The 121896-nt window shown below is 33.0% G+C and overlaps 7 protein-coding genes and 2 long non-coding RNA genes across 24 annotated transcripts; 7 read left to right on the top strand and 2 right to left on the bottom strand.

Moving 5' to 3' along the window:
* Nucleotides 1-1699: 1699 nt before the first annotated feature.
* LOC105345921 (uncharacterized) lies at nt 1700-4641 on the top strand. The gene is made up of 6 exons (XM_011454285.4): nt 1700-1917; nt 3193-3298; nt 3396-3622; nt 3711-3729; nt 3833-3857; nt 3987-4641. The coding sequence occupies exons 1-6, from the start codon at nt 1863-1865 to the stop codon at nt 4269-4271; spliced, it is 717 nt and encodes a 238-aa protein (XP_011452587.3). The 5' UTR covers nt 1700-1862; the 3' UTR covers nt 4272-4641.
* A 614-nt stretch (nt 4642-5255) lies between these two features.
* LOC105345922 (TOM1-like protein 2) lies at nt 5256-17869 on the bottom strand. 5 transcript variants are annotated; one of them, XM_066066090.1, is made up of 17 exons: nt 17715-17869; nt 16886-16970; nt 16496-16580; nt 16015-16161; nt 15796-15930; nt 14504-14557; nt 14220-14258; nt 12128-12398; nt 11891-12042; nt 11389-11521; nt 11115-11217; nt 10869-10941; nt 10695-10721; nt 9863-9892; nt 7894-7959; nt 7578-7623; nt 5256-6920 (listed from the first exon to the last, which is right to left on the bottom strand). In XM_066066090.1, exons 1-17 carry the CDS (start codon nt 17770-17772, stop codon nt 6793-6795), a joined length of 1632 nt encoding a protein of 543 aa, XP_065922162.1. In that variant the 5' UTR covers nt 17773-17869; the 3' UTR covers nt 5256-6792. The 5 variants fall into 5 exon arrangements, with proteins under 5 accessions (XP_065922162.1, XP_065922164.1, XP_065922163.1 ...); XM_066066092.1 differs by lacking the exon at nt 9863-9892; XM_066066091.1 differs by lacking the exon at nt 10695-10721.
* LOC136269990 (uncharacterized) lies at nt 8404-8784 on the top strand. Its single transcript, XR_010707623.1, has 2 exons — nt 8404-8532; nt 8603-8784. It is a non-coding gene; the product is annotated as an uncharacterized lncRNA (long non-coding RNA).
* Nucleotides 17870-18197: 328 nt separating the features above from the next.
* LOC105345923 (dynein regulatory complex subunit 3) lies at nt 18198-22830 on the top strand. The gene is made up of 11 exons (XM_011454289.4): nt 18198-18406; nt 19001-19179; nt 19346-19462; nt 19602-19768; nt 19937-20083; nt 20377-20496; nt 20595-20707; nt 20835-21009; nt 21227-21358; nt 21521-21715; nt 22333-22830. The coding sequence occupies exons 2-11, from the start codon at nt 19020-19022 to the stop codon at nt 22573-22575; spliced, it is 1569 nt and encodes a 522-aa protein (XP_011452591.1). The 5' UTR covers nt 18198-18406; nt 19001-19019; the 3' UTR covers nt 22576-22830.
* A 240-nt stretch (nt 22831-23070) lies between these two features.
* On the bottom strand, nt 23071-30801 carry LOC105345924 (ATP synthase mitochondrial F1 complex assembly factor 2). 2 transcript variants are annotated; one of them, XM_066066095.1, is made up of 9 exons: nt 30648-30778; nt 29768-29839; nt 28476-28520; nt 26542-26687; nt 24912-25009; nt 24157-24237; nt 23740-23852; nt 23371-23486; nt 23071-23262 (listed from the first exon to the last, which is right to left on the bottom strand). In XM_066066095.1, exons 1-9 carry the CDS (start codon nt 30751-30753, stop codon nt 23116-23118), a joined length of 924 nt encoding a protein of 307 aa, XP_065922167.1. In that variant the 5' UTR covers nt 30754-30778; the 3' UTR covers nt 23071-23115. The 2 variants fall into 2 exon arrangements, with proteins under 2 accessions (XP_065922167.1, XP_011452592.3); XM_011454290.4 differs by lacking the exon at nt 29768-29839 and having other exon boundaries at nt 30648-30801.
* A 21-nt stretch (nt 30802-30822) lies between these two features.
* LOC105345925 (glucose-induced degradation protein 4 homolog) lies at nt 30823-37502 on the top strand. The gene is made up of 5 exons (XM_011454291.4): nt 30823-31061; nt 31190-31357; nt 33214-33315; nt 34146-34276; nt 36955-37502. The coding sequence occupies exons 1-5, from the start codon at nt 30921-30923 to the stop codon at nt 37016-37018; spliced, it is 606 nt and encodes a 201-aa protein (XP_011452593.1). The 5' UTR covers nt 30823-30920; the 3' UTR covers nt 37019-37502.
* A 394-nt stretch (nt 37503-37896) lies between these two features.
* LOC105345927 (zinc finger protein ubi-d4) lies at nt 37897-60330 on the top strand. Of its 10 annotated transcripts, none has more exons than XM_034455119.2 (12): nt 37897-38050; nt 40729-40892; nt 51060-51182; nt 53190-53389; nt 53704-53788; nt 54557-54577; nt 55711-55839; nt 56504-56545; nt 57707-57847; nt 59054-59166; nt 59346-59427; nt 59856-60330. In XM_034455119.2, exons 1-12 carry the CDS (start codon nt 38007-38009, stop codon nt 59921-59923), a joined length of 1212 nt encoding a protein of 403 aa, XP_034311010.1. In that variant the 5' UTR covers nt 37897-38006; the 3' UTR covers nt 59924-60330. The 10 variants fall into 10 exon arrangements, with proteins under 10 accessions (XP_034311010.1, XP_034311009.1, XP_034311012.1 ...); XM_034455118.2 differs by having other exon boundaries at nt 53701-53788; XM_034455121.2 differs by lacking the exon at nt 54557-54577.
* A 4895-nt stretch (nt 60331-65225) lies between these two features.
* Nucleotides 65226-81767, top strand: LOC136269988 (calcitonin gene-related peptide type 1 receptor-like). Its single transcript, XM_066066089.1, has 12 exons — nt 65226-65283; nt 74200-74322; nt 74501-74598; nt 74959-75056; nt 75652-75766; nt 75885-76029; nt 76794-76863; nt 77097-77160; nt 79099-79184; nt 79330-79450; nt 79718-79759; nt 80989-81767. The coding sequence occupies exons 3-12, from the start codon at nt 74554-74556 to the stop codon at nt 81145-81147; spliced, it is 945 nt and encodes a 314-aa protein (XP_065922161.1). The 5' UTR covers nt 65226-65283; nt 74200-74322; nt 74501-74553; the 3' UTR covers nt 81148-81767.
* Nucleotides 81768-110017: 28250 nt separating this feature from the next.
* LOC117684154 (uncharacterized) lies at nt 110018-114523 on the top strand. Of its 2 annotated transcripts, XR_010707622.1 has the most exons (6): nt 110018-110040; nt 110953-111081; nt 112954-113092; nt 113227-113350; nt 113600-113681; nt 114060-114523. It is a non-coding gene; the product is annotated as an uncharacterized lncRNA (long non-coding RNA). The 2 variants fall into 2 exon arrangements; XR_010707621.1 differs by lacking the exon at nt 110018-110040 and having other exon boundaries at nt 110841-111081.
* The last annotated feature ends 7373 nt before the right edge of the window (nt 114524-121896 follow it).

The following is a 121896-nucleotide window of genomic DNA, read 5'->3' as shown; positions in this document are numbered from 1 at the left end:
CTAATGATGTCCTGTACACAAATTAGTTTCAGTATAATCCAATGTACATATTTGTTTCTTCTGATAAACGAAACGAATCAAATTTTATAATCTTATTTATCAGTTGTTTTTCAGATTTAAGTCCTTTCAAAATTATCATAACACATTTCTCATCAAAACAAGTTCATTCATTCCCTTTAGTGGTGAGTAACTTTATAAATTCTGTTAGAGCCATTAGAATTGTTTATTCGCTCCTATACTTGAAAAGCATATCGTAGAGGAGCGGATTTACAAGTCTGATATCCAAAAAGAATTTTAATTCTGCAAAAAAACCTCATATTGACTTTAACGAAGATCAAAACAAAATGCCTACCATTTTAAAATAAAGACTTCCTGTATATACTTATAGCATTAATCTGTAACCTTTTGTGACTCAGAATAAATATCAAATTCTATGTAATTTTTGGAAAAGATACTATCTTTATGTAATAATTAAAGGAATAATAATATAGTTTTAAAATGTTATATTTTCGTTGCTAGTAATATAGGATTGTGTACGTCCTCTTCGACGAAACATTTTTCGATTTTTTTGTTCATGGGTACTCGTGTGGAAACATTTTGTACCTTTCGGATTTCAAAAGAAACTATTAATATGTCGGTTTTTCAATTTTTATATAATTTTCGTGTGAAGTATATAAAAGAAAAGTGTTTAACTTATGCTTTTATGCTTTACATAATACATATACTATTAATGAGTTTCAAAAAGTTTTACCTTAAAACTGAAAGTGCAGTCTTTATTTTTTTTTTTATCGCTGGATTTACGGAATTATTGTTTACACAATAGATATGCAAAGAGTTTAGAAGGTGTATATATATTATCAAAGTTTTTCATTATTCCCAAACAGTTGCATCCACAGAGAATGTTGTACTGTTCGTAATAGAACTGTCAACAACTCGGAAACTGTTTCAGTTTCGATATATCAATGAAACTTGGAACTACCAAATATAATGGAATTTACCACGCATATACTTCTATAAATAGTTTCATACCCCCCCCCCCCCCCTCCCACCTCACACCAACCCAACCACCCGCCTTTATAATAACAATATATTTTTAAAACATCTTAATCTTTTGATTGCACACTGAGGAGGGGCAGTCTTTGCTTATTCACAGGGGGTTTAGGAACATAAAGCTAGACTGAGATGGGCGATTGCAATTGGTTGACGGAGTTTGTTTCTTCTGTGTTAATTTGGTCTTTCCAAATTATTATTTTTGAGATTAAAAGTGTTGATTAAATTTATTAAGTGTTGCGATAGAAATAGAAAAAATCGTTCTGTGTAGGTTAAATGGTCGCACGCGGATTCATATTACCCCAGAGTTATTCCCATTGTCGTCAATCAATAAGGTTACCTAAGCATGCATTGAATTTAACAAGGAAGTGACAACAGGTACACAATTTAAACAAGTAGATATGTTCTATACACATGATCAATTCGATGCAGTTTTTATTGGGGAGGGGGGTGGGGTGGATATGGATTTTGCCCTAAATGAAATTAAATACTGTTACAAGTTTATCAATTTTGGATAAAAGTGCAACTTTTTGAGTAAAAATTTTGGTATGTTGGCTATGACCCGACAAGAATAACTGAACCGGTCATGCTTCTCTAAAACTTGTTTTGTTAAGAACTGCAGAAGTGTCGAGATTTAAATATTTACGTTCATAAGGGAGACTCCTTGCTTCAGTGCTCGCGATCGCTGTACGGTATAGGTGCTGGGCGTTTCATTCAGGATGTTGTATTAGACTTCTCTATAACCGCCAATGAACTATTGAGATCACAGGGTGGGTAGGACGGCTACACCGCAGTGAAATCCAGCTGGAGACATGGCGGAGAGTTCTTTACTTACCTGTGTAGTGGTAATCCTTTCAATTTTACCTGGTAAGTTAGTTGTTTATTCTGACATTGCACTTTTCTGAAATATTGACCAATATTTGTAATTACCCGTTTCTTGTACAGACTGGGGAGGTTTGCCCTTTAAACTCTTTTATCAAGATTTACATATAAGTTGTATATTTAGAATATATAGGAAAAAGTCGATCGGTGTTTTAATCAGATATTCCTACACATTATAGACCGGTTCTTGCACCATGTATGGCGTTCAGCGCTGAATTATCGATCAGTGCAAGTCGATCACTGGACATGTTTATTCATTATTGAAGCATTCCTTCTGTATTTGTAAGGTAGAATAAATAGCAGTAGTACTACACACTTGACATCGAGCAAGGTTTCTCTGTCATTAGCTGCAGAACTGCAAATCTGCAGATAAGCTGTCATTTGGGGTTTAATGACTGTATGCATAAAATTAAGAGTCAGAGAGCGTGTTCTGTGAGTAAATTAAGCATTATTTTGGAAGACTTCTCTCTTAACCAAGAACATAAGAGTCCAAGAGACATCCAATTTCCCCAAGTGTTGAATTTTGGGTATTTTCGGATTCATGGTCGTTTATAACGGTTATCTTTCAGTTTCTGTATGCAGCATTAAACATATCAATGTATGAGGTACGCCAGAGACCGGTATCATTTCATCGGCTTATTTACTAACAGAATTAAGTTTCTGGTTTTGCTGTTTATCCTTGAAATCTTTTTAAAAGCTATTTGACGACCAGACAGTGGCCTAGTTTTGCAAGTTCCAAATGGAGTTGAAATTTTTAAATCCTTAAAGTGTGACACAATTAAAAAAACAACATAATCACAGAATTTGACACAATATAAAGGATTAACAATGCATGGGAGCCACTGTAATTGTATCTGTAAAAAAGAAAAAAGAAAAAAAAGAACACTTTGGAAATGCAGTCATCCCAAATGTTACACGCGATAGGTGTGTTCTCTGTGTTCTATGAAACATTATACTCTTGAATAGTAAAAATTGGAAACTTCAATTCAGCATGTTAGATAAACGAATCAAATGTCTATTAATATTTAAAAAATCTTTTATATAGATCTTCAATGGTCTGTGTGCTTTAGTTCAAGCTTTGAGAGAGAGGGAGAGAGAGAGAGAGAGAGAGAGAGAGAGAGAGAGAGAGAGAGAGAGAGAGAGAGAGAGAGAGAGAGAGAGAGAGGAAGAGAGAGAGAGAGAGAGAGAGAGAGAGAGGTTTCTTCTTGCTTTTAATCATGTCTTTAGAAAATATTTGATCTTTAAACTTGTATTTCACAGGGTCGCTTGGGGACAACTACAATGTCGGGGGGCTTGTGGCGGCCTCCATCGTTTCCTTCTTTGCTTTCGTGGCCATGATTGTGATGCTGGTCCTGGTTGTTACATGGTCAGTGCACTTTTTCTTGAATTATATAAGTAATACATATTTTTACGTAGTTTTCACAATTTTTATACATCATGTTTATTCATTTGGTGTTTCTTAGGAATCACTGGTTCCCTCAATACCAAAACTGGCGAGGGAGAACCAAGAGACCCAGGCCTATCAAACCCAAGTATGATTTCCCTCCACAACAAAATGGAGTCCAGCATATTCCCTTATCCAATCAAAATTCATCCCGTCCCGGATCCCGGCCGTCTACACAAAGGGGGGTGATTGTCTCAAAATCACAGAATGGAGCTCCTGCTGTTTACAGTGCTGTAAAACCTTCAGGTATTTACAGTATACTGTTAGTCGCGGTCTGGACTTAACTGCCAATAAATAAGGTGTCATTGAATCATCTTTTACTCTTTTGTTACAGATAGCTGGACCCAAGCAAAGTGAGTATAGAGCTTTTAAATGTTTATTTTGCAACACTTTTAACATTTCAATATACATATAAAAATGGTTGCCAAACTTGACATGGATATCTTTACTTTGCAGCTCACCAACAGGATATGAAGAAAAGGTAACCGGTTGTTATATACTAGTACCATATCCCTTATCTATGATCCCCCTCCCTAAAAAAATGAAATTTGCAAAAACCATTTCAAAATTTTAAAAAAGTAAAAAAATATATATTCTACTCCAATTCCAGGCTGGTCAGATAAACTTCGGTGAAGAAGAGGATGAGGTAATTGTTACAGAAATTTTAAGGACATCCCAAATTGCAAACGGGGGCGGCATCAATACCGGCCCATCTCAGAGCAATGGTATTGGACAGACGGTGACGGCAGACGAAATCGAGCTGACGTTAGAACGGCAGCCAATGGAGGAAGACAAGACCACAGGCGGAATCATGGATTTTCCGGAGGATGAAGCGGTCGTGCACCTTAGCGCCAGTAAGCGTGACCAAAACGACGGTGAAATGATTCTTTACTGATCTCAACAAATTAGTAGAACAGAACAGGATATCGGATAACATCATAATCAAAATGACAGAACTAGCATTTTAATTCCACAGTTCGTACCGAAGTATATATATTATGCGATGTTTGCATTGTTGTTTAACAATTATGACTTTTCACTATATTGTCGTATTATATGTAGTTTGTAATGTTTGTGTGTGTTCATATTTACATGTATCCCTTGTTTGAACAGTATATATGTTATATTGTTACTACACAAAATATCGTGTTGCTTCTGCAATATATGAAAGACAATGTTTTAACCAGATTGAATTTTAAAGTATTTTTGTACTCAATATTTTTTTTTATTAATTTTATAATAAAATTTCCAATTGTAAAAGTTTTGCTTTGCCTACGTTGTTGTTGATTTGAAATAGCACGATCACACGCAAAACGTTATTCTGAAATTTCACACCATTTTATTGATACATCAGTCAAAACAAAGCATCGTGTTTGACAACTGTTACCTCTAGTAAGGACAGTGTTCAGAAATTTGTCAAATGGCAGAATGAGAAAAGCGTGTTCCCTACTGTATTCATGCATTCAACAACTTTGAGGAAAAACGCCGTAAAAATTCCTGGGAGCCCGCGCATGATGAATTTTGCAAAATACGGACACCAGAAAGTTTCTTTTCTTGTTTACGTTACTATAAGAACAAGTAGAACTTTTATTGTGTTATCGAACGTTTTACATCGAACGTCAATTTAGTCCACCGAGCCATTCCAATTTGCAATTAAACGAATGAGCCTTCTCTGAACAATTCGGCATGCTTTCTACGCAGATTTTGTGCGTTTAAGCTATTCGTAGTGTTAGAAAATTTTAAAATTCCACCAGAGGCAAATCCTTACGTCAATTTAGATTATTCAAGGGTTTGTCTTAGATTATTATTTCGTCAAAGTGTCCGTGGACTTTTAACAGAACGATTGCCCGGATTAAACAATAACGAAATAAAAGCAATGTAAGGTTTAACAAATATTCTTTAATTTTTAACATCATGATAAATAGTTAAGTGTTTTTGACACTTACAAATGAGTACAAATTACTACAAAATTTACTTCCTACAAGTTTTAAATTATACAAGATTTTAACACAAGTAAATGTTTTCTATAAGGTTGAAAAATTAAACAACATAAATATGATTAATGCACAGTCAAAACGATATGGCGGTAATGTATTTCTAAATTCCATTATCATAATGATTGTAATATTGAAATACGTACTATTATCAAATAGTTATTTGTTTACAAAAATTAAATTCGATATATCAATTACTGATAAGCTAATTTTTGTTCTCTGTGATAAAAGCTATTAATCAATATTTAGTAAGGTCTTGTAATAAACATGCTACAAGCTTTTGGCATTGCTTAAGCGAATCATCTTGAATAAATATGTGATTTACTTCAGAACCAACTTTCACATGTAATGATCTGTGTGGAAAATACCTTAAATAAATGATCATCAATGAAAAGAACATTTCACAAATGCAGCCTTCCATTCGTGTAATTGATAGTATAGACATAGACTGACTGCAGTCTTCATGTCGGTACAGAGTGCATTCCTTATTTGACAGAGATCTAATAGGATCAACCTACAGAACCTAAATAAGTTCATTATTATAATAAACTTTAAAAACTCCAGTTTGTTAAGGATTTCTTCAACTGCACCTTGTCATTTTCAAAATGACATCTGGAGTGAAAACATCATGTATTAAACTTCAACATCAACTATTAGTTATGAAGTTAATCATCATTGTTAGTTACTTTGTCATCGTTTGCATTGATACAGTAGGATAGGAAAGACTGTGTTTGTCCGACTAAAAATATTGAAATGTAACTACATGTATCATTAAGGTCCTGATACACTCAAGACATTCGCTTCTTGTTAATTACAGTGCAATTGAAAAGCATTTTCTATAAATTCCTGACTTATCTTTGCCATGATAACCAAAGAAAATTCAATTTATTAGAATGAAATGACAATGAGTTTTCTTGTACAAAAATTATGCCACCTCTCAAATGTCTTCTCTTTATGGAAGCACATTTGGTACAACTTTCCACAACAAGATTACTTAGTAGTAGAAACACAAGAACATTCTTACACTTGATTTATATATATATGTAAACACTTCTATTAAAAAAAAAAAAAGTTTTTGAAATGATAATGATACAAGTATCTGAATTGTTGTAACATTTAAGTATAATGCTGTACACTTTTCTATAGTTTAATTTCAATTATAAAATTGAAGGAATATGGGCAATAACTTAACAAGTAGTTTTGAAACCAAGATTTACAGTATTATTTGAAAAGAAGTAGTTAATACGGACTTGACTAACATGCAGGTTTCCATGGTCTGGCATATTGTACAGCCATATTGGGACCATGTGATCTCTCACTGTAATCATGTGACTTGTTACAGCAATCATGTGATCATTATTGAGTCTTAGATAGTAACTCTCTCAACACACTCCACACGCACGCTCACTCTTGGTTCATAAATTACAATGCAAATAATGGGTTCTCCTCGTCATCTTTTTGTAGTTTTCTTGACCTTTGACCTGTGGCAGCTGCTATGCTTGGTAGGGTGTCAGCTGCCTGAGCCCTATCTGCCAGAAATGAATCGAATTCTGAAAGAAAACAGCCCTCGTTCAGAATTGAAAATACATCCCTGAAGAGTTAATGACAAATCAAAACATAAATTTCGGTAATAAACGCTGCTAACTAAGGCGAATTTAACAATTTTGATTAATCAATAATGCATCAAATACATATTTTAAAGCTATTATGAGGCTGACATAAACCAAACTTGGGTGTATGTACTATTATGTAGTCAATTAAATGAACTTTTTGCACTTCAAATTTTTTTTAAAGAGTTGTCTACCCTTCAGGAAAATTTTTTAAAATCACTTTCTGAAAATATGTATGGTAAACTATTAATTATTTTAGGATATTCGAAGAAAGGGAAAGCTTTTGTAACTTTTTACCAAGAGAAATGTAAGAAAATTGCTTGTTCTAAAGAAATATACTTAAAAAATGCATTTCTCCCATAGACTTCAATGTTAACTTCAACATACAATAAATTTATAAATATAATTTTTTTTTTTAATTTTCAATGATGAATCTTTATTATTTAATAAACTCCTAAAAACCACACTAAGATTTTAATGATTAAGCTTGCAATCTATTAGATATGAAATATGATAGTTATGGATGGACAACCTTAAATGAACAGTCTCTGATTTTTACTGCCCTGATATTAATGATATAATATCTACTTGGCCTACCTGAACTGGATAATGAATCCTTTTGCTGGTTTTTATGTTCATTCAACTGTAAAACAAAAGAATTATGAAACATAGAATAAAACACCCTCAATAGTGTATTATTAAATAATTTCAAAAATATTATGTGGACCTAGCCGAGTGCTTATCAAGGTCAATGTAGGTAACCCACACTACAGTACATGTACTGGTAGCTCTTAAGGTGGCCCTTCTCTTTAACCCTTCACATTTATCACTGTTTCTGTAACTGTTTTGTCCATTTTGACCTATTAACCCCAAAAGCTCTTAATTTGTGTTCCAAGTCTATCTATGTACTTACGCTGGCTTTCTGTTCAGCTGTTAACCACTGTTCCATCTCATCATAATCAGTTTCTTTGTCTTGTAACTACAAAAAAAATCCATAAAAATCATATACAGGGCATAAAAATTAAAGTCATCAATACTAAATTAATCTGTTATGCATGTAATAATATACGCAATTTTTAACAATTAAGAATTGTAATAACTATAGTACCTAAATATTCAAAAGTACATGTACATACATGGAGTGAGCTAAATCTAAATGTCATTCACAACTAGCTACTAAACATTTCATGATCTACATAGAAGACATGTACAAGACTGAAGGTAGCGATGACAAGTAGATGTTCCTTTACATGTTCCATGTAATTTTTTAATGTACTTCTTCACATGTTCCATGTATTTTATATGTATTCCTTTACATGTTCCATGTAATTTTTTAATGTACTTCTTCACATGTTCCATGTATTTTATATGTATTCCTTTACATGTTCCATGTAATTTTTTAATGTACTTCTTCACATGTTCCATGTATTTTATATGTATTTCTTCACATGTTCCATGTATTTTATATGTATTTCTTCACATGTTCCATGTATTTTATATGTATTTTTTCACATGTTCCATGTACATGTATTTTATATGTATTTCTTCACATGTTCCATGTATTTTATATGTATTTTTTCACATGTTCCATGTACATGTATTTTATATGTATTTCTTCACAGGTTCCATGTGTTCCTTGACATGGTCACCAAAGCTTGTAAAGGCTTTTGGCTGTCATTCTAGCAGCATAACAATAATCTGAAGACTACCAGAAACCACCATGTATCCTGTGATCACAAAGATCACAGTTCATTTCCTCTTCAAACACTGCATGCAGCAAAAAAAAAAAAAGCAGTGGCTACCTTAAACAAAACATAAAACTCAGACGGACATATTGGTAAAAGTCATTTACAAACAGTACTGTGGTTTCATCAATATTCGTTGAATACCAATTTTCGTGGATTTCGTTGTTAAGTTGATCCACGAAATTTAATGTACACTGAAGTGCAATATCTATTAACATTTTGTATTGATAGGGTCATTGGCCACGAATTTACATATCCTTGAAACTGTGATTTTCACTTTTTCCACGAAAATTGATACCCTTGAATATTAATGAAACCACAGTATTTCAAATGTCACCTAGATTTCTCGTGTATATCACTAATGAACAAGACAGTCTGTTAAATTATTTCTTTACATCATGCTGAATTCTCTGTTATTCATTATTTAGAAAGCTTTATACATTGGTTTCAATTTGAACCTTCAAAATATGTCTAATGTTGTCAGAATATACCGGTATTATTTTCTGTTATCTTATAATTTGTAAATTTTTAGTTCAATGTAAATTTTACTTATAAACTTTTTTTAAAAAATAGCCCAGACTTAAAATTGAAACAATTTTCCAATAGAAATTTTTGAACAACAATTCATAAAATGCTACACAAATTGAATTTTCAGAGCATTTGACAAATAATAATACTTTAACAAGAGATCCTGACTTCATAGTATTTGTTTGTTTAGATGTCAACTAAATCATGCCCTTCTAAATAAATGCATGATACAACATAAAATAATTGAAAATAAAGAATTAGTATATCATTTTCCATGGATGTTAAAATTAATATTAATTTCAAGCACTACAGAATGTCAAAGTTTGAATTTATATATTCATCACACAATGTGTAATACATGTATTTACATATCTGGGTACACAAGTTCATAATGTCTCACTCCTAAATAGCTGCATCTTAAACAAACAAAAAAATAAAACAAAAATCTAGCTTCAATTCAAAAGTGAGTGAAAAACTGACTCTGCTTATACTCTGCATGGTTAATGCAAATAAAACACAATGTTAAACTCTGTGGGTGATTCTCGTCTTGACTATGGACCTGACCAGTGTGACTGGCCATGTGACCATGCTACATGCATGACGTGTTACCTTAAGTACCTCCTCCTCTTCTCTCGTTAGCTGTAACATACACATGTGTCAATCAATCTGCTACTATTAATAACTACGTAACCGTGTTGATTAGAACTAGTAGCGTAAGTTACGAGTAATGAACATTGTGGTTATCAGGCCCAACAGGACCAATCACAAATGTGATGACACTGCTAATTCTTATTATTTACGCTATAACCAGATTTTTTTTTACCATATTAGTTCAACCAACTATAGAACCTAGTGCCAAATTAAGCTAAGGGTAGATGAAAAGATGGTTTAAAGTTGTTAGAAATGTTAGTACAAGCAGTGAAAAACTGCAAATGATGAACATTGCATCTTACATCAAAACCTAATCAATTTTGTTGGAAAGAACAGTGGGAAATAGTTAACAACATTAACATTGTCACTAGCTATATCACCTCACAAAGCTTTTCATAATAAATTACCAGGGTAATTCAGTATGATAAGAACATAATTTCTTATTTTTTGAAAATTATCAAAATTTTTATCTCATAAAACACCCCCTTCTATTGTAAAAATTCAATTCATTTGATTTGTATATTAATAACATATGACTTTTCTTGAATTATGCAAAAAATTAAAGTAAATTAAAAGTTACTTGAAAAGAGTGTCAGTAGAGCACACTTAATGAATTATTTCCCTTGAATTTAGATAATCAAGAGAATAGTTAAATAACAGATATTGTTAAATACAAAGAAGAATTTTCAGAATTCAGCACACAATCTGTTGACTGAGAAAAATGAGTAAATTAAGCAAATAAATAAGGCAGATGAACACTATACTCCAACCACTACATCACCAAAATTACCTTCAACACATCCTCCTCCTTCGTAAACTGTAAATGCATAGCATTTCATTATTCAATATTAAATGCATTTGCCATACACAAAAACATAAAAAAAGCTTTGGTTTGTGTATTGAGATATTTCCTTTGTACTGAGATATTTCCTATGTACTAATTATTTCTATAAGCATAACTCACATTGTTTCTGGAGTTGACCACAGTTCCTAAACCACCCTTGTTAAACTGGTCCTCCTGCTGGTTTGCGTAACTTCTGCAATATATGTTAATTAATGTAAAATACTTGGCGTATAACAGATCTGGTTTAAAAGTAACACTTAACAAATATTACAAGTTTCAATTTTCATTTTTTTTCCTAGATTTTATAACTGTACATTTATTCAATTTCACTTCAATCTGAGAACTAGTTCATCCCTGTACACTCACCCCATTGCCTGTTTGTTTGTCTCAAAAGATTTCCTTGATTGGGCAAACATATCAAAGTCATCATCATTGTGGCCTGAAGTGGCAGTTGAATTGCTTCCTATGTCTGCAAAATATACTATACTTAACAAACCTTTACAATGCACCTTACACTTCTATTGATTTTTTAATCACAGTCCACTTTATATCTAAACATGTCAGTTATCTATATGCAGCATAAGACCCACAAATCCCAAGACAAATCCTTTTTTTTGTATTAAGAGGTTTTTTTTTTTACCAAGGTTAGCCATCTGTGCTGTAACTTGTGGGGCGAGCTGAGGGTTAGGGACAAATGTGTCATCGCCCAAGTCTATCAGATTCCCCACCGTGGGAGCAGGCTGTGCAGAAACAGGGGCGGGCGAGGACGACGCCTACAAATGTAAAATAATTAGAATGAGACATATATACATATTAGAATATCAAGGGATCCACAGACTGTTCTTGTCTGATTAAAAATGTCTAACCATCACCTTATGATGCTAACTGTGGTTTATCAATCAATGAAATAAAATTACCGGCATACATGTATATTTTTTTTTTTATGTCAAACTAAATTAATTTGAATTGTATATTTAAATTCAAAATTCATTTATTGAAGTGTGTAGAAATAATCAGTTTTTCCCCTCTATGCTTCGTACTTTCATACCTACATAAATCACCAAAGAAGGCACTTCATTGTTTAGTTATTATTACACTATTCAATTACTCATTGTACTTTATTTTCCTCACATGCCACATACCTGGTCGTATGAGGGTGGTGACATGCTTTCACTGGGTAATGGCTCCGAGGGTTGGCTTGGTTGTTGGCCAGACTGGCCTGTTCTGTATCGCTCAAATCTCTCGTACCGCAAAAACACATTATTCATGTCATCATTTATCCGTAAAAGTTCATCTAAAAAAAACCATCAACATTATTTTTTCTTCCATTGTTTCATTGGATATGTTAAATCAATCAATGTCTGAACCATCAAACTTACTTGTAGCTTCCTCATTGGCTATTTTGTCTATTAATTCCACTAATCGCTGCTGCATCTGCCTGTTTGTCCTGTTGAGTTCCTGTAGAAGCTCTAGGTCTGAGGGGTCAATGTTGGTAGGTGTGAGCTCTGTTAACATTTCGCTCATGACGCGGATGTTCCCCTGGACAACATTCAGCTCAGTTTTTAACTTTGTCATCTGCTCAGCTGATGGGTTAATGGGACCAGTTGTGGGTTGGGGTGGTGTTTGAGGAACTACTGGGGCCTGTTGGGGCTAAAAAAAATAAACAATACACCGACTTCATTGAAAGAATGTATACTGCACTGATTTCAGAACACAGCAATTTCTGGAAAATTCAATGATACTGACATAACAATATCATATTGTACTGTACATAAGCCTGAGTTTCATGGAGAGATTATTTTTGGTACCTCGGTATTTTCACAGAAAACATCCCCAATCAACTTCAAGCAGTGTTTTGCTGATAAAAATCTTATCAAAATCTAATGTTTTTTAAATTTTTTTTAATTTAACAGACCTTAAAAAATCTAATTATAAATGTAGATGTGGTTAATATTTAACATTAGTTTGATATATTTTGAGATTCAAGGCATTGCTAAAACATCTTAGAAGAGCTTTTCACAGAGTATACACAGACACAAAATATATATTTTTCAAATCAGCAGATTTGATGTCTAACCAAAATGTTTACAGCAAATCAAGCAACTGCTTTATAACACCCACAAAACATTTCAAAACCACCACTGATGAAATAACAGTACAGACAATATCATTAGAAGGGGAAGTCTTAACAATGTGTAGCCCTTTAATTGACATACATGCAGGATAAATGTTTGTGTTATATTGAAAAGAATCTTTTTAAAATCATTGATATTCTGCATTACCATTTTATACCCGCTGAATGATTATTCCTTGTTGAATTCCAACACAAAAGAAATGTCTACCAAGCTACAGGTTTAATGACAAATGTGACCGTCTGTCAGAAATAATCAATAACTCTGCGGAAGCTGACAACACAACAACACAGGTAGATAGACCAGGTAAACTCATGACCTGTATCTTATGTCAGGTACTAAAAATATCCTTGGGAGAACTCCTTCCTTATTCCATACTTTAATACACCTGTTGTCTGAGTAAATGATGCCCAAGTTAAACCTTGTTATAGAGCTTATAAAGTCCAACACAAGGCATTTCTGCTGATTTTAAGAAAGGCAATGCTTTGTGTGTGATATTGATGTGCTAATCCATCTAAATGCATATAGTACAATAGAATTAATGTAGTATTATACATATTAAAATAAGACCTAGTGCTTATATATGTTTTTTTTTATTTTAGTCAATGCTCCAATATATAACTTTTATTTGGCTTTCAAAAAGGTCTGTAGGTAGGTTTTTCTAACCCATCGCTCCTTTTTTTTTTTTTAAATCAAGGCCTTAAACAAAAAGTACAATGTACATGTATAAGCATGTGGAGATAACATACCAGTAATTGGATTTAAAATATTAATTCAAATAAAATTCACTGTTAATCAATATTTAAAAATTCAAACATCAATAAAATAAATAGGGTCATTTTGTTATGCTGCAGCAAATGAAATATTCAATTCCTAAGGTACCAATTGAAACATGAATGATACAATTAACTTAATGGAATACTTGTTGTGTTGTTAATATCTAATACGTTAAAAAATGTTTGCAACCTCATGTATATGAATATTGTAGGTAAGTATCTCTTGATATCAATTGATTGAATTTTGCTTTCATCACATTGCCCCTATAAAGCCTCTTCTACATTCATATGTAACCGTAAAAGTTTGCTTCTGTAACCATGGTCACACTTTTTTTTTCAATGTCTGAACATTAATACATTAATTCAGTATATATATATTTATTAATTTAACTTTCATTTTTTGTAGGTTTCGTACAAACAAAATCATAACTTTTTGGGCGTTAACAATGAAGTTTGGTTTTAGAAAACATATATATCGAAAACTGTTATCCCTAATACAGTACATGAATCAACAACCAACTTAATACAAACAACATAATACAAACACAAAGAAATACCCAGACCTCCTTATCCTGGGAGCCTGCAGCCACTACATATCTGCTCTGTAAGTCATATCATGGATATTTGTTATGTATACAGGTTTCCTTGACACAGCAGTGTAATTTCAACTGGAGTATAACCTATAAATTGTGTGACATTTTGTGACACAAGTTCTTGAGGACAAGACCGTCACCCCTGTTGCAGGTGGTACATGTACTGTGTGGTAATAATATGCAAATGTTTAAACATAAACTCACAAAAGAATGGGGGCAAATACTACATGTGATAAAAAAAAATAAGTACTCACAGTTCTAGTTGATGGTCTTAATCTACTTAATCCAGGGTCTACTTCAGCTGTGCTCTACAGTTAAAATATACGCATGATGAAACAGGTGACAATGCACACAATGAAAACAAGAAAATGTTTTACCAGTATTTGTAACATAAATTTCAAATTTAAAGCTGCTTGGTCCGATTTTTTTGTTATCACAGTATAAATTTTTTTTCTATACAAACCATTTATCTTAGAAAGTTATGGACTTTTACTTATTTACACCATCAGATTCAGTCTCCTTTCAAAGTTAGAAATATTCAAAGTAAATAAAAATAATTTCTTTTTGGGCAAACGAAAAAACAAAACAAAATGCATCACAAGAATGTTTAGAAAAGGAAACCATTTGGTTTCGTTCCCCAAATAATTGGGATTATTCAACCCGCATGCTATGCATCCATTGTAAAGAAAGCAAACTTCAGAAATATTAGCGAACAAAACGTACATCTTTATTTGTAATTTGTCTGATCATTTCGGCCTTTATTGAAAGCGATGTCGAAGTCGTAATACAACCATACCCGTCTCGTCGTCAGGGATGTACTTTAACATGAGGCGAAATAACGCGGTACCCTTTTATATCGTTTGTTTTGTTAGCAAATTTTGTACGCATTTTTCTTCATTGAAATTTGGCATTATTTGAAACGAAAAAAAAATGTTGATGGCTTTTTTAGATGAACTTTTACGAATAAATGATGACATGAATAATGTGTTTTTGCGGTACGAGAGATTTGAGCGATACAGAACAGGCCAGTCTGGCCAACAACCGAGCCAACCCTCGGAGCCATTACCCAGTGAAAGCATGTCACCACCCTCATATGACCAGGTATGTGGCATGTGAGGAAAATAAAATACAATGAGTAAATGAATAGTGTAATAATAACTAAACAATGAAGTGCCCTCTTTGGTGATTTATGTAGGTATAAAAGTATTTTTTTCATTGAAATTTGGCATTATTTGAAATTAAATGACTGGGAAAACTACTGCAATGTCTATTATTATACATATACTTAGCATAACCATCGTTTAAAAGTGTGCATAAAATTTGATATAAAATCGGGCCAAGCAGCTTTAAATGAATCTAGAGCACCACAAGATACTATGAAAAAAATGTTTTCAGTTTTATCTATTTAACAACACCAATAGTACCAGTTTCATCAAATAGCATCTGAATAGCAGAAAAAATCAATGCACCATGCAGTGAGAAAATGTACAACAAAAAAAAAATATTTGTGAAAATAGATGTTTTATTGATGACAAGCTTGTCCTACCCTTGCTGGTGTGTAGATTGGTGCCAGGTGGTCCAGATCTGTCATTGGGAACTCAATGCCTTTAGCCTTCAGGTCCTGGTAAACTTTGTCTATCTCTTTCAACTCTGGGGTTCCTCTAAATGCATCTGCCCATGTCTAGGAAATATTTCTTAGAACATACAACATGATCTAGAACTGGTAATTAAAGAATAAATACAAGTGAGTCATTTACTGCATTACCTGAATGAGACTAAGCACTTTCTCCTGAACTGCTTGTGGAGGGTCATATTTAGGACCAATAACTTTAATCAGGTCAGACAGGAAATCTTTGTTTGCTAACTGAATGTGAAATCTTCTGCCACAGTTTTTGACACATGTTTCAAGGCACTGAAAGATTTAACTTAGAAAGTACATAATATTGCATATAAAATATTTCATTTGATTAAAAATTTACTATGCCTATGAAATCTAAAGAGGCATGGAACTCATAAATTTTGTAACACTTTGTCTTTCAAAACAAAAAATGACACTATTAAAATTGTATCTATAACTTTATTTGTTTTCTTCACCAATCTTCTTTTCTCATAGCATAGCATAATTGGTAAAAGCAAAAGTTTTTGATCTTTTAGTCTTGTATGGGGAAAAAAATGCTGGGGCACCAGTTTTTTTTATTTTAATTATAACTATCCCATACCACCTTACAATGAAAGATTTTACTCACAGTGAGGGTGTACATAATGGCTGTGTGGTTTTTTCCCATGTTCTGTGATAACCTCTTTCTGATTGCTCGGGCAGCATCTTTTGGACTGTGAAAGAAAATATATCAAAGATTTACATTAAAAAATAAAATTCTCTAAAATACACAGAAATACATGTACATATATACACCTTCATTATGTATAATCCACAGAGAATAAAAAACATTTTTTTCATGATGAAGTCAATCAATGATGTATAATTCCACAGTTAATAACACTCTTGTATTTCAACCTTGACATACAAAAGGCATAAATGGGTCAATTTTACTTTTTTTTTTACTTTCCATTAGTGTTGTAAATAATCATAAAAGCATATTGTCACACTGTAGAAAATGTATATGTACTAAACATACCCTTCATCTGTCTCATTGATGATGTCACAAACTTCCATAAGAATTGCCCAGTTTTCTGACGCTTGAGATCCATCTGTTCCTCTTTCTTTAATTGTAGAAAAAAGAATAGCAGTGTTTTGTTTTGTAAAAAGTTACATGTACAGTACAATCAAACAAACAATTCACTATAGATGTAAAAGTCTGTGTGATGTGTTTAAAAGATTTTCTTGGCTGTGTCAAGTACTATAATGCTCTGATGTTACAAGTGTAAGGACAATTCAATAAAGCATGCCACGATCTTATGAGTTAATGTCAACCTTTAACCCACAAATGCATAGTGTACTTATTCAAATCAAATGCAACATGCCGAAACTGTTTTCTCAAGCAAATTAAAAGGGGTAAAGCTCTTTTAACCTGTTAACTTTTTATAGAACAGTGTATCCTATAAATCTAGGATTAAACTTAGATTTTTGTTGGTCATAATGTGATTATGCTAGATGTATAACCCTTACCTATTATATCATATTTAATGAACAAGGGCTAAGCATACTTATAAAAAAACTTGTTTTATATAAATTTATCTTAATGTTAAAATGAAACCTAATCTACATGCATATCATACTCTTGAAAAATAAAGAGTGGCATGCAATTAAAAGGTCATTTTATGTATATTTATGCTGTTGTTTTCATGTTGCATTCATTTATTTCTCTTAACTTATTAATGAGTTTTTTTTTAATTATTTTGAAATTCTCATAATCCCATAAACTCAGCGTTTAACCTAAAAAATTTACATTGTATTTTTAAAATATCCGAGGTGTTGACATCTTTTTTAATGGCTAATTTGCCTACCGATCAACTGTCCCACTTGCGTCGCAAGAGGATTTCCATGTCCGAAGAGAGCAGCCATTTTTAGGTAAATAACAATATGACGTCACAACCCGACATTGACCCAATTCTTAGTGACTCAGACGCTTGTGATCTTTCAATGGTTCTTTCTATATTTACCCAACTCTCGTGATAAAAGGACCATTATTCATTGTGCAGATATAATCTTGTATTTTGACCTTGTTGAAAATAAATATTGTTTTGAATAAACAAAATCTTCTGTCTCAGTTAACGTTATCAGAATACAATCTTCTACGAAAATTATTTTCTAACATCAAGCAGGAAACGGCAAATATTCAAATTGGACTTATTCTGAGAAAGATTTGTAGTAATAATATTTATTATAGGTTTCGTAAAATTAAAAAGAGCATTTTGACAAATGTACGCCTTTTTAAATACCGACTCTATCCGATCATAAGTTTTTCTCCCGGAAGTCTTAAACCGGATGTTGAAAATAACCATAACAACTGTATACATTTTTATACGTTTGAAATACAAAGTGCTTGAAGATTGTTTACATCGTGCAGAGAGTAAATGGGTTCATTCGTTAATGGCAATACAAATTATACTTAATTAGCAACGAGACACGACAGATGCTCTAGTCAAGTTTTTTTTTCAGTCTCTGGATAGCTAAGTTTTATACATCGAAACACAAGGTACGAAAAGGCATTATTTAAGTATTACCGATGTACAGACTTTTTTTTATGTGATGATCAGACCAGATAGCTTAGTCCGCTTGAGCACCTTACAAGAGAGGCTAATTTTCTAATCTTGGTTTGATCCGTCATAATATCTCTCATCCCAACAGCATACCAAAATTAACCACATGAGTCGGCAATCTTATCAGTAAATAATAACTAGAGTCAAAATAAGTAAAAACCCAGCCATGAGCTTCGCTTACAAATTTCGCTCACTTCGCGAGCGAAGCTCATGGCTGGGTTTTTACTTATTTTGAGTCTAGTTATTAATTCACGGGAGTCGGCAATATTATCATAAATAACACATCACCCATACCTGCCAAGAGAGTCAAGATTGTGGGTTCAAATCGTTATTATCTGTCATTATTTTCACTTATCCCTTTAGAAATGAACATTTCAACAATCAATGTTGGTGGATGAACATGTTATCATTTATTCAGGCCTAAATATAATCAAAATTGATCTCAGTTGTAATAATTTAGACAGGTAGACTGGTAAATAAATTTCAAGATTAATCAGACTGTCCTTTTTAAAGATATTGGCTATTTGTAGGTTTAAAAAGTAACTCAAAATGAGTCGGCTATATGACACCGTCGAGCCTGCTGTCATTGACGAGGAAATGCTCAAAAAGGCTGTAGAGGAACAGGGACCCAAAGAGGAAGCTGGGAAAATAGCAAAGCAAGAGGGCATTGACTTTGGAGATGTTTTATCTCTACGACTTGACTTTCTTAGTAAGTACCAGTATATGATAGTAAGTATTATGTTCTCAATCAGTATGCATGTACGGTATGATATTTCAGGGAAGATTGATTAATGCATGATTATTTCAAATCCAAACATGAGATAAATATAGTTTTGTCTTCAAACCAAATTAGTTGCTAAACCTTTTATTTACAGATATTTTGAAAATTGATAACCTATGGGAATTCACCAAACTAACAAAATTACAATTGGACAACAATATTATTGAAAAGATTGAAGGCTTGGAAAGTTTGGTAAACTTGGTTTGGCTAGGTAAGTGTGTATCAGTTATTTGAATAGCATGCCAATTATGTGAAATAAATAATATTCGAAGTAATAAATCATAATTCATGTTGATCAAATAATGAATGCTTTGATTTACATAGACCAAAACAAGAGAACTACATTTCAGATTTGTCCTTCAACAACATAGAAGTCATTGATAACCTTGATTCACTGACCAAACTGGAGGACTTAACACTGTACAGTAACAGAATTTCTACCATAGAAAACATGGACTCCCTCCTCAACCTTCACGTCCTCTCACTGGGCAGAAACCAACTCACAGACTTAGAAAATGTAGGTCATATTTAAAACACCCTTATAATCTCAAATATGTCTTTTTTTTTATCTATGAATATTTCATATTTGATTTAACTTTTACCTTGTTCACAAAATTGAAGAATAGTACATTTGTATGATAAACATGTAAACAGTAGTTTAATTTTCCATACCATTTATTTTCAGTTGCGATATTTAAGGAGATTCAAAAACCTGAAGACCCTCAATTTATCAGACAATCCCTTCTGCAAACAAGATGAATACAAACAATATGTGATTGCATTTTTGTCTAACCTAGAGTTTTTGGATTACAGACTTGTAGATCAGCAATCTGTAAGTATAATTTTTTCTTATCTTAAAGTGTTTTAAATTTACGCAATTGAATTTACCGAGTAAAAAAATTCTAACCATATAGCAATTTATTATTTTAACTTATGACCTAGCTGCATGTCTGTAGCTCCTGGTGTGAAAAAATTTGGATGGACGACTTGGGAGCTACCGTGCTTCCCATAGTAAAAATTTGCAATTTAATACGGCTCACAAAATTTGTCTAGTTTTAGACTGAATTTTTTCAGACCGGGTGCTTAAAGTTCATTCATTAAAATACAAAAGTTCTTATTTTATAGAGAGATGCTGCCATAGAAAAATACCAGGTATCTAGGGATGAGATGCTTCATAATGAAAAGCAGGCAGAAATCAAGAAAGAGGATGAGACAAAACGACAACAAGAACTGGAGAAACACAAGGTGGGTTTATAACACTTGTCGGATTCATTTTCAGGTACTATACTGTCAGAAATCAAGCTGTGTGAATTTAAGTACAAAATTTGCTTGTGTTATTGTAGAATGCCTATGTAGAACTGATGAATGGACCAGATCTCTTTGAACAAATGTATGCTGAGGATAAGGAGGGTCAAAAACTGAATGAGATGCCTGGTCTAGAAGATCAACTCCACAGATATCCTTTTTGACATTTATCTTTCAAATGAAAGTTAAATGATGAAGTGTAAAGTAATAAAACATAGATCAAATTTCTTTTGATAATGCTATAGAATAAAGATCATGTTTTCCTTAACACTTTTTACCTTCAAAGAGAAGTTCATGCAGATCTGTACCCAGATCTTTGACTTTGGTATCGCTGAGCACGAGAAGCGTGAGGAGGAGGTCAAGAGTTTCTGGGAGTGTGTGGAGGAAGCTAAACAGGACAACAAGAGGCTGGGCATGGTTCACATCGATGAGTTCACAGAGACAAAGAAAAGGGTAAGACACTTCATGTATGCAATTTAAGTATATCTATAGTGTAGCAAACAAAAATGTTCAGTACATGAAATAAAGAAATTAGCATATATAATTATACAGAGATTGGTTCAAGGTTCAGTGATTAAATGCTACAAGTAACAGCTAACAATTACATGTAGGAAATGATGAACATACAGTATGCCTGTGTCTTATTTTTGAATTTGTACCTGACCTTTAGATGTTACTAGAGATGTCCCAGATGAGTGATCACAAGATGGTCGAGCAGTATGCCCGGGATTACAATGACAAGATTCAGGTGCTGTGGGACAAGCTGATGGGACTGGAACTACAGCTTGTGGACCAACTGGAGGTAATATATGTGTAAGAATTAGGTCTAAATGGAATAATCTGTGTAAAAAACATGAAAATGGTTATAAATTAAAATAACGTCTAAACATTAGGGATAACTGTGAACTATTACAAAAACCTTAAATTCAAAAGTTTTTGCAGCAAAATACTGACTATTTTTCAGGAAGTAATCAAGGAGTTTGAGAGGAATATGCAGGACATGGTTGGCACATTCGTAGAAAATGTCCAAGCACTTCTCTCCCAATGTCGAGACTTGGAAAATAATCATCACGAAAAAATGATGGAAATTGCAATTGTCACTCTGGAAAAGGTCATAAAAAATGAGCTGGATGATGAAATATCTGATGACCTAAAAATGGTAAAATACATTTTGTGTGCATCTGAGAGGTCTTTTTTTTTCTGTCACAACAAGAGTTATTGCCCTTTATTTTTCTAAAATATACCTTTTCTTACTGTTACAGCAAGAGTTAATATAGCATTGAAACATGATTTTTTGAAGTATACACTCTCATAACTGCAGCGGTGTGTGCATACAAATTGAGTAACGCGCGTTAGCGCGTTATGAAAATTTGTATGCACACACCGCTGCAGTTATGAGAGTGTATACTTCAAAAAATCATGATTTAATGCTTATATTTACATTTTTTTAACTTCTTGCCTTGTCTGCAAATGCGATTCATACCTTAAAATTCCTATCTTATCCTAAGGGTAAGTTAATATTAATGAAAGAGCCACAGTAACAGCCACAAGCGTGAACTTTGATTTTCGCTTGTGACGTTGCAGTTTACAGCGTTTAATATTTGTGACGTTATAACAAAAACTTGTCAATTTAACCTTTGACTACTTGTTGCATTTAGAGGCATTTGAAGATCACAGAATTTAATGGAAAAACACAGTAGAATGTAAATATTGCCATTTAGTTTCCTTGAATATACAATACAAATGATTCTTATAAATGATTTTAATATATTTTAGTTACTTGTGGACAAAGATACAATCATCAATGCAGTGTCTTCATCACACGATGTGCATCTCCTAAAGATTGACAACAAAGAGGATGATATTGTCACCCGCATTAATCAGTCCCTCAAGAATTTAATAGAACAGATTCACCAGGACGAGGAAATCACACGCAACAGGATGCGAGTGTCTGAAATCAACAATCTAATTGACCATTTACGAGAGGAGATGGATAATTTGGAGGTCATGCAAAACTAGTGCACGTGTGCCAAAAAGCACGACTCTGTGGACAGATTATTGTGATCCCAGTAAAACAATGTTGAACTTGTCTGTTAAGACTGAATGGACCTCTGTAATTACAGTGTATGTCTGACCAGATGGATGTTATAACTATAAGTGACCATGTGGAAGGAAAATTTCAGAGACTGAAATTATTATTATTTGAACATGCTTCATTGCACTGAGATGAAACTGTGATAATATAAGCAAAATAAAGCAGAAAACTTCAAAATCTTTTAGTGACACTGTTTTACCTCAATTTTTTGATATCTTATATGATTAAAAATTGATGGCAATTTATGAATTAGCATTCAAGAATCATTCATTATGGGCTAAATCAAACAAATTTGGACATAAGAGTGAGTAAATTTGTGTAAAGATGTATAGCCTGATTTGGAAAACAAACTAATTTTACAAAATCAGTAATACCCCTTCATTTAATTACCGGTAAGTTTAAATAATAACACAAAGTACCACACTTTTTAAAATTTATTGATTAAATAGAAAACATAAATGATGCTATGTCTGATTGCTATAGGTTGTTTTATGTGAAGTTGCCATGTCATTGCTGCACCAGTGTACAAATAAAGCAGCTGCCGCTACCCGGGATTGAAGCTGGTAGATGTCTACATCATGGTGCCATTGTACATTACCCCAGATCTTTGTCTACAAAATACACAATACACTCTGCTCTTAGCCCAGTATTAGATTATGAGAAAAATCTTGATGTAATCTATTTCTGAGAACTTATTGGATCCATCTTGTTTTATTTACCTGGTACAATGTCTCTAGCCTGGCGAGTTGCACAGCTTTTTCTACAGTCAAACGTTTATCTGTGATTGCTAACATAAGTATTATAGACTTCAGGTTTTCTACACCATACTGGAAACCTGTGAAGGTAGACATATATGTATCATTGATCATAGATCATTTTTGTTTGACTTTGGACTTTTGAAATACAATTTTATGTAGTGGAATAACTCTCACTTAGGTGATAAAATATTTATCAATTTCATTGTAAATTGCAAGTCTTTTTTGTACAGCCTTCTTTTATCATGTTAATTTTCACTGAATGTAATACCTATCTACTCATGATTGATAGAAATAAAGTAACACAGGGAGAAGTAAAAGCAATGAACTGACCCACTAATGCCCAGTCATTGAGCGAATTGACTTTCCGTGTGATGACTTCTTCTGTTTTTTCTGGTATCTCTGGGGGCATCAGGGAGGTGGTGGAATCTAACTCTACCTGGTAACTAATGGTCAAAGGTAGGAGAAACAAAGTTAAATAGTTACAGATTGTCAGTGTTCATTTATGTTTACTAAATTGATTTCAGGAATAGTGGTTAAATCTGAAATCAGCTTTGAAAAGGTTAGTACGGTATTTACTCCCTGTGACAAAACTGACAGTATCTTATTTTTTTAACAAAATAGTCAATGTACAGTTATACTGCAGATTGTTGTCAGTCTGGAAACCGCTGGGTCTATCTTCTAAACCTCAGCTCAATTGATGAGTTTAACACAGACTGTGACCCCATTGAAAACCTAATATAAGTTTACCTGGATCTGAACCATTTTAGCACTGGATCCCATTCCTGCTTCTGTAATTCTAAAAATTCTTGAGGCTCTGTTGATCTGTATCTGGTGAAAACAGTGTAAAATACACACAATGAAGGTAACTATATATCAATGATACTGTCATTGCTAAATATCAAACAGCATAGAAATCAATTGATTTGCACAAAAAATGAGCTATCATATCAATTGTATTGATAACACAAGCTGCTTTTTCCTGAACATATAAATTACTTAAGTCAATATTTCATGTTTAAAAGTAAAAGGTCATGTAAAAGAGTAGAAAATTATGAAACATCCAACCCTTGAAAATGGCTATGGTTCTTAATTGAACAGTCTTAATAACACTTTAAACAAGTTAATATATTAAATATCTTGTGTGTAAGTTTGGTTGAAAATGGTATAGTTGATCTTCAGAAGTTAAATTAGGTGTAAAATAGTACAACTGACAGGCTACCAAACAATGGAAACCAGCCAAATATTGACTCATATCATCTACCATACTTTTCTGATGCCATCTTTGATGGCGGAAAAAATTACCAATATACTACACATTCCTGGCATATGAATCCAAACTCCATAGCCTAGTTCATGGAATCCAAAAATGCAACATGCAGACACATTCTAATTCCAAATAAAGTGATATAAAGCAATTGAAAATATTCAGTAACATTACAAATTTGTATGCATATAACCACATGTGGAAGCAGAAAAGAAAACATTTAGTATATTCTACTTACAATATGGTGTCTGTTTCCAGAAAGTGTAACACCCCTCGAACAATGTCTCCTCTTGATCTCTGCATGGGATTGTCCAGCACTGTATTACTAAGGGTTGTCTGTTGGCAGAAAAGTACTAGACTAAGTACATTGTACTACAATGATGTTAGCAAAGGGCAGGACAATTTAGTGGAAAACCTTTTTTTTTTTTTTTTACCAACGCATTCTAGATTTACACGATCACTCATGGTTTGTGATGGTATATGATTTTTATCTGAAAAGTTGTGTGTTTTCCATCCCCAAGCTGCAAAGAACAGAAAACAAGAGGCCCAGGGACCACATTGCTCACCTGAGCAACAATGGTCATAAATTTGATCAAAGCAGCATCAATATGAAGTCTCATACAAATATATATGAACAATTTAGTAGAGTATATATTGCTTAAATGAATCTCAGATTGCACATATTCTTATGTAAGTTATGTTAAACATTGAGCTTCTTCAGCTGAGGCCCCAGAATTGTCCTGGATGAGGTTGGGGATGTTCAGTTTAAAACACTTTATCACAATTCTTGCATAGTTATAACACAAATAATAGCATTGATGTTCTTGAAAGGGAGATTTTTTTCCTAAAATTTGACCCCCATTGTTGTCCCACCATAACCCTGGGGATCATAATCTTTAATCAAAGTACTGAAGTACTGACGGGAGTTGATTTTATCGATTATCATTTATTTTGAAATCAACTTATTTTTCATGGCAATTAGTTTCTAGTCTGTATTTGAATTACGCACTTTTTTATAATATGGATTTTTAGACTTTTCTGACAAGAATTTCGAGAAACCCCATATGAATCATGTTGTGTAATATTTAAAGATGGATTTTAAACTACCGGGTATGTATGAGTAATCGAAAAATTTCTAAAAATTGTATGGATCCAAGCACTACTGATATCGAACTCTCGTCTCGTTCAACCAGACGTTCGGCTGTCTCCATTAATCTCCGACAAGCAAGAGAGCCTAGGAATAAATGAGACTACAAAAATATCTTACTTGTTCGTATTATATAAAATCTGACTATTTTTAAAGTGTTTATATCGATAAGTTTCCTTGAAAAACAATGCTTCAGCATACATTACATCGAATTTTTCAATTATTTTCGAGAACTAAGTCTTGTCAGCGGTGGTGATTTGTGCTTAGGTCCAAACACTGTTTCACTTTCGCTTTGGCAGAGTAACTGCATAGGAGAGTTGATTAAAATCAACTCCCAAAAATTGAATCTAAACTACCTGTAAATGTTTCCAAACAAGTTTCATCTTTTCTGGCATAATGGTTTTTGAGAAGAAAGGCCAACAATTATTCAATAGTATTTTATCTCCCTTTGTAGGCGGGTGTTGCCTTTTATTTTAATAATCATGAATCCCCTTCACCTAAGAATGCTTTGTTCCAAGTTTGAATGAAATTGGCCCAGTGGTTCTGGAGCGATGTCGAAAATGTAAAATGTTTACTGAACAGACAGAAGAATGCCACACAAAAGGTGATTAGGAAAGCTCAATGAAGCTTTAGCTTAGGTAAGCTAATAATTTGTTTGTTTATTCTGTGTTCAATATGAGAATGTATTTTATAAGTTTACACTCTTTGTTTTTGTTCATACCAGGTGCATAGCCTGCCTCTTGATTGTTTCCTTCTGTGAGTTCCATTCAGTAGCTATAGCCAGAGCCAATGGTTCACTGGGAACCTGAAAAAGGTTCCCTGTTGGGGTACGTAATTTTCTTTGATCCAAGTTGACCTCAAACCAACCTAAAATTGAGAAATTTCACAAAAGTAAAAATGAGGAACGAAAGTCTTAAAACATACTCATTGTTAAACTTTGCAGCAAATACAGCCAAACCTCGTTATCTCAAACTAGATAGGTCTGGTAAAAAACTTTGCAATATCCAAGTATTTGGGATATCAAAGGTAATATACTTAAAGTATAAGTAGCTTGGACTTACAAATCACTTCAATATATCTATTGTATTCAAGATATCAGTGTTCTGGGTACCAAAGTTCGACTGTACATGTAATAACACTATACAAAACTTTTTGGATACAGTGTTTAACACTAATTTTGTTTGATAAATTGTTTTCATTCAATTCTTTTTTTAGATTATGGGAGGGTTTAAATATATAGTTATGCTTTTATAATAATAATAATAATAATCATATGCATTTATTCACACAATTTTTTAAAAATATATAATGTGAAGGGAATGCATTTATTCACAAAAGTTTCATAGTTATTCATAAAAGTAATAAGTTTATTTGCAAAATTTATGTTTTATTGCCAAACCATTTGCAAAAAAAATGTTACGAAAATGAGTTTAAAGGATTTCACACTTTGACAACAAACACTGATAAATAAGAAGTTTAAATAACATGCAAAACATCTGAGCTAAAGATGTTTTAATTTTTTCTCCTTTCAATGTCCACAATTCTTAATTTATGTGTTTCTAATTGTGATCAAAATACCTGGATCATTATGAAAAGTAGTCTAAAATTTGTATGATATGCTCTCGTTTTCATGGATTATAAATTCTTTTTACTATCAGTATATGTTATATATTTTTTCTATTTGTACTTACTTAAGCTTTCTGTAGTATTTGTCAAACCTATTTTTGTTAACAATACATGTATTGTACTTTTAAAAATTATATCAAAAAATTAATAAGCAAACAAAAAAGTAGGATCCTTGTTTACAAATTAAAGGAGTTCAAGATTTGTATCTCTCTTTTTATGTAAGTACTGGTAAGTTACAAACATGTATAAACTATATACATTTTGCAGTGTTTATTTTCATAGTGTTAATCACCAAATATTTTTACACTTATTTTTTTTTAATTTATTTTATTTTTAATTTCATTGTATATATATATATGTATTATTTTCCTTTTATTGAATTATATTTTTTAAATCATTGTTTGAATTCCCATTGTTAAAGAGGCATGGTTCAATTTTGGTCAAAAATTATTTTTCTGATTTTATTTTTACAATGCTTCAGTGACGCATTTTTTATAGGCAACCAAAATTTGAGTGTCATTTGTTGAGTTAGAAGCAAAATACAGAGCTTACAATTTTTTGTTATGTAAACAAAGTTTTTGTTTACATTTTGAAAGCTGAAGTAAAAATTCTAATTCTAGGCCTTAAATGAATGCGTCAGATGTTAGGAAATGTTTATTTATGCTTAAAATGAATAAGAAGATAAACAAATAAGATTTTACCTATGTAAACAAAAACAGGGCACAAGCCTTGTTTATATGAAAAAGAATTGTGAGGTCTTTATCTTGCTTAAAACTGAACGACTGACTCTTAGATATAATTTGATCATTAGAAATGCATTCCTAAAGCATTGTAGATAATAAAAACAGAAAAATAGAATTTGGACGAAATCATGACCATGCCCCTTTAAACATTGTACTTGACATTAGCAAATAACACATGTTATTTCATAAATACAGATACAACTGTATTTCACAAAGAATTAAAATAATTCAGTATTCATGTCCAAATAGTTCACTGACAATAATGACCTTATTCAATATTCTTTACCTTGATTCTGTACAATACTGGCATTCTTATAGAATTTCTTCAATTCTGGAAAGGAAGAAAAATTTTAGTGATTTATTGAAAACTCATGATTCATCTATCAGTATTTACCTTCCTTAATACCTATCAATAATGAGTAAGATATTGCAACTAGGTTTTCTCGTCACTTCACTCTCAATGATACTAGAACATAGTTAATTACAGTTAGAGTAAAGTGTTAGTCAAATGGACTTACCAGTACTTCACTATATTCATCATTTGTTTGTGGCTTTATTCTTAGATTTAGATTGTAACAATAAGCTTAATGATTTTACAATAAATATCTTCTTATGACTCATTGTTTTTATTGAAAAAAAATTCAAATAACATAGCTATATGGGAGAACTAAACAATAATCAGACTGTAAAATGAGGCATTTTATTTTTTAATTAGATACTTAAGAAAAATATACCAGTATTCAAACATTGTTACCTAGCTCTTGTTACACTAAAACATTCATTACAAGAAATGTATTTTGAGTATTTTCTAAATAATTTTTCTAAATAATACCCAGACGCAAAATTAAAAAGCATAGAGGCAAAAAGAAATGTGTGGAGAAAATCTGATCTCATATCACTTGACTGCATTCAAGCATAAATCTTTTTATTTTTATTTTTTGCCTCGCACCAGGACACCAACTACTGATTGAAGTGACACATATTATTGGGCGAAACACTGGCAGTTCTTTAGTACCGGTAATAAGAATTTTGTCAAATTCCAAAATTAAAATATCTGATGTACTGGGTATATGTACTGTAGTTATAAAAATTGTCATCACAACACAGAATACTGTGGTATAAAAGTCTATGGATGAACCAAGGATTGCATTTCAACAGAGACATATATATTAGTATAAACTGTCGTGAAACTGATATTATGTAAACATTACACAGTACTTGTACATAAGGCAATAAGCCTTACCTTATGATGAACAAACAAGGAACATGGTATATCACACAATACAAGGATAGCTTCAATAATGTAGCCCTCTCCCGATTTTTTTTGTTTTTTGGGGAGAGGGCTACAACTCCATAGGATCTCCGTAATGGTGCAAGTGTGGGAGTGATTCACTCCCACAACGATTTCATCTCAAATCGTTTATAAATGACAATAAAATTTGCATTTCTTACCTGAATCAAACGTTGTAGATGTCTATGGCATAAATTAATCCAAAAATATCAAGTATAGTTCATATATCGGTTATTTTTCGTGTATGTCAACAACGAAAGTTGAATTTGTCTGCCATGTTTACTGACCTTGACCGGTTTTATTTTGGGACAGCCAATGAGAATTCAGGAGCGGATCTTGAACTGAATATAGGAATTCCCCTGTTTTAAACATAATTAACGCAGTAAATATGAATTTTCCATTATATACCATTTCCTTAAATGATGTTTTAGTGATATAACGAGGTAAGATCGATTATTTACACTGACATTCATGTTATCAAGCACATTCAAACTCCAAGCGTACATCCCATAAAATCACGTGAGAACTGTCATGGTTGCTGAAAAAGACGACTGGTAAACATGCTGATGTGTTTTAATATACAGTTTATTTGTTCAACCTGAATTAAAAACTCATTTTATCTAAAGCCAAAAGGAAGACAAATATAAAATCGATCTTTTCAGACCGAAGTCAGCCGCATTAAAAAATTAATTTTGCACCATTACGGAGATCCTGTGGAATTGTAGCCCTCTCCAGTAAACATCAGATATAAAAAATCTGAGAAGGCTACATTATTGCAGCTAAATACAAGGACAAAACAGAAAAGTGTTTACTGGTAGGTGGACAGGACTGGTCTGACGCTCTAGAGCTCCAGGTATTGGGGTGGGCAGTGGACCAGGGTCAGAGGTCATTTACATATTTAACAACATGTATTAGCATTACAATGTACATTTGACTACAATACATGTATGTCCCTGATTTCAATCAGTTAAATAAGTACGAATAAGTTGCAAAATTATTTTGATTTAAACATGGTATAAGGCAAGAGACTTTACGTGAAAACCAAACTTGTATATTCTGTAAGGTCACCTTAAACAATGTGTAAATAATAAAACATGCAAAATTCATACAGAAATCATACTTAATGTAAAGAATTATCTTATTCAATATCTACACAGCTGCTCTTACCTCCTGTTTTGTACTTTCGTATAAAACATACATTAATAGGCTTCGGTTTTCTAATTCTGGTCAATGTCCCAATCAAATGTTTACATGTGTTCATGGGCGCAGCCATTTTGAAGCATATACCGAATATCGTAAACTAAACTCGTACCGATTAGTTACAATTAGCCAATCAAAATTGCGCTCTGTCTTCAAACAACTTCCGGTAAAATTGGTTTGAGATTTGAGACGGCTTTGGGTTAAATTAGGAGTTGGAAACAGACTTAACCGAGTTTAATTATGCCGGTGAAGCTTGATCCACCACCTCCTGCCAATTCCAAACAGCCGGGAGTGACCACGACCCTCCTGTATAACGGGTCCAGATTTCAGGGCCATCAAAAAAGTAAAGGAAACTGTTACGATGTGGAAGTTATTTTGCAAGTAAGGAGCTGTCAGACGAAAGTGAAACTATCAATAAACCTATTGTTTACATTAATTTTGGATAATATTGTATTTTGTAAAATATTAATAATAAAAAAATGATTTTATTTTATTGTGTTATTTTTCAGTATGTTGATCTTGAAAATTCATACCTTTGTGGATATCTGAAGATCAAGGGACTCACAGAGGAATACCCGACCTTAACAACTTTTTTTGATGGCGAAATCATAAGCAAGAAGCACCCATTTCTAACAAGAAAATGGGAAGCCGATGAGGATGTGGACAGAAAGCATTGGGTACTTATATTAAATCTATAGATAATCTATGGATACATGATTAAACTCAAAGTGGGTGATTACTGATTACCACATCTTTGCTATAGTCTGTCCAAAGATATTTATGCTGCACATTTGGACGATTTAAAAAAAAAATATACATACCTGTGAAAGAAGTGCAATTGTAAATTTGTAATAGTTGAAAGGGATAACTTCCAAGATAATTTCATTGACACATTATCAACTGTCACTCAGAAAAATTCACAGGAACGAAAACAGATTCCTTTCGGAGATTTATAATGGGGAATGTTTACATCTTTAATCCATTCGTAATACACTCGGAATACATCGCGCTATTTTTTAACGTTATCATCCGTGCTTGCAGCAATACAAAATCTCCGTAGACATCACATTTTTTAGCATTGTATTAAAACTTGATAAGCTAACAGGGGCGTTTCGACTGAGGAATCTTGAAATTTTTTATACTTTTGAATGAACATCGTTTGAACCCTGAGGTATTTATAAATATCAAGCAATTAAGCAAAATGTGAATCCAAGATATCTTGGGACAGACTATAGCCAAGAGTTTTCGTTTCAACTCCGCTCCCAATAAACCCTTGGCAGATCTCATTACAAAAACTCAGCTCGACAAGCTCTGTTTTATGATTGACTGTAGATGTGAGTAGCTGAGCATTGTAAACAAGGGCTTATTAATAAACTTGAAAAGAAACACACGTGTTATCTTTCGAGTAAAACATTTGGTGCTTTTTAAAACAAGTTAAGGCACAAGTGCTTGATTACAGTGTCTCCCTAACAATGATCTAACTGGATCACTTTAAAAACCAATATATTTTACTGCATTTGATTGAACAGAGATTTACAAACTTGTCATGCAAGGCTCGCATGATACAGTATGGGAAATAAACATGGAGAAGTTGCCTATATAAGTCTCTCCTCTGTTTATTGCTTTTGAATATTTAATGAGCTGTATTTTATCTAATTACTGTCCGCAATATTCATGACGACGATACCTGGTTTAATGCTTATATATATTAGCAACTTTTTCACTCCTGGTACAGGTCCCTAGAAACACAATAGATAAAACATTCCTTGCTTTATCCAGGTTATATCTTCATTCCTATTTGATAGCATCGCTAATTATGTCCGATTCTCGCTAGTCAATGTGTTTTTAAGTTATTTTAATGCCATAGCGTGTGTATATTACCCATTGTTTCATTCGCTTAAACTGTAAATATGTAATGGACGCAACTCAAGTTGCTCGCTACTTGATAACGCCACTGCATCACCGAGTTTTCGTAATGAGATCTGCCAAGGGTTTATGGGGGGCAAAGTGGACCGAAAACCTTTGGCTAGTGAAGATGTGATTACCATTGAATTACTCTGCAATCTGTAATTGATAACAACTGATTACAGTTACTGATTATAATTACCTCATCTCTGTCTTTGATATATCAATTTTCTTAGATTTTTGTGCATTTAAACTATTTTTATTCATGAAAACAAAAAAATTAAGTTTTTGTTGAAACATCTCTTTAATCTTGTTAGGCTGAAGGAGACAGCTATTTAAAAAGCAAACAATAAAAATGTTTCATCAGAATTTGCATTGCAAATGACATAAAAGTATGTAACTGATTGATCATTGTAGAAAGTAGTGCAAGGTAATTTGTAAAGTTTGGATGGACAGAAAATAAATGGCGAAATTTTTTTATAATAATAAAGGAGTGAAATTAAAACCAGAGCCCAAAATTGCTATCAACCAAGCACTGCCAATTCAACTTGAATATCTAAATCCACTGTCACAATACTGTATGCTTTTAAATTAAATCTACTTTCAAATTGATTTTTTTTTTTTGCAGGGGAAATTTTTGTCCTTTTTCCAGTTTGCCAAAACCTTCAATTCAGATAGCTTTGACTATGATGACTTGAATAACACAGACTTTGTTTTCATGAGATGGAAGGTTATTAGAGCAATCATTTTTGTTTTCATAATAATTATTTAAAAAATTGAGATACAATTTTGCCTAGGTGCTTTTTCATAAAATTACACTGAGTACGGTAATGTAAATGCCATACAATTTCTATTTTGAATAACAATGATAAATTTTACATCATTGGAAAATAATAAAAAAGGATACAAAGAACTATATATGGTATTAGTCAAATTTGGCCCCCATTTTTCGCTATTTTTAAAATGATTCAGGTACATTAATTTGTTGTGTTATATTATAAAAGAGTTGACATGAAATATGTTTTTCACCTATTTATTTGATTTATATGCACTCATTTGCAGTATATGACGTCAGAAGTGAAGCTATTTTTATAATTCAACCAAAATCAATCAAACATTGACATTTTTCTTATCTTTTTTCGAATGGGAAACATAGAGCGACTCTTTGAACAAGAACGAACTTTTTGTCACTCATAAGTATTGGAGAGATACATCTTTGGTGAAAATAATTTGCTTGTTCAAGCAGTCGCTCAATGTTTCCTTAAAGAAAAACTGCTTCAAAACAAGCCGTTTTATGCTGAAAATGAGAAAATTGTAGGAAAAGGTAAACATTATGATGTCCTATTTTTAAATTGTGGGCACAAAAATCAAAATGAAAATTATGACAAAACTTCAAATGCATATTTGTAGAAATAAACAAAGAATTACAGTAAAATGACAGTGTTCATTTTTGGGGGCCATTTTAAGCTCAAACCATATATAGTCCTTTGTAGTTAATGAATTGTATATGATACACATGAATATACATGTATATATTAATGAATGTACCTCTTATTTCAGGAACATTTCCTTGTGCCAGATCATACAATAAAGAATATAAATGGAGCATCTTTTGCTGGATTTTATTATATCTGCTTCCAGAAATCTACCACAACCATTGAAGGATATTATTATCATAGGACCTCAGAATGGTAAGACAAGCATAAACAGAATCATTCATTTTAAGTGCAAGACCTACATGCATAAAGGCCATAGTTTTTATGGCTTACAGCCATCTAGTTGCCGGATAATCTTTACGGCAAAGAGTTCAGTTATCTGAACATGCGCGACAAAAAATAGTTCTATTCGAATGTTGCAAAGTTAACTGTTTGTTGTTCAAAATAAATATCTTTTAGCAAGATTATATTTTCCATATGTTATTATCACTTATGTTATTGTAACCAATATGAATTGACTTTATTTAAATAAACTCGAAATCTAACGCGAATGAATATTAAATGCAGTGTTTTCCCTAGGCCGTTTTTGCATAGAGGTATAGGCCCCTGCCATGCATCACACAGTGCAGCCATGCTTTCCGCTATGCATACATGTATTATAAGCAAAAAATCTTTTCCAAATTATTTCAGATCCTAACAGTGATAAGTAAATGTAAATTTGTCGTTAATTCGTTCAATCTTCATAAAAACGTTTGCACCCACAGGGAGCGTCGGTAACTTCGATCGACATCGATCTCAGCAAGGGGGAAAGTGTTTAACGGTTAAAGGACTGAACTTATGATTGAGATATATTGAAACTGGGATTATAAATCGGTAATAAATGCATATATAGAGGGGCAATTACTACTTGTTTTAATATAATGTGCCTTCTTCGACACCTCCGCCATTATCGAATGTTGGGGATTTTCCAAGATCTAAAAATAGCACAATGTTCCCTCGATGGAGTTACCTTGGTTGTGCTATGATTGAACTGTTTATTTGTCGTAAAAATATTGGAAACTTGAGACCAAATGTACTCAAATAAGAAAACAATATACAGTTAAGCTTGATTGCAAGTCATATACGGAAGCGATGTCATATTACTATAACATAGAGACACCGTATAGTATGCCTCTGAAAATGACTGTGTACACATGTAATGTGAAGAGAGATTGACTGCAAAGTTATAGTGCAGTAATTAATTTTAATTAAATTTGGTGTCAAAACAAGTTTGCTGTAATTGAATAGTTCTGCCTGTTTCTTGCCCCCCCCCCCCTTCCAAAGAGTTTATCTCTGTACAAAGGGGAAAAAAATAAAACAGAAGGTGTTAAAACTGCCTTGTGAATCTATATTTCTTATAAAAGCTTGTGAAGGTCAGCCTCTTAAAAAAGTAGAAAAAACCCAGAAAAATATGAATAAATATACATTTATGAAATACAAATAAAATGGAATAATACTTGTTGGTGTAGATTTCATGAGAATTCATTAATTATAGTATATAACATGCAGTACTTTTCATCATTTGGTTATATTGTTTTTACGCGCAGTGATTTCGCGCTGGCTGTGGCGCTGTTACGTCGCACCGTGCACCAACTCTCGCGCAAGTTCATAGTGCGTAAGAATACAGGGTATACTTATATTTGAGAGCATGTTGGTTTTAAGTGTTTTTTGTGTCCTATATCGTTGTATGAATTTACAGTTAATGTACTTCAGTCGTTGGATAAAAGAAAGAAGCAAATTGTCTCATATTGGAGTTTGAGTCTGACATCATCATAATTATTTCATGCAGTCTATGATTTTCCTAAAAGCAATGGTGGTTTCAACCAATTGATAAAAGAGGCGTCTAGATTTCAATCCTGTCTGTTTCGGTCACTAAGGTTCGACCAATCAACAAATGGGGCATGTTGATATCGGTCCTGTTAGTTTCTATTGATCTATGAATTACATGTAGCTAGTTACTTTCTATAGAGCTATAAATAAACTAAAGTTTCCGTAAGAAATAGAGGGAATCATACTCGATCCATGTAAATATAGTCATATCAAACCCGTAAGCCATTACGGCCCTTCAGGCCTTTGATTTTTATTATATACAGGATCTGTCATGATTTGCGATGGTATGTGACTTATATCCAATGAGCTGTGTTTTTTCTATTCCCAAACCTATGGCGAGGAGATAGAAAACACAACGAGTTGGATGAAAATTATATACCATTGCAAATTACAGGGTTGTCTCTAAGACCCGGGAGGCGGGGAATTCCCCCGCCTAAAGTGACATAATGACCCGGCAATTTTTTCATTTCAAACACAATCTAGCTATAAGTTAGATCTCCAGATCCCCTTCTACTTTTTTATTTCTCCCTTCTACATCAATTTTTAGAGACAACCCTGAAATCAGAAGAGATTCTTCTTCTTATGACAAGTTTTAGTTTTACCACGTTGTTTGTTAAATCTCGATCTTTTCTGTAAAAATAATAATTGTGAGCCACACAACACATTTACTTTAAGACGTCAACAATTTTACACATGGAAAAAAGTTCCATGCAGATTAACAAGCAAACATTTCTTTTTCAAACAATATTCATTAATTCATGGAAGAAAAATAGTAAGCATTTATAACATTTAAAACTCCACACTTTTCTACTGAATTACTTATTCATTCTTCTGATCTTTCACAATAATCTGTGGGAGTTTTCTTTTTATCACTTGGCTTATGGCATATTGATTTTAGTTGAATTGAACTAAGAAAAAATTCAAACTTGGATGTCCACGCATTTGCAATGCATCTATCAAATTATTAAAGTAATATGTCTTATAAACTATTTTATAAATGAAACAAAAATATGATTGTTGTTACATGTATGAACTGAAGTCTGTGTATGTCTCAATCATTTCAGGTTCCAGTCCCTGAACCTGTCGCATGTACCAGAGCACAGTATACCAGTTTACCAGTTTAGATAGCAGGACTTGACTCACTCTGTTTTTTATGTACATGTATATAGAATTCATCATACAATTTACATACAATGTATGGACTTCATTGTTAAATTTGTTGTCATATTTACCTGTACATATTTTGTTGTCATATATACCTGTATATATATTTTAGGGAATTTTACTGATTATGATGATGATTTTTTATGGTTAGTGTCGAAAATACTGCATGAAATCTAAATATATCCTTATTTATGAATTGTTTTATTGTAATAAAGAGCTTTTTAGGAGATACGTACCTAAATTGCATTTTGAAGGAAACCTATTTTTGTTTTTATGAGGAATTGAAGTAAAGGATGATCATTGATGCTTTGATGTCAATGAGAGTTGATGAGAGACTGGTTTTGGTTTGATGATGACCAAGAAGTGATATAAATGATTTTTTGTATTCTGTACGTTATTCATGAGAATCAGCTGTCTGAGCATCCACTAGGCAATAAATTGAAGAATTATTTTGTAATACATATATTGTGTTATGTGCATTATATCAAGGAAGCATCATACAAACGTGCGTAGAAAATTTTAAATTTAAAATAAAACAGCAAACATAAGTCTTAAATATTATTGCCGTATTATCCTGATTATGTTAATTTTGGTTTTAAATTGGGCAAATTTCATTGTACAGTGTACCATGAGCTCTCTTATTAGATATCGTATAAACATGATAAATGGTACTACACATGCTACAGGCTGGCTATAAGCATTTATTAGAGTGAGGACATTGAGACATCCAATGAAATTAATATCTTGTTCTGTTTTAATGAATAATTAAAACGTAATTGCTCAAATGAATAATAACAGGGAAATAACATTACGATATTCAGAGGATACATTGAAACTTTTTATATAATAGATTGATATACATTCAATATAGACCAAAGACAAAGTGCGACTTATTTCCCTTTTTAAACTGGTTCTTGTGTCACCAGTTTACTTTCTGTACACAAAGAAAAAAATGGCGATGGACGTTAGCATAAAAGTAGATGTTCTTAAAAAATGGTAAATATCCTTTTGTTCTTATATTAAACGAAAACAATGTCTATTGCAGTAATTGTTCTGGATATTTAACTATTATTTTTTCGTAGATATACTCGGAATAATCATGATAATGGTGCTTAACATGCTTAAAGCTTCGTTAGCGCACAGAAGTAAAAAAGAAATCTATACTGGCGTGCGACCATTTTTCGTCTATAATTTTATGTGTTGTTAAAATGACCTCACAATGTACTGGCGAGAAATGGTGGTCGCACGCCAGTAGGCGTTTCATCCAGATTTATATTTATTTTATCAGGGGTGGATATATATGCTATTGTAATTGTCTCTTAGTCTTATTTTCATCAATTCATGACAAATAGCTGTGTAAGCAATGAAAACATTATGGAAAAAGGTATTCACGAAAAAGGGTCATGGAGCCGGAGTCTTCTCTTAACTCCCTTTCCTGGTCTGACGTTTGCTGGGAAGAATACGAGTTCATTTGTAAAAATTCGCTGATATTAGTTGGTACCTTAGCATTTGCTTCTGAATTTTTAGCACAAGGATGCAATATGAATAATCGGGTGCTGGTCACTTCACCCCAAAGCCAAAGTGCCCAATCAATGCATGAGTGCCCCAAATTTTTCTAGGTGCACCCAAATTAGGTTTCCCGAGCGCCCCAAGTACATCTCACGAGCAATCCAAATGTTGGTTTTATCATGATTAAATTTTTTTTACGTACGAGCGCCTCAAAATCCAAAATCACTTTCACTTACAGTATTAATTTGAATGTTATAAGCAAATTTTTCTGAGTGCTCCAAATGGTTAATCATAATTAATTTTGTTTTTTATGAGGGACCCAAAATAAGTTTTGTTATATAATATTATGAATGTGATGTGCAATTTTTTTTTTCAAGTGCTACAAATTAATATATTGCTATTCATGATTGATTTTTTTGCAAGCGCCCGAAAATAAGTTTTGCTGTAGAATATTTTGAATATTATGGGTGCCCCACATTTAAACATAAATTACGAACGCTGATATAAAACGATAACAAATATTTTTGATAACTGTTATTTTTTTATACAAAGATCAAAGCATGAGCACCAAAATTGATATCCATTGAACAATATGGCAATTATCTATCCAACTGACTGTCTCCAAATCTCCTACCTAATTGACTGTCTCTTAATTACCATCCACCCTCCCCCAGTAATGTCACATATCGTCCATTCAGGTGGTGTGGGCTATTCCTTTTTCAAAATCGAACAATCCAATTTTGGGGAGCCAGTTTTAATGTCAGATGAATATTTTGCAGAAAAGTGAGAGTCTTCAACAAACAATTTTATTGCAAAATCAGGGCAGGTTTAAATTTTACTTTATCAGCAACATAGATAAATTTATTTTGGGGCGCTCGTGAAAGTACACTCCAAATGTAGATTTTACAAATCGTAGGCAGCTTAGGGGCATTCGTGAAAATAATCCAAGATTTTGAGCAAAATCGAGGTAGCATATTTTGGGGCACTTGGGAAAATGATCTCAAGTATATGTTCATTGAGATTCCATCGTAGATTTTAAGACTAATCAGGAAAAACATTTGGGGCGCTCATGAAAACGTTGATTTTAGTACAAAATTGGACAATTCAATTTTGGGGCACTCGTGCAAATTATTCAAGGTGTAATGGTAATTATATTTTGGAGCACTCGTGAATATATTTGGGGCACTCATGAAACGTAATTGGGGTGCTAAAAAAAAAAATTGGGGTGCTCGTGCATGGGGCGCTTTGGCTTTGGAGCGAAACGACAGTAACCCAAATAATCTAATGATTATTCTAAATGTTAAAGGCCTGACTGTTGTTATGCAAACAGCCCTCTCATAAAATTTGATATATATCAAATATGTGTGTGCAGAAGTGATGTCATAGAAATAGAATGCTGATTAGGAAACCTAATATTAAAAGTAATGCTACATTTACATGGCATGCCAATTCACAAAAATTAACTGAACATAGTTTCACAGTTGATAAACTAGGTTTATAGACTGTAAACTATAGTTTATGAACGATAAAGTATAGTTAAACATTTGTTATCTATATTTTTTATCTGTGGAACTACATGTATATTTACTGGTTGTATACTATACATTAAGAATGCTTATCTTAGTTTATCTGTCTGTATTAAACATTAACATTAATATGGATTCACATCTGTACACTATAGCAATTTACATTCGTTAACTTAACTATGGTTTACAGATGTAAAATATTGATTAACTATAGTTTACAATCTGTAAACTATAATTTACAAGTGATTTTAAAATTACAAGTACCGGTAAATTACTTAGATTAGTTTATCAACTATGAAACTATATTAAGCTCATTTTTGTGTAATTGGTGAGCCATGCATTTGTCAGTAATCGGACAAAGTAAATCTGAAATATATTACATGTACATTTTTTAATTTTCTCTCTCATTGGAAGTAAAATATGAGCTTCACATAGAATAGACACCTATTATGACGCTGAAAGTTTTGGAAGCATGTGTCAAACACCTGTCCATTTCATTTTCAGCAATGCAGTCAGAAATCAACAACCTTACTATAATCAATGGATACTAAAAAGCTTCATCACACCATGTATCGAATGTCCATGGTTCTTCAAAAAAAGCTTTCAGCTTATACAAGCAATTAATTTGGTTTTTTTCAGCATGGGAGGTGAGAATCTGTTTAAGGATGCCATTGAGCACACAGCAAACCTGAACATGAGGATGGGAATAGAGAGGAAACTGAGGCTGCCATTCCTGGACTCCCAGACAGGGGTAGCACAGAGCCACACCAGCCTCTGGCATCCCTACCGAGACCGGCAACCAGGTCTGTACTGACCATACCATTACTGATATCACTAGAAATTGTTTTGGAAAATAGAGTTTTCTGTGTCACATTCTGGTAACTAATTGTTATATTTTACTACATTTTGAAATGCCATACATTTTATTTTTACATCTTTTCTACACATTTCTTTTTATCTTTTTATTAGGGCCCCGCAAGGATTTGCGGGTGCCCTATAGTAATCACTCTGTCGTCACTCTTCCGTCCACAAATTTCGTGTTTTTTTCTAATAACTTTTTTTATGGTTGCCCAATCAAGTTCAAATTTGGTATGGTAGTTCAGTAGGCAGAAATACATATTTTGATGTTAAGTTTGGTTCTCTATGTCTTCTGGTTTGGAGCTGGGGTAGTGGGGTAGATTCCTAACTATGCACAAGAATGAATGGGCAAAGAGAGATAACTTCTGAGAATGAATGGGCAAAGAGAGATAACTGCTGAGAATGTTACCATTGTATACATGGAAGGCTTTGCAATATTTGTCCTTTGGGATTAATTAACCTTCCACACTATTTTATTTTTTAATTATTTATTTTATTTTTTTCTGCCTTAATGCTGTTAATTTTAACAGGTAATCAGATAATAACCCCATTCTGTCATTTCTGAAAAAAAAATCTTATTGTAAATTTAGAAGAAAAGGATGAGAGAGCAGAACAATTAATCCCCTGGGATTAATTATCTTGCCTGCTGCAGAAAATGTAGAGGCTTATCTCTATCTGTCATATCGAGATTAATGAACACCTTTGTCTGCACTGATGTTTGTTTTGAAGCAAATTAAACTCTCATTCCATGAGCTGCACCCTAATATTTTTACCCCTCAGTTTAAAGGATGGTATTTGATAAAGAATATATTTCATTCTAGTCCAAATACTTATATTCTGTAAAATAAAAAAAAATATATGAATTACAATAAATTAAAAAAAAAGGTTTTTTTTATTAGATATCAGTTTTTTTATTCTTTTTCTTTTTCTTTTTTAATGGATGTTTTGGTGTTGTTGTTGTTGTTTTTGGTTGCTATGTTTATATTAAAGTAAACTTAAGAATAGTACCTGAAAATGTTCCTTCTGTAAGCCCTGATTAAATTCAATAAATGGATGAGAGCAGGATAATTAATCCCCTGAGATTAATGCCTGTTTCAGAAAATCTAAGGTCTGTCTTTATCTGTTATATGTATTACCGTACACATGTGTCTGCAAGTGATGTTTGTTTGAAGTTGAGTCAAAGCCTAGGTATCATAGCATTGGTATCAATTCTTTGTTTTTAGCTCACCTGAGCTGAAAGCTCAAGTGAGCTATTCTGATCACATTTTGTCTGTCGTCCGTCTGTCTGTCTGTCTGTCCTACTGTCTGTCCGTCTGTCTGTCTGTCCGTAAACTTTTCACATTTTCAACATCTTCTCAAGAACTACTGGGCCAATTTCAACCAAACTTGGCACAAATCATCCTTAGGCAAAGGGGATTCAAAGTTGTGAAAATTAAGGGCCACACTCGTTCTCAAGGGGAGATAATTAGAAATTAATGAAAAATTTCGAGAAATTTTCAAAAATCTTCTTCTCAAGAACCAGAAAGCCAGGAAAGCTGAAACTTGTGTGGAAGCATCATCAGGTAGTGCAGATTCAAAGTTGTGAAATTCATGATCCCTGGGGGTAGGGTGGGGCCACAATGGGGGGTCAAAGTTTTACATAGGAATATATAGAGTAAATCTTTAAAAATCTTCTTCTCAGAAACTAATCAGCCAGGAAAGCTGAAACTTGTGTGGAAGCATCCTCAGGTAGTGTAGATTCAAAGTTGTGAAATTCATGACCCCTGGATGTAGGGTGGGGCCACAATGGGGGGTGGAAGTTTTACATAGGAATATATAGAGTAAATCTTTAAAAATCTTCTTCTCACAAACTAATCAGCCAGGAAAGCTGAAACTTGTGTGGAAGTATCCTCAGGCAGTGCAGATTCAAAGTTGTGAAAATCATGATCCCCGGGGGTAGGGTGGGGCCACAATGGGGTGGTCGAAGTTTTACATAGGAATATATAGAGTAAATCTTTAAAATCTTTTTCTCAGAAAATAATCAGCCAGGAAAACTGAAACTTGTGTGCAAGTATCCTCAGGTAGTGTAGATTCAAAGTTGTGAAAACATGATCCCTGGGGGTAGGGTGAGGCCACATTTGGGGGGGGGGTTAAAGTTTTACATAGGAATATATAGAGTAAATCTTTTAAATCTTCTTCTCAGAAACTAATCAGCCAGATGATTCTTTATAATTGTTAAGACTTTGGCTCCAGGACAATTCTTCGGGTGCGTCTTTTAACCCCAAGGAACCCCAAGGAAACCCCAAGGAACCCCAAGGAAACCCCAAGGAACCTCAAGGATACCCCAAGGAACCCCAATGACAAAAATTAATAAATTTTAATACCCAAGGGGTCTTATTGGACTTCAAGGGTCACCTCTTAGTACCCCAAGGGTACCCCAAGGAACCACAAGGAAACCCGTAAGAACCCCATGGAACCCAAATGATAAAGTTATTAACCAGTGATACCCCAGGGGTCTCATTCGAATCAAAGGCTCACCCCAAGGTACCCCAGTGATAGAAATTAATAACTATTTATACCCAAGGGGTCTCATTTGAATCCAAGGGTCACCTCGTAGTACCCCAAGGATACCCCAAGGAACCCCAAGTATACTCATTAGAACCCCAAGTAACCCCAATAATAGAAATTAGTAACTAGTGCTACCCAAGGAGTCTCATTATACCCCTATACCCCCACAAATGAAGTTTAAGGGGGTATATTGGTTTCACCCTGTCCGTCCGTCTGTCCGTCTCTCTGTAGATGCAACTTTGTCCCCCCTATAGAATTTTTTACTACTGCATGGAACAGTCTGAAAATTTGTACATATGTTGATCACCATCTGAAGATGTGCACCTGTAATTTTTTTAGGATCAGACAAGATTTAATGATTTTATGGCAGTATTCATTTTCCTCATTCTATATATTGTTCACTGATGTTGAAAAGTAAGGGAGGTAATCCTTACAGATTTTATTAATTAATTTATAGCATTAAAATACCCTAAAATATATTTATATAAATACATTCAAATGGAGGTTTTTTGTCTTTATGTGTTAACTAAATTTATCTTTTATAAGTATTCTATCAACTGCAGACAATTAATGCAGAATTTTTGTTTGTCAATGATAAATTCTTAGGAGCTGGCTGAATTCATTTGTCCCAAGGAGGCCATTATCTGAGCCATGGTTAAGATGGAGCATGTGTGTATGGAAAATTGATAATCTGTAAAATGGGCAGTGGCTTTTGGGCTAATTTAAAAGGAAATAAATAATAACATTATTAAAATAAAGAAGTGAACTATTTTTAGAAGTTGTTTAAATTTATTACCTAGTCATGCAAGTAAATTGATGAAGTGACCCTATAGGGAATTTAATTTAAATTATAGATTTAAAATTACTGATATGATTGTAGTGTTTCCGCAATTTTAAAATTGTTTGTAATATTAAATTTTCTTTCTTACATATTTTTACATAGTATGGTAATTATGGTAATGTTTTGGGAGTTTATTAAATTTAACAAGCCTGTCAAAGAAAATCATATATAAAGTCCTATGGGATCAATTTTCTGACATGGAGTTCCATTGTACCATAGCAGAAAGTGAGGAAAATTTGAAACAACTAACTGCATCTGTTAAGACTCTTATTAGAAAGATATTCAAATTTTTATCAACAGAAGAGCATTGCTTGGCTACCGGTATTTCCATTTACTGCAAAGGGTGGGATTATTGTCATTTTGTTGGTTTTTCATTAAAACAATTAAATAAAAAAAAATATCATCAGATACATTAATTTGTAAATATATTACTGTTATACATATGTATTTAAAGTGATGAGTACCCCAAAGAACCCAAATGAATCCCAAGTATACCAATGAGAACCCAAAGGATACCCTTGAGAACCCCATAGATACGTCAATGGTGGAAAGTAAATTTGATGACCGAGGCCGGTCTCATTAAAAATCAAAGGGTCACTCCTGATACCCCAAGGATACCCCAGTTATAAAAATTGATAACTATTGATACCCCAGGAGTCCAAAGGTCAACTATTGGTACCCCAAGGATACCTGTAGGAACCCCAATTGCAAGGTACCCAATTGATACAATTTAATAATTAATAACCACCCCAATGGTTGTACTGTAAAACATATTACTAATTAATACCCAATTACTCAATGGAATATCATAAAAACATCTGGGCAACCCAAGGAACACTTGTGATACCCCAATACATACTGGTATGATAAAAATAATGTTTCTCCTGACTTAAAATATCTGTTCACTTTGGATGAATTTAACAATTAGTGTTGTCAAATCAGTTGAAAAATCATAATCGAGTACCGTTAATCAGCAGAATTTGTTGTCTCTTACCAACTGATGATCAGCCAATATTGAATCAGTAACAAATTATATCAAATTCATGAAAATAGGGCACTAAATTTTATGTCACCACAAGGAAGTCTGCAATTCTTCCGGTGAACCATTCATATGAACACTTAATATGACAATGTTTCTTCGGTGAAATTTTCAAATGAAGTGGAGAAAGATATTGTTCAGTTACAAAGACCCAAACTTGTTTTACTATTGACATAGAGGGTGTTACCCTTATTTGAGTACTTTTGAGAAAAGACAAGAAGTGATCATGGAAGTGTAGAGTGGGGTTATCTCCCCTTCGTGGGTACAACACAATGGATTGACCCATTACGGGTGCAGAATGTTCACCTGAGAGGCACCAAAATACCTGTTAATTGCAGGTAGACACCCCGTTGTACATTGGTGGTAGCTCTTGGACAGGGATTAAAGGGCCAACATAACCCTTTACATGTATACACAATGGTTTCACCATCACTGTTGCAATATATTTACCTACACCTACATCTCCTTGTTTATTGGTAGACAACCCTTGTGAATTTTGGGTGTCTTCCCACTTTGCTATAATTCTGAAATTTTTATGAGACTGATTTTAGCTAAGAGGGAATGGTGCTCAGGTAAGGGTTTCAAAGAACAAAGGAAATTAATTACAGGTAAATTATAGTCTGTTCAATTATTGACCTTCAGCAAATTTTTAATAAAAAAAAATAACAGGCTGTTTTTTGAGATTATGTTTAAAATAAAGTTAAAAAAATTAATTAGATATTTGTAATAGAAGTAAATTTTGATAATTAAAAAGGGTTTGTTCTATCATGATTGATCGTACAAGCTAATTTTTATTTCATGTAAAATTACTTAATATTCATTCTTTTGAGGAGAAGGAAAACTATGACATTACTACCCCTTCGATGTCCCTTATCAAGAACCTTGAAAAAATAAACATTATATGGTTCAAGTTTTGGGCTGTTGATTTTAATAATGAAAAAAACTATAAATGTTAATTTTATCAGAAATGCAGAGGAATTATCACACACATCATACAAATTTGGCTATAGTGGTTATGATATAAAAGAATTAAATGCTCAACAACATGCATGTACATTTAGGACTACATTTTCAGACTGATGGAACTATTTCAATATTTTACCCCTGAAATTCAGAAAAATTCTTGTAAAAGGACTATATATATGATATGGGCCTAAAATGGCCCCCTAAATTGAACATCATCATTTTTCTTTGTACAGATATATATGTGATGTATTTTTACATAATGTTCATTTTGATTCAACTGCCCAGAATTTAGAAATATGACATCGTAAAGACAACCTTTTCCTGCCATTTTTGCATTTTTAGCATAAAACAGCCTGTTTTCAAGCAGTTTTTCTTTCAGAAAAAATAGAGAGCATGCTTGAACAAACAAAATATTTTAATCAGAGATGTATCTAGCCAAGGCTAATAAGTGACAAAAAATTTTTCCCTGTTCAAGCATGCCCTCTATATTTTCCATTCATAAAAAGATAAGAAAAATGTAAATTTTTGACTGATTTTGATTGAAATATAGAAATAGCGTCACTTATGACGTCATTTTCTGCCAGTGAGTGCAAAAAAATCAAAAAAATAGGTGAAAAATAAATTTACATCAACTCTTCTAAAATATAACATAACATATTATTGTACCTGAAACACTTTAAAAAATTGCGAATAATGGGGGCCAAATTTAACTCATATCATATATATAGTTCTTTTGTACTTCAAATCACCATCTACCATTTGAAGTGGGAAGATGGGAAGGTATCCTATTAAATGAAAGATCTTGTCCTCTCTGTTACAAAAAACGTATAGCCGATGAATTTCATTATATTTTAGAATGTGATGCAATATCACAAGTCAGAAACAAATTTATAGACAAAAATTTTTCGGCTAGACCAAATGTGTTTTAAAGTATTACATATTAGGGTATCCTTTAGGTTGTATGGTGTATCAAGAGTTATAAATCTGTATGATTAGGGTATCTTTTGGAGTTCCTTGGGATTTCTGTGGGGTTCCCTAGGGTTTATAGAGGTTTTTAGAGGCGTGTCTGGGATACCAATGAGTCCCCAGTGGTATCAAGAATTATGTCTCCCCTTTCAAAGGGGAGACATATTGTTTTTGTCGACTTTCTTCTTCTTATTCTTCTTCTTCTTCATCCAAATTTGTCCAGGCCGTAACTTAAATACCCTTTGAAATTAAGACTTCAAACTTGGAGCATAAGTAGATGGCATTGAGAAGGAGTGCACACAACCAAAAGTTTTGACCTTGACCTATTTTGTTTTTCAAGGTCAAGCTTTTCATAAAAAATATTGTCCGGACCATAACACTAGACTCCTTTAACATACAGACTTTTAACTTGTATCATAGATAGATGGTATATAACCTAGTTGAACTTTACCAAAAATTTTGACCTTGACCCAGAATTTTTATTTCAAGGTCATATTAGAAAAAACTTCATTGTTCAACTTCTGAATATACTTTGACAGAAGGACTTCAAACTTTAAACAAAGAACAATAATAATACACTTAGGTGTACTGTTGAATAATATTTGACCTTGACCTTGTTTAACTCAAGGTCAAGTTAAGAAAAAAATAATAAAATTGTGTCTGGGTCATAACTTTAATACCCTTTGACATTAAGACTTCAAACTAGGAGCATAGGTAGATGGTATTGAGAAGGAGTGCACACCACCAAAAGTTTTGACCTTGACCTATTTTGTATTTTAAGGTCAAGCTTTTCATAAAAAATATTGTCCGGACCATAACACTAGAACTCCTTTAACATACAGACTTTAAACTTGTACAATGTATCATGGATAAATGGTATATAACCTAGTTGAACCTTACCAAAATTTTTTACCTTGACCTAAAATTTTTATTTCAAGGTCAAATTAGAAAAAACTTCATTGTTCAACTCCTGAATATACTTTGACAGAAGGACTTCAAACTTTAAACAAAGAACAATAATAATATACTTAGGTGTACTATTTATTTATATATGACCTTGACCATGTTTTACTCAAGGTCAAATTAAGAAAAAGATAATAAAATTTTGTCTGGGTCTGGGTAACATATAGCTGACATCATTCTTCTTTTAATTGTTAAATTTGCCCCATATTACAATCCTTGGGGAGAAGGGGAGACATGTGTTTTTTTGTAAAAAAAACAATACCCACTAGTTTTTAATTTGAATTATTAGGCTATATCCTTGGGGTTCCATTGGGTTCTATGGGGTATCAAGTTTTATGAATCTGTATTATAAGGGTATCCTTTAAGTTCCTTGGGGTATCCATGGAGTTCCGTGGGATACCTAATGGTGTCTGGGATATCAAAAAGCCCCGAGGGTGTATCCAGAGATATAAAATTGTGTTATTAGGGTATCCTTGGGGTTCATTTGGGTATCAAAAGTTATATTACTGGGTATCCTTGGAGTTCCTTGAGGTATCCATAGGGTGTGTCAGGGATAACAATGGGTATCTGTATTATTACTATTAGAGTACTATTAGGGTATCCTTTAGGTTTCTTGGGGTACCCATGGGGTTCCCTGGGATACCTTGTGATTTGTCTAGGATATCAAAGAGACCCAAAAAGTATCAAGAGATATAGTGTATCCTTGGAGTTCCATAGGATATCAACAGTTATAAAATTTATATAACCAATACATATATAAGAGTATCCCTAGAGTTCCTTGGGGTATCCGTGGGTTTTGTCTGAGATACCAATGAGTCCCTACGGGTATCAAGAATTTAAATTTGTATTATTAAGTTATCCTTTAAGTTCCTTGAGGTATCCTTGGGGTTCTGTGGTGTATCAAGAGTTATGAATCTGTATTTGTAGGGTATTCTTGGAGTTCCTTGGGATATCCCTGAGGTTCCCTGGGATTCTTAGAGGTGTATCTGGAATACCAATGAGTCCCCAGGGTTATCTAGAGTTTTAAATTTGTATTACAACGTATTACGGTATTCTTGGGGTTCTATGGAGTATCAAGATTTATGATTCTGTATTATTAGGGTATTCTTGGAGTTCCTTGGGATATCCCTGGGGTTCCCTGGGATTCTTAGAGGTGTATCTGGAATATCAATGAGTCCCCAGGGTTATCAAGAGTTTTAAATTTGTATTACAACGTATTACGGTATCCTTGGGGTTCTATGGAGTATCAAGATTTATGATTCTGTATTATTAGGGTATTTTTGGAGTTCCTTGGGATATCCATGGGGTTCCCTGGAATTCTTAGAGGTGTATCTGAAATACCAATGAGTCCCCAGGGTTATCAAGAGTTTTACATTTGTATTACAATGTATTAGGGTATCCTTGGGGTTCTATGGAGTATTTTAAAAGAGTTATGATTCTGTATTATTAGGGTATTCTTGGAGTTCCTTGGGATATCCCTGGGGTTCCCTGTGGTTCTTAGAGGTGTGTCTGGAATACCAATGAGTCCCCAGGGGTACCAAGAGTTTAAAATTTGTGTTATTAGGGTATCCTTGAGGTTCCTTGGGGTTCTATGGTGTATCAGGAGTTATAAATCTGTATTATTAGGTTATCTTTGGGGTTCCTTGGGGTATAATTGGGGTACCAAGGGTAAGGGGTGACTCTTGCACTCTAATGAGACCCCCTTGGGTATCAATAGTTATTCATTTCTGTCATTGAGGTATCCTTGGGGTTTCCTTGGGGTTCCTTGGGGTTTCCTTGGGGTTCCTTGGGGTTAAAAGACGTGCCGCAATTCTTCGGCCTCACAAGAAGGTTCAGAGTTTGATGTAGCTTAATATCCCATATATAAACAATTGTAAAGGATCTTTTTGAGGACTGCAATACTCAACATGTGATATGACTATAAAATCATCCTGTTAGAAAAGGGACTAATGATTATAAACATAAGAATATCCAGGGGGAAAAATGGATTTTATTTATACAGGATCTACATGTATTATTGTACATTGTCCAGATTGTTTGTAATATGACTTCATTAAGCTGATTTTATCATACCTATTGTTCCTCAGGTGAGCGATGTGGCCCATGGGCCTCTTGTTTAACAAATTTTATTTCATCCCATGTTAACACCCTTTATCCCGTGGATATGACTCATTTGATACTTTTTTGATATCCCACAGTTGTAACTTTACAATGGGATTTGCGTAGGCATAATGAAGTAAAATAATGTGGAGTTTTATATTAAACAGTGTAAACATTGATTGTGGTGTATAAAACATGGGATAAATAGAATCTCATATAATGTTGTGTGTTTTATCCCCTCACTACGGCTCAAGAAAAAAACCCACTTTAATTGTTTGATGAAAATCATATCCAACTACAAATCACGAGATCCTATATATTCCAGTTCTTTACATCTTCTGCCGGGCATTTATTTTTCATCATTGTTAATATAAAGAGGATGGAATTCAAAGTTTTTTTTCACTTCTCTATATTAATTGTCATAGCGGGGCCCTTCCTGACTGGTCAGTTTTCTAGTCTTTTACATGACATGACCTCAACATATTTCTTCTTCAAGATAGATACATAAATATGATTACTTGTTTGTGTTTGAGTGATTAATCAGTGAGGTTAAACACTGGTATTTATAGACAGAGCTTGCCATTATACCCTTCCCAAATTAGTCAAGGAATAATATACAGTGTTATTAACATAATTATGTATGTTTTAAAGAAAATAATTCTAAAGCTTTTACATGAATTTTGTTGACAGGCTTGACGTATGGACAGCTTTATTCTTATCCGGCCAACAGATGGAAGAAAAGGAAGCGGCTGGCATTTATGAACACCGAGAGTCGTGTCAACAAGTCTAATGAAATTGAGACTGGAGAGTCGGGTAGGTTACCCAGGACTTATTAAGGAATAAGGAGTTATTTTTGGGAGTTGATTTTAATGAGTGCTCAAACGAATGTTCAAATATTCGCAAATGAATAGTAAATTCTAATATTCGTATGTATATTTTGCATTCGAATGTTCAAGCGCATGTTTAACACCCATATTAAGCACTGTAAACTATGCAGTATCATGTTATTTTGTTACAATGGAAAAGAGAAGCTGGAAACAATTTACTCTGAATGAAAGTATAGACAAAGCCATCTATGACTGATATGCTTGGTAGAGTCTATTACTTAACCCAGTAATAGACTATTCCGCCATGCTTGTTTACAGTGAAAATTAAAGGCAGGGTTTACATCGAATGGAGACAAACATTCTAGATTTTTCAATTCATATAAGACGCTAAAGAAACAATTTGCTTAAATTTTTGAACTAGTGTAAGCTACTGAGGGTTAATATCGAAAGGTACATCAAACGTTTTTTTTTGTAAAGATACCTCGATATAATTTGTTATATTTTTAAATAAACAGAACATTTCCGGAATTTTGAGCATTGTTGGTTTTTTTTTTAATACTATATCAAACATGGCGGAAATATTTGGAATGACTTACGAAGTTACGTATTGGTCTCATACAGGAGTCAGGACTGCAGTATATTATTAAAGCAGTAATAAATCTTTTGATTGTAGTTGATGGAAATTTAAAAAAACAATTAAGTATATTATTATTTGCATAAAAAATAAATGCGCACCCAATTCAGTAGATACTCGTGCATTATGTGTCAACTTCGAACTGACATGTTTAAGCAGTCTACATATACACCCACTTAGTAATACATACTATTAAATATGCTTAATACCTTGTCTATAACATCTACGAATATTCGAATACGAATCGAATAGCACTCACGAATATTCGAATACTGATTTATGGTATTCGTTTCAGCACTAATTTTAATCAACTCTCCTATGCAGCTACTCTGGCAAACCAAAACTGAAACAGTGTTTGGACCTAAGCACAAATCATCACCGCTGACAAGAAAATAATCGATAAATTCGATGTAATGTATGCAGAAGCATTTTTTTTAGTGAAACTTATTTATGAATACCCTAAAAATAGTCTGATTTTAAATAGTACAAACAATTAAGATATTTTTTGCAGTCGTATGTATTCCTACGCCTTATTCTATATTAAGTTTAAGTCTATTCTATATTTAGAGGTCGCGTCATCAAGCTATCACGTGACCTGGTGTTGGCAGAGAGATTATTAATGGAGAAAGCTGAGCATCTGGTTGAACGAGATTAAAGTTCATTATTGCATGGATCCATACAATTTTTTAAATATTTTGGTTACTGATACATTTGTTTTAAAGTGTAGAAATTGAAATTAATATAAATATAAGTAATAAGGAATTATTCTTTGAATATTATCAGGAGACATTTTGGTCGGAGCTTGGTCAAATCTGTCTTGAAGCCCTTTGGGCTTTATTGGATTTGACCACGCCTTGACCAAAAATATCAACTCATGATACTCAAATCAAAGTACTTAAGTACTGACGGGAGTTGATTTTATCGATTATAATTTATTCTAAAATCAACTATATGTTATTTTGCTCGGCAAATAGTTTATAATCTGTATTTGAATGAGTTCTCGGACTTTTCCGACAAGAATTTCGAGAAAACTCTTTATGAATCATATTGTATAATATCTAAAAATAGAATTGATTCCATCAAACTATAAACATTTTAAAACCACTATTTTTTCATGTTGCACATGCTCTGTATTAGGTTATGCTATAAGACACGCCCATTTTGTATCGCTCATCTTTTATATAATTACAATAATTGGGCTATAGGCTTCAAAATTGACTCATAATGTTATCACAGACAAAGTCAGTTGAAAAATGTAAATATTTAATAGACGGTAATACTCTCCTAAGACACAGTTTTGTGATAAATGGAAAACTGTGTGGCTCTCTTTAACCTTACAGTTACGTTTGTTTTTTATAGATGTACATCAGATAAACACTGTAGAAAATCCTGCCATTTGTAAGGAAGAGGAAGGAGAGAAGTATAGTGAGAGTAGCAAGGATCGCTGGTTCGAGGAGTATGATAATCTGAGTGAGCCCCCGGATGCAGGAGAAATGGTCGACGACCAGTCAGACATCAGTGATTACGAAGAAACGTACATTAAAAAAAAGAAGAAGAAGGTTCATTTTTCCTTATATTTTAACAAAATGGTATTCGTTAAGTAAATTGTAAATGTACTTCAGTGTGTATATTCACTGATTACTTTTCATCCAATTGATAAATAAATCCTTTCAAAAAAGCTTTGGTAGATGTTTTTTCATAGGCATGTATGGCACTTTTTATTTCATACTTCGTGTTTTGAATGTGTAGGTCTTATCATATATTCAGCATCAAATTTTGAACAACATGTTACTTAACATTCACAAGCATACCGGTACTGACACATTGTTATTAAATGTTCCTATATTATGTTCAATTTTCCAATATTAAGCAGAGTTCAGGGAGAGGCAGGAAAAAGAATACAGAGAAGGAGGCCCCTCAGGTCACCGAGGAAAAAGACAAGCCGTACTCCTGTGAAGGTCAGAGTCTTTACACTTAATTAGCTTATTCTCCCTGGTTTGCTCTTTGCCATTTATTTGTTTAGTTATCAGTTCTTCTTTTCTGTTAGTCTTTCCACATATTCTATTTACAGAATTAACATTTATTAAGATATTTCGGTTAGGCCATAGAAATATTCACATACATATTGCATACTCTTTTGTATGCATTGTTTAAAACTTTGCTGATAAGTATAAAGATTAGAGAAAGAATAAATTTTTATATTGCATTCAAAGTTCAAGTAATTTTATTGAGAATCAAAACCAAAGTTAGAAATATCATAAGTCTTCTAATTTACTTCATGATAAGTATTCTAGACACTACAATAACTCCAATTATTTAGCATGTTTTGGAATTTTTCTAAACGTTTATATTTAAATCAAATTGGTATGATATATGTAACATATGATAGAAAGATCTTGATAAGCATGCAGAATTTCAATGATTAGTTGATTTTGATTTTACTTACTTTATTTAATTATCTCACTACCACTTCTGCACCATTTCAGCTCTTTTTTAAAAGATATTTTTGCACTATTTGCACATTGAAAAGTTATGTTTTAATATTATTCCTACAACACACAAAAACAATATGAAAAGAAAAAAAAATAAGACAACACCGGGGTCCATGAGGAAATGAAAATAGTTTCCCACTTGTACATGTAGTTATTAGAGAAGGTATTGAGTGGTGAGAAATTTGGGTCCTAAAGTTTATAGAGATGTCCAGTATAATATGATCATTGTTACAGGACGGACAAAGTCGTGGAAAGGTGACTGCATGCCGATTTTTGTGCTTTTAATTTACACTGCACAGTTAATCACCTTTGTTTTGGAGATAGGGACGTGTTGAGAGGGAGCATGGCATTGTTGAGACGAGTGGCAGTTCCTTGTGCTCTGTAAAGCGTTAAACTGCTACACCATACAGAATAAGTACTGCAGAGTTTATTGTGCTTCTCTCATCAAACTATAATGTATGTAGCAGAACTGACAACAGTTGGTTTGTCTTTTAAAATTGAAATGTGACCATGTTTGTAGCTTTCTTCACCTGTGTCTTGTATCTAGGCTAAAAGGAAGTCCTCTTTATACAGGAATAGTTTTTACCTCAAAAAGACAATATTTTTATAACGGGTTTATTTCCGAACAAATACATGTAATTGATTGCATGAGCTTTTTATTGATGAAGAAATAATCAATTACTTTAAACTACTCAAAAGTTTGTGCACTTAAACCATTGCTGGCTTTTTTTTAGCTCTGAAATTATCCTTTATAATGAATGTAGAAATTGCACATTTTCTTGCTAGCACTACACAATTTAATGTACCTTAAATTCTCTCTACCTGGATTATGTCATTAAGCATTACCTGTGTGACATTTTTGTGAAAATGCTTTTCATATTTATTAATCAGTCCTTTGTTGTATATATTGAGCTTCACATTAGCTTCTGACTAGATTTTGAAGACAGCTAGGAATTGGAGCTTGCTTGAAGACAACTGTGGCTTTGAGTTGACAAATATCGTTTTCATCTCTAACAGTCACCCCAATCATAAGCGTGCATTTGACAAGTGATTTATGTACTGTAAACTTTTTGTACATCTACATGTATATCAACCACAATTAATTCAAGCTTGTTTGTGACATTGAATATTTTGAGAATTATTTAACTTTTGTCTGAGATCTGTATTCTGATCTGTATTCTGAATCTTCATGTGTATGTGGTGCCTTATTCTTTTCATTGAGGAGGAGAAAACATTTTTTATGATTACCCATAGCATTTATTGAAAGTGAAAGTAAAAGAGGGGTAAATGGGAATTGGTCCTTGTAAGGTCTATCGATGATAAATGTGCGAGTAGAGATGTATTGAGAACTGTGTGTAATGTATGGCTGTTCTGTTTCTGCTGAACAGCTTGTGGGGCTAGATACAAGACAAGGCCGGGTCTACAGTACCATTACAATCATTTCCATAACGGCATGATCGAAGATGAAACGGTTCCATCGCCTCGGCCCCCCGCCCGGGCCTCTAGTCGGACTGCTGGTTGGTATTTATAAACGCTGTGTCATGTTATGTTGCTTGCACACTAATTCGGTGTCATCTGTCGGCTAGCTCTTTTATGCATCAGTTGTCAAGTTTGGTAATTACTACATTGTATGGTGAGTTGATTTTTTTTTTTTTTTTTTTTTTGGGGGGGGGGGGGGGAAGGGAATTGATCATTTAAGATTTTTATATCAACAAGATGCCAACAATGACTGATGTATAGAAGGCTAGCTCCATCTATTTTTATTGTCTCGGCTTATATGCTTTAATAACATCATATTTGTACACTTTTATAAAACAATTTAGGAAGTAAAAATGGTAATCAGGGGTTGTATTGGAAGTTGTATAAACCAGATTTTTATGTATGTAAACCAAGTTTCAGCAAATCTATTGCTTTGTTGTGAAAAATGTTATGTGTATTCATAGCTTTTTTCTATACAGGTTTTATGTACATTTTTTGATTGTCAGCTATTTAAGTAATCTGCATGCCTTAATATTCAGAAATTGTCACAATCTACAATTATTGTACATTTTGTTTTTTGTTTTATGTACAATGTATTTGGTACCCCCATGGTTGATGTATTGTAATTCTGCATGCCATTTTGTGTATAACATTTAAGACAGTACTAGATGTAGACCATTAATTCCCAGTTTTTGTTTTCAGTCCTTAAATCCCTGGTTGCTTCTTCGTCTGGTACAGTGGCAGGTATTTGTAATGAGACTGGCTATGGTTGTAGCATTTCTAAACTTACTGACAATATAAACAGCATCTTGATTGTTCTGAATGTTCTTTGACAAGATTCCTACTGCACCAATAGGATGATAACCACCACAATCAGATATCTGTAACATAGACCAATCACAGGCACCTGTAAACGACCCAAGTATGTCTTCAACAGGAACTTTCTGTAAAACACTCTGCATTCCAAAAGAGCTGTAATATCTCTCACACCATTAACAGAAATTTGATGAATTTTTTAAAGCTTTCAGCTTCATGTCTAAGTCAAATCTTGTTATTTACTCATGACTATAAAACAAAGATTTCACGAGGACCATTATTTACTACATAATTGTAAAACAAAGATTTCACAAGGATCATTATTGCACATTTACATGTAGTTAAATATATACATTTAAACTACATAATCTACTCATGTATTAGTGTGGATTTTTCTTTACTAATTCTGACAAATGCTTTTGCAGTGTTCTAATTTTCAGGTAAACACCACATACTCCTTAAAACAAAAGGAACATTTTCAGAAGATACATAATGTGTCATACTTATAACAAAAATTATTCAGATTTTCCATAAATTCAAAATACATGTCTTTGTCGGGTAAATAGAACATTCTGAAGGTGATCAACCCCTAAGTGTGGATTTCTCAAGTTTTAAACACACAAAAAAGAGAGAAACACTATTTGGTATATGCCCATGATTATCTTTAATATATGGAGTACTTTATGAATGCTATGAATGTTAGCAGTTTCCAAACATACCATTACAAGATTGTTATCTTTTGGGGGAAGAAATGTATGGCAAAACCAATATGATATGTAGTAAGGGCATTTCTGAATGGACCCATTGATACAAAAGTGTTGAGTTGTTTGTTAATTTTGTGAACAATCCAGAGTGTTGTCGGGTCACTGTGTGTTGTGGGGAGTGGCATTACTAGTACTTAATGTTTGGATTAGATTTAGCCTGGCCAATTGTAATAGAGGGCACTAGTGTTTAAATGGTTATATTTTAATTTTGTTTGAAATTCATTTGCATGTAAATTTATCTATTTTTGTAAAAGAATTTGGTTAATGTTTTTCTTACTGCTTGCGCAGAGTATGGGTGTATCCTTGATTAATGTGTATCTTGTAGAAAAGAGTGGGCGCTCAGGAATGGACAAGCGAGACATCTCGGCCAACAACTACTGCGACTTCTGTCTGGGCGACTCGGAGGAGAACAAGAAGTCCAATCAGCCGGAGGAGTTGGTCTCCTGTAGCGATTGCGGCAGGTCAGGTGTGTATTTCCAGGATTCATGTATTATCACTGTATATAAACGTACAAACAGTTAGATAATATCACTGTAGAAAAACATTCAAAAAGTTTTTAGCTCACCTGAGCTGAAAGCTCAAGTGAGCTTTTCTAATCAAAATTTGTCCATTGTCTGTCGTCGTTCTTGTTTGAGGCGTTGTTGTAAACTTTTCACATTTTCGTCTTCTTCTCCAGAACCACTGGGCAGATTTCAACCAAACTTGGCACAAAGCATCACTGGGTAAAGGGGATTCAAGTTTGTTCAAATGAAGGGCCACTCTCTCTTTAAAGGGGAGATAATTTAGAATTATTGAAAATTTGTTGGTATTTTTCAAAAATCTTCTTCTCAAAAACTATTGGGCCATAAAAGCTATATCTTGTATGGAAGCATCCTCAGGTAGTGTAGATTCAAGTTTGTTCAAATCATGGTCCCAGGGGTTAAGGTGGGGCCACAATGGGGGAGTGGATTTTTACATAGGAATATATATAGAAAATCTTTAAAAATCTTCTTCTCAAAAACTATTAGGCCAGAAAAGCTCAAATTGAAATGGAAACATCCTCAGGTAGTGTAGATTCAAGTTTGTTCAAATCATGGTCCCAGGGTAGGGTGGGACCACAATGGGGGAATCAAGTTTTACATAGGAATATATAGAGAAAATCTTGCTAAAATGCTACACACATTATCAATACATGTATATTATCCACGTACGTGCATGTAGCATCGTTTTTTAAAAGGGGAATGGCAGGATGAATTTTTACAAAGAAATATATAGAGAAAATCTTTAAAAATATCCTGGGAAAGTTTTAAGTCCAAAACGCAGTAACTTGTGTGAAAGCACAGGTTGTGCAGATTAAAGTGTGATGAAACCATGATTCCCTAGAGAAAAGTGGGGCCACAAAATGGGGGGGGGGATATAGGAATAGAGAAAAATCTTTTTACAGGTATTACAACAAAAGGGGCTTGGTATTTACCAAAAAAAAATATGTGGATAAAAATTGGCAGATTTTCATTTTTTTTAGCAAGATCTACTGTAATTAGTTGTCAAGATATTTTGATTTTAAAACTGTAATGCTAATTTGATCAGAGTTGAGGCAATTGTTGCTCAGGTGAGCGATGTGGCCCCTGTGCCTCTTGTTTAAAATCATTATAACAACTAATTTACAGTTATTTGACATGCATGTAATTGACAGGTCACCCCACTTGCCTGCAGTTTACAGCAAATATGATAATTTCTGTGAAGAAGTATCCCTGGCAGTGCATAGAATGCAAATCTTGTGGACTGTGTGGGACATCAGATAATGATGTAAGAGATTATCTGATTTTCAAGTTTTAATGCGTCTGTACCAAATGGAATATTGATGAAACAAAAATTTAGATGATGGAATTGTAGGAATAATATTTTTGCTCCACTTTCAAGAGTTAAAAAGCAATTTTTTTGATGATTCATTTTACACAAGTTTATTATTGTTGTGTGTTTGACAGGACCAGTTGTTATTCTGTGACGACTGCGACAGAGGTTATCATATGTACTGTCTGAACCCACCCCTTTCGGAACCCCCAGAGGGTAAGCACATTCATATCTCAATTATATGTACCATGCCAGATTAAAGTATGAACAAATATTTTACCATTAATACATTTGTAACTCGCACACATTTAATAATAATTGTGAGAATCACATATAGCTCATACATATGTAGCTCATATGTTAAGGCATTCATCAATAGGTTTAAAGGATAAAGGACAGAACTTAATGCAAAGAGTACTAAATACATAGAAATATTTTCTATATACATGTAAACAAACATTGTAAACTGTTCTTGTCCATACCTTATTAGTTTCCAGCTTGCTTTCTGGTGTAAGATAAAAAAGGTCAGATTCTCTTATTAGAGTTCTAGCTTTGGCAATTTCTCTGATTTGTATAGTATTAAATATTGCTTTTGTGAATGTATACGATGTGTTGACTTAATTTCATGTTTATTTATTTCTCAGGGAACTGGAGTTGTCATTTATGCATTGAAGAGTTCCATGGTGGAAAAAAACCACAAGGAATGCAGTAATAGGAAATCTCATCCAGATACTGTCATCTCATACGTTGTCATTGTTCATTCAGCACTATATGTAATATAATGTCATTGATGTTGATGTACATGTAAACCATACACTCCCCTGTTATATCCAACTTTGAAATTTAAGATACATTTTACGTGATCATGAAAATAGAGACATTTCAGGCTGAACAATTTTGGATTCAAGATGTCCTCGACGTCAGATTCCAAATGCTGCATGCTTTCTGACTTTAAAAGCAATTGCTTCAGATTTTCTTTCATACAAGATGAAAAAGAAAAACATAATTGCAAATAATGGATCTCTAGTATTTTAAAAAATTTAGTATGATATGGTTACATTGTTGGTGCTTTATGTAAATTTTGTTGTCTGTATATGTATAATAAAGATACAGCCTGATTTTTATCTTTCAAAGTATATTTTCAGTTCTAATTATATAAAATAGTTCAGTTTGACTATTTTAAGTGATTCCTTTAAGCATTTAAAAAAATTAACATACTTTAATATGTTTCCACATGAACATTTAAAAAAAAAATATACATGTAAACTTAAAAAGTGGTGGTGAAAATAAGTTTAGATGTAGCTAACATTAACTTGTGAAAAGAGAAATGTTGAATATTTAGCAACGATAAAGTGTAAGTATTTTGGAGGGATAAGGCCATAGCTTGTGTCTGGCTTCTGGTGCTAAGCGGAAGTGAGTCTTGGACTCCCTCTGGATGGGACATTGCTTTATTGCATGATATCACCAAGCTTATGCTAGCTGGAACCAAATTCCAGCGGGATGGATTTTATCAATGCAGATATTTTAAAACACACAACATCAAGGGTCCACAGCGGGGTCAGAACCAGTTATTTGATTTAATGGTCAAACATTGATAACATCTGAGCCATGGACTCCTCTTGTTCAGATCATTTTTCTTTCATAATGGTTCACCAGAACAATTATACGATATTGACAATGTACATAAAAATGTAGACCAGGGGCACAGAAATGTATAGTAATGTTAAGAATAATAAGAGTGAGAATAGTCATGTAATGGAAGCTGTAATGCAAAACATTAAGGGAGCTCTAAATGGTCGTGACCATTTATAGGCTTTACCAATCTCTGGAGAAGAAGAGCTTTATGAATAATAAATTATAAAGATTGAAGAAATCCTCTAAATTTTAAAATATTTCGAATTTTTCTTTATTGATGACATTTTATGGCTAAATATATTTTAAATATTAAAGAAGATGGGTGATAATTTGTTGACAATCCAGTCCATTAACCCGACTAACCGTTTCTTTGGTCGTGACCAGTAAGTACAAAAGCCCATAAAGCTCAATTTTGTAGGTAAAAAAAATATTTTTTTTTCGCAAATATACGCGAAACTTTCGCGATACAACGCGTAACTTTCGCGAATAAACGTGTAATTTTCGCGATATAACGAGTAACTTTCGCGAATAAACGCGAAACTTACACGATATAACGCGTTAGTTTCGCGAATAAACACGTATTTTTCGCGATATAACTCGTTAATTCACGAAAGAAACGCATTTATTCGCAAAATGTTCGCGTTATATTGCGTTAGTTTTGCGTTTAATCGTGATAGTTTTGCGTTTATTCGCGAAAGTAACGTGTTTATTCGCGAAACTTTCGCGTGATATCGCGTAACTTTCGCGTTTTTTCATGGTTTTGATCCTCTGGGATTTATCCCTTAAGAACTTGCTCTGTTTAAAGTGTCAATGTTCCATTATTGACGTGGTTTTTTATTAAAAGAATCCAATAAAAGGAATTTCAATTACAACGGTTCCTATAGGAACACTCGCTCTGTTACTCTTTAATATCGAATCGACTATAACAAAGACTACACAATTATTATACGGAGTTCGAAAGAAATTTAATTTGATTCACCGTTGGACTGCTAGCAGCGGAGATAAATCATTATTAAACGGCAGATGGTTCTAAAATATAGAGTCTCTCGGATTTGAACCGCTAAAGTATTGTGTATATAATTATTGTTTAATATTGTGTCAACATTTATTTATCGATGCATGATAGTTAAAATATTTGTTTTAAAAATTTACATACGTTTTAAGTGACTTTTCAGTAAAGAAAAAATGCAAATGTTTTCGCTTTAAAATTTCAATGTTTACCTGTATTTTTATAGAGCTGTTTTTCTTAAGATATTAATATAGTCTTATATAGCCACGACCTGAGAGTCTTCGTGCATAATATTCTTTGGGTTTGTATTAAAGTTTGCACAACACATAAGTCTGCACAACACATACGTTTGTACAGCACATAAGTTTTTATAACACATGTATAAACAATAACTTGCAAAATAAACCAACAATAAAGTGCAATGTTATGTAAACGAGAAGACTCTCAAAGAACAACTAACTGTGGCGAAATATTAGTTTTCATATTCCGAGCTCAACATTTTTATTATTCTTGCGCGAATCATTGAAATCGTAATGAAAATAAAAGGAAGTTTTTTTGAAAAAGAACATATTTTGATTTTTTGGAATGTTCACACGCGAGCAGCAACCTCCACTGTTACCTCCTGGGAATACTGCAAAAGATTGATTGCTATTGTGAATTCAATTGTGTTTCAAAAACATAAATACATCAACAACTTTCTTTGTTTCTATTTTGTTTTTTATAAAACCTATGAGACCACAAAAACCCAAAACGTTTAATGCAATACAAATGTCCTTATAAACAACGAGTCATCAATTTCGTTGGAAAATATTCACTTTAAAGCCCCTTTAATAAAACAAGGCATGCTCATGTGACCAAAATCAACGTGCTTTTTTTATTGATCATTATTGAATTATTATTAATAATTTTGTCGGCATATTAACACATTTATATTAGACGATTTAAAGCTTAAAAATTTAGAAAATTGCTGCATTTCAGTTTAAGTATACTGAGAAATGAGACGGTGTCCAAGAAATCAGTTTCTCTAACAATTATTATAATATAGAGCTATTTTTACAATATACATGTATCTAATTTTTATTGTAGAAATAATCCTATTGTAATGAATATTTATTTTATTTTTGAATGTCCATGAATTTCCCATACCTACGTTTTAAATTTCATGTTTATATGGAATGAGTTCTTTTTTCTGAAAATGTCTATTAAACATTGTTTCCGTAACCAATCAAATCATGGATCTGAAACCTGTATCCTAGCAACATCAAACTGTTCTAAATAAAGATCATTCGTACATGCTCTTTCCTACAAATAAATGTCTTAATAGCTCTTATATTGTGGTTATAAAATGGTTAAATTAACATTGATAAATTGACCCCACACAGGATAAACAATTAAATTAGTGATAACACTGTGGGCTTTGCAAATCTATGTGATTTTGTTTGTCCTGTATGTATTTCCCCCCCGAACCATTTTAACCCGTTGTGTATTCGCCCCAACTGTGTAAAAATCGGCTTGCGAAGAAAGATCTGTTTAATCTAAATAATAAAAACTGAGTGTGGTTTTAGCTATGAAACGAAATTCAATGAAATAATCGACATGTCAAAATATAGGTTATCATAAAGTTTTAAACCATAGAAGATATAATGATTTACAACCTCAACGACAACAATCCAGATAGGAATAGGAATATTTCATGTTTTTTTTTTATCATTTTCGCTAGCTAATGTAAGACATCACAAATACCCCAAACCCCCTCACGGAAAAGGAAATGCTAGGTGATGAGAGAGAGAGAGAGAGAGACACACACACACACACAGACAGACAGACAGACAGAGAGTTTTGTAGTGTCAAATTCAGTTTTGATTTAGAATTTGAAATTAATTTGATTTGTTACAATCATATATAGACAATAATTAAGCCTCTAAAAGGAGAAAAGAGAGGATGTGGCTAGGGTAGGGCAGACCAACTAGCAAGCTTTAATTTTACATCGACTCTCTCTCTCTCTCTCTCTCTCTCTCTCTCTCTCATCATCTAGCATTTCCTTTTCCGTGAGGGGGTTTGGGGTATTTGTGATGTCTTACATTAGCTAGCGAAAATGATAAAAAAAAAACCATGAAATGTTCTTTAAAGGGATTTGGACACGATTTGACTCCAAATTCTCAAATTTTATTATTCCATTTTCAATGGTTATACTAATAAATATAGAAGTTTATAATGCTATGTTAAAATTTGAAACTCAAATATCAAGTTATAAGCAAGATACAGAATTTAAAATTCTTTGTTTTGTAAACAAAGCTCGAATATTTTCATTTTTATATATTTGTTGTATTTGTGTAAATTTCAATCAAATGTAACATTCTTTTGTTGATGATAGTATTTAAGAAGATATTGAATTAGTTTAAATTGTTTTTACATGTCATTTGGGATTCTCAAGCATTAGTAATTATAAAAGCACAATCCAACACTTTTTACCAAACATAAAGCAAAGAATCATTGACCAATGTATCCAAGAGCAATCATCAAAAATTTTTAGTTCAGAAAAACTTTCATTTTTTCAAAAATTATATATGAGAAAAAGAAGTCCTTATGTTGATATACTCAGGAAAAGATCTGAGAGATCCTCTATTAGTAGAATAAGATTAAGTGCACATAAACTTACAATAGAAAGTGGTAGATATAATGCCACAATTAAGAATGAAAGATATTGTAATGCTTGTAAAACTGGTGCAATTGAAGATGAAACTCTGACATTTTCTTTTTCAATGTAAAGCCTATTCTCATCTAAGGAACAGCTATTTTAGTAATTTTTATAAGATAAGTAAAATAAATATTGCCAATAACTTGGACAAAAGAAAGATACATTTTACATGTATGTTTAAATAGTGAAATACATACTATTTTAAATATTACTGTTAAATTCATTAATGACTGCTTTGAACAAAGATGTCAATTAGACTAAGGAAATGTTAAACTGATCTATATAGATCAGTAAAAATATATATACTGTACATGCAACTATTGTAAACATACAATGATGTTCTTATATATTCATTGGGCTTTTGCCAATTATTGTAATTGTGTTTGTGCCAATAAAATATTTGTATTTGTATTTGTATATAAGCTCTATACAACGTATTAATGAACAAGTTTACAATTGTTAATGAATACATTTTAAGTTTTAAAAGAGATTGACTGACCCCAAACAGATTGCTACTCAAGCGTTCTGATTACATTACAATACTGTTACAGATTTGAAAAACAATAAACCCAACACCACTATACTCCAAGTAATCTCGAACGTCATCGGGATACTCAATATAACAACATCACATGCGCTTTCTCCAACAGTCAAGCGTTGTCATATTGACGGTCTGATAGGATCGCTTTGCAGAAAACTGAGGCCAAGAGAAGAGCTCTCCTTGATACAAGTAAGTGGTTTTCAGATTTTTCTTTTAATCAGATCTTGTTAAACCCAAGGTGACAATTCAGACAAATACTTGTATCAAGTGATTCAATTTATTTGATATAACGTGCGTAGAGTAGCTTGCTACTGGCATTGGAATTTTCAAATTTTAAAAATGATCATGCGACTTAAAAGTCTCTATTGATCTTGTAAAAACGATCATTTGGTTTGTGATTGTTTTTGTCGGTCTATGTGTACGTGCTGGTAGTTGTTTAGATATTTTGAGAGTAATCATTCATCCAGTTACTTGATCTGTCTTTGTGATAGAATTCAATGATTGAATTCAACAATCACTAGTCTGTCCCAAGATATTTATGCTGCATATTTGAACAGTTTTTAATAAAAATACACATACCTGTGACTGAAGTGCAATTAAAATCGATGAAAGGGAAAATTCCAAAGATAACTTCATTCACACATTATCATATTTCCCTCGTAAAAATTCACAGGAACGAAAACAGATTTCCTACGGAGATTTATAATGGGGAATGTTGACATCTTTTCTCCATTCGGAAATACTCGGGACCCCTCGCGCAATTTTTCAACGTTATCATCCGGGCGTCTTCATCTCCTTGGCAATGGAAAAACCTCGTACACTTTTTATTCTTAGCCGTGTACTGATACCCGACAAGCTAGAGGGGGCGTTTCAAAGGGGAAATCTTGGGATTTTTTCATACTATTGAATGAACATCGTCTGAACCAAGAGGTATTTATAAATATTGAATAATTTAAGAAAATGTGCGGCAAAAATATCTTGGGACAGACTATAATAATGATTAGATAAATAGAAAAGATTGCATGTATATAAAACCTGTAATTAATGAAATCTTAATATCTTTAAGACATAGTATATATAATTATGTAAGGAAACTCTGCATCACAAATATGCATCTGCTGAAAGGCTTATATTAATAATATAATAGTATAAAAAAGTATTTTTTTTTGCTTACAGTAATATAAATTGTTATATTCAGTAGTATATTCCCACTATATAACTCTATATAGACGAATAGTCAATAACTGTAATATTAGCTCGTCCGAAAAATATTGACCGGTCAATATTTTTTTGATATTGACCGGCTAGGAATAATATCTAGAGAACATTCCCTCTATTTCAAATAATCGCCTCTGATTTGTTGATTCGTAAACGGTGACGTAAATAATTCTTCGCGACTCCAAAACAAGGTGACGTCATAATAGACAGTCAGTCAAGGCAAGTAAATAACTGACGCACAATGCAATGGTTTTGCTATCTTAACGAATATAAGGATTTGCGAATTACTGTGAAGTAAAATCAGGTAGAACACCTGTCTGATAATTCTTACGGTCGGCGGAATATCACAAGTGACTGTTTGATGCTGAGGATATTTTGGAAATGAACTTTGCACAAAATTGAATTCGTGAATTCTTTGTTGAGCTGAGAAATTTACGGCGATCTGTTTTTAATTACTTTCTTAAATTTTGGTGTGTTTCTTCATATAACAAAACAAATTTTGACTGTGTTTTCGGGCAACATTGATTATATTAGCCCCCTTGGGACAAAAATATTGCCCTCCGCTTCGCGTCGGGCAATATTTCGTCCCTCGGGGGCTAATATAATCAATGTTGCCCTCAACCCCAGTCAATATTTGTATAATATAAAATATGTAAGCAATATTCATAACATAATTAAATAGTCTTAAAACAAACTCAACTATTTCAAGATAAACATATCAAAAGGTTTTTTTTCTTTCTGCAAAGAGACGCGTTGAAAAACATTTGCAATTGATAAAGCAAATTATATGTATTATTCAGACCATTTGAATAGACTATTATATAGAAATCCTTTTTAGATAATTTTCAGAAATATCTAAAATAAAAAAATAATACTCTTAAAAAAACGGTATTTTTGTCATGAAACAAATTTGAAGAATGGTGAAGAAGGCGTGCAAAATGCCCATATGAGGAATGATCAGATACTTCAAAATTAAAATATCATTAAATCTGATAATTAAAAAAAATAATTAAAAACAGTGTATATTTGACGTAACATCGGTTTGTAACCCTTAAATATTTTAAATACTTGTAATAGTTTAATTTACGCAGGCGTATGCGAGTAAAAACCTCCAAAAAGTGTCATTTTTTAAAACTTCAATGCCTTTTCTTTTAAAGAGTGGGTCTGAGCTCCATATTTATATATCATACTGATTATAGTTAGAAATAACCCTTTTGTAAACTTGTAGTATAACATATCAAATATATTTAATTGAAAAAAATGTTAAAATTGACATTGTATTTTACGACTAAACCAAATGGGCAGTTGCGCCATCTTATTCCCCCATCTTTTTAAGGGTTTAAATATTTCACATACATATGGTCGTCAGGATGAAACTTATCATGTTAATTAATCAGAACAGGGTAAAAACAGGAAATACAATAAAGTACGCAAAGAACAGAAACTACTTCTGACTCTTAACCGTAACAGTCATTTTTCTTTGGAGTTTCGTCATCAAAACTTTGATGTAAATGCTACAATAAGCAGAGTACTTAATAAATATTGACCTGAATTCAAGTTTGTAGGGAATTATCTGCGAGTGACCGCCTATCTGAGTGTCTTTTATGTTGACGGAAAGGGTCCCTTGTTTATAACTTTGTTGTTCTTAAATATAAATAAGTTATTTCGATCATATAAATTCAAAAGCCAATATGAAGCTACGTAGACCCTACATTTAAGATGGCACTGAGAAGGATGGACCAATGAAGAGGATATTAAGATACTAAGACTTCGTGGTAAATAGTAAACTTTGATGACATTCAAATCAATTGACATTGCTTCTCTATTTGGGCCTTTAAAGATGATAAAAGAAAATTACTTCAAAGCATTTGATCTGCTACCATTGTATTGCGTTCATTTCAATTCAGTTAGCTACATGTATAAAAAATCTTATATGCAAAACTCCCTTAATTTTATGTGATTTTATGCAGTTCTGAATTGCTATCATATGACCTTGACGATAAGAGGTAATTAGGAAATTAAAACTCAACAGGAAAGTATCTATTTTACAATGCGACTTTGATACTGTATTATCTAAGTTGAATTTCAAAGACAATCAAAGTACTGATAGTACTGAAAAGCGCTTAAACCCCTTCACGGCGATCCCGCTGCGTCCTCAAATAATGTAAAACGCCAAGGTAATCGCAGTAGAGTCTCCTACAGCGCCGTAACAGCGCAGCGGCATCTTCGTTCGTCGCGGTTTGATCGCCTAGAACGCCATGCGACGGCTCGCACTTTGAAAATGCACAGAATGCGCGCCTGCGTTCTGATAAACACGCCGTTGAAGCGTAGTGAGGTCGCAGTGACAACGCCGTAAGATCTCCAACAGCACCTCAACAGCTTCGTTTGAGCGCTCAAGAAACGCAGCTAATCGCAGTGTAGACGCAGTGATAAGTCAATTGCGCTTGCACGGAGACCTTTCGGAGTCCTTTGGGATCTCACTGCGTCTCTATCGCGCTCTCACTGCACATCTACAGCATTTTAACAAGTTGTTTTTCATTTGGTTGCGTTCACATAGCGGCACCAAAGAGCTGTTGCTGCGTTTATCGCACTCTTTACGTTTCTTCTGCGTTTATTAGCGTTTGTACCGCGCTCTCACGGCGTCTCTAGTGCGTTGTCATCAAGACTACGAAAACTCGAACAATGGCTGCTGTACAATAGCAAACGATGTAGTAATTATCAAACTGGATGTGGATGACTATGTAAAAAGTAGCATTTGCTAATATTCCAGGACCTATCAAAGGACATAGATGAAATTAATAACGGATTTTTTTTGTAGACCTAACTACTAAGAGTTTTGTCCTAGTCATATTCTTTCACAAATTATTTAGAGAGTAGTTACGTTTCAATTATTCATCAAAACAATTTTTTTTTCATCATTTATTTACTAGTTGTAAATTCCTGTATGCTTCCCATACAATTGAACAACTTAACATTAATCTACCAAGAACGTCTTGTGGACGCAGTCAGCGCGCAAAGCACGCCGTGGACACGTGGTAAAAACTCCTAGCACGTCATGAGCGCTCGGCGGACACTCGGCGAGAGCGCAGTCAATTGCCAAGTAGGACTCTGTGGAAACGCAGTTACACGCTGTGGGAGCTCCGTAAGAACGCTTTGGTCGCGTCAGGACGCCGTGACATCTCCATTTGTAAAATTTTAAAATAAAATTGTACATTTTTTCTGAATTTTTCTTGCGATCCTACGGCGATTCAATGAAATTTACAACGTCGTGAACACGCCGTGGGAACGTAACTTGGTGTGACAGGGCCTTAACCTACAGCTGTAGCTTGGTTCTAAATTAATTCACTTTGTTCAAACTTATTTGGAAAGAATGGATTTGATTTTTCTACATTTCAACTTCTATATTTCCTCATTACTGCGTGGCACCAACTGCAATGCTGTACATAAGCCCGCATATTCGATTCACAAAATCCCGTGCAATTATGTGCATGAACTCCTGAACTGGTTCCCTAACCTGTTTAAATGATGTATATTTCTGCTCATAGGGCCGTTATTCAATGCACCGGAAGTAGGAGTCTAACAACAATAAAGCATTGAGCTATGCTTACCGCGTTAAAAACATTGTAGCAATATATATATATATATATATATATATATATATATATATATATATATATATATATATATATATATATATATATAGATGGATGAATAAGACGTACAAAATGACTATACACGGACGGATAAGATACTGAAAAATTGAAATATCAATAAATCTGATATTAAAAAAAAGTATTTGAAACAAAATATATTTAACACATCATCGATATTTAACCTTTAAATATGTTCAATACTTAAAATATGTTGACTCAAGCAGGCATATACGTATCAAAATCTCCAAAGAGTGTCATTTTTTTAAGAACCTTTCTGTATTTTTCTCATAGTCTAAATAAGAACTGATGGAAAACAAACTGATTTCAATTGACAAAAAATGTTGAGAGATGACCCTCTATACGTTAAAATATCACTATGTATAAAAAAAATTGAACGTTTTGAAAAAATTAAGTAAATTCGTGGCAAAAGTCACACATAGTATTAAAACAGAAAACCTAATTTGTTGTGTCTGAAATGGCTCAGTGGTCAGAGCACCATACTTAAAGGGGCATGGTAACGATTTTGGTCAAATTCTATTTTTATGTTTTTGTTATTCACAATGCTTTAGAAATGCATTTCTAATGATTAAATACAATTTGAGAGTCATTTGTAGAGTTATAAGCAAGATACAGGGATCACAGTTCTTTGTTCTTTAAACAAGGCTCGTGCCCTGTTTTGTCTACATAGGTTCAATATACCAGTAAAAAATCTTTTCCCAGCTTTTTGTCTATCTTTTTATTTATTTTAAGCATATATAAATCGTTCCTAACGTTTAAGACATTCGTTTTAGGTTTAAAACTGAAATTTTTACTTTAACGTTTTGTTTACATAGAGAAGAATTTCAAGCTAGTCGCTTATAACTCAACGAATGACAATCAAATTTCGGTTGCCTATTTAAAATGCCTTTCTAAAGCATCGTAAATATTAAAATCAGAAAAATAATTTTTGACTAAAATCGTGACCATGTCCCTTTAAGCTTACCTTATACAACTAGGATTTTTATGTTGTGGGTTCGATGTCACCAAAATAACATGTTTATGCAAAGATCAACTTAAATAAAAAACAGAACTAACTCTTATCAAGGGTTTCCATATTTTAAAATTGAACTAAACCCCCCGATTTTAAAGGTTAAATCTCGAAAGGCTGCCTTTCTTTTTGAAACTTCACGATAAAAATAAAATAGGTTTAACAATATTGTCAATATAATGAAAAAAATTCAAAAAATTCCTTCCATCAATTTTGTTATCGATAAACAAAACGTCGTGTTCTAAATGGTTTATTTTTTTTATATTTTTATTTCTCAAATATTGGTGCTAAGGAACATTTATTCAGAACGATGAATTACAGACTCCTCGACGAACAACTGAAATCACTATTAGTAACGATCATGAATAATGTATCTTAATGGTAAAATGTGATATGATGATGCATTATCTATCAATATTTAAATCAAGCAAGAGTAGTATAAATCTTCTTGTCTAATTAGAGAGCGTTAGTTCGATAACATCATCAGGACCGAAGATACCAAAGCGAATTGTCATAAACCAGAAGAGAAAATACACTTTTATCAAGCAGAACCCAGAGCGTGGAATCAGAGGCAGATTATGGAAGAATGTAACTTTCCCCCATATCCTACGGACGGTAAGAGAGAGAGAGAGAGAGAGAGAGAGAGAGAGAGAGAGAGAGAGAGAGCATTTCAATTTTCAAGTGAAAATTTCACGAGTTTTACTATGGTAACCATTTTAATAGTTTGAAGATTCGAATTAAAAAAGTAAAAATGAAATTAACAGAAACCGAAACATCATAATTATCGCTTTTTTGTGGATATTATTTTAGATCAATGTAAATTAACAAGTTCAGGCACCTTATGCAAAAAAATTACCAAATCTTTTTTTTTTAAAACTTCAAGGTAATCATAGTTCTCCCAAATGGTTCAGTGCAATAAATTGATGTCATTATTTTCTAATAACATCAATTTCTATACTCTCTAATTGCTATAAATAATTAATTTCACCCGCATTGGGTTCGGTTTCACAATTCATTTGTGAAACAAAATGTGTTTGAACAATTTATGTTAAATCAATCAACTAAAATCAAGGTGTTGGGATTGTCTTTGTGTTTTGCCCCCGTAGTTTAAATCAAACAATTTACAAAACTGTGTTCTTTTTGCTGTGTGAACATATTAAGACATTGCCATGTATTAACTAAATTAAATAATATTTTGTTGGCGTGTAATGAATATCCCGATGTGGATAATGAATATGTATGAATCTGTTGAAAATTGAATAGAGTATGCGAACGATTAATAAGCGCATATTTGAAACTGGTCGTGACTATCTGCATATTCGGAGAATTTAAATGAAATAATATATACAAATAATAGTTATTAGAAAATCTGCATTTAAAAATGTCTCGTAACTTTTTAACAATGCTAAAAACGCAAATGTGGTGAATAAAACCATATGACTTGTCATTGACTTGACACTACACATGTTACCCGAGTTAAGTAGATGTTCATTATTACACAGAAATTTTCATTTCAAACGAACTTAATTGTGTAATCATAGATTAAAATGTTACGAAAAATAATTATAGTTTATTCAGATCGGTTTGTAATGGTAGCTGCACGGTTATCAGGTACCAAATAAGGTTTCTTGTGAATATTGTCTTTATTGTTAAAAAGTAGCATCCCCTTCATATACTCATATATTTATTATAACAGATCACTCCAAATATAAACAGGAAACATGATTAGTTCGACAGCTGGTAAAATTATATGAATGTTTCTTGTTCCACATGTACAGTAGTTGGCCATAAATGAGTTCGCAAAATGGCCGACGTTTATGTAAGTCTCGTCATCTGCTGAATTTTTTGGACCAATTATTTATAACAACAAAGTAAAAATGACTTAGCCGACATATGTGTTACTGTGTATTATATCCTTGGGAGTGAAATAATCATAGAATTTTCTAGGTTTAGCGATGTACAGGCTTTGTATTGAATAAAACGGGAGACTACTCAAAATGTAAGCAACGACTCTTCCTAGGTCACGAAAAATTCAGGTTTCATTTTTTGACCTTTGTACTTGTGTAATCAATATTTTTCCTATGGTTTAATGATATTAATGTCTGAACGTTATGTATGCCCAAAATTGTGTTGATATTGTGTTCCTTTACGATCTAATTGGACATAAAATTTGTGTTATCTTTTTTTGACAAACTATCGGCGATTTGTAAAGTGCCGAACAACGACTGGTGAGAAGCAGTCTGATTACGGTTTTATTCAACACCATAGACTCTGATCTTGCAGTAAATCAAGCTTTTCAGTTCTTAAAAGCATATTTTCTGTTATTTCTTGAGACTCTAAAACGGCATTCGGTCACCTAGCGGTGCCCTTTTTCAACAACTTTTACTTCGAGTTACAATTTTAGCCCTACTCCGGTCTTTAGTATTTTAAAGCTTTACCTCACAGTTTTTGCTGTATATTCTGATCATCCTTACAGTTTAAGACATTAAAAAATCCAACATCTGACATCTGTATGAAGATTTGTTTCTGCCTTCCCCTTATTTTTTTTTCCGATTGGGTGCCATGTCGGTTTGCAGACGATAATTGTTTACCAAAGGGGGATAACTTAAAAATAACATTGGCGAAAGCAGTAAAAAAGTCGGAGAATCACCGGACGATTTTTTGATTCTGGTTATTGAAGAAAATAGGCTTTATTTTCTTTTTTAAATCTACTTTACAGAATAAAAGTATGTTACGGCGGCCATTTGCGAACTCATTTATGGCACGCGACTGTACATATGGGAAAAAAATCCAATATTAGCATACAGCTTATATTTTATTCATAAATTTTTATTCAAACAGATTTAACAAACTATAAACGTGAACAGAAAACGAAACGTAATTGGATCATTAATATTTCAAATTATTTCACGATTTAATTGGTTCATCAATCTAAAAATGCTTGAATTTTTAAGTAAATCAATAATAGTTAAGAGACAAAGGGAATCTTAAATTAAACTTATTTGAGAATGTGTGATTGTATGCGTGTCCTGTATGAATACAGAATGAGAAACCAAAGTTTGACTGCGAGTTCCTATGAAAAAAATGTTCCTATTTAGACAGTGGCAAACAATCCAACCTAAATACATGTAACACAGTACTGACAGAATGAATACATAAATTTCATAATATACACTCACAATATTGAGTGCTCTACATCCTTACTAGGTGAATTATATTGCAACGCCACCTTTGACGTGCAGTGTTGGAACTACACTCTAGCGGGAACAACAGCCCGTGGGGCGTGTCCAGAGAACCATCAATTTTCTATACTTTTTGATGATCCGGAAGGTAAGGAAATTCACCTTACAGAGCATTACTTAATGAGACATGAAGATTTCGTGCTAATTTAGAAAATACACAATGTCCAATCAGTCCAAGAAGAACAATGATTTTTAAAGCCATTGATAACAAAAGCTCTAGAAACGGTCGAAATGAACTTAAGCATGAACTATTTCATGGTTTACAGGTTATTCCTACAGAAAATGTGAAACGAACGGTCAGTGGGGCAGACCAAATTATATGCCCTGTGTTTCTCCAGATTCCATAAAAGAAATTACAAGTGATGTATGCCAAAACTTTTAAAAAGAATTGGATTTTTTATGCATTCTTTACATCAACTTCACGATCAATTTATTTGATTTGAGGTTGAAATAAGGAAAATATTGTTTTATAACTTTGATAGGACAAACAATATATATGATAATTAATAATTAGTTTAGCTCTAATTAATAGTTAAGATATAGCAGATAACAATATGCCATAATATTGGGTAATTCAACATAACTAGGATAAATTTAAACACAATAATGAATTTAACATTTTCAAAATTTTTTATTAATTGGAGAAACCGATTGGAGTATGTCGGGTTTCTTTGATATCTATATTAACACAACAATGATGACATATTTTACGTTTTAATTTTAGAGCACGCACTTACCGATAATAACGTATATCTACATCAGTGGATACGCATTATCAATATTGCTTCTCGTTATTGCATTGATCATCTTTGGAAAATTCAGGTATGTATAATAGTAAACTTATCATGAGTAGAAAAGTCTGATATGTCAGATATAACTTTCTCACCTGGCCCAATAGGCAACGTGAATTTATGCTATCACGTGGTGTTATTGTCATTTGAAAATCGTTTTTCCTACAACCATTGATTGAACTTTATCTAACTGTTTCGCTGCTGTGTGATTCATTATGGCTGAAAACGATCCACTTTTTTCGACTCGATGAAAAACATGAAGCTACTTTAACTAGAACAACAGCTACATGCATATAAGTAAAGTTCTTGCCATCGACTCTATATAGATCTACAAAATATTACTCTAGTATATTAAAAAATATCAGGAACATATGAGAATTGTTAATTGAAACATTTATATTTACTTGAGAAGGTTGTAGCATGCTATAGATAACATCATTAAATGTGATTTCTAAAGTGATTTTTTGTTGTTTCTTTTGAACTGTGTAGCAACTTTCTAAAGTGTCGTCAATGATAGAGAGTTCTCATCAATTTACATTTCGTCAACAGAATGTAGCCTAGAACAGATCTGTTTGTGTCCGTGGATCCTCTTGTTCATAACATAAAACAACCTGATATATTTTCAGACAACTCTGGTGCAAACGTGTCTTTATTCATTCCAATTTGTTCTCAGCATACATTCTGAATGGATTTCTATGGATTGCAGTTTACACAATACCGACGGTTTATACCCGTCTTTCGGTAAATATGTGACTGTTTATACATTGACTCACATTTGATACACAAATATGCATGGAACAGTTTTCCTATCCACGGGTCTTTGGGACATTTTTGTACTTAAATCAAACTCTTTTCCCAGAATGCTTTGACTTTCCTTGGATTGTACACCCTGACATGCTGTTACGGGTGGATGCTGGCCGAGGGAATATTCTTGCACTTCTGTTTGGCGAACGCTTTTTCTAATAAGAAAACTCTGGTGATTGTTTGTTGCATCGTCGGGTGGGGTAAGTATGTGTATTCAACTCCATACCAAAAAAACTTATGTAGTAGAATAACCAAGAAAAGGAGACCAAATATAACAAACAAATTAGCATTTTTGCAGACATGATCAACTACAATGACTTTCAAATTTAGTAATTAAATTTGTTCTAGTCATAACTCTTGAGTAGGAAATATATTTACTAATGTCCCTACTCTGCAAAAAAAAAGAGAAACGAAAGAAATTGATTGTTTTGAACGTATATTATTTGAACGCTCACTGTTGCAGAAAAGTTGAGTCTGAGTCATTGTCAGTGAAATAATAAATAGTCACGTGTTCAAAAGAAGGCCTTTCTTTGTAATTGTATCGTACTAATACCCAGACCAACCACGGTAAATAAACAAAGAGAAAGTTTATGCTCGTTAATGCATAATTATGCAAAATACTTACAAGTAGTTAACCTCAGTTATGGCAAGGATTAGGGCCCTCATACCCCAATTCATAAATATCACCTTTATCTATTATATTTTACATTAGCTTACTAAATGAAAAGTCATTTTGAAATCTGATAAACCCTCTTTTGTTTTGTCTGGGCCCTGAAGTGCGTACTTTTTTGGTTGTCGTCTTTGTAGCACACAAATAAAAAAAAAAAAAAAAAAAATGATGTTCGCTTTTAATCTTAATTGCTATATGTAGAGGTAGAGAAGATTTCTTTAAAATTGGCTTTTACGGCTTTTATAATATTAAACTCTATTTCAATTTTCATAATTCTATTAACTTGTATTTCAGTTTGTCCTGCCATTTCAGCGGGAACATATGCAGTTGCAGTGTTGATGGAAGAAGAAGGATCAAATATCAAGTAATTTTAAATTTAAACAAAATATCGCTCATATAATTATTCATAGTCAAGGATTTATTTCATCTTTAACTGTTATTTAAATCTTGGCAAACAGAAACATGTTTAAAAGGGATTGTTTATTCATATATAATAGATATATAAAAGATATTGGTAGAAAAATAGATTCGAAAAGAAGAACTGTTATTTGTGTTAGATTTTGACAGAAAAGGTTCCAACCTATTGTTTGTTTCTAGGTATTTGCCGAAAAATATGGACTATCTATGGATAATACTTGTCCCTATCATCTTTTCTCAGTTGGTACGTCCACGTTTTTACTTTATCAATATACGTTAAAATCAATATGCTTTCCCTAAAATGTTATTTTGTTTACAAACTTTATAGGGGTAACCCGTTCTATGTTTTGTATACTAGACTAATGCGCTATCAAATGAAGATGTTGTCTGAGCAGTTGCATTGATATCGAGACAAAAAGAATGTAAAAAGCTCTTTTAAATTAATTTCATAGATGATATTAAACTTGCCTTTTTGGGAGTTGATTTTAATCAACTCTCCTATGCACTTACCCGGGCAAAGCGAAATGAAACAGTGTTTGGACCTTAGCACAAATCAATACCGCCGACAACACTTAGTTCTTGAAAATAATCGATAAATTCGATGCTATGTATTCTGAATCATTGATTTCAAGAAAACTTATATATTAATACCATGAAAATAGTAAGATTTTAAATTGTACAAACAGTTCAGATATTTTTTAAAGTCGTATGTATTCCTACGCTAGAGTTCAATGTAGTCTCGTTCAACCAGACGCTTGGCTGTCTCCGTTAATATCCGACAAAACAGAGTCTCTCTTGCTTGTCGGAGATAAATGGAGACAGATGAGCGTTTAGTTGAACAAGACAAGAGTTCCATCTTGCATGGATCCATACAATTTCTCAGAAATATTTCGTACGCGTCGATCTCCTCTATTTTAAAATTGACGTCGAAGGTATGAAGCAACACAATCTGCTGCTCTTTCTTCAAACTCAAACTTCACCGTTGCCTCTATTGTAGTGATGAGATGGGAAACAGGAGAGAACTAATATATATTATTGTTTATTGATATATTTGATATTAAAACAATTGTGTTTTAGCTCACCTGAGCTGAAGACTCAAGTAAGATTTTTTGGTCAAAATTTGTCCATTCTTTGTCGTCGTCAATGTTGTCGTTTGCGTCATAAACTTTTCCACATTTTCATCCTCCTCTCCAGAACCACTGAGCCAATTTCAACCAAACTTGGCGTAAATCATCATTTTGTTGAAGTGTTTTCAGGTTTGCTTAAATGAAAGGCCAGGTTCCATTAAGAGGGAAGATAAATTTGATTTTTGATAAATTGTTGATATTTTTCAAAAATCTTTTTCTCGAATACCTTTTGGCCAGAAAAGCTGAAACTTGTGTAACCATCCTCATGAAGGTAGTGTCAATTCAAATTTATCAAAATCGTGATCCCCAGGGGTAGGGTTGGAGCACAATGGGAGGGTGGTTCAATTTTTTTCATAGAATTTTAAAGAGAAAATACTCTTTAAAAAATCAACTTGAAAACCAATTGCCCAGAAAAGCTGTTGCTTGTATGAAATCATCCTTAGGTAGTGTAGATTCAAATTTGTTAAATCATGATCCCTGGGGGTAGGGTCGGCCACAATGGGGGTCAAATTTTTACATAGGAATATATGGAGAAAAATCTTTAAAAATATTCTATATCCTAAACTTAAGGTAGTGTAGATTCAAGTTTGTTCACATCATGATCCCAAGGAGGGTGGGGCAACTAGATGGTGCTGGCAAATTTTAACAATGTTAACGTCGAGGGAGAGGAGAAATTCTTTTGAAAATATTTTCCTCAAAATTCACTTGTCCAGGGAAGTTTAAATTTGTGTAAAAGTATCCTCAGATGATATAGATTCTAGTTTTTTCAGACACATCATGATCCATATGGAAAGGGTTGGGCCAAAATGGAAGGGGGGGGGGTTCTCAATTTAAAAAAAAATCTTTTCAACATTTTATTCTCTACTACGATCTAAGTTTTGAAGATATTTTGTTCGTTACACTTTAAAGATAGTTAAAATCTTTTCTGATCAATTATGGCTATTTTTTCTAAGGTGAGCAATGTGGCCCCTGGGCCTATTGTTTGAAATTTCTGTATATTTTTTTTTATTTGTTATCAGACTTTGTTGAGTACCAATGTTGTTTACATATTACAGTTAAACATAATATTTCTGATCAACATCATAAGAATACTGCGATCTCAAGTACAAAGGGAGGACAATAGAAACTCATTGCGATACAGGTAAGAATAGAATTATACATTTATGATAGTTTCCAAATTATTCAAATACTGTTGCACAGTCAAGTATATTTGTAAATCTCAACTGGTTTTATTAATTGTTTGGATGTTTCATTTACTTGTTTTTCCGGGGGTTTTTATTTGTTAGAAAAATTGCCCGCGCCATCCTAATTCTGATACCTCTCATGGGGTTGCAAAACCTCACAAAGGCAGTGAAGATTGACTCGGTCTATTTTAGTTACTTCGCTGCAGTCATATCATCTTACCAGGTCTGTCTTTTAAAATAGAAGATATTTTTAAAAATACTATATTATAATACTGGTACATGTATCTTGTTTAGTGTTTACACACGGTAACAGTGTTTGGTAATTGCATGTCACAGAGATTTATCTGTTTTTATTAACAGTTGTGCTGTTTATAAAATATTTTTTTTAAACGAATTTAATGAACAAAATGTTTCCTTTAACAACACATCCTGTTTTGTATCTGTTTTATTATTTATGAAAACAACAGTTTTTCTTTGCTATCTGTTTTAGGGAGCTGTTGTTGCTGTTTTGTTCTGTTTCCTGAACAGAGAGGTAAATTGTACATTGCTAATCAACACATTACAAATATAGAATCCTTTTAACTCATTCAACTTTTCACAATATATAAGTGTATTTTTCTCTTATAATAGATATTGCAATGCGTATCTTAATACGAAAACTTATTGAGGATATCTAAATGGAAAAAAAAATAGTTTTTTGCTTTTAACCGCAACAATAGAGTCTGCTTGGCTATTACATTTTAAACTGAACTTATTTTCACAAAACTATCGTTAGATTAACCATTAGACATAATCCTAAGATATGATTTATGACAATCATATGAAATATCACTTCCTTTATAGAAAATTATCTTAAGGATTAGAAATCTTTTGAATAATTCTTAACACATTTCATGCTTGCATATACTAAAAAAATGATTGCAAATTGTACAAACATGTTATACTTGCACCAACGATGTTTTCAATTTTCTCATATTTTAGTTTTAAGATAGTGTATTTTACTAATTGTAATGAGTTCATCTTCTTTTACAATGTTATGAGCCAAATTTCTAATATGATCGGTGAAAATAATGGACATATGTTTTTCATAATGAATGAGAAGGTTCACATACTCCACTTTCCCTCATTACTTGACATGTTATGTTTTGCATAATGAATGGAAAAGTTTGCATAAATATATCCAACAAAAATAATGAAAGGACTTAAATGTGAAAAACATCACATTTGATATTTCCTGCACTCGTTATCAACAACACAGATTTGAAAAAAAAAAATAAACATGAAAGAGTTAAGATCGGTTATGTTGACATTAAAGAAAACTGACTGATTGACTGACTGACTTTATGAATGAATTGACGGACTGACGGGTCAAAACATTATATTAACATACCTTATTGCATGGAGTATAATTTACGGAGTAATAGTTTTGTAAAGGAGGCGTGGTAGTCAACAAATTACCAATCAGAACTCTCTAGGTATTACTATTTTAGCTATAAACTATTAATAGGTGAAGAAATATTGCATATATTTTAGGTTTACAATTCTATTGTTTTACTTATCTTAATACGGAAATATTCTTCTATGGGAGATAAATATAATCTTAAAATGGCGACAACCATCCAGCCATGTCACACGTCATAATGGGTTTATTTTAATAATGAACCATTGCCATTGATGATGCCTATCATGATTTCCGTAGTCCTTAGCCTGGAAACATACACGCCTACATTATCTTACATATGATAGATATTGATTTTGTAGGTTTTAAGAGCTATGGACAATAAGATTACCACTTGGAGAAGACTTTCTGCAAGTTTGTCGAGGGGATCAGATAAATTTTCCATTATGTTCAACATAAGAAGAAGTAGTAGCAACCAGAATCCTAGCGCCGAAAAACTGGAACCAGACCCTCTCCTGTAAAGACATGTTGTCACCTCTTACCCAACCGAGGTCCCTACGAACAGCAAATAGCCACACTGTTTCTTACTGGAAATTTGTTCAAGAAAAATCTCTGCTGTCCAAGACATAGCTTTTTTCCGCTGTAATATTGATATCCGTCTATCCGCTTCCATTTCTCGGTTTCTCTTTTAAACCTCGAATAGGAGCAGGTCGTCAACCATGGCTAGCGAAAATCATCTCTCATGAATCCTAAAATTGTAGAACAATGCACGAAAATTCTCCCTCCTTTCCTTGTGAATATATAATATTTATGTTCATCTGAAGACGGATGTTTAAATCCAGAAAGCGCTTGTGAAATAGGATTTTTGGAACTGTGCATGTGTTTCTTTGTTTAATTCATGGACGCAATGTTTCTATTTCAATGTACTTTAACATATTAGAAAAAAATATATACTAGTACCTAGTAAAGTATATGTATGTTAATGATTATTTTATTGTTTTTCAAATAAAACTTGATGTATGTTGTTTTGAAATGATTAAATTGGTTTTTTTTTAATCCTTTAAAAACATGAGGGGCTCAGAAACATGAGATGTCGTTGTAAAATTTATAATCATGCTTATTACGTTATTATTGTATAATTGTACTTTACATTGTAAATCGTATACTCTTTTTGTAAATAAAGTCGTATTTTACAAGAGGGATGTTTGTACTGTTTAAAGTCAATTAACTTGGAGTCCGCACAAATGAGAGAGGATCAAATACATTATCCTTGGATTGTGGGGTGGTTATGTTGCTCTTTCGATTGTGAAATCAAATATAACATCGAGTTGTTGGGGTATTTTTGGAGTTGGGTTTTGTGATACTTGTACATAAATGTTTGAGAGAAGCGCATCATGATCCTTAATTTTGCATTTGGATGCTATCTTCACCAGTCATATGACTGTACTAAAGGAATATAAAAGTCAATCTATCTAAACCAAAATCCTCTAACAGAAGTAAACTAACTCGTATGACGTATGATATTTTAAATTGAACAATTTTGTTTAATGTGAAACCGTCTCTGGTTAATAAGAAAGTGTAAACATGCAATCAATTTATGTTGAGCTCTTTAAACGTGAATATTAATTAATAACTTTCGAAATATCAAGGTCGATGATTCCAAGGACATTAAAGGGACATGGTAACAATTTTTATCAATTTTTTTTTTTGATGTTTACAATGCTTCTGAGATACAGTTTTAATAGTCAACAAAAATGTGAGTGTCATTCGCTTAGTTATAAGCGAATTAAAGAGATTACAATTCTTTTCTATATAAAGCTTTTGTGTATATTTTGAACGTTGAAGTAAAAAATCCGGTTCTCAGACCTAAAATGAATGAGGTAAACGTTAGGATCTATGTATTTATGCCTTAAATGAATAAAAAAGACAAATCAGTTTGATAAAGAACGTTTACTGGTATATTGAACATATGTAAACAAACAGGGCGCGAGCCTTGTTTACATGACAAAAAATTGTGATCCTTTATTAGGGTCTTCTATTTCCAACGGAAGACCCTCTTGTTTTTCTTCGGTTTCTTTTTATTATTTTATTTTTTTTATTCTTTTCTGACTCCTTCTCGGCTTTATATCTCAAAAAGTTTTCATCCGATTTCCATGAAATTTTCAGAGTATTTGTAAAGTTATATGCCTCAAAGATTTTTAAGTTTCAGCATTTACATCACTTCCGTTCAAATTTGATGGCTATTTTTAATTTGTAAAAAAGTGATTTTGTCCGGAGGATTTCTCCACAACCTTTAAAGATATCGCTTTGAAATTTTTACTGATGATAGATGTATCAATTCTATGGTGTACAGGGGGGTTTAAAATTTTATTCATCGATTTTGTTCAAAACCGGAAGTAGTTCCAATTTTTGTAAATTTTCATTTTTTTAAACAAAATAAGACAATTCTAGAGTCTTATAGAACTTGCCATGGTATATTCAAATCTGAAATCTGTTTCAAAATCAGACGATGAATTGCAGAGATATTGGGGATTAAAAATCGGTTTTTCCGGAAATTTTGATTCCGCGTTCTTGGTTTAAAAAATAGCGTAAAGTTCAAAGTGAAATTAAATCGTACCAAAAATAATTTGATTTTTGTTAACTCTTACTTTGACATGTTCGGATTTTTTTGTTAAGTTGTTCTTGAAATCGTGAAGGTTTTTGTTAAAATGACTTAGAATCATTCGAATTTTGTTAAATCGTACCAAGAATTATTCTATTTTTTTTGTAGTTACACTTGTTATTGGTTTAAGGGTGTATTCTTGTCATCAATTTTTACTCCAAGTGGGTCTCCATATATGAACATGTCCTAAAATTTAAACTGTTACAATTTTCAACAAAACTTCTAAAATAAATAAAATTAATCATATTTTACACAAGAAACCATTACTATACTCTGTCCCGAGTTTTTGCTTCCACCACTTTTTGCTTGATATTTCAATAATAGTAAATACCTTTGTGCTCAAACTACGTTCATCCACTAATATAAAAAATGTCCAGATTATCTGTTTTGAAACGCCCCCTCTACCGCTTCAGGTTTCAATACACATCCCGAAATTGAAAGTCTACAGAGATTTTGCATTGCAACAGCCATTTATAAGCCCGGATGATAACGTTAAAAAATTGCGCGATGTATTCCGAGTGTATTCCGAATGGAGAAAAGATGTAAACATTCCCCATTATAAATCTCCGTAAGGAATCTGTTTTCGTTCCTGTGATTTTTTCTGAATGGAAAGGGATAATTGTTCAATGAAGATATCTTGGATATATTCCCTTTTAACGATTTCAACTGTATTTCTTTCACAGGTATGTGTAATTTTATTAAAAATCATCAAAAAGCGATGGAAGCAATAACTTGGGACAGACTATAAATGCATAAGTGACAAAGGAATAGGTAAAATTATGTCATTTACGACATACCATAGTCGGCGCGAACAACAATATGGAGAGGGAAATCCGAAAGGAGAAAGGGTCGCTTCGTTTCAAAGCGATGTGAACAGCAGTACGAGTCCTCCGAAAATGACAACTGAGAGATGAGGAACGATGGGGAAAAATTCAAACAAAATTATCGCCAACACAATTATTTTAGAACTGCAACTAACGAGCGAAATGAGTCAGAGGAAATTCCAGTAGAGAAAATCGAGATAGTTTACAGCAAAAATGTAAGTCGTCAGTGCTTTTATACTTAGTATAGTTAAAATAGCAACGTTTATGTTACACTATGCCCATCATATAATTTTTTTTCAAACTCAAGTATCGCATATATATATGATCTTATGGATCAAATCATCACCATTACAACAAGCAGGCGATATATGTGTATATGGCGGCCCATGCGGTTACCGAAATAGCGATTTTATGAGAAACACAAAATATTTGAATGTTTATATAGTAACTATTTTTCATTTTATTTTAATTGTCGGCAAGTTTACAATAGAAATAAACCTTGCTAATAAACAGGAGATCATAGCTGGAAAGTTATTCTTCAGTTTTATTATTTTTAATAGTGTCAAGTCAAATGCAGTTTAAAAAAATATGAAAGGGGACAGCTTATCTACAAATCAGTATTGATTTAGTGAGGGTTTTTTTTTTAAGATGATCCCCTAAATATATTCTAGCCAGTCAATAGTTTAAAATAAATCACTGGTCAAAATTTTTTCCGAGAATCTTACATTTAAATTATAATTGACTGTCTATTTTCATGTAGAGCTACATTTGTATATATATTTATAGTAAAGAGATACAACAAAGTCTAAGAAATTAAAACATTGTATGTATGCACTATACTTTTTGCAGCACTAGCCTAATACAATATAAGTCACAATAAATATTAAATGTGACAATGATTAATTTGTTACACAATGGCATGGACATTTTACCTTTAAAATGTAATTTTTTCTGCATATCTAGTCTAAAGCGGAAAACTAGCAAGTTAACCATGATTTTGCTTATAATGTATTAATTTTTGTTTAATAGGTGATAATTGCCACATTATCCAGATAGCTGCAGCATGATGAGAAGATCACTGGCACTGTTTTGTCCAAAAAAATTTCCAATTTCTTCCTCTGCATCTGAAGTGACAGTCATAACTGTGAAAGGTGGTCAATGTTCCGCAGAAGCAAACCTGTTCAATCCAGCAAATTTCCTCTGTTTTAGAGTACTTCGTTGACTTCATTGACAAGGAAATTGAGCCATCCTTACTGGATGCATCAAGTCTTACTGGGCATAGCATCAAGTCTTAGACAGTCATGTTTTAGTCAACACCATGTAAGCAGTTGGAAAGATGGATCCTTTAAAAAATATGTTGCAGGATTTGTTGATACAAAGCCTTTGTTGAGGTCGCAATTCCCAAGGTTGCCATCCTATACCCAACAGACTTTAGTTTCATCTTCTTACATTGTAACTATGCTGCTCATGATGCTTTACAAGATGTCATATCCCTTCAAAGACTTGATCAGTCAATTTTGATTCACAGAATAGTTAGAAGGCATCATTCTATTTGCTAAGTGCAACTTTTTCACATGAACATTTGTCAATGAAGAGAATTACGAAGTGTATGGATAGAAAAATAGCTGCCAGTGACGTGAACTATGCAGTTCTAAAGCTAGCATTTAGTAGAGGAAGAGGGCACACAACAAGTTTTGTCAAAAGAGTGTGGAAGTGGACCAAGAGTAACAAAGTCATCAAAGATCAGTATATTCGCTTGCAGGAACATCTTGCTTTACTCTCGACACTAACGGAAGACCCACTCGTTGCTCTGCAACGAGCTCTGCTCTAGTTATATCTTGCTACTTTACTACTGACTTTCAAATTTCATTAGGTCATAGTAAATGCATTCCTAAAGCATTCTAAATAATAAAAACAGAAAAATAGAAATTGACGAAATCATTTCCATAAGATTAACATGGTACATTACCGTTCTGATGCAATCAACAGAAAAAATATTATTTAACGATGGATGCTGATATTGAATGGCATTGTTTATTTGCAACTGAAATCATACAATAGTTTTGTGCAATCTAGATACCTAAATCTTATTACCTAAATTACGCTATAATTGTTACTATACATGCTTGTTTCTAAATTATTTTTGTTAAAGCCTCTATCAGGGTCAGAATAAATCTAGTTGTCTGAGTTTGTGCTTCTAATATCTACTACGCGTGATAAGATATTGTTTAAATCAAATATTGCAATAGTTTGTACAGAAAAAAAGGTAAAAACTCAAAATATCAATGAATAAAAATTAAAAGAAATATACCGAATAAAAGCTGTCGATATCGATTTTCATACATCTGGACCAAACATGCACAACATCATTTTATTCTTGCATTAATTATTGAAGTTATATTTTAAAAAACTTTGAAAACGAGACTTTTTAAAAAGTTTAACATCACAAACAAACATATCAATTGATAATGTCACCCCGGGGAATACTGGAAAGATTTACGGTTACCTGATTGTGGATTTAATATAAAATTTTCCTTGTTTCTATTTATTTAAGCAAAATTCTGGGACCACAAAAGCCGAAAATGTGTTTGGTGGTAAATGTATTTGTAAACAATAATTTGTCAATTTCGTTAAAAAAATATTCATTTGAGGATACATTGGATAAAACCAAACATACTCATTTAATCAAAATCAAAGAGCGTTTCGTCGAACATTTAATTTTTAATAATTTTGCATGTGTGTTGAAAAAATATATGGGAGATGAATAAAACATAAAGTTTTAGAGAGGATGATGTTGCATTCCAGTTTCAATCGATCATACGAGGAAACGTCACAGGGTCTTCTATATCTATTTGATTTTCCTTTTCGTTAACTTCAGTTATTTCAATTCATTATAATCTAAAACATTTATTTACAATACATTTGTATTGCAAGTTATTGTAGAGTTATAAATTCGTCAAGTGTATTTTTTTTATGTGTAAATTATTCCTACCTGACACCATTATCTTGTTAAATTGAATTGCCTTTTTTGCAACAGATAAAAAAAGATTAAGAAGATACAATGTTTCCTAATGTACATTTACAATCTATTTATGCTATTCCTATTATGTACCTATGTGAATGGTGCATTGTTACTTTGTACTCTAATATTTCTAAGCAACATTACGTTATCTTCCTCCTTACGAGCTAACTAGAAGATGTTAATGAGTTTAATGATGGGATTGTGAACGAATAGTTAGTCCCCGTTTATTTACTGATCGACTGCTGAATATTTACTAAATACTACTCTAGATTTTTGCTGGATGAAACTCTCCACTGATAAAATGTTGCCTAATCCTAAGATAAGGAAAGTGATTGGTAAAATAGTAATGATAAGTCTAAAGATTGACAAGGACATATGTGATTTATGGATATGAGAAGGAAGATATAATTTTGTATTTTACCATTATAAATTATGACCCATCAAAACCTGATTTGCGACCATTAAAATGTTTCGATTTCACTTGAAAAGACTTCGAATTGATTGGTGATCGGCCAAAGTCCTGTAGTTTAATTTAAGTCCAGGCTTTTTTGCATTATTGATTGCTGCTTTTTTAATACAAATGGATCACGTGAATTTACGTACGTTGTTATCGGTCATTTGCAAAACTATTTTGTTAAATACCATTTGGGTTGTGCACACAAGTACTCTAAAGTGGATATTAAAAAGATGATTGGGTTTTTGATAGACAACATCTATGTAGTTTTTAGAATTAGGTCTTTCAACAATTTGTTGGTATTCCAAGAGGTACCAACTGCACTTTATGGTTAGCAGACCTGTTTTCGTATTCATATAGCAGAATTTATTCAAAAACTTGTACGTGAAAAAAAATCACTCGCTGTGGCCTTCAACTCAAATTTAAGGTATATCGATGACGTATTACGTACAAATGTATATCAAATAACAATAATCTTGTTACTTCCATACTTGCGTCGACTCGATATATCCCAATGAACTTGAAATAAAAGATATCACAGAGTCTGCATTATCTGTTTCATATTTGGATATTTTACTGGAAAGGGACAATGGTGGTAACATAACAACATAACTTCATGATAAACGTGATGAGTTCAACTTTCCTTAATTATGTAGAAATGTACCTTCATCACATGCATATGGAGTTTTATTCTCTCAGTGGATTCGATAAACAAGGGCATGCTCTTTGTATGAACAATTTCTAAGGCGAGGCAAGCTACTGACAAACACATTGATAAAACAGGACTATCAACGGTCTCAACTGAAGTAATCCTTTCATAAGTTCAGTGGTCGATACAACAACCATGTCAGCAAATGCAATCTTCCACTGAGTCGCGTGCTGACTGACGTTACTTATGGTTAGGTCATTATTAATCACCGTATTGTATACGGATTTTCCCGTTTTTTCCCAATTACGACAGAGAACACACGGCGGGTGTGACCGGTCAGCAGAGGATGCTCACTACTCCATGGCACCTGATCATACCTCTAGTTTTTGTAATGGTACGTGTTTTCTCTGCTCCTGTTTTGTATTTTTCCTTTGGACTTTGGATTTTGTGGAACTCTCTCACCACATTTTATATTCAGACAATAATAATAACAGATAAAGTTGTTTCATGATGAACAAATCAAAAACGGTTTTTACTTTTTTGCAAAAAAGACATATTCATTTTTAAAAAAAAAAACTATTGTATATTGTCTTTGGCACACTGTGTTGTCCGATAATTTTTATGATTTAGATCATTAGGTCTTTCCACCTTTCAGGTGAAAGACCTTTTGTTTTCTTTATGTTTTTTATTAGGTCTTTCCACCTTTCAGGTGAAAGACCTTTTGTTTTTCTTATGTTTTTAGGTCTTTACACCACAGTGTAAAGGCCTATTGATATTGTTCTGTTTCTTTTTATTCTTATTATTTTTCTTCCGTAAGCGAAGTGAAATTTTTGTTTCGCGACTTATCGAAACGCTATCATGCACGTCTTACTGCTTTCGGAACATGATGAGGGCATTTTACCCTGCGTCTTTAAAACACCACACGTCTCGTAACTATTGACGCGCGCTCGTAAAAGTTTGTTATCGCTACTCCTCTGAAGCCGCGACACTTGCAAGTTGCAAACCTTCGCGGATGATGTCGGTCAGAAGTGTAGTTGCATCTCGCCGAAATACAGAAGGTTTCGCAGTCTCCTCTTAGAACGACTGCCTCTCAAATTTTTTAATTCTCATGAAAAAAAAAAAAAATATGTAACGACTAAAGGTAGAGCCGCGAAACCACTTGCGATGGCTTCCAGGAACTTTTTGGCTGCACCAAAGGTCAAGGTCAAAGGTCAAGGTCATCTGAAAATCTGTGTATTCATGAGTTTTCGTATCTCTTTTGTTTAGGGTGATATAGAGAAATTTGATCAAGGATGTAGTAGGACGTCTTAAGACATTTCAAAATGTAGCCCTTCAGCTCCCACCTTGTAATAGTTAGCGAGTTATTGCCCCTTTTGTACGAAACGCTTGTTATCGCTACTCCTCTGAAACCATAACAGGTAGAGACTTGAAACTTTTACCAATGTCTTCAGCACACTTAGAAGTTTCTTCATTCTATTGATCCCAAAAGGGTCCAACGTCCCCTTCTGGCAGTAATTCCCCTTTGAATTTCATTGATTTCACTATCAAATACAAATTAACACCCCCCCCCCCCTTTTTATTTTTTGGTTTGACCTTGACCTTTGACCTGACCTTGACCTTTGACCTGACCTTGACCTTTGACCTCTTAGAACTAATGAGTAATAAGTGTATTGTCAGAATTTTTTGAAAAGGTGAAACACTGTCTGCCATTTGACTCCAGACCGCGTTTTAGACTACGCCTCCAAAAAAAAATTCCAGCTCCAGTAAAACTCTGTAGAACTCGGCGAAAATTCATGGGACTGTTACTCACACCTGAATCTAATTGCCTGTCAAATTTCAAACGAAATGAACCCTATTGAAGAAAGTTATCTACCTCAGCGGCATCGAACCCTCATCCCGAGAAACGAAATTTCAACGCTTCGATATTTGTATCTAATAAATTCACGCTCAAATTTCACTGAAAATCTGTGTTTACATTTCTATCGGCAACCTGTGACGACTTGTGTTGAAGTGCAACGAAAGATAACTCTTCCTTCCCAGACCCCGATTTTAGATGAATTTAATTTACATTTTCTTTCAGTTTGTTTACTTTCCCGACTTGGCTGAAATACATGACTGGCCTTAATTCAGTTCCGATTTTCCGTACTTGTAATCCACGAATGCATGACAGTTAATCGATTTCTAAGCACGTGCATTTCAAATCACAAGGTGAATTCGCATCAGCTGAGTCCCGTCTGTAACTTGCAATTTCACTGTGTATAGTCATAGCCGCAGGTTTCGCATTTTACTTCTGATTCTCATGTACCTAACATAAGGGGCCTACATATTGCATATCAATTTCAACAAGAGACACCCCTCTAACTAATGATGATCATTAAAAATCATTTCATGAATTTTAGCAACACTCATAAGCCTCCAAGTACAGCAACTCTCATTTTTACAAAAATACTGACGGGTACTTTATTCGAAACTGTCCCTTGCTACCTACACAACTCAACAAATTTTACCTTCGATCAGATAACAAGCGAAATAGCGTAGTGGAAACACTCTCGCCTAGGAATCTAAAGGAACTCGGATCGATACCACTGTGCGGAACCCATTTTTTTTTTTTTTTTTTTTTTTTTTTCCTTCAAATTTACAGATGTCCCGCAAATGATTTGAACAAAACAAGAGGGCAAATGAATGGTGTAAAGACCTCCTAATTGTTCCGTGAACAATTAGTCTACTAGTTTATTATTATTTTTCTCCTCTATTTTCCACGGGAAAACTTTTTTATTTCAAGAGATATTGAAACAAATTTTTTTTTATGTGATTGAACATTAAAAGTTATGGTACCAAATGACCCTGTGTCTAATGACCCCAAGAACTTAAAAAGTTATTGCCCTTGTATACGAAAAGCTTGTTATCGCTACTCCTCTGAAACCATAAGAGATAGAGACTTGAAACTTTTACTAACGTCTGTAGTTCACTTAGACGCTCTTTCAATCTATTCATACCGAAAGGTTCCGAGACTCCCTTCTATCAGTTATTGCCCCTGAAAGTATTTCAATTTCCATAAAATCACTTCTAACTTTTTTACTATTTGTCATAGAGACTTTGGACCACTTGCGATGGAAGCGTCTTCCTTGGCCGATCAAAATGACGTAAAGGTCAAAGGTCAAGGTCATCTGTAAATATGCGTATTCATGAGTTTTCGCATCTCTTTTGTTTAGGACGATCTAGAGAAATTTTATCAAGGATGTAGTAGGACGTCTTAAGACATTTCAAAATGTAGCCCTTCAGCTTCCATCTTGTAATAGTTAGCGAGTTATTACCCCTTTTGTACGAAACGCTTGTTATCGCTACTCCTCTGAAACCATAACAGGTAGAGACTTGAAACTTTTACCAATGTCTTCAGCACACTTAGAAGTTTCTTCAATCTATTGATCCCAAAAGGGTCCAACGTGCCCTTCTGGCAGTAATTCCCCTTTGAATTTCATTGATTTCACAAACACACTAGAAATAAACCCCCCCCCCCTTTTTTTTTCTGTTAAATTTGTGACCTTGACCTTTGACCTTGACCTTTGACCTTAACCCTTAACATCTTAGGACTGGTGTGTTATAAGTATCCGCAACATCTATAATATCAGATTCATTTATATGTACAAAAAGCTCTTTTAAACACGAATTCACACTCCCACCCCTTATATTTTTAGGTTTGACCTTGACCTTCGACCTTGACCTTTGACCTGACCATGACCTTTGACCTTGACCTTAAAGGACTGATGCGTTACAAGTATATTTTACATATACATTTCAGATTCATTTATATGTGCAATAAGCTCTTTAAAACTACCCCCCCCCCTTATTTTTAGGTTTGACCTTGACCCTTGACCTTTGACCTGACCTTGACCTTTGACCTCTTAGAACAAATGAGTAATAAGTGTATGCAACATATATATCAGGTTCAGTTATATGAACAATTTGCCCCCCCCCCCCCCTTTCTTTTATACCAGGATTGATTTCTTATATGAACATGACCCTCGATATTTGAACTTGAAATTTGATATTCCTTTTTGAAATAAAACCTTAAAAAAGTGTTACAACTGTTTGTCAGAATTTTTTAAAAAGGTGAAACACTGCCTGCCATTTGACTCCAGACCGCGTTTTAGACTACGCCTCCAAATAAAAATTCCAGCTCCAGTAAAACTCTGTAGAACTTGGCGAAAATTCATGGGACTGTTCCTCACACCTGAATCTAATTGCCTGCCAAATTTCAAACGAAATGAACCCTATTGAAGAAAGTTATCCACCTCAGCGGCATCGAACCATGGTCCCGAGAAACGAAATTTCAACGCTTCGATATTTGTATCTAATAAATTCATGCTCAAATTTCACTGAAAATCTTTGTTTACATTTCTATCGGCAACCTGTGACGACTTGTGTTGAAGTGCAACGAAAGGTAACTCTTCCTTCCCAGACCCCGATTTTAGATGAATTTAATTTACATTTTCTTTCAGTTTGTTTATTTCTCGACTTGGCTGAAATACATGACTGGCCTTAATTCAGTTCCGATTTTCCGTACTTGTAATCCACGAATGCATGACAGTTAATAGATTTATAAGCACGTGCATTTCAAATCACAGGGAGAATTCGCATCAGCTGTGCAAAAGTGACGTTCCCACACCTTCAAATACCCGCCGGCGACCAGAGTTTGACCTGGCCTGTTGATTTCTTAGTCAACGCTATCCGGCCACATTGTTTACAAGCAGCACTGATTTTTATGAATAAACTGGTGAACAAATACTGCCCTCCCAACCAATCGCTAAGCCCCTATCTATTCTAAAGGTTCCTCAGCGTTGGGTATCAATTTTAGATGGACAGAAGAACGCTTCGTCTCTTCTTTCTATCGTCATCCAAATTCACTACACAACTCAACAAGTTTTATCTTCTATCAGATAACAAGCGAAATAGCGTAGTGGCAACACTCTCGCCTAGGAATCTATGGGTACTCGGATCGATACCACTGTGCGGAACCCATTTTTTTTTTTTTACTTTTTTTTTCTTCGTAAATTGATTTTTCTCTAATTACTCAATAATTATCAACATTTTCGGGAATTTTTTTGAATCATTATGGAAGGTGGAAAGGCCTCTAATTGTTCCGTGAACAATTAGTCTACTAGTTATTCTTATAATTTTTCTTTTCTATTTTCCTTGGGACAGCTTTTTTATTTCAAGAGATATTGAAACAATTTATTCTTAATGTTATTGGTCATGAAAAGTTATGGTACCAAATGACCCTTTGCTTGAAAACTCCCAGAACTTACAAAGTTATTGCCCTTTTGTACGAAATGCTTGTTATCGCTACTCCTCTGAAACCATAAGAGATAGAGACTTGGAACTTTTACCAATGTCTTCAGTACACTTAGAAGGTTCTCCAATCTATTCACTCCGAAAGGATCTGAGCCCCAATCTATCAGTTATTGCCCCTGAAAGTATTTACATCTCTATAAAATCAATTCCAACTTTTTTATTACTTATCATAGAGACTTCGGACTACTTGGGATGGAAGCGTCTCCCTTGGCCGAACAAAATGACATAAAGGACAAAGGTCAAGGTCATTTGGAAATCTCTTAATTAATGAGTTTTTGTATCTCTTTTGTTTAGGGTGGTAGAAAAAAACGTTTTCATTGATGTAGTAGGACATCTTAAGGCATTTCAAAATATAACCCTTTGACCCTTACCATGTAACAATTATAGAGTTAATGCCCCTATTGTACAAAATGCTTGTTATCGTTACTTCTCATTAACCGTTAGAGATAGAGACTTGAAACTTTTACTAATGTATTCAGTACACTTAGACGCTTCTTCAATCTATTTATACCGACAGGGTCCGAAGTCCCTTCTAGCAGTTATTGCCCCTGAAAGTTTCGAACATTCAATAAAAAACCCAAATAACTTTTGAATCAATAATCATAGATACATCGGACCACTTGGTATTGAAGCGTCTACCATGTCAGATGAAAATGACATAAAGGTCAAAGGTCAAGGTCAAGCAATAAAAAAGTGCAAACTTAATCGTTTGACACTTTTTATAAATGAAGTAACGCAGAAAAAATACTTTATTCTATTGAAGCAATCTTATTTCAAACATAAAAAACAATGAGGTTGAAAGACCTCTAATTGTTCGAGAACAATTAGTCTACTAGTTTGAATAGTCTTCTTTATGTAAGTTTCGCTAAATGTTTGTGAAAAATGTAAAAAGTTTATGATATTGTTACTCTAAACACATGCCTCTGAATTTCTATCAATAAGCCGTTAAATGTAGGGGGAGACCATATACCATAACTATATATAATACGTGTATTTATAGCGAGCGCAGCGACGCGGCGCGAAGCGCCGCTCGCGTAGCGAGCTCCATAGACAACGTGTACGAACGGAGGAAATTCGAGTTGAAATCTGCACATTGTTAAAAGAAATTTTTATGAGGCCACGTGAAAAAGTTCTACTATCCCAATGATCCTTTGCGGTGCATAGCAACATGGTGGAACAGGAAGCGTTTCTAAGGAAAATTCTTACCTCTAAATCGCATACATCATTTTCATTTAACAATAAAAAATCATTTTATAAAATTGAAGTAAACAGCACATTTGCTTACGTTAAAAAAAATGTACCTATCTGAACTTTTGCTGACATATGACGTCATTTCCTTCCCCGACTTTGTCCGACAATTTACGAAAACTGTCGAGTAAAAGAAAGTTGAGAATGACGTCACAGTGATCTCGCGTTTTAATTTCCCGCGATACATTTAGAGGTGGATCAAGCATCTGTACTGGATATAACGTGTAGGAAGTATTCAGTACCAGTGTTAACGGTGACTCTTTGGCTAATTAGTTTTGTTTTGATATTTTTTTTGCTTAGTAAATACATATGCAAGTTCCATATTCTAAATTTACTGTCATATTGATCCAATCATATATGCATACGTTAGGTACCGTAGGTGACAAAAACTAATTAAAACAGAAAAGTCCAATCATTATTAGATCTACGTGCAGCCACGTCATTTTGTACTGAATGAATAAATAAAAGAAAAAAAATAAACTGTTAAAACATCTACATTGTACATGTATTTGTTATAGTTGCATACGTGGTCAAACCTTTCAATAATATTGAATATCACACACCAGAAAAGGGTGAGGGCACACGTCTACAACGCTTATATAGCGTACAAAAATTAAAAAGATTAAAAATCAAAATTGATGTCACTGTACAGAGGAAAATAATTAAAGCACAGGTAACAACAAGGAACAAAATGAGAAATAACACAGACACATAATCTATCGTTTACTGATTTTAATGATAATTATTTAAAGGTAAAGGAATGATAAAACATAATTGTATTTACATGAAAAAAACCCAAACGGCTTTGTGTTTATCAAAATATTTTAATAAATCTGTTTACCATTTTATTAATGCTCAGTGGTAGCATAGGCGTCGGAGGGGGGGGGGGGGGTCTTAGCCTAAGGTATTTCATAATTTGGGGGGAGAAAAATTTGGTAGGTAAAAAATTTTTTTGGAACTATAGGTATACTCCCCCCCCCCCCCCCCCGCCCCCGGATTAGGATTTTCATGATTTCCGACGCCACTGAGTGGTAATTTGTTTAAGTGTATAAGCCTAGGGAGGGAACATTGGAATAAAAGTTTGATAACTTCGGGTTTTCGAGACAAAGCCAAAGTTTTTTGGTTAGGGGACGCCCACGGGTTGCATTTAACAATGATGACAGATGTGTGGTTCCTTCTGCGCTCGCCCCAACGGTCACACCGTAAAACATATTATATATATAGATAGGTCAATATCTTTCTTTTCCCCTACATTTAACGGCTTATAGCGAGAGCAGCTCGCCGGCGCACAGCGCCGGCTAGCGAAGCGAGCTCTAAGAACCAGTGTGCGCGGGAAAATGAACGAGCTAAACCTACAGTTCATCAAACAAAATTTTTTTGTCTACGTCCCATAATGCTCTCTAATGTTTTCACCCGTGGTGCTATGCCAAAAAATGGCCGACTTTTAACTCGTAATTTACGGTGACTTAAAGTTTGAAGACACGTTTTGAGTACCGCATATGCTTTTGCGAGACTCAAAACATTTGTTACATGCTTCCATGCCTCCGTATTGAGTCGAGAAACGTAAACAAAGACGGTAAAAGTCATGGATGACGTCACAGTGCACTCGCGCTATATTTCCCGCGATAAATTTAGAGGTGGATCAAACATCTGTAATGAGTGTACTAGCTATATCAGTATAGTCTGCGATACCTGCCTCATAGACATATAATTTGTTTTTAATCTTTTTTTTAATATAGAGATTTTATACATATATATATATATAAATATATATATATATATATATATATATATATATATATATATATATATATATATATATATATATATATATATATATATATATATATATATATATATATATACATATATATATATATATATATATATATATATATATATATATATATATATATATATATATATATATATATATATATATATATACTAGCAAGAGCCATGCTTTACTGTCATATCGATCAATTTTTAAACTAATTGTGCATACATGTACAGTAGGCAGGTAAGTATATGAGTAGGGAGGAAATAAACAATAGGACATTTTGAACTAAATAAAAAGGAAAAATATGGAAAAATAAACAGGTAAAAAAAATTATGTAGATATTGCATAGTCAGACCATTAAATTTAAAAGTGGGAAATTACACACCTACAAACAGGTACCGGGCTCTCTCTCTCTCTCTCTCTCTCTCTCTCTCTCTCTCTCTCTCTCTCTCTCTCTCTCTCTCTCTCTCTCTCTCTCTCTGTAGGGGGTTGCACTGTATCATAACCATTGAAATTAGTACCTTTGGCATACTTATTTAAGAGCAATACTCTTTCAAAAATTCTTTGACGTTCGTTGATACCTAAATAAAACTATAAGTTGACATTGATGCAAGGTATAGTATGTGTAATTCTTGCTGCGCTCGCCAGAACGGTAGCACCGTAAAACATATTATTATTGATAGAAATTCAGAGGCTTGTGCTCTGTTCTGTCATTTGTCATCAAGCAAGAAATTAATCAAATAGTTCTCTGATTCAGTTTTGTTGTGAAAATGTCTTGTCGAAGTTCCATTTATAAAACAATACCGATGTCTTACTTCCAACATTTCCTTGTAAAATAAGACAAGTGAGTTAAAAACCCAACAAAAACACAATTCCTCGTATCCACGTTTGGAACTTTGATTGTATTAATGATTAATCGCATGGCTAAACTTGATAAAAACAAGGTTAATTAACCCTTATCAAGACTTTTCCCAGTTAAACAAAACCAACGATTTCATAATTTTTATATAATTGCTGCTTTACTTTTGAAAAATAATCTAGCTGAAATTAACGTAACACAATGGGAATTGATTCAGACAATCCACTCCGACAATTTGATATCTATCATTGACATGTTGCCTTCTGAATGGTTTGTTGATTTGTTGTACCATATCTAAGATATTTGCGTTAGCAAGTGCCTATTCATTAGCTTGACGAGTAATAGACAGCACAGAATCCCAGATGGAACAAGTGAAGTCATTTTTCACGATATTGTAATTGACACATTTGTTAAATCTATTGAAACTCAATCAATAGAAAACACGATTATTTTTGTTTGGGATGGGGTTGTTTACGGAGTTTATCACGCAAACAATTTCAAGCATGAATCCCCCGTCCTCCGCTGTTAGTGTTTAACTAAACCAAACACGTTTAAGTAGGTGGTAATTAAACTTCAGTTACCTCACATTGTGGAAAAAATATATGAAAAGTCATATTTACTGTTGGTATTGATTAGAGGAAGGTTCATTGGAATAATTTACAAACACTATCATCAGTAGAAAAAAGAAAAAATCTCTTATTTCTGGAACGGTGATGAAAACACAACCAATGTCTTAAGGACGTTTGAAATGTCAGATGCGATCATCTTATCGGGCATTATTTTATTACAACGATTTTAAACGTCTTGAGAATGCCACCCAACATAACATATGTTATCCGTGAAGAGCGTTTAATATTCAATAACAGTACACAGAGAATATTTTATTTCTCAGGCACTTAATTGTACTATAATATTCAAAAATCTTCTTTAAAAACTCATGCTACTGTTATAATTTATTCAGATCAAATTTGTTCCGGTAATTGCTCCACGATCAAGAACCATGGATGTTATAATCTTTCATCTAGGTTGTAAATAAGTTTTATTTCATATCACACCATAAATAAAATAAACAGATGATAGTTTCGTGATTCGGTAAAGACTAATGGTTCTTGATCTTCTGCTTTACATCTGGAAAATTAATTCAATTTGCATACAATTTATATTTTATTCATACGTAGTAATAACAACAGATTAAACAAACATTAAACATCAACAGAAACCAAACTTTATCGTTTCATGATTATTTCATTTTTGCACAGTACTATTGGTTTATCAAAAAGTTAAAATACAGGCTAGTTTTGATTCGAAAATATTTGATATTGAATAATTAAGACCAAAGTGAATTGAATAATGCTCATTTGAAAATGTGGGCTTTTCTGTCTGTCTCGAGCGAATTCAAAAGTTCAATGACTGCAAGATAAGCATTCATTTGGCCAGCATCGAAACGGACCTCTGTTTACCATCTGGACAGAGGATCTCGTTTGATAAAACATCTTACCAAACTAAAATCAAAATAAATATTTTGTAAATACATATTCAAGTATTCAACATTGCAAGCATTAAAACGAATATTTAACTAATATGATACATAATACTTGTATACACTGACAATATATTGTTCTGCACACTAAGGTCAATTATACAACAGCGTACAGTATTCGAATTACAATCTACCAGGAAATGGTCAGTAGTGGAACAATAGCAAAACTGGAACTCATTTATTCACCAAATTGAGTTACGTCCCTTGTGTTTCCACAGTACCAAAAACAAAATGAAAGTGATGCATGTCAAACATATTTAATGGACATTTGATTATTCCCTATATTTTACACATATTCAGTTGATTTGCATTTAAATTTGATATCATTAATAATTTTGATAATCTTAATTATCTTAGATTTATAAAATAAATTGTTTTAAACGTATGAATTTGATAAATCATACTGTTTTTTATAACTCAAAACCTAAATGATATGAAGAAATCGATTTGATATCATTTTATTCCAGTTCTCTTTCATGTGTAAAATACAAGAGTAACAAAAGTACGGGGGAGTAGTTTAAAGAGGCATGGTCACGATTTTGGTCTTTAAAATTTCTATTTTTATTGCTTACATTGCTATAGTATTTCATTTCTTGAAGGGTCATGGTCACAATTTTGGTAAAAAATGATTTATTCGATTTAAATGTTTACATTGCTTTAATAAGGGATTTCTGATAGTCAACCAAAATTTGAGTGTCATTCGTTAAGTTATAACCGAGTTACAGAGCTTGAAATTCTTTGCAATGTAAACAAAGCGTTTGTTTACAATTTGAATGTTGAAGTGAAAATTCCATTTTAAGACCAAAAAGGAATATGTTAAACGTTAGAAACTGTTTATCTATGATTAAAATAAAAAAAGATAGACAAATCAGCTTAAAAAAATATTTTAACTGGTGTATTGAACCTATGTAAACAAAAACAGGACACAAGCCTTGTTTACTTGACAAAGAATAGTGAGCTCTGTATCTTTCTTATAACTCCATGAATGACTCTCAAATTTCATTTGATCATTAAAAATGCAATTAAAAGCATTATAAATTATAAAATCAGAAAATAAGAATATGGCCAAAATCGTGACCATGCCCCTTTAAGATCAACCGAAATTTGTGTGTCACCCTTAGAGTTAAAAGCAAGATACAGAGCTTACAACTTTTTGTTATGTAAACAAGGCTCATATTATGTTTATGTTTTGCATTGGTTCAATATTACGGTAAAATAAACTTTTTCAAGCAGATTTTTCAAACTGGTAATTCGTATTAAGAGGGGTGTGCGGCAATCTTGTACATTTGAGGATTAGAATGTAAAACTTTCTTGAACTGGCTTGTTTTTGCCCGAAACTGATCAGAGCTTTTGGCAAAAGATATGAAGGCAATAAATATGAGATTCTACCTGTTGTTTTGTATGCAAATTATGCATACAAATACATATTTTTAAATCATCAAAATAAGCCTGTAGCTGCGCAGTTCGACAGATGTTATTTGTGAGGATTAGAATGTAAAACTTTCTTGAACTGGCTTGTTTTTGCCCGAAACTGATCAGAGCTTTTGGCAAAAGATATGAAGGCAATAAATATGAGATTCTACCTGTTGTTTTGTATGCAAATTATGCATACAAATACATATTTTTAAATCATCAAAATAAGCCTGTAGCTGCGCAGTTCGACAGATGTTATTTGTGATTATGAAGGCAATGTCCTGTTTTTGAATACTTTTAAAACAAAATACATGTAGAACTGCATATTTATTGCTTTTATATCTTTTGGCGACATTTTTGGCCAGTTTTGAACAGAAACAAACCAGTTTAAGAAATGTTTACATTCTTATTCTCATATGTACAAGATGGCCGCACGTGCACATCCCCCCTTAAACATAAAGAAACATTTCCTAGAGCATATTTAGGTCTAAACTTGAAATTTTGTTGTCAGCATAAAGAACTGTGAGCTCTGTATCACGCTTATAACAAGACGACTGACACTGAAATTTTGGTTGACTATAAGAAACGCTTTATTGACGCATTGTAAACATAAAAAACGGAAAAACAAATTTTGACAAATTTCTGGACCATGTCCCTATAATCTTTCACTTAGTTTGACTTTTTTCTTCATGTATCATTTAACTTTTTTATTTTATTTTTGAAAACAAATTTACAGATAATTACGTACATTCACATCAATGGATACGCATTATTCAAATTACTTCTTGTAATTGCATTAATCATCTTTGGAAAATTCAGGTATTACACGATTCATTATTTAAAGCGGAAATTAAAGAATGGAAAAATCATATTTGTCAGATATAATTTTATTTTCCTTTCCTTTCCTCATAGGCCAGATGACTTGTGCCAACACGTTGTATTAGCCATCGTTTTTTTTCTTATACCACTGATTGAATTTTATTTAATTTTTAAGTTATAGAAAATTATCCATTAGATATCAGGGATATATATGAATACTGTAAAAATAAGAATAAACAAGGCAAACAAAAGATACCAACAAATTAGCGCTTTGTCTAAAGCACTTAAAGAACTTGAAAATGCATTGCTATTTATTTTTGCTTATCTGAGAATGAAGTACATTCTACACATAGATTTGTTTGCTATGGAGTTGAATGCAATTACCCTATCCGATTATCGTCTTATTAGAGAGATTGTTAAGGAGATTTTTTTTACAACTTTGACTTATATTTAAAAACCTTGGCAAACAGAAACATGTAAATGCAAATTTTATTAATTCATTCATTTACAACGTATACACCAAAATATTGGTAGATAAAAATAGTTTTTAAAGGAAGTACTGATATTCAATTATGTTAGATACTATGTTGTATTCTATGATAATAATTTTGGTTTCTAGTTATTTGCCGAAAAAAACGGACTGTTTATGGATTATTATTGTTTCTGTTATCCTCTGTCAGTTGGTACGTCTACGTCTATTATTGTTCTAGGAAATGAGGCCTCCCCCAAAATGTTATTCTGTTTACGAACTTTATAGGGATAACACGTTCTATGAATTGTAAAGTAACCTAACACACCATCAAATGTATATAATAACAGAGCAAAATTGTCTCATGTTGATATCGAGACAAAGCTTAAATGTTTAAGTTTTATTTCATTTCAGACTTCACCTTAACAGAATATCATAGGTCGAGAATCATGGTTACAATAACCAAAAAATTGAGATCAAAATATTACGTAAACATATTTAGAAGTTATTGGAGCTTAAAAATAAGAAAACAAAAATAAAATTACGGAAGCCCGTTGGTGCCACTAAGAAAAATATTTTATCTGTCGGCCGCCAGATATTAATTTGGCGGCCGCCACTTATTATCTGGCGGCCGCCACATAATTTTCTGGCGGCCGCCACATAATTATATGGCGGCCGCAAGATAAAACCTGGCTTTCTGATGCGCACGCATGTTTTAATGGGAGCTTTTAAGGGAGTTGTGGATACACTCTAATTTATTAGTTTTATTAATTATTTCTGAAACTTGACATTAAATATCAATTGCAGAGCTTAGGGTTTTGAAAAACTGGTTGAGTTGAATGTAAAGAAGACTTTGTTGGAATCTAGAATGATTTTTATATTACTTTGTGCCTTGAATTATACATGTTTGTTGTAAAACATGGTATTTAGGAGTTGATTCTGAACTTTTAAAACTGAAAAAACACCCTTTCAGGAAATCTTAACATTAAAAAACCTTAACTTGAGAGGAATGTTATGTAAACATGTATAAGTAAGGAACGCACTGCCTGCTATATGTTTTAATTTTGGTATAAGAATTTACCAACGCAGATTAAAGTCAGCTTTTTTGACCACGACAGCTAGTACAGGCAATATTATCATGAGAGCAGATCCATCTATGACTTTATAAGGATAAACTAAGATAAGTGTGTACTAGCATTCGGGGCCATAAAAATGAAACTATTTTACTGACTGTGTTGTTCAACCCTTATTCCAAATCACATGAAAGGCAGTACAATAAAAAGACCGTGATCGGCCACAGTCTCTCTGGGTTAATCAAAGTACTGAGAGTACTGAAAGGCAGGGTCTTGAAAGTTTGAATTGGTAATTGTTCACGTTTTCCTCCATTATGTTCCAAAAATTATGAGTTTGAATTAGTTGTTTCAATCTACATGTAGTATGCTAAAGTTCGGCTTTTTGCAATTGCCTGATACTTTGTCATAATTTTGCTAAATCACGACCGGGACTGTTCTTTAAAATTGTAGAAAATTGACACTACGGTATATTATGTAAAATAAAACCCCAAGAAAATTAAAAAAAAAAACTACAACTAACCGGGAAAATCAAAACAACTATATTTAGGTATATAATTGAAATCGTTATATTTATTTATTTTGTGATCAAACAGAAAATCTATAAGTCTGACGGTATCTGTTTTACAAAGTTTATGAAAACTCCGAAAACTCTCAAAGTGTTGAATTACAGAACAAAGTTAACATTTGTATACCGATAACAAACACAGGCATCTGACGTTAGAAATATTTCTTTTTTACAATAAGATTATTCAAAGTACTATAACAATAAAAAAAAGTTTGTCGCGGTAGCCATTTTGATTTTTTAGACCTTCTTACCTGTCATGGTTTTCTTGCAGCGACTCATATAAAATTAATAGGTAAAAAATAAATTCGTTCGCCACTTACTACTTTTTTGTGTAAACTCTTGCATCATTTACACGAATCACGATACAACCGTTTCTGAAATTTTATTAAAAAATATTAAAAATCATACTCCAAATTCAGTCATCTGCTTTTCAAATCGATAAAACTAGAAAATGAAGACCAAAAGTGAATGAATCACGTCATATTTTGGGGTAGACCTTTCCTGATTGGCTGTTATATATGATAATTGTAAATTGTTAATTTTAGCTATTACATGTAATTCAGATTTATTTGATTTTAAAAATTTCTAAAATATGCAAAGTTAACTCTTTTAACAGTAAAATTAACAAATGTTGTAGAACATTGTCATTTCAGGAATCTTTGTCCATTCAATACACTCTCGTTTATTAAACGCACAATTTAATGCCTGTCTTGGAAAAATGAACTTAATTTGAAAAGCGATTTAATTTCAAATTTTTCCAGGAGCTACAATAAAGGATTTGTAAATCAGATTTTAAAACTACGATAAAAACTTACTTTTTATCTTCTTAAAATTGAAATAAGTCCTATTCATTTACATGTACTACCACACGATAAATTAAAAATTTAAAACAAAACAACCATGCGTTATCTCTGAATTCATAGGTCTATTATTGGTGCGAGATATTTATCAATGGGAGAAGGATCAGCTGAGTTTCTGATGAGAGGCAGTATGATATTGATTAAGAATCCTTTTAAATCATGAATATGACTGGGTTTGTCCGTTATAAAGTATAGAAAATGTCTCATAACATTAAAACAAATTACATGATTGTATATTCCAACTAAGCCGGACAACATGAACATTAACATTTAACTTGGTTCTTCAATCGATAAGATTGTATATATCAATAAATCTATTGGTCACCCAAAATGTACAATCTATATAGATTTTGCTTACAATGTATTGTTCAAAATTTAAATTCAGTTTAATTAACTAAAGAGTCAATGAACGAGAAGGCAAATTCAGACTTGTTTTTATTTTCTATGTACAAATTTTTTTTAGAGATGAACTGCAGTCATAACGCGTGTTGACTGGAAGCCAATGAAACACCTATTTAATATGTAGGACATCTGTGTATTTTAACCTCGGCTCGCGCATGAAGTTCGGTATTAAAAATTAATTCACAACTTTTCAAAAATGGCACATTGCGTTTGGGAACTTTACTTTCGATTCAACTTTCAACCTCTTCTATTGATTTTATGAGCTCGTCCACCAACTGAATCTTTGACGGCATTGTGCAGTCAGTTACGGAACTCCATTCCACAAAACACTACAACTATTGAACCCGAGCAAGAATATTTTGATCAATAAAGCTATTTGTTTATTTTCTTTATAGAATTCGGTTTACACATAGAGGACTTAAAACGATTTAATGCGTGTTTTTATAATATATATTTACAGAAATGAATGAAAAGTTTCTGTACTATTTTCTTTCGCGTAGACTCAATTCATGTGTTCTACGCGTGCCATCCGGTTTGAGACTTCGGTTGACAGTAAACCAATAGACGGGGTCACGTGACCCCGTCTAAAAACGTATGGTCAGTTCATAGACTTTATGACATGACTGATGGTCAGCATACCAAATTCAAGCGTGAGAACACATTGGCTTAAAAAAAAACCCCAGAAACACTGTAATAACTGAATTTGATAATTTCCTAAGAGTTTTTTAAAATATGACTACAATTTTTATACAACATAAAAAAATAAGGGGCATAACAAGAACAGCTTGCATTTTCATTCCATTCTTATAATGAAAATAAGCATGCATTTAATCTAGCTTTCGACATGTTAATTTCGTGGTGTTTACACATTTCTTTGTCGCGGTAAACACCATATGAAAATAGAGAGCAGCGGCTGTGTCAACATCCATCTTCTCAACCAAATATAAATACACTAACACTCACGTTTTGCAAAATATTTTATGTGGCGGCCGCCAGATATAAAAGTGGCGACCGCCAGAAAATAAGTGGCGGCCGCCAGATAAAATATTTTTTCTACGTGGCACCAACGGGCTTCCTTACAAAAGCACTTTTGTTGCATTGATAGATTTTTTTTAAATGAAATAATTTTGAGAATATATTTTGTGAAATGGGAATAAAATGAAAATTATATTGTATGTTGTAAAAGTATGTGATTTTCGTCCCTTAAGAATGCGTGTTAAACTTCTGTAATTTTAAACTGTGCCCCAGTAATTGTAAGCAAGACAAAAACATTTCCCTCTTCGTCGAAGCTTTGGAGCAGCACTTTCTGCAGATCTTTCAACTCATTTTTTGCCTTGTACATATTTATGATAGATGAGATGAGGAAAAGGGGGGAACCAATATGCAGCCATTTAATATCAAAGCATTTTTTTTTCTTTTTTAAAAAGTCTGTATTATTATTTGTCATTTAGATTTTCTTCAGTATCAATGTTGTTAAAATATTGCACTTAAACTTAATGTTCCTCATCAAGTTAATAAGAATACCGCAACCCAAAGTACAAAGAGTGAACAACAGAATCCTTGCGTGATACAAGTTCGATACAATATTGTTTTCATTCTTTTGTACTTGCACTTAACGAGAACAATATACACCAAAAGACAAAAAAAAATAAAATTATTTTTTGCATTTGCGTTCTTGCATTACAGAAAGTCACTCCCACACAATCTGCAATATTCAACATCAATATTCTGCAATATTCAACATCAACCATATCTGAAAACTTCTGAAGTTTTCATTTTGACAAGCAGCTTGTCACATATGCTCAGGAGCAATATACACCAAAAACAAAAAAAAAACAATATTTATTGTTTGCTTTTGCGTTCTTGCATTACAGAACGAAAGAAAGGATAAATGCGAAAACATTACACTTATAAACCTAATCTAAGTGAAACCAGTAATCCAGAATCCAGCATATCTTTGATGTAACCATCTTTCGCGGACTCCGATCTCTCTATCCCATGTCTCTTACAAACACTCTATCTGACACGCCAGGGGCCCGTTTTCTAAAAAAGGCCAACATTCAGGCGTAAGCTTAGTCCAGACTAAATAAGGGACCAAACCTCAAAACCCGACTAAGTTGCGTTTTACAAAAAGGCGGACACTTAGTCGGGACTAAATTTTGGTTTAAATCTATGCCTGTTAATGGGTAGGCGTAAGTCCTTAGTCTGTACACAAAAATGGCGAGCGTTTTGTTTCTAAGGCAAAATAAACAGAGATTTTTAATTTTGGGATTAATTGTTTTACATGTTGTTAAGGAAGCATTCACATTATTGAGATATTCGCACATAAAACGTATTTTTCGATAACTGTTCCTATTTCTAAATAAATTAAGATTAGATCAATTTGATAAATAATGGGCTCAAGTCATTTAACATATGTAATATACATTACTAGACGGAACACCCCGATGACTGATATAAACACAATAATTAAAAAGAGGCTATAATTCTAAATTATACATATATTCCACAACAATAACTCCGAGTTTATACATCGTATTGATGTATACAAGCATTTTAAATCAATACTCAGCATTTTAAATCAATACTCAGTAAGCGGAGTCTGAGACCAATTTAATGTTTCTTATAAAATTTGAACCTATGAAACGAAACTGATTTTAAAAAATTGAGAATACTCCTTTAATAGGAGCATCTGAGAACGTTTACAGTTGTAATTTGTGCTTGTGTGTAGTTGTATGTTTCTTGTGTATTTTACCAAAATTTTTACAACAATTTGGATTATTTACAAATTTAACTAGCTAGTCATACTTATTGTATATACAACTGTATACACCCAATAACTCAAAGCAGAAGGAAAAAAGTAGTACTCAAATGTACTTGTTAAAACCGCCCTAAATATCTTATCCGGGGGAGGGTGATAGGGGATAGGGGATTTTAAAGATCTTTTTTTCATTAAACTTTAAGAAACTTTTCGTTCATAAAGCTTTCTTCAAATAGGTAGGGGGTTCTTAGATAATTGCTTTTATATCTATAGTTTAATCAAGATACTGTATACTGGAGTATTTTCGTCCTGTATAATCTTCGCCCTTCTACACTTGCAAACAGTTTCGCCCCGTCGAGAATTCTCCGAGCCACAGTTGTGTTTCAAGTTACTTAATAATATTAGGCATTAAAATGCTTAAATTCTTAAAATCGCCTGCTGACAAAGAGGGTGAAATGGTTGAAAATTGAACAGGGCAATTAATTCCCTGTATAGAGCATATATTACTTTCAATACCCCCCCCCCCCCAAAAAAAAAAACAAGCAATTAATTAAACCAAAAACAGGAAAGAGGGTGCAGGAGACTCTGGCCTCAAATGTTGTTATTCATCGTGTTTGTAATTGTAGAAAATATGTTTCAAAACTTTTATCATTTGAATCGCTGAAAATCAGAATCGTTTCCATGTCATTGTCTAAATTCTTACGATATTGGAACAAAGGATGGAATTTTTCTTTCTTCTGTAGACATGGACAAGGTACATGTACATGTCATTTTTACATGCAGTGTCTATTTTCGATTTCAGTAGGTTGCTGTTTAAATCATAGCCATATTATTGTCTATAAATAATTCAGTGATTTGTTTAAAAAAAGAAGAAGTATAAAGCCTTATCCCAGTAGCTGAAAGTGTCTAAATATCTATATGAAGCATGACTGATCATTCTGTGGACGTATGCAGGCATTTCTACTGTACTCTGGCCCTGCATTCTAATAATATTTTTAATTTTACACGAATATTGGAGTTAATTTCTATGCATTGTTCCGTTCATGATCAATCATGTACAATTGTGCTTCAATATCGTCTGCGACGAATTCAATTATCATATATTTGGTTTCTGCAACCTCTTATGTCTGCCCCTTTCATATCACCTGTATTCTCTTTAAAATTTCACTATGTTAAGAAGCGTATAGGCATTTATTCTATTTTCATTAACATAAACTGATATGAACAATTTTAACTTGAACATTCTGTGGTATAGTATAACGTGTGTACTTTCGCGTAAATGTACTATGAATCGGAAATTTGATCCACCACATATATAATCATTGTCTCAAAGCAAAACAAAATACGATGTGCGCATGCTTAGTACTCAGCCGAGATGTCTAAGGTATTCATCATTTGAACCCTAACTTACGCCTCTTTCAGAAACCTAACTTAGACCCGAATAAATATTCGCGTAACTTCGTTAGTCAAACTAACTTAGGCCCAAATTTATCCCGACACTATTGAATTAACGAAGTCCTTAATTTCCTCTTTTTTAAAACTTAAACTCTGCAAGTAAGTCTGATATTGAGGGCTCCTCCGTGTCGAAATTCTACTCAGTCACTTGGAGCAACTTTCCCGTGCAAAGTTTGAACGCCAGAATGAATACATATAGAACACGACTTACCTACAACACCTTAAGCCCCGCCCCTAACTCTTATTGGCGTTTCAACAAAAGAAAATAATTTTATTCTAATTCACCGAGTTCAACCGCAATAGATTATATTTTTGGTCAGGGCGTGGTAAAATCCAATAACGCATAAAGGGCTTCAAGACAGGTTTGACCACGCTCCGACCGAAAATATCTCCTAATAATATTCAAAGAACAATTTCTTATTTCTTTTTTTCGACAAAATATCATGTATTTTTATGCTGAAAATACTCACTATTAAATATATTCAGAGTATACATGGGGATTATGTTGACTTGTACGATATATATCATTTTTCAAAAATAAAGATGCTACATGTACACTGTACGTACATTTATACATGTATGTGTTTATCATAAAAAAATGAAAAAAAAATCCTTGCATTGATAATTTACAGTACATCATCGTAAATACAAAGAAATATAATTCATGGGATTTTTTTTATGACCCACACATATCAAAGGGTTTCACTATCATCTGTCAAAGTCTGTGTCCATGTTAGAAACCCTTGGTATACAACTGAGGGACTGTCTCCCTCAGAGGGTAAGCGTATATATAACGACCAGTCAGACATCAGTGATTACGAAGAAACGTACATTAAAGAAGAAGGTTCATTTCCACTTCAAATATTAGCAAAATGGTATTCGTTAAGTAAATTGTAAATGATTTTTTGATTTTATTTACTGTAATTGTCTCACTACAACTTCTTCCCCATTTCAACTCTTTTTTAAAAGATATTTTTGCACTATTTGCACATTGAACAATTTTAATATTATTCCTACAACACACAAAAACAATATGAAAAGAAACGAAAAGACAACATCTTGGTCCATGAGGAAATGAAAAAAGTTTCCACTTGTCCATGTAGTTACTAGAAGAAGTATTGAGTGGTGAGAAATTTGGGTCCTAAAGTATATAGAGATGTCCAATATAATATGATCATTGTTACAGGACGGACAAAGTCGTGGAAACGTGACTGCATGCCGATTTTTGTGCTTTTGATTTACACTGCACAGTTAATCACCTTAGTTTTGGAGATAGAGAGGTGTTGAGAGGGAGCATGGCATGGTTGAGACGAGTGGCAGTTCCTTGTGCTCTGTAAAGCGTTAAACTGCTACACCATACAGAATAAGTACTGCAGAGTTTATTGTGCTTCTCTCATCAATCTATATTGTATGTAGCAGAACTGAAAACAGTTGGTTTGTCTTTTAAAATTGAAATGTGACCATGTTTGTAGCTTTCTTCACCTGTGTCTTGTATCTAGGCTAAAAGGAAGTCCTCTTTATACAGGAATAGTTTTTACCTCAAAAAGACAGTACTTTTATAACTGGTTTATTTCCGAACAAATACATGTAATTGATTGCATGAGCTTTTTATTGATGAAGAAATAATCAATTACTTTAAACTACTCAAAAGTTTGTGCACTTAAACCATTGCTGGCTTTTTTTTAGCTCTGAAATTATCCTTTTATAATGAATGTAGAAATTGCACATCTAGGCTAAAAGAAACTCCTCTTTATACAGGAATAGTTTTTACCTCAAAAAGACAGTACTTTTATGACTGGTTTATTTCCGAACAAATATCAACCAAAATTAATTCCAGCTTTTTTGTGACATTGAATATTTTGAGAATTTTTTAACTGAGATCTGTATTCTGATTTGTATTCTGAATCTTGATGTGTATGTGGTGCCTTATTCTTTTCATTGAGGAGGAAAAAGCATTTTTTTATGATTACCCATAGCGTACATTTTATTGAACGTGAAAGTAAATAAAAGAGGGGTAAATGGGAATTGGTCCTTGTAAGGTCTATCGATGATAAATGTGCGAGTAGAGATGTATTTAGAATTGTGTGTGATGTATGGCTGTTCTGTTTCTGCTGAACAGCTTGTGGGGCTAGATACAAGACAAGGCCGGGTCTACAGTACCATTACAATCATTTCCATAACGGCATGATCGAAGATGAAACGGTTCCATCGCCTCAGTCCCCCGCCAGGGCCTTTAGTCGGACTGCTGGTTGGTATTTATAAACGGTGTGTCATGTTATGTTGCTTGCACACCAATTCGGGGTGTCATATGTCGGCTTGTTCTTGTATGCATCAGTTGTCAAGTTTGGTAATTCCTACGTTCTAAGGTGAGCTGATGATGAAAAGTCAATTTTTTTAATTTATTTTTTTGGGGGGGGGGGGGGGATTGATCATTTTTAAATTAGATTTTTTATGCCAATAATAACTGATGTTAAAAGGCTAGCTCCACCTATATTTATTGTCTCAGCTTATATGCTTTAATAACATTGTATTTGTACACTTTTATAAAACAATTTAGGAAGTAAAAATGGTAATCAGGGGTTGTATTGGAAGTTGTATAAACCAGATTTTTAATGTATGTAAATCAAGTTTCAGCAAATCTATTGTTTTGTGGTGAAAAAGTTTATGTGTATTCATAGCTTTTTTCTATACAGGTTTTATGTACATTTTTTGATTGTCAGCTATTTAAGTAATCTGCATGCCTTAATATTCAGAAATTGTTACAATATACAATTATTGTACATTTTGTTTTTTGTTTTATGTACAATGTATTTGGTACTCCCATGGTTGATGTATTGTAATTCTGCATGCCATTTTGTGTATAACATTTGAGACAGTACTAGATGTAGACAATTATTCCCAGTTTTTGTTTTCAGTCCTTAAATCCCTTGTTGCTTCTTCGTCTGGTACAGTGGCAGATATTTGTAATATGAGACTGGCTATGGTTGTAGCATTTCTAAACTTACTGACAATGTAAACAACATCTTGATTGTTCTGAATGTTCTTTGACAAGATTCCTACTGCACCAATAGGATGATAACCACCACAATCAGATATCTGTAACATTGACCGATCACAGGCACCTGTAAACGACCCAAGTATGTCTTCAACTTTCTATAAAAAACACTCTGCAATAGAACTGTCATATCTCTCTCACCATTAACAGAAATGTGATGACTTTTTTAAAGCTTTCAGCTTCATGTCTGAGCCAAATCTTGTTATTTACTCATGACTATAAAACAAAGATACCACGAAGACCATTATTTACTACATGATTATAAAACGATTTCACGATGACCATCATTCCACGTTTACATGCAGTTTTATATATACATTTCAACTACATAATCTACTCACGCATTAGTGTGGATTTTTCCTTACTAATACTGACAAATGCTTGTGTAGTTTTCTAATTTTCAGATAAACACCACATACACCTTTAAACAGAAGGAACATTTCCAGAAGATACATAATGTGTCAAAACTAATAACAAAAATTATTCAGATTTTCTATAAATTCAAAATACATATCTTTGTTAGGTAAATAGAACATTCTGAAATTGATTGAGCCTTAAGTACTGAGAGTGGATTTATTCAAGTTGTAGATACACAAAAAAGAGAGAAACACTATTTGGTATATGCCCATGATTACCTTTATATGGAGTAAAAATTTAAGTTTGCTATAAATGTCAGCAGTTTCCATCCTCAAATTTTCCATTACAAGATTGTTATCTTTTGGGGGAAGAAATGTATGGCAAAACCAAAATGGTGTAGAACGGGCATTTCTGAATGGACCCATTAATACAACAGTGTTGAGTTGTTTGTTAATTTTGTGAACAATCCAGAGTGTTGTCGGTCACTGTGTGTTGTGGGGAGTGGCATTACTAGTACTTAATGTTTGGATTAGATTTAGCCTGGCCAATTGTAATAGAGGGATCTAGTGTTGAAATGGTTATATTTTTATTTTGTTTGAAATTCATTTGCATGTTAATTTATCTATTTTGTAAAAGATTTTGGTTAATGTTTTTCTTACTGCATGCGCAGAGTATGGGTGTATCGTTGATTTAATGTGTATCTCGTAGAAAAGAGTGGGCGCTTAGGAATGGACAAGCAAGACATCTCAGCCAACAACTACTGCGGTTTCTTTGGGCGACTCGGAGGAGAACAAGAAGACCAATCAGCCAGAGGAGCTGGTCTCCTGTAGCGATTGTAGTAGGTCAGGTGTGTATCTCAGGATTCTCGTATTATCACTGTATATAAACGTACAAACAATAAGATAATATCACTATATGAAAACATTAAAAACGTTTTTTAAAATCATTATAACAATTGATTTACAATTTTTTGATATGCAGGAAACTGACAGGTCACCCCACTTGCCTGCAGTTTACATCAAATATGATAATTTCTGTGAGGAAGTATTCCTGGCAGTGCATAGAGTGCAAGTCCTGTTGACTTTGTGGGACATCAGATAATGATGTAAGAGACTATATGATATTTGAATTCACAATTCTAATGCTTCTGTACCAAATGGAATATTAATAAGATAAAAGATTTTGATAATATAATTGTATGAACAATATTTTTGCTCCACTTTTGAAAAAGTTAAAAGGCAAATTTTTATATGATTCATTATACACAAGTTTATTATTAAATTGTTATTTGTTTGACTGAACCAGTTGTTATTCTGTATTTTCATTTTATTAATGATTGGTAATTGATTGACAGGACCAGTTGTTATTCTGTGACGACTGCGACAGAGGTTATCATATGTACTGTCTGAACCCACCCCTTTCAGAACCTCCAGAGGGTAAGGACATTCATATCTCGATTATAATGTACCGCGCCAGGTTAAAGTATAAACAAATGTTTTACTATTAACTCTCACACATGCAAGAATAACTGTAATAATCACATATAGCTCACATCTCATATGTTAGGGTACATTCCTCAATAGGTTTAAATGATAAAGGACAGAACTTCATGCATGTATTATACATGTACAATATACATATATGTAAAATCTTCTTGTCCATACCTCAATAGTTTCCAGCTTGCTTTTTGGTGTAAGATATAAAAGGTCAGATTCTCTTATTAGAGTTCCAGCTTTGGCAATTTCTCTGATTTGCATAGGATTAAATATTGCTTTTGTGAATGTATACGATGTGTTGATTTATTTATTTCTCAGGGAACTGGAGTTGACATTTATGCATTGAAGACTTCCATGGTGGAAAAAACCACAAGGAATGCAGTCATAGGAAATCTCATCCAGATACTGTCATCTCATACTTTGTCATTGTTCATTCAGCACTATATGTAATATATGTCATTGATGTTGATGTACATGTAAACCATACACTCCCCTGTTATACCCAACTTTGAAATGTAAGATAAATTTTACGTGATCATAAAAATAGAGACACTTCAAGCTGAACAATTTTGGATTCAAGATGTCCTCTACGTCAGATTCCAAATGCTGCATGATTTTTGACTTTAAAGGCAATTGCTTCAGATTTTCTTTTATACAAGATGGAAAAGAAGAAAAACTTGAAAATAATGGATATCTAGTATTTTTAAAAATTTAGTATGATATGGTTACATTGTTTGTGCTTTATGTAAATTTTGTTGTCTATATATGTATAATAAAGATACAGCCTGAATTTTATCTTCCAAAATATATTTTCAGTTCTAATTATATAAAATAGTTCAGTTTGACTGTATTTAAGTGATTCCTTTAAGTATCTAAAAAAAATAACATGCTTTAATATGTTTCCACATGAACATTTAAAAAAAATATACATCTAAACTTAAAAAAGTGGTGGTAAAAATAAGTTTAGGTGTAGCTAACATTAACTTGTAAAAAGAGAAATGTTGAATATTTAGCACCGATAAAGTGTAAGTATTTTGGAGTCCATAGCTTGTCTCTAGCTTCTGGTGCTAGGCGGAAGTGAGTCTTGGACTCCCTTTGGACGGGACATTGTTTAATTTCATGATATCACCAAGCTTAAATCAAATTCCAGCGGGATGGATTTTATCAGTGCAGATATTTTAAAACACACAACATCAGGGGTCTACAGCGGGGTCAGAACCAGTTATTTGATTTAATGGTCAAACACTGATAACATCTGAGCCATGGACGCCACTTGTTCAGACCGTTTTTAGCTCACCTGAGCTGAAAGCTCAAGTGAGCTATTCTGATCACATTTTGTCCGTCGTCCGTCTGCCCGTCTGTCCGTCTGTCTGTCCGTCTGTCTGTCCGTCTGTAAACTTTTTACATTTTGAACTTCTTCTCTAAAACTGCTTATCCAATTTCAACCAAATTTGGCACAAAGCATCATTATGGGAGGGCAAATATAAATTGCAGAAACTAAAGTCAGATCTGTATTCAAAGCGGAGAAAACCTTGAAACTGTAGAAAAAGGGGGTGCATTTTTAAAAATCTTCTTCTCAAGAACTACCGAGTCTAATTCAACGTAGTTTAGCATAAATTATCCTTATGGGAAGGAAAATATAAATTGCAAAAATTAAGTGCTAATTCGGTTTCAAATCTGAGTTATTACGAAAATACTAATAAAGGAAAGGCGTGTTTCAATCGGGCTCGGCATACGGTAAAATGGGTAGGCAAGACTTGGCCTGAGCTGAGCAAAACAAAAGATTGGCAGGTATTAATCTGCCAATCTCATTAAAATTTCAGGATATTTGATGGACCAGTATATTTGTATTCGCTGTAAATATTGCTGCAAAATAATGCGTATTTGGAATTGACGATTGCCGATCTTCCCCGGCTTTTTTTTTTTGCCACGGCCCGGGTTTGCATACCCATTTTACCAAGACTCGTATTCCATACTTCTAAAACGAGGTTCTTTGTTTAAAGCAGCCATGACATTATACGAAAAAGGGTCGATCTGACTCTGATGAATTTGCTTGCTATGCAACAGTTCGCGTATAAAAGGAAATTTTTGAAACATGCAATAATATTGGTGCCGATTTTGTGAAGTAAATTGAGGCTAAATATTTCAATGCGTTGACAGTTTTCACACATGACGTTGGTATTAGCTTGTTCTGATTTTCGTTTCGTTTTCATTATTTATGCTTTGTAACCTGGGAGCTATCGTCTGTATTTCGTGATTATTAAGTATCAAATCAAACAGAGACTTCGGTAAATCAAACAGTTAACTGTTTACCTGCGCAAATTAAGAAAAATCTGATGTATCAAAAAATTACTGAAGTATAATTCATTCCATCGGTAATTCGGCATTATCTTTTGCGTAATGGTAGATTAATGCAATAGGTTTTGTTGAGATGCTCGGCATTTTGTCGAGTTTATTCTGTTTAAATAGAGTTTGATATCGCTGACGGAAATATGTAGGTACATACATATATACATATGATTCATTTCGAAAATATAAATTGTGTTCTTTATTTGTTATAGTGCATGTTTTTTGTGTTTAATTGTTTACAATTTCTATTTACTAACCATATTTGAGTGTTAAGCTTCGAATTATAAGCAAGATACAGAGATTTGCTCACAATTCTATGTTTGTACACAGATCTTAAAAACTAAAGATTAAAAAAGTAAAAAAATTGGTTAATATTTATTAAGAATATTTTCAAAGTCTGTTCTTCCAGAAACCAACTTTAAAAACTTATTATATTGTAAACTTAACCTTTTTTCGTCATTATTACTCCTACTGTACATGTGATCCTTGACTGTGTTTGTGTTCATTGGTATAAACTGATTTTGAACCTCAAATACCAGTGAAATGGTCTTGAGTGAATAAAAGAATGGAAAATCTTAGGCCATTCTTTTTTTCCATTTTAAATGCTGAATAGGAAATACCAAGTTAAAAATCTTAAGCTGAATGTAATAAACTTATGTGAACAAAATATGACTCAAACCTAGGCGAACTGTGAGTTCTGTATCTTGCTTATAATTCTAGTATTGACGCTGAAATTTTGGTTGAACATTAGAAATTCTATATGAATTAGAGTATGTTAAATACTTGTACAAACAAAATAAAAGAATGATATTCTGTATATACATGTACCTACTCTCTGGGGCCCCCTCTTTATACAATAAATAATGTGAAATCTACATCAATTAAATTTTTGATAGTTTTATCAGACACGAGTAAATAAAAACGACATCTTTAAAACAGTTTCCATAGTTCTGACACATTTCTGTTGCGGGGATAAAGTAATTATCGCTATTCCTAAGAAAATATCACAGCGGAAAATTATCCTGGTTTGTATGCAAAGTAAATAACAGTCATTAAATTATAATGGAGAAGACAAATAAATTTTTTGAATGTTTTTAATTTGAGGAATTGAGCACATTGAGGTACAATTTTCTTCTTCACATCTATACATGTAGGATTTTTTTTTAATAAAAAACAATAACTATTATATATATATTTTTAAATACAATAACTAGTAAGTAGTTGATGAAAAAAATGTACCTATATGCTCTCATATATTTTGATCGCTTTACAAAGTGGGGGGGGGGCAGAACGAAAATATAGGGAATTGGAAGTTAACAACTTAACCGTGTGCCCCTACCAAATGTTGAGTTTTATATCTTGCGTAGGATTTTCTTATTCTGGTAAAAAATAGTATTTCATGAAGGTTCAATGTCAAAGATTACGTGTATGCAAAAATAAATATAAAATTCGAATACTTTACAATATTTATTTTTTGTTATTCTACCGATGGACCATATGGCACAATATCTTTTGAACGCCCATTGTTGCTCAGGTGAGCGATGTGGCCCCATTGGCCTCTTGTTTCATAATGGTTCACGAGAACAATTATACAATATTCACAATGAACATAAAAATGTAGACCAGAAGTACAGAAAGTATAGTAATGATAAGAATAATAAGAGTGAGAATAGTCATGTAATGGAAGCTGTAATACAAAACATTAAGGGAGCTCTATATGGTCGTGACCATTTATAGGCTTTATCAATCAATGGAGAAGAAGAGCTCTATGAATAATAAATTACAAAGATTGAAGAAATCCTCTTAATTTTAAAATATTTCGAATTTTTCTTTCTTGATGATATTTTATGGTTAAATATATTTTAAAATATTGAATTAGATGGGATGATAATTTGTTGACAATCCAGTCCATTGACCCGACTAACCGTTTCTTTGGTCGTGACCAGTAAGCATAAAAAGCACGCGAATGAAAAGTGTAAAAATTTACGGATTCCGTAGACATCCTTTTTAAAACATCCATCAGATTTAGATGTAGAAGCGTTTCTTCTAAGTCAAAGTAAATTTAGTGAGCAACTGTTGGTAAAAACGATGAATTTGAATATTTTGGAGAAAGAGAGGGGAATTCGAAGTGGCATTTCAGTAAATGAAGCTGTGATATACTAGTAGGGGGCGTCAATGACGCTGTTCATGGATCAACAGGAAAAGTAATTCGGTTGGCGCATTTTCTTTTATTTAGTGGCAGGCTGTTGTGATAGATACTATACTCGCATATAAAGAAATATCAATAAGAAGTGTCATGCCCTTTCTTTGTGCTGTGCATAAAAATAAAATGTGTGAAATTAGATGCGCTGTAGTTTTCACAAGTATAATGAAAATTATGTAAGAGTTACTTAAAAAAACTAGTTGAACTTTGTAAAAAAGAAAACGCCATTTCAGTCACAAGTTCTGCTTTTCATTGTTTATACTAGAACTCGTGGTGTCAATCTACTGGGATTTATCCCTTAAGAACTTGCTCTGTTTAAAGTGTCAATGTTCCATTATTGACGTGGTTTTGTATTGAAGAATCCAATAAAAGGAATTTCAATTACAACGGTTCCTATAGGAACACTCGCTCTGTTACTCATTAATATCGAATCGACTATAACAAAGACTACACAATTATTATACGGACTTCGAAAGAAATTTAACTTGATTCACCGTTGGACTGCTAGCAGCGGAGATAAATCATTATCAAACGGCAGATGCTTCGAAAATATAGAGTCTCTCGGATTTGAACCGCTAAAGTATTGTATATATTATTGTTGTTTAATATCGTGTCAAAATCGTTGCATGATTGAATATTTGTTTTAAAATTTAGATACGTTTTAAGTGTCTTTTCAGTAAAGAAAATAATCAAAAGTTTTCGCTTTAAAATTTCAATGTTTACCTGTATTTTTATATAGAGCTGCTTTTCTTAAGATATTAATATAGTCTTATATGGCCACGACCTGAGAGTCTTCATGCATAATATTCGTTGGGTTTGTATTTAAGTTTGCACAACACATAAGTTTGCAAAACACATAAGTTTGCAAAACACATAAGTTTGTACAACACTTACGTATAAACATGTACTTACAAAATAAACCAAAAATAAAGTGCAATGTTATGTAAACGAGAAGACTCTCAAAGAATAATACTCTTTTTAAACTAAATTATATATAGAAAAATTAAACGGATGACTAACTGTGGCAAAACATTAGTTTTCATATTCCTGGACGATACGGACTCAACGATTTTATTATTCTTGCGCGAATCATTGAAATCGTAAAGAAAACTAGACTCTTGTTGCTATAGCAACAAATAGGTCTTCTGTTCTTCATGTATCAATCTGCACATAAAAATCCATTTTTTTGTGAAAAGAAAAGGGATATGATATATACTGTAAAAGAATTCCCAAGAAATTATTTCTAAGTTGAACAAAACAAAAAGACAAAATGAAAATTTTTGAGTACTTTCTGTGACGACCGGAAGTTACGCCGTATCATATAGAACATAGTAAAGATAACTTCATACATTGTTTTGTCTTTCCTCAAAATTCGGATGTTTAAGTTTTTGTTATAATATCTCGTTGAAAAAAGGTTTTTGTCTCGGAACCGGAAACGAACAAACGTAAGTGATTTAAGAAATTGAAAGTAGATATTTTAGTACATTTACCTACGGTACTTTACTGTTCATCACGTTGAGTAAAATGTTTTTAAAAAATCCTAAGTTAAAAAAAACTTCTATTGCTTGAATGCTTCGAGTGAGAACCGGAAGTGACGTACGACCAAGTGAAACCCGTTAAACACTTTTTGCTTTTTTTACCATGTGTAGATGGTCTTTTGTATTTCTTTGTCTACTTCCATGCTAAATAACCAAATTATTTAAAAAAATGAAATTGGATGTACTTCCTGTGACGACCGGAAGTTACGCCGGATTAAACAAAATATTGTAAACACATGTACATACATAGGTCTATCATCCCACAACGTTTGGTTGTTCAAGTCATCACCGTTTTAGAGATCTCGTCGAAATAAGGTTTTTTGTTTCGGTACAGGAAACGGACAAACATAAGTGCTCAATGAAAATTGTATTAATTATTTCTTGTATACTTGCCTTTTTACATTAGTCTTCATCGGGCTTACTACAAATATCAAAGGAAAAATGTTAAACTAATAAACAGCTCGATTTCTTTGAACTCTTCCTGTGTGGGCCAGAAGTGACGGAAGACAAAATGAACCGGTTAAAACATATTTTCAATCAAATGTTTATCATCCATAAAAGTTTCGTGCTTTGATCACTTACAGTTTCTGAGATCTCGTGGGTACAAAATGTGTTTTAAAAAAGCTACCTGAGATAATTGAGTTATCTCACCGGAAGTAGAATATTTTTGTTGATATAACATCGTATATATAACCGTCGTATAGATTTTTACTTATATATTTATTCTATGGGAAAAAAAATTAATGCGTAAAAATAATTATTTTTAAAGTGCTTCCGGTGACAACCGAAAGTTACGACGAACAAAACAAAATAGTTAAAACACATCTACAAATATAGGTCTATCATCCCACAAACTATAGATGTTCAAGTGTTTGCCGATTCTAAGATCTCGAGGAAACAAGGTTTTTTGACGCGGGACAGGAAACGGACGTCCGGAACTTATTTCTGAAAAAATGGAAAAAAAAATCCCCGGAATATTATCACTCTCTCTCAGAATTGAAAATTTTAGTTATCTCTGAGAAATCTTGTGGACATCTACTTACGATACGTTACTGTTGATCACACTGAGTGAAATGTTTAAAAAATATCAACTTTTAAAAAACTACTTTTCCTTGAACGCTTTGAGTGAGAACCAGAAGTGACTTACGACCAAATAAAACCCGTTAAACACATGTTGAATCAAATGTCTATCATCCATATAACTTTTATGTCTTGATCTCGTACAGTTTTTGATCATGAGATCTCGCGGGTACAAAATTTTGAAGAAAGAAAGCTACCTGAGATGTTTGAAATGTCCAACCGGAGGTAGATTTTTTTTTCGTTTATTAAACCATGAGTAGATGACCTTTTGTATTTCTATTTCTAAAATGTTACTTCCATGCTAAATAATAAAAATATTTTTAAGAAGTCAAATTTTGGTGAACTTCCCGTGACGACCGGAAGTTACGCCGAATAAAACAAAACAATGTAAACACACGTACTAACATAAGTCTAACATCATCCAACGAAGTTTAGTTGTTAATGTCGTTACTGTTTTTGAGATCTCGGCGAAATAAGGTTTTTTGTCTCGGGACAGGAAACAATAGTGCTCAATAAAAATTAAATATATTATTTCTTGTTTACTTGCCTTTTGTACATTATTATTTATCGAAGTAACTAAAACTATAAAAGGAAAACAGTTGAACGGATAAACAGCTTGATTTGGTTGAACTCTTCCGGTGTGAACCGGAAGTGACGGCTGACAAAATGTAACCGTTTTAACATATGTTCTATCAAATGTCTATCATCAGTTTTGTGTCTTGATCACTTACAGTTTCTCAGATCTCGTGGGTACAAATTTTGTTTTAAAAAAGCTTCCTGAGACAATTGAGATATCTCACCGGAAGTAGAATTTTTTCGTTCATTTAGCATCGCATAGATGACCTATGTAAAGATTTATACAACTATATTCATTCTATGAATTAAATACGTAAATAAGATAAATTTTATTGTATTTCCGATGACGAGCGAAAGTAACGACAAATAAACAAAAATAATTTAAACACATCTACAACTATAGGCCTAT

Source organism: Magallana gigas, chromosome 7 (assembly GCF_963853765.1).
Source record: "Magallana gigas chromosome 7, xbMagGiga1.1, whole genome shotgun sequence".
Lineage (NCBI taxonomy): Eukaryota > Metazoa > Mollusca > Bivalvia > Ostreida > Ostreidae > Magallana > Magallana gigas.
The sequence above is the reverse complement of the archived record's forward strand: the minus strand, read 5'-3'. Positions and strand labels throughout refer to the sequence as shown.

What these genes read in the sequence shown, in the direction of transcription:
- LOC105345921 (XM_011454285.4), top strand. Translation starts at nt 1,863, where the DNA reads ATGGCGGAGAGTTCTTTACTTACCTGTGTAGTGGTAATCCTTTCAATT. An exon ending in CTGGTCCTGGTTGTTACATG is followed by an intron (nt 3,299 to 3,395) that starts GTCAGTGCACTT and finishes GGTGTTTCTTAG; the next exon opens with GAATCACTGGTTCCCTCAAT. An exon ending in CAACAGGATATGAAGAAAAG is followed by an intron (nt 3,858 to 3,986) that starts GTAACCGGTTGT and finishes CTCCAATTCCAG; the next exon opens with GCTGGTCAGATAAACTTCGG.
- LOC105345922 (XM_066066090.1), bottom strand. Translation starts at nt 17,772, where the DNA reads ATGGCTGCTCTCTTCGGACATGGAAATCCTCTTGCGACGCAAGTGGGA. An exon ending in AAGTGCTTAGTCTCATTCAG is followed by an intron (nt 15,931 to 16,014) that starts GTAATGCAGTAA and finishes AATATTTCCTAG; the next exon opens with ACATGGGCAGATGCATTTAG. An exon ending in ACAAACAAACAGGCAATGGG is followed by an intron (nt 10,942 to 11,114) that starts GTGAGTGTACAG and finishes CATATATTGCAG; the next exon opens with AAGTTACGCAAACCAGCAGG.
- LOC105345923 (XM_011454289.4), top strand. Translation starts at nt 19,020, where the DNA reads ATGAGTCGGCTATATGACACCGTCGAGCCTGCTGTCATTGACGAGGAA. An exon ending in GGTAAACTTGGTTTGGCTAG is followed by an intron (nt 19,463 to 19,601) that starts GTAAGTGTGTAT and finishes ACTACATTTCAG; the next exon opens with ATTTGTCCTTCAACAACATA. An exon ending in TCACAGAGACAAAGAAAAGG is followed by an intron (nt 21,010 to 21,226) that starts GTAAGACACTTC and finishes CCTGACCTTTAG; the next exon opens with ATGTTACTAGAGATGTCCCA.
- LOC105345927 (XM_034455118.2), top strand. Translation starts at nt 38,007, where the DNA reads ATGGCGATGGACGTTAGCATAAAAGTAGATGTTCTTAAAAAATG. An exon ending in CTACCGAGACCGGCAACCAG is followed by an intron (nt 40,893 to 51,059) that starts GTCTGTACTGAC and finishes TTTTGTTGACAG; the next exon opens with GCTTGACGTATGGACAGCTT. An exon ending in AATTGAGACTGGAGAGTCGG is followed by an intron (nt 51,183 to 53,189) that starts GTAGGTTACCCA and finishes TGTTTTTTATAG; the next exon opens with ATGTACATCAGATAAACACT.
- LOC105345924 (XM_066066095.1), bottom strand. Translation starts at nt 30,753, where the DNA reads ATGGCTGCGCCCATGAACACATGTAAACATTTGATTGGGACATTGACC. An exon ending in ACGAAAGTACAAAACAGGAG is followed by an intron (nt 29,840 to 30,647) that starts GTAAGAGCAGCT and finishes TGTTTAAAACAG; the next exon opens with GGGAATTCCTATATTCAGTT. An exon ending in CAGTATTGTACAGAATCAAG is followed by an intron (nt 26,688 to 28,475) that starts GTAAAGAATATT and finishes TCTCAATTTTAG; the next exon opens with GTTGGTTTGAGGTCAACTTG.
- LOC136269988 (XM_066066089.1), top strand. Translation starts at nt 74,554, where the DNA reads ATGCCCTGTGTTTCTCCAGATTCCATAAAAGAAATTACAAGTGAT. An exon ending in AGAAACTCATTGCGATACAG is followed by an intron (nt 79,185 to 79,329) that starts GTAAGAATAGAA and finishes TTTATTTGTTAG; the next exon opens with AAAAATTGCCCGCGCCATCC. An exon ending in TCTGTTTCCTGAACAGAGAG is followed by an intron (nt 79,760 to 80,988) that starts GTAAATTGTACA and finishes TTGATTTTGTAG; the next exon opens with GTTTTAAGAGCTATGGACAA.
- LOC105345925 (XM_011454291.4), top strand. Translation starts at nt 30,921, where the DNA reads ATGCCGGTGAAGCTTGATCCACCACCTCCTGCCAATTCCAAACAGCCG. An exon ending in ATGTGGAAGTTATTTTGCAA is followed by an intron (nt 31,062 to 31,189) that starts GTAAGGAGCTGT and finishes GTTATTTTTCAG; the next exon opens with TATGTTGATCTTGAAAATTC. An exon ending in ATGTGGACAGAAAGCATTGG is followed by an intron (nt 31,358 to 33,213) that starts GTACTTATATTA and finishes TTTTTTTTGCAG; the next exon opens with GGGAAATTTTTGTCCTTTTT.